Raw genomic sequence first — 100,947 nt, 5'->3', positions numbered from 1 at the left:
GATCCAGATCACCACGCTGAGCTTTGAACTTTGAACAGGTTTTACACATAGCCCAGGACAATACAGATAAGAAAACTACCGCCCAGATGAAGACTTCTTACCAAGAGGTTTTACTCCACACCGTTTAATATAATTCGGTAATTTTATTTTATATAGTTCTGCACAGATTTGCAAATCAAAAAATACTCTTCTTTTGAAAAAATTACATGTATTCATATATTTTACATCATTCACAAAATATCCAGTATTGCATGGAAAACCTGTGATCTAAGTAATTTTAAAAGGATGTAGACATAAAACTCACTTCAGCTACCTCAACACAGCATTTAGGTTATTTTGTCTTAATTTTATGCCACTGCATTTTATCAGATCTATGTAATTAAGTCACAAAAACAAACTCACATTGGAAAACAGAGGAATGATATTTTAATTGCAAGCATTACATCATTGACTGAGAAAATGGAGCCAATCAGCTTGTTTTTCCAGGATGAAACGCATGAGGTCACTCCTACTTCAGTCCAGAGTAACCCAACCCGGTCAGATTCTTCATCATTTGCAGCAGAAGCCATTGGATTAAAAAGAGGAGGTCCAGTTTTCCTCATGTGGTTGTGAAAGGATCTGAAGACTAAATTTGTGTTAGGATGTACAAACTGACTCCTGAATGTTGGATTCGGTCACATGGACCTCAGATTTGTGCCAGTCCTTTTCATCAGGGCGAACTTGCTTCAGGTGTCCTGAACCACCAAGATGACAATGAGGAGAAGGATGAAGAAGAATTTCCTGCTTTGTGCCATCATACTACAGGTAAATTTAAGGTTATTCAACATCATAAAGAAAAACGGTAGAAATTGAGCGGACACAATAATGGAAAAATGGGAAAAAATAAGATAAAATAATTTAAAAAAAAGCATGAATGAAATTGTTATTATGCTAAATGTTACTTATCACTATTGGTGTTTAGTTTTTTTATGGTGTGTCCATTCATGATCAGCTGCTCATTCTCTTTGGAGCAATTGGTGAGCTTATCACTGATTTTCTGCCATCAAAATCAGCAGATGAATTCTATCTTTAGAAAGACACCATTTATTAAATCTTTAATTTCCCAGTTCTTTTTCAATTTAAATTAACACGCACCGGAACCCATAACAATTCAGCTCCATATATTTATTTCTGCTGTTTGCATTGTGCTTCTATAATATATATTTTTTTTTAACCTCCTACACACTCCCTGTTGTGTGAGCATATGCACTCTGTGATGCACCTGCAGGGCATTAGTTTTATCGCTGTCCAAGCCCAGCAGGTCTTTTCAGGAAACAGATGGATCAAACATACATCTGATGGAGTAATCCTCCTTTTTCAACCAAACATACAACAGAAAGGTTCTAAATGCTCAGCAGTTTGTGTCTAAATTAACCATGTTTTTCACATTTTCTCACAGGTTGTGATGACAATACTCATCAGTCTGATCATGCTCAGTGGTTCACTTGTGGACCTCCGGGCCTGCCTGGATCTCATCACTCATCACAGCATCAAGCAGCAGAAGCAGAGTATGTGGAAATGTTGCAGGAATGTGCTGACTGCTGTTGTGCTGAAGGACAAGTGATAGAGACCAACCCATGTACTGGAGTTTATGGCCAGAGAGAACAAGAAGGTTTGAACCCCTGCTGTTCAGGATCTCCACCCAACTATTACATCAGTGAGTGGACTCTCTGAGTTTTACATTTACTTGGTCAAAACTGTCCCTTTGAGTTGTGGTAGGAATAATATAAAGTTTATAGCTAATAGAATTAGAGTTATTTGGTAAAGGTGATGTTTTCACTTTGTTTCTTGTCTTTACCATTTGCAAGAAGAGCTCACTAATGCTTATTAGTGAGCTATTATAATTATTATAATAACTATTGTATATAGTAATAAGATTATATAGTAATAACTATTATAATAGTAATAAGATTTCCTGACTTAAAGTCAGAAAATCTTTTCTATTTTTAGGTTTTGATATGACAACAAACACAAAACGTTTTCAAAAATAATACCTACATTTTGCTATTTGTACATAGTTTCCAGTTTAATAAGAAAAGTAGATCTAAATAATAGTGACTGGTACTTTTAGTATAATTCTGTTATGGAAATTAAAGGCAAGTATTCCATTTAAAAATGCTTAGTACTTTTTAAAACTTCAGTTGTTTCTTTATAATTTTTAGCTAAAATTATTAAGAGTCATTGTGGAGGGTCTGAAGAGTCACAGGTTGTCTAAGAAAATATTAGCTTCATTTGCATTTGACTAAATGATAAAACTAAAAACAATTCACAACTTAAGTTCAAAATTATGAATTTTCTTAAAAACTCCAAGACATATGAAAAAATAATAAATAAGAATTAATGTTAAAACATACTTCAGTAGAATAAGAATCCCACATGCTTGCTTATTTCCAGAACCTTAATATTTGTCAACATTTCATTACTTTTACACGTTCAAGCTGATGGGAACAGTTGCAAATGATCATGACAAGTAAAAGAAGAACTGGACTGTCATATAACAGCTCTCATAGTTTTGGACCATCAACATATAATCCAAAAGGCTACTAAGCTAAATAATTTTTACAAGCAAATTACTAATGATCCATAATAAAGTTGATCTGGGAGGTGATTAATAGGGCAAACTAAATTTGAACATATTTGCAAATATCTGCTTTGCAGTGAGACGAAACATGGTGTTGGAGGTGGAGGTGGTGGAGGAAGTTGCCGTGGAGGACACAGTTGAATTCATGTGAGAACTAACATTTTTATTTCTGTTTTCTGCTAAAGATTTCAGATTATGTTATAACCTTGTATAAACATATATGCATGTTTTTTTTTGTTGTTTTTGTTGTTGTTTTTTTTTTAAAGAATTGCCATTCTTCTCTTCCTAGGACTGAAGATCTGTTTGCAGATGGTTTTCTGGATGCTGGAGTTTTGCAGCTCTACCCACCATAAAGACCTGGGTGACTTTCACAGTGTTCTGATTTTACTAATGTTCTCAAGTAGCATCTCTTCAGATGTGATTTTATCTTTTTTATATTTCCGTTTCATCTTTAATGTTGTGGGTTATATGTTTTACAGATGTACGTGAATAAAGTTTTTTAAAAGTTCTTTTTGTATTTTCAGTAAGTAGTTCTTGAAATGTCACCTTTTTCTTTAATTTACTTAAAAATATACTTATCTTGTACAAAAAACAATCTATCTGACTTAAGGGCACAAAGAGTGATTTATCTAGTCATAACAGCAAGTGTGAGAAAGACCTGCAGTATAAAATATAGGCATATCTCTACATGTGCAATTTTACCTGGAAAACTGAGGGAAACCAAAGCATGACTAAATATGAAAAAACAATATGCTCATCACATCGCTGTCATCAAAACTGCTTCAGAAAGGCATATTTTGGGAAAATCAAAAAAACAAATGAAAAAAACATAAAACTAGACAAATTCATCATCCCTCAGTTATTGCATGAACTGTAACCCAAATTGTAGTGACTGTTGCATTTAGTCCCTAAGGCTCTGTGTGATATTTCCATTTATTCAGAGTTTTCAATACAGGAGTCCTTTCATAGTTGGCACAGAATGAAGTGATGAATGTACTGAGCTTCACCACATTGTTGTTCTTTTACCTTATGTGGCATAAGGGAAAAGTCACAACCTCATGCGGGTAGGATTTGTTTTTGCATTTGATGGCCCATATCCTGTGGTTTTCCATGTATCATGTTTCAGTGGTCCAACCACAACAACGCAAAGGCTGTGGTGAAAAACAAAGCATGAAATATACACAAAACATAAATATATGCCTTCTATTCACATTTTCAACTAATTTTCTTGAATGAGATTTTGCTGAGTTGTTTCATATTTCCAGATCCAGAACTTCATGTTTCAGCATGACGATGACCCAAAGCACACATCTAAGTCAACAAAAGAATGGCTTCATCAGAATAAGATTAAGGTTTTTTTTTTCTTCTTTTTTTCATTGATATTCTTATTGATGACCAGAGAAAATAGATGAGTTTTCAGTGTAGACTTAAACTGATCTACTGACTGAGAGACCTTAGAGACAAAGAGCCTTTTTAGGTGCTGACACAGAGAAGTCTCACAGCACCCCATCTTTTTCTAAGACAATTTACTAACATATGTACACAGACTGGCTGTCATTTGTAGCTACTGACAGATTTGAATGTCTTCTGTAAAAAGCACAGCACTGTGCTTTTTAAAAGCACAGAGGCAGCAAATGCATGGCAAAAATAACATGTGCTAAGTATGGGGCACCCCCATACTTCAAAGAAAACAGAATTACTTCCCTAGATTTACAGAAAAACTCCTATTTGAGAGATAGGAATTTAGTGCTGTACCTTGAATACCAACAAGTGACTTCAGATGGGTCAAAAGGTTGCTGTGAGCTACAGTGTCAAAGGTAGCAGACAAATAGCAGATAAGCATGCAGTTGGACATAAACAACGTTCTCTAAAACTTTAGACATAAATCACAATTTAGAGGTAGGTTTGAAGTTAGACTGACAATTTCAATCAAGTTTGCTCTTTTTAATGAATGGATGAACCACAGCATGTTCACATAGGAAAACATCCAGATGTCAGAGAAGCATTTATCATTTTGACAATACATGAACAGTCAAAGGCATCTTCCTGCTAGGACCCTTTAGTTGCCCAGTCTTGTCATTGTTCAAAATAGTGGTGTAAACTTGCATTAATGGAAATAAATGTCTTGCATCGAGGCCAGCAGTTCATTACGACAACTATGCCACAAATAATCGAGATACGTTTGACAGTTATACTATATTTTTTTGCATGTTGTTACTCAGTTGTGTTCAAAGCAGTTGCAGTTTTTCATATCAGCCATTCTTTGTATAAGTCAATGGAAACTCCTATGCACTTCTACTGTGCTTGTCCTCAGTCATTTTCCTATCATTTCATTGATAGTATAATTTTAATTCTGCGACACAAGAGCTTCTTTGGAACTGACCACTTGTCGTTAACAGTTTATGCAAAGTACAAAGACATCTATCCAACTTCTTGTCAAGATTTGTTTTATGAAAGAGCCATGGCACAGAAAGCCACTTAAACAAGACATACTTGGTGTTCAATAATAAAAAAATAAAATAAAACAAAAGTGGTAACAGCATATTGGACAGACACAACACTTTAGAATCTGAATATGGAGATAGAAACTAGCAGATGGAGCATAGAGATGTGGAAGCTTAAATCAATACTTTGTTAATAAAATAAGAAATATTGTTTCTCATTTATTCTTGTATATCTCTTTTATTATGTTTCCAAGATTAATTTAAAACATCATTTGTTTTCACATGTTCAGTGTAGGAGTCATTAAGCAAATGATTCAATCTGTTTATTAATTACAGAACATAGTCATATGTTCCTGTTTTCAGTTCATCTTCATTCTTCTGGAGCAACATAGTTCTCATCTGTGTCAGAGGTTACCCTGATCATCTGATAACAGTTACATAAATGTCTTTAGCATCATGCTACGAAGACATTGAATGATTCAGGTTGTGAAAAGTCAGAATAGCAGTATAGTCAAGATGGGTGTTTCAATCTTTAACAAAAGCTGCCACCAAGGTCTGGAGGTGAGCCAAGAAACAAAATCAAAAGGCTGTGACTTCTGAGTTGCACTTTCCACAGTTTTTAAGCTCTTCCAATTCATTCATTCAGGGCGTCATGAACAGCTCCAGGAACTGTCCGTCAGGGACAAATGTACAGCAGTGGAGCCTATGATCTTGCAGACCTCCTCGAGAGGTTGTGAAAAAATCTAACACAACCCGGTTTTGCAGAATCATGTTTCTCAATGCAGTCAGCTCTTTTACGGTGCTGTTGAGTCCTGAACGTCCTGAAGCTTTTTCAGGAATGTCACTGGGTTGGAGAGAGGAATGTCACTGGGTTGGAGAGAGGAACCAGCGAGCACAGTCCTCTTCAGTTCCTGGGAAGAGAAACATAAGCAGTGTGTTTACATAGAAAGTACCAATCTGCCATTGTCCTGATCCTCTGTTACCTGGAACGATGGTGCTGCAGATGGTGGAACTTTGACGTCCGTTGGTCTTGCTTCCGATGTCAAACGTCCTCACCTTAAGACAGTTAATTCTAGTACAGTTATGGTCAGACTTCCATCTTTTGGAACAGGCAGTACTGGAGTGGTTTGTCGCGTGGCAGGCCTCACAGTCGAAAGAGTCTGCCTTCTTGTCACAGAAAGTGTAGATTTTGTTACACAGATTTCATGAAACTGTCCCCAAAAATGTGGCGCCATTATTATACACAAAGACACCAAGGGCTCCTGGCTGAAGGCCAGCCAAGGTGATTACTTCTGGTAGTCGATGATCCACACATGACAGATGTGTCAAAATTGCTGCTGCTCACGGGAATTTGGTAGAATAGGTTTGTTCATTTGCCTGAAAAATGTTATCATCATTCAGTGTTGCCTTTTTAGTTATCCAGATTTGTTTTCTTGCTTTTGGAGCATTATACTGCATGTCAGCTAAAACAATTTGATCTATTATTAGTTCTTCTTCATCTTGTTCTAGGAAGTTTCCAGTTCCATGTTGTCCTATTGCTGCTTCTTTTAACATTTGATCAGCTAACCTTTTTTTCATTATTATAGAACCTCATCCTTTCCTGTGGTGTGCGCTGCACACTTACAAACTGCTACTTTTAGCTGGCTGTTATATTGCTTGTAGGAGAGCTGTTAGCAAAGAAGCCTTTTAATAAAGATCTTATGTGGATGTTGTTAAATTCATCAAGGTGAAACACTTCTTTTTTTCTTCTGACAGATGGCACAACCCAGAGTTGGCTCTTCTGCAGAACATTATTTTTACTCTTTTTAAATAAAAATGACCATTCTGAAATTAAACCAAAAATCTCAAAGCCTCTAATTCAATATTTCTTTATGAATTTAATAATCATCAATCAATCCAACCTAGATTAAAGCTTTTAAACTTAGACTAGAAAACATTATTTTTATTCACAATCATCAATTTGGAGTAACTAGTTACTTAAAATATCAAAGTTTCATTTAATGTTGCATTTCAGACCAGCTGACAATGTAATTTTTTTATTATTAAACAATCAATAATTTGATCAGTTACTCAGTTCTTGAGTACGGTCTGTTTATTCTCATAATCACAGTCATTTCCATCAACGCAAAGCGACACAAACAGAAACATAAAGTTAATCATATTTTCAGTTGGTCACAAATTTTCAGTCTGCTTTCATTGTTTTCCTGTGCTCAAATGATCACTTTTTCTGAAGTTTCAAGAATTTTCAATATTTAACATTTTTATTGCATTAATATTTATTTTTAGTTGTCAGGATCTTGTTTTAGGTAACGTGTACATTTTAAGAGCTATAATATGTGAACAGGGTTAGAAAGCAAGCAAGTCTTCATTGCAGTAGCAGGGTGTAAACCAGCTGTGTGTGAGTGGTACACTTATCTTGGATGATTTCAGTTCTCCCTCCTCCTCCTGCTGCTGGCATCGCTGGGGGGTAGTCCTCCCTCCTCCTCTCTCCTCAATTTTCCTGTCAGTGAAACTGGTTCTGGTGTTGGGTCTTGGAGTTGCTCAGACAGTCCCTCAGTTAATATCCATGTTGTCCACAAATGAAACGATTGTCAAACAATTCAGTTTGTTGTCTTTGCCTCTGGACCACATTATCGATTCCTTCTCCGTGCTGATGTCATGGAGTAGACCAGTGGAAGTTGTCTGAGTTCAGTTTTTCTGTGTTTTTTAAAATTACTTAAAATATATCTTAAAAAAAAACATGAAAAAAAAAAAAATATATATATATATATATATATATATAATAATTCCCTTCTCACCCACCTCGGGTGGTTCTTATCCTCTGAGCTCGGGTCCTCTACCAGAGGCCGGGGAGCTTGAGGGTTCTGCGCAGTATCTTGGCTGTGCCAAGGACTGCACATTTCTGGACTGAGATGTCTGATGTTGTTCCTGGGATCTGTTGTAGCCACTGCTCCAGTTTGGGGGTTACTGCCCCGAGGGCCCGATGACCACAGGCACCACTGTGGTCTTCACCTTCCAGGCCCTCTCCAGTTCTTCCCTGAGGCCCTGGTATTTCTCCAGTTTCTCGTGCTCCTTGCTTGTGGTATACCTAGGTACTTGTAACTGTCCTCTATGTCTGCTATTGTTCCTTCTGGGAGTGAGACCCCTTCTGTGTGGATGACCTTCCCCCTCTTTGTGACCAGCCGACCACATTTCTCTAGTCCGAATGACATCCCAATGTCCGTGCTGTAGATCCTGGTGGTGTGGATCAGTGAGTCGATGTCTCGCTCACACTTGGCGTACAGCTTGATGTCATCCATGTAGAGTAGGTGACTGATGTTGGCCCCATTTTTGAGTCGGTATCCGTAGCCAGTCTTGTTGATAACTTGGCTGAGGGGGTTCAGGCCTATGCAGAACAGAACAGTAGCGGGACAGAGCATCTCCTTGGTATATGCCACATTTGATGGACACTTGTGCAAGTGGTTTGCAGTTGGCTTCAAGGGTGGTTTTCCACAGCCTCATCGAGTTTGCAATGAAGGCTCTCAGAGTCCTGTTGATGTTATACATCTCTAAGCATTCAATGATCCAAGTATGCGGCATTGAGTCATAGGCTTTCTTGTAATCGATCCAAGCCATGCACAGGTTGGTGTGTGTGGGTTTTGCAGTCTCGGGCAACTGTGCGGTCTACGAGAAGTTGGTGTTTGGCTCCTCTGGTATTTACACCGATACCCTTCTGTGCTGTGCTCATGTTTATCCATGTGTTTGCTTATCTTGGCCGCTATGATGCCTGACATGAGCTTCCAGGTTGTGGAGAGGCAGGTTATTGGTTGGTAGTTGGGTGGGACTGGACCCTTTGATGGATCCTTCTGGATTAGGATTGTCCGCCCTTCAGTTAACCATTCAGGGTGAGTCCCACTTTGTAGCAGCTGGTTCATTTGGGCTGCCATTCGCTCATGGAGAGCAGTGAGTTTCTTTAGCCAGTAGGCATGGATCATGTCAGGCCCTGGTGCTGTCCAGTTTTTCATACCTGAGACTCTTTCTTGGACATCTGTCACAGTGATGGTTACCGGGGCTTGCTCAGGGAGGTTGCTGTGGTCCTCTCGTAGAGAGATCAGCCACTGTGCATTGCCTCCCTTTCCCATATGCCTTTCCAGTATTGTTCCGTCTCCAGCCTTGGTGGGTCTGCTCTGTTGTTATTGTTACCCTGCCATTGAGAGTACACCTTAGCTGGTTGAGTGGAGAAGAGCCGGCTCAGGAGGTTCTCTTTAGGCGGCTGGCCAAGGCTTGGAGCCTCTGTTTGGCAGTCTCGAGTGCTTCAGGTATGGGCATCTGCCTGTACTTTCTGGGTACTGGTCTTTTCATTGCACCCTTGTGCAATGAAAAGACCTTGTGCTCTGACAGTTGGCTCACTTCCCTCCTTGTTACCTTGATTTTAGCCTCTAACCGTCTTTTCCATGGTGGGTATTGGGTCTCATGGTTGCTCTTATAGCCAAGTATCTCAAGGATCACTGATGCTGAGTTGTAGATCAGCTCATTGGTTTCTGTTATGGTATATATATATATATATATATATATATATATATATATATATATATATATTATATATATAATATATTATATATATATATATATATATATATATATATATATATATATATATATATATATAAGCAGCTCAATGGCAAGAACAAAATCCGTGCGATAAACAGCTATGCCCTGCCAGTAATCAGATACCCTGCTGGAATAATCAGCTGGCCAAAGGAGGAGATAAAAGCCACAGATATTAAGACTAGAAAGCTACTAACCATGCATGGAGGGTTCCATCCCAAATCCAGCACCCTGAGACTGTACACGAGCCGCAAGGACGGAGGCAGAGGACTAGTGAGTGTGAGAACCACTGTCCAGGATGAAAAAACTAAGATCCATAAATACATCAGGGACAAAGCCTCAACAGACAATGTGCTCAGTGAATGTCTCAGACAACAGGGAATGGAGGTTGAGGTGCCAGAGATACCATCATGGGAGGACAAGCCCCTACATGGGATGTACCACCAGCAAATAACCCAAGTGGCTGATATCAGTAAATCCTACTAATGGCTGGAAAAAGCTGGACTCAAGGACAGCACAGAGGCCCTCATCCTGGCCGCCCAGGAACAGGCCCTAAACACCAGAGCAATAGAGGCCCAGATTTACCACACCAGACAAGACCCAAGGTGTAGGTTGTGCAAGGAGGCCCCTGAGACAGTACAGCACATCACAGCAGGTGCAAGATACTGGCAGGGAAAGCGTACATGGAGCGACATAACCAAGTGGCAGGCATAGTGTACAGAAACATCTGTGCAGAATATGGACTGGAAACCCCGAGATCAAAGTGGGAAACACCCCCAAAGGTGGTGGAGAACGCCAGAGCTAAGATCCTGTGGGACTTCCAGATCCAGACAGACAAAATGGTAATGGCGAACCAACCAGACATTGTCGTAGTGGATAAACATCAGAGGAAAGCCATTGTGGTAGATGTAGCAATACCAAGTGATTGCAACATCAGGAAAAAGGAGCGAGAGAAACTGGAGAAATACCAGGGCCTCAGGGAAGAACTGGAGAGGGCCTGCAAGGTGAAGACCACAGTGGTGCCTGTGGTCATCGGCGCCCTCGGGGCAGTAACCCCAAACTGGAGCAATGGCTCCAACAGATCCAGGAACAACATCAGACATCTCAGTCCAGAAATGTGCAGTCCTTGGCACAGCCAAGATACTGCGCAGAACCCTCAAGCTCCCAGGCCTCTGGTAGAGGACCCGAGCTCAGAGGATAAGAACCACCCGCGGTGGGTGAGAAGGGAATTATTATATATATATATATCTTTTCTCTCTTCAGATTATATAGTGTTAGCCACTTATTATCCAACATTTTTACTGAGAAGTCATAAGTCATTTACTTATTCCCGGGGTTTTGTTTTATCTGACCGTGCACGGATTTCAGCGTGTCGTTCTTGAAAGGAGAACCACAGACAACGTTTTGGTTTTCAATCAAGTTTTTTGCGAAAGGAGAAAACATAGCATACCACTTCTTCAAGGTGTTTACCATGCGTTCTGACTTTCTGCATCAAAACTGGTCTTTTATTACAAAACATAGCAGGGATGGAATGAGGAGGGAGGGCTATTCTGAACAGACAAAGAAAGAGAATACAGAAAGTAACATTTTACACACAGGCCGTTTAAGGAGTCTCCCAAGATAAGAAGCAGCTGCAGCTCCAAAGCAAAGGGGAAAAGCAAGTTTTGTCTTTTACACGGTTTAACAAATTCCTCCTCTCTGGGGTGTGAATACTAAACCTCTGAATAAAAAAACAAACTACTACAACACTGCAATTCTAAGAATGATAACAAAACGTAATTATTCTAACATTTACCATTGACAATGTTTAGATGAGCACACACATACAATTCAACTATTTTTGTGAGTCACGTTATTGATCATATATACCTCTCCCTTTAGGCTTGCCCAAAAGGAAAACACATTTTTTCCCTTTTTATTTCTTAGCAGATTTTGTATTCTACTAAGAATTAAGACGTATATCTTAATTCTTCATTCTTAGAGTTCTGGAGGATTTTTTTTTTCTTTTCAGCATGTTCAGTAAAATTCTGTTGAATTATTTAATTTTATACATCTGTAAGTTTTGAACCCCTCACCTGAAGGCATTATGTCTTTTTCAACTGTTCACTCTGTTAATATGTAACAAGGTAAGAATGTTTTAAACTAAAAGAAGAAGCAAAAGCCTCTCAGTCCTTTGACAGCGGCCACAATTAGAAATAGTAGGTTTTTTAGGCAATTTCTCATTCAAAGTTTGACACTCAATTACTCTGACAGTTGTGACAGACAAATATTAATAATAAGAGCAACTTCAATAAGAAAATAGCATATAGTTTCTGTCTATCTTTTTATCTATGGGTTATGCCTTCTACTAAGCCCAACCCCTCAAAGTGGAGATGGACTAGGAACCCAGGCCATCATGTTCCCTGTTCTATATAAGAAGCTTATTTTCTGTGACAGAAGAATCTCTCATTTATTCAAGAGAGACTTCAACAACAGATCAGACCATCTTCTGCATAAACCTTCCAGGTAACTGTAATATTAATATTATTATGTCTAATTTGTTCGAGATTTAATGATGAAAAATGTTGTCACAGAATAGCTGGTGTGATTATGTCATTTGTACTATACTTTCAAAGGTTGTTAACCTTTGGAAAAATGAAGATCTTGTTCTTGATAGTTGTGACCTTACATCTGGTCATTGGAGCAGCTGAGGGTGAAGTAAGAAGTTTTCTAATATTAAATATTCTGCTTGCATCTCAACATCTTGTAATTTCTTGATGCAGTTTGTTTTCACCAATAGACATACTCTGAAGCCTGGAAAGTCACATTGTGTGATAACTAGGAGTAACAGTTTGTTTCCTGATGTGTTTCAGTTGTTATTTCTGAATATCAAAAAAATATTCTAAATATGCTAAAGACTCCTGCTAAAAATAAGCATTCGCTTGAGAACTATTATTAATTTCTGTTTTCCAAAATATTTTTTCTTGTCTTATAGCTACAATATGGTGACATCATTGCTGTGCCCAAGAGTTGTGGATTTACTTTCAAGCACTATGGTATTTATTTGGATAAAAAGAGATTTAAGGACCAAAAAGACAATGACAACATATTTCACTTTACAGGTAATGTATCTTTTGACTAATTTAAGACCACTGTAAAATTTCAATATTTTGTTTCTTTCTATATGTTAGCTTATTTTGCTCAGTTATTAATAAATAAATAATATGTCAGACTTTGACTAAAACTTTAAAAGTACATATCTCCATAGGTTTCAAAAGAAATGCAATCTTGGGTGGCTGCATCTTTGATAAAATTGATATCCAACAGTATGAGAAGGATAATTACCTGGACAAAATAAAAACCTACAAAGACAAAGTATCGACAGAAGAAATAACAAGGCGAATTGAAGAGAAGTATGAAAGCTGCGGGACACACCCAAAAACCGATATTTGGGAAGCCTTCTCCAACAACTGCGAACATCTGGCTAATTACATACGTTACGGAGAGAAAATTTCACTGCAGGTATGTGGCTGATTGATGCAGAGTGAGGGAGTATATGCACTCCGAATGAACTGTCAAGTTTTTGAGATGTAAACAAAATATTTTTCTATCTCAAATGTGACATATTTTGTATAATCAAACTGAAAAAAACGAAATTCTACTACAGGAAAAATGTTTATGCAAAAATCTGCAATAAACACATTCCATAAACATGCACAGTTAAAATACTTCTATAAAACATGTTTTGATTTGGTTTCAGCATTAACATGCATATTTTATTTGCTATCAACTTTAGAGAATATGATTGACTTGAAGTAATAAAAATGTTATTTTTTATGTACTTTGATCCAATTGCATCCTTTATCTAAAGCCATTGTTTGTGAAGAGGTTGCAAAAAATCAAAAAGATTAATTGTAAAGATAAATCAGTTTGGTGATGAAAAGGAAATTTCTTCACAAGATGCTAAAGAAAAAAAATGCTGAACTTGGAATCAAAGGGTTGCTTAATAAAGCAACCCTTTGATATATTAATCCTTTTATATTAATCCTGTTAAGGTTATGCACATGTTGCAGCTTAATTTGTTTTTATATTGTCCTCTATAAAAGGCTTTCAGTTGAATTGTAAAGATCACATTAAAAATAGAAAAGATCTGAAATGAAGTATGCTGTAATTTCTTTGTGTAATAAAACCTTAGAATTTTAACAGCAGCATGTTTCCTTTTATGTCAACTATATATTAAGGTTTTTTTAACTATAAGTAACCCTCTTGTATCCACAGATTGGCCAGAATGCAGCAGTTTTGGTACGCAATCCCGAGAAAACCAAGGACGAAATAAATCAAATAAAACAACAATTGACGGCAGATGAGGTGCTATGTGATGATGCTTGCAAAAAACAAGGAACTCAAATTTTGAAGGAGGATCGATATGATGATGAGAGCTGCCCCAACACAAAGATTGTTTAAAAGACCTAATTTCAACAATCTTTCTGTTGTTCTTCATGAAGTCATAAGATAAAAATTGCATTTATTCAGAACTTTGAGTCTTTGTCTGCATTTTGTTTTTTGAAGGACCTATTTTCACAAGAACAGTGAGCGAGAACTTTAGATCTATTTTTATCATCCTTACAGCTATTTATCAAAAATGGAGATGGAATTTATGGACAATATTTAGGGTTTATTCCCACCTGCTTGCTTGAACACTGGATTCTTGTTTTGAATTTATATTAATTATTATGTTATGTTTTAATAAGACTTTTTCCATTTAAGTCAACAGTATATAGTATATGAAACCCAGACAACAGACATGGTGGTGGCTTTTACAATAAGCCACTGGTGTCTTTCGCCTCTCAAAATGGCAAGGATACTTTCTTCATATTGTCTTAAACATGTATGACACAAACAGAAGCCAATAAAAACGTATGTAATTTTTGTGATAGTAAGAAACTGAAAAGCATGCAGGAAATTTAAGAGTAGTGTGCTGCACAATGTGCCTTTACCTGAACTGTTACAATTAAACAGTTTTACTGAACATGAGCAGCTTTTAAAAGTTCATTTGCAGCAAGGAATAATTGTACTAGAGTTTATTTAAGGAGGCTAAATGTAATTCATATACAGAGGTGAGTATGAATGAAGGAGTTCCCACAAATTGTGCGCCAGTATGAATAGCACTTCCTCATATTTTTTCTCAAGTAGAAATAAGAGTTAAAAAATGGTATTTGGTAAAAATGTTTCTCAAGTACTGATCATAACAGCTAACCTAACTGAGGTTACTTACATTGTGTAGAAAGTTAAAAAAAAGTATGGTCTTCTCACATAGAAAGCTCTTAAAAATCTGAGATTAGATTGTTCAATGTTCCTAACAGAGCACTTCAAGCTGCAGACTGCAGATTAATTGGTGGGTTCTGGCATTTCTAGAAGTTCAGGTCTTTCAAAGATAAAACCAATTACCAAAATCCTGATTTTAAAAGATGAACTACTCTTTTTAAGAGTAGTCCAGGATGTTGGAGCTCATTCTGCTATTCTAATTAATAGCAGAATGAGAGCAGAATAAGCTCTCATTCTGCTATTAATAATAATGGAGTAAGCTGTTATTGTTAACAGATTATTCTGTGAGAAAACTTTATTTCTCACAGACTACAGTAAATTCTGCCAAATTCCAGAAAGTCACTTTATTTGTTACTAAATTGGATCAAATGCTCGCTCAATCTTGTGATGTAATGGGGGAAAGTCAAATCATAATCAACTAAAGTTGAGTACACAGAAGCAGAGGAAGTTGTTAGGCTTTCAGCACAAATTTGAGACAAAATCTATTTGCATTTTTGGAGTAAAAAGCAAGATGGATGATGCAAAGTCAATTAAAAGAAGGTCCTACATAGTTTTAATATTCACAAACTTATCAAAAAGTTGTTTTGATCAGTCAAAAATGATAAAAAATCTTTCAAATCAGTCCATACCCAGGGTAGTGATGGCCTGCTGCAGCTCTTGGCTGCAGTGTCCCAATCACAGAATGAAATGGTGGCTTTCCAGACGTTCAGGGCCTGGCACTGATCCTTGAACTCGGTAAAGCCCGAAATCCTCACTCAAGGACCTCACATAACTGAAGAAATTAATGTTATTCAAAACTCATTTTAAAGATGAAATGTGTTATTTTGATGCATTGTGGTGTTGTCTACAACCAGACGGATTGGGAAACTGCAAAGAAGAGAAAATGCTTTTGTCAAGATTTTTCCCAAAAACATAAAAAGCTCTCATTTCTTGGTGAGAATTTTTCATCCTGACTATAAAACAAATTTTTCATCATTTCACAGTTGACCATCTTAAGCTTGAGGTAAACAGACAGCTAAAGTATTTTCTTAACCCAATTTCTGTTAAAGAAAACTATTTAATATCCAGTACAATGGCAGAATATAAACTATTCTTACTTAATGTTATCATGTCAGCTGTCCATCAGAGTGTGATATTCTATTTTAACTGTTTTTCCAGCCAGTGTGTTCATTTCACTGCTGATTATTTTTGCAATATATGTGTTTCTTTGTTTATTGAGGCAGTTTGTATAGTGTTGTAGTGGTTAGTTACCTACCACCTCTTGTGGTTTAAGTGTGTCTAAAATCAACACATTTTTATTTGATTTAAATATTTCTAAGATGGAAATACATCATACTGGTTTAAGTTATTGGTGTAATACAATTATTGAACATGTTATTGTTAGTTGTAGGAAATATGTGAATCAAAAAAATTATTGAATATGGAAGCAGATTTTAATAAGGAACTGCAATTTGAAAACTTGGTTGCTCAATTAAATCGTAATGAAGGAAAAGGAAATATTTCGTTTTTTGAAAAAGGAAAATTTGAAGAAAGGTGATAAGTAATGAAATCCAAGAGATGGCAGTAGTGCAACGTCATATGAAAGCTGCCGTTGAAATCTCAAGAAGACAAAGAAGAAGAATTTTCGCCACGCTTGCGCATGCGTCATCATATCGAGCGGCAGAACATCATGGCTTCCTCCAGTACAGTTTTCGAGGTTGGAAGTCAAATGTCTGGTTTGATTTTATACTGAAACGCAAGAATGTCGGACCCTGTTGAGTCGGAAGCCCTTCAGGACCGCCTGGACCGTCTGCAGGAGCTGACAGAATTTACTGAGACGTGTCAGAAACAGTTAAAGGAACTATTTGAAACGTTGGGATGGTCGCAGGAAAACGACGAGAACTTCAGTCAGGTAGCTTCTGCTTTCTATTTACAACCCTAAAAAACATATTTGTTTCTTTAGAAATAAATACCTGGTTCACGTATTTGGTCTGGCGTGTTTTCTATTACTTTCTCTTGCAGCGTTTTGTTGAGCTTTTTCTCTGTTAGAATAAATTATGCTGTCCATATTTGTATGCGTTCTCTCATTTTAAAGTGTGAGATTCAGGTTTATGTCGCTTGAACAGCTCTTTAGTTATCATTGTGTTTTTGTTCTGATTCTATTTTCTTCTCCTTGCTGTTGTTTTCCCAGGAACCAATGGAGCAATGTCCTTATGACTCCAACCACATAGTCCCAGTCAGAACCTTAGAAAAACACAAAGCTTCCTGCATGCTCCGGAGAATGGGCTACTCTGCTGAGGAACAGGTGATGCTCTAATTAAAGGGAAAATACCTAGTGAGGGAGACACTTTAGACCCTTCAAAATCAAAATATCTATCTTTGCCGCCATGCTGCAAATCTTACATAGGATTCACTCTAAGGAATAAAATAAAATATTTTGCAAAAAGAGAATGGATACATTTTCTTGCTTCTTATTTGTGGAAAATGTATATTTAGAACAGGGGTGTCAAACTCCAGTCCTTGAGGGCCATTGTCCTGCAGTTTTTCGATGTGCCACAGGTACAAAACACTAGAATGAAATGGCTTAATTACCTCCTCCTTGTGTAGAGAAGTTCTCCAGAGCCTTGCTAATGACCTAATTATTCTATTCATGTGGTGCAGCAGAGGCACATCTAAAAGTTGCAGGATACCGGCCCTCGAGGACTAGATGTTGACACCCCTGATTTAGAAAAATATGTCTAAATAAATATTATTGTGCAAATATTCCATGGAAAAAAATTTCAACTGCTTAAAAAAAAAAAAAAAAAAAAAAAAAAAAAAAAATTTTATTATGTCAAACTAAGAACTTTAACTCGAAACAACCAGTCAGCATTTCTTCTTGTTCCAATCTTAATGAGGAGGCATCTAATGTCTAACTTTTACACCCGAGACAAATTGCTTTCACTAGATGTCACTTTTTTTGTTACTTGGAAACCATTTCTTTGATTATCAGTGTTGGATCTTTTTCTGTTCGTCTTGCATCAGGTCTCAGATAACATCTGTAGACTTATGTATGATGGTGGAAAGATGTTTTTTCTATATCAGAGAAAATATATTTATATAATGCATGTTTGAATCATGTCCTTCTTGTGTAAATGTTGTAATATTTCCTATCACTGTTTTGCAGGAAGAGATGTGTGATCCCTCTGTTTGTTACGAAAACAGAAACGTCAAAACTTTTTTAATGGGTGAGTAATTTTTGACTATTTGTAATTTACTCTCTTCATTTTATTCTTTTATTTATTTTTATATTTGGGTGCTTTGAGAAATGAAAATAAAATAATTCTAATTTAATTAAATATTCAGATGAACTTTAAACTGTAAACTTCTCTTTATCCTAGTTTCTTAGATTTTTTTTCAATTCGTTTTAATTTTCTTTTTGTAGACAAGTCAACCCAGCACCAGGTTATTCTGCAGGCTCGATCTGCAGCTCCACTCATGAAGATGGAAGGAGTTTTCTGGCAAGGTACCATATCAACTTAAGAACTTTTACTCAAAACAACCAGTCAGCATTTCTTCTTTTTCTAATCTTAAAGAGGAGGCATCCAATGTCTAACTTTTACACCCAAGACATAATACCGCCACTCGATGTGACTTCTGATCTGTGTATTGTGTGTTTTGTTTGCAGTAACAGTGGTGAGTATTAGAGAAGAGATGGGCTCTAGAAAATGCTGCTGCTCTGGTTCAGGCTTGCCTGATAACGTGCAGTATCCTTTTATTGTCATATCCTTTTTAAACTACAAGGTGGGGCTGTGGGACTCTTTAGCACCAACTTTTCCCTTTATGTCAAGGGGAAGGCATAGTCAGTCTGAATTACAGAGAATGTTCTAAATATAAATATTTTCAGTTTTTGTATTCATAAAATTGTCCTTTTTAAATGTATCCCACTGAAAACAATCAAGTAATTATGATAATAATGTTGATCATAATGTTAATAACATCTAAAAAAAATTATCAAATGAATTAAGTGAACAGCTTTAGATGTTGTGGAGGTATAGCTACTATTATTTGTCAGCTGTAGAAAAATAACTCAGTGACATGAAGTACTGGTAAATAAACTCAAAACTGAGCTTAATGTTTTCTTCCAGAAAACAATTTAACTTAAATTATTACAAATTTTCCCGGAAATTATTGTGATAATTGTTGTTTTGAGACCATTTTCAACTACTATGTGCATAATGGCATAATATTGTAAGTTTGCCCTCTCAAAAACTACAAAGCTTTAATTTCGTATCAAATATTTCACTCTGGAACTGGAAACCATTTTCCAAAATAAGACAAAACAACCAAATATAAGTATATATGTACGTATTTTTGCAAATAAAAATGAAACAAAAACCACACAACCGAAACCGTAAATAAAATGGACTTTTATACCTGTGTGAAAAAAATTACGCTACAAAAATTAACCATCAATATGTATTATTAATTTATCATGCAGTTAACTGATTATTGTGACAGACTTATTCAAAGCATCCTGCACACTCTGTTGACGAATGCTTCAAGGTGTAAAACGCTTTCAAACTCTTGACGACATCCAGTGGTGTCATGAAATAAAGCACCAGTGGTGTAGAAGATGTCGTGCCTAATCTATCACATGACTTTAACAGAACCAGTTGAGCTTATTTCACTTTAGCAGAGCAAACTCCAAATCCTTTGAGTGTGAGTGTTTGTAGGTTTACACTGATTGTGACAAACACTCATTTTGGCCTTAATTTCAACCAAAAAAATAAATAAATTTTGTGCCAAATGAACAAAATTCTGCACGTTTCAGTATGTTTTTCTATTGATATATTAATTCCTAATTGGTTATCTGATATGTATTGTTGGTGTCAGAAGCCACCTGGTAGGTGAGAGTCTTTTGTTGGAGTGTAAAACCTCTGTGGTCCTTCATCAGGTCAGTACTCTGGCCAGCCCGTCGATGTGCCACAGAACCACAAGCGGGCGGTGTGTGACCTCACTGTTGCAGACCGATTGGCTCTTTACGATCATGTGGTCGGCGTCCTCGGCCAGCAGAGTGAGGCTGCGTCTTCCAACGAGGATCTCTATGTAGATTTGGTTTCTAAACTTAAAAAAGGTGACCATCACTCAACACTGCTAGTGTCTTCTAAAGCATAAATGGAACATTTTTCACTTCTCCTCCAGAAGACTTGGATAGCTGATTGTGTTTGTTTGGTTCAGATGAACAGCAGAATGAGCCAAAGAGTCACCTGGAGCTGATGGCAGAGATGAGGGACTACAAGAGGCGACGTCAGTCCTACAGAGCCAAGAACGTCCACATCACTAAGAAATCCTACACTGAGGTAAATCCTGCCATCTTCTACTGACTGAAGTGTTCTCATATATTCCAGTTAAATGCAACTTAAATTTCTTAATTTTTTAAATCAGCTCATCATAAAAGCTTTAATTTGCTTCTTTGTGATATAACTTTTTTCTCACACATCTGTCTGATGTTTTTTGATGTATTAACATTTTAGCAGTCAGTTAGATATTTTTACAAGCCTATGCTTGTTTCAAACACTTTTTTTGATTAATAACAGATTGCTAAAATAATAAAGCTGATTTAAAGCTTACTCATTTAGTCAAAAATAAAAAGTTCTGTGCAAATTCTGGTATTTTAAGGACTGAAATAACAAATATTACAAAATAACAAAAGCTGGCTTCTCACATTTAATTATGTTATCTGTCGTATTGAATTTATATTGATTGTATTCTTGAATTCTGTTAATTTGCATAAAATATGATTTGAGATCTTGATCAAACTGAAATAACTGAGTGGATTCCTGCTGGCAAACAGTATTTATTGGAGTCGCTTCAAGCTCATTTAAATAGAGTAAAGATAAATTGATTTTAAAATATTCATTGTAATCAACTTCTGTCAAAGCTGATAGAAAAGTGCACAAAATCTGGATGAAAAGACTAAAACTATAAAAAATAAAGAATGATGAGTTGAAAAAGCTAAAGTTAGATGTTTACCATTCTGCAGGTGATCAGAGAGGTGATCAGTGTCCATTCAGAGGAACTCGCCAGACAGTGGAAGGAGGACGAGGATGAGAAGCTCTCATATAGATCTGCTCAATCTCCTCCTGGGTAAATAAAAACAATGTTTCTTTCAGTAAATAAATAAATCACTGTTGCAAAGACATAAAATGGTGCGTTTTCAGCCGCTGGCTGGATAGAAGACGATCGAAATCCTCAGAGTCGCACCATTTGCCCAGTAAGCGCCATCGTAGCAGAGAACGAAGTCGAGAACGAAGCCAAGACAAAGACAGGAAGAAGAAGAAGAAAAGGAAGGAGAGGTAAGAAATGTCATATTAAACCCTCATATGTCTCTCATTTACTTATAAACATTTAGAAAAGAACATGTTTTGGGTACTTTGTGTTCATAAAAGAGAATTATGTTTTTGTGCCTCAAAATGTGCTCTTGGCAGGGATTCCCGATCCCCTGACGGCCACCATCATGACAGGAAGAAGAAGAAGAAAAAGAAAGATGACAGGGAGAAGGACAAGTGAGAACGCTGGCTCTCACAGCTGAAATATGCTGCTGTCATCAGTCTATTGGCCAACTCTGATTTTTGGGGGAAAAAAAGTGAATAAAGATTTGTGCAAACAACCTTTAATTATGTTTTCTCATGATTTAATGTCAGTTTTTTAGATTTATTAATATGTTCACAACAGTCTTCCATTTCCAGAGTCATTCAACAAATATTTTTTTCTATTTGTATGAAACAAGAAATATAAAATATGGGAGTAGAGTGTAATAACTGACAAATTAATCATTTTGGAAAAATGTTTGCACTGCGGCGCCCTCTATCTTTGCAGCTTGGGTATTGCATTTTAACGAAGCAACGTGCTATTGTGATGAATTGTAGTATGGGTCAGCTAATTATTTAAACACTCTTGAGTTCAAGCTCTCCGTGGTTGTCATTATATAATGACTTGTATAATATGTTTACATCATAAAAAAGTTAAAGACATAAAATGCAACAGATGCCAGACAAAAGTGTATTTTTCAACAAAACTTTATTGAGATGGAAATAAGACATTTTAATTAATAGATTTCTTATTTTCTGAGGTGTTTGCTGCAAACCCAAACCAGAAACACATCAATACTTTATTTTTTAATCGCAAGTCATGTCACTACATATTTATCTTTATTTTTGTATGTTTTCCAACTATCAACCTGGGATGCTTCCAGTTCACTACTAATTTTAAGACTTGAAATTAAATCCAGTTGGGTTTAATTTTAAATCAAATCTCTTCATTCCAGTGTGGCTCAATCGGAAATTCAGATTACGTATTCATAATGAATTCAAATTCAGTTAATCTGAGATAATTAGATAATTTCTTAGATAACTAAGGAAGTGCATCTGATTTAATCCAGAGATTATGGTTCTTCAAGCTGAAGCTGCTTTCTGGATCTGGTATTTCTCACCCTGTTGGGAAGTCAGAGGTAGAAAACTGAGAAGATCCCGTCAGAACCTGGGAGCCCGACGGATCCTGGAGGCAGGCAGCTAGAGTCAAACCAGAGATAATGCTGTGACGGTGAAGAGCCGACTGAGTTTGTCCAAACATCCTGTTGGACATCTGGGGCGGTTTGAGGAGACGCCATGGGAGCCTCCAGGGATAAGGTGAGAGGAAACAGTTCAGGATATCTTTAGGCTTTGTTTGCTCTATCTGCTATTGTATTATAAAGCCAATTTAGATTCAATAATCTATATAGTACACATTTTCTTTTTACAAGTAAACTTTGTTTAGGATGAGCAAAAATAAGTATATTAATCAGATGTTTAGAGAAAAAACTTAGCTCTCTTCTTGAATCAATTAGCTGTTGTGTGAAGAACTTTTAAGGATGAGAGTAGAACAAGCAAATTTAACATTTTATTGGTGAAATTGAAAATATCTGCCAGATCATTTTAAAAAGGAGAAAAATAAGATTTGCAACACCTTTAGATCAAACGCTTCACTGGTTTCATGTGATCCTAGAAGTAATTTCTAATAGGTTTCAGAAGTTATCATTTCTTCAGAAGTTTAAAACATTTTAAATCCCCATGCAAAGAGTCATGGATAATTTTGCTGAATTACCATTTTTATTATATTGAGAGAACATAAACATATTTACCTGTTGCTAAGAATAGTTTTTCTAACCTTAATTTGTCTGCTATTCTAGAAGTTTCTCTGTTTCCTGAAAGTCACTTTGCTTGGTTTGTCTTTTTTATAAGTTCAGTAAGGAAGTATGCATCTTGATACATTTATCAGATTTTATTACTTTTTTCATAATTAAACTAAAATAAAATGAATACAATATACTGTATCTTCCAATGAGGATGTTTTGACTTGAGTGTCCCAGAGATTCCTCTGCTTGTTGGTTCACTCTGACCGCTCTATTCTTTATCTCACAGACTTTTAAATACTGCATTAAATGTTGTTCAATTATTGAATCTTGGTAGAAGGTATCCCTTGTTCTTGTGTATTGCAATAATAAACAACTTGGAATTTAATTAAATGATGCTTAGGTTAAAATAACTTGTATTTGTTATTTTTGTTCAACCCAGCTTCCTTAAATTGAGTGTGAGATTTACACCTGGAAGTTGTGGTTAAGGTTTCATCCTCATCTATCATCTGTTTATTGACTTTGTGTTCAGGTCTATCAGCTGTGTATGTGGTTATAGTTTAGAGCTTTTCCTTGACTGATCTTCAGGCTGACAGTGTAGCTTCAGGAATGTCAGACGAGTCTGAGAAAAACTCGAGCATCCTGACAAAGAATCCTCAGCCTGTTGAGTTCTCACCCTGATGTGGCCTGAGTCACATCTACAGGCTAAAACCACCATGGTTTCAGTAGACGGTCCTGATAAACTGGACCAGTTTAGCCTCTCAGCCTTATTTTAGACCTGCAACAATTTGAATTTGGTGTCTTTTTTATAAAAAGTAAGCTGGTCAGAGTGGAGCTGTTTCACAAAGGACCCATACAGGAGGTTAATATTTCTACATTCACATCAGTGAAATAAAATAATTAAAAGAGCTAAAAAAATGCGACTATAGTCAATATTTTTCTCTTGAGTGGGTTAAAAGACCTTCTGTACGTCCACTTCCACAGCAATTTGAAGATTTTCAGTGATCACATGACTCAGCTGAAAGGTCCCAAGCAGGTATGGTTTGTAGATATTAAATAATTTGTGTTTTCATCAGGTTTCCCTCCTCTCAGGGCTTCTGCTGCTGGTGCTGTGTGTCACCTCGTCTCTCTGCCAGGATGAATACTCTGGATACCTCTCAGGTCAGACCTGCTCCATGTTCCGGTTAAAATCATCTTTCTGCTCTCACTGTTTATACCTGACTGCAGTCTCCTGTGTAGCAACCAGTGGTTAATACCAAGTTAACTTGATCCACATCCAAAACAAAAATTTTATTCAATTCTTCAGAAAACTCAAGAGCATTTTTGCATGAGTGAAAATTAAATTAAGCACAAAACGATCTTCAGATTTCACTTTTTCTTTTATTTTTTTGTTATAAATTGTAACATTTTAAACCAGCCAGTTTTCGGACAACCACTACTTTATCACTGAAGCTGCAACTTTAATATCGTGCCGGATTAGGTTGCAAACTGAAATAAGCTGTTATTTAAATAATTTTTGTCAAATACCTGATGCACAAATGCATCATTTCACCTGGTGACTTGAATCTGATGTCCATTTATTGCAGGTGAGAAGCACACCTATGAGTCGTCTGCAGTCGACCACTATAACGACAAAGGCTCTGGTCGATCCGGTAGGACTCCACCAACGGTTAAGATCAGTCTTTATTCACCAGCAGTGGCTGGAGTGAGCAAATCATCTTTGAAGTTTTGTGATTTACTGATTTTTCTAGAGCATCAACTTGAGCCCACTCAGATCTATGATGAAGAACAACAGCTAGTGGAGGAGGACTATGACCCACCCAGCGTTACTATGTTCACCGAAGACGTCTTTCCTTTCCCCATGACCACAGAGTCCCACTACGCGAAGGAGGACACTGAGACCATGCAGGTAAGACAGGAACATCCTAACAACAGGATTTAATTTGTTCGATATTTGTGTCGTATTCTCATGAACTTATATAAGTCTTGGTGAAGATGCTGCAAATCAATTAAAAAAGAGAAAGCCTTGCACTCTTATGACATTAAGTTTTGTAGCATTGCATTGAAATATATGCAAAAATATTTGCAATGCAAAATAATAATGAAGCCTCAGCACAACTGTTTACTTCCAGGAATATTGTGCATTATTTCTTTATTCTTCATTCCGTTTCATATATATTATTTTATTCTGTCTTTGTGTGAGTCTGTTTTCTGTTACTTCCTGTCACTCTGCTGCTGTGGCACAAAAATTTCCCCAATATTGGACACTAAAAAATATTTATATTTCTTCTATTCTGGGTGTAAATACCTCTGCAATGTCTATAATTTGTCACTAGTAGGCGCCACAGTCAACCAAAGTAGTACTGCACACCGTAATGAAGTTTTATTCTTCTTTTGTTACAAACTAAGTGCAAATTCTGATCTTTTCAGTCACATAATTTTGGTAATTTTGTTTTTTAATGTAAATAAAATCTGCAGCAGGGCATTGTTCTTCCTACTGTGGTTTTGAAAAATAAATGTTAACTTAAATACATCAATAAACATAAATGTCAGGTAGTATTACACTTATATATCTAAACAAAATACAGCATTTTAACTTTGCTGCAGATTTTTTTTTAAGTAAAATGAATCAGGAAGTCTTCTATGGCCTCTGTGACAGTTTGCTGATATTTTAATGATTTTATTTCCAGGTGCCTTTTAAATACCCAGCCGGACCGGACGCAGACTCCTCACAGGAGGAATCGGGAGGCGATGCGGCTCTCGGACAGGAGGGTCCGACTGAGTGTGACTGTGAACCTGGAGAGCCCGGTTTTGCTGGTTTTGCAGGACCAAAGGTATAAAATTATTGCATCAAGTCACTTTAATTTCTTTATTGTAAACTGCAGCCTGCTTATAGCAACAGAAAAACCAAAGAGTTATTCTTCTGTAAGAAGTAAATGTGTCTCTGATTTCCAATTATGGATGTTTTTAGGTCACCAATAAATATTTAAATAGGAAAACATTTGATAATAATCCCTATTTTTTGTCATTCCTTCTTGAAGGAAACTATTTATCTGGTAAATAAAATGATTTAGTTTCAAACAATATATAATTTTTTAAACCAAATAGATCAAACATTTTGAGATTTCCGTAACTGAAGGAGCAGCTTTGGGATCTGATTACTTTTTAAATATTGTTTGAAGCTTCTTTGTCTTTATTTATTCCCAAATATTAAATTTACCTGGATTTCATTGTACAAGTGTTTAGTTTATATGTCATGTTTTTGTCCATTTGCCAGGGGTCCAGAGGTCTACCAGGTCAAACTGGCCTGCCTGGAATCCAAGGTAGAGAGGTGAGTCTAAAATCCATGCTATAATTTGTTTCCTAAAGACAGAAGACGCAGAAATGAGGGTGGATTCAATGTATGCTGTTCATTTTAGGGATATAAAGGAGCGAAAGGAGTTCGGGGAAAAGGAGGAGACACTGGACCTGTTGTAAGTAAATTATACAACAGCAGAGGCAATGGATTGTGGCACATCAATAATGACTTTAGTCCATAATACCACTGTTTGCATAATAAGCATGAACTGAAAGTAAAAGAAGATTTTAAAACTTCAGGTGAAAATGAAACCAGAAGTAAACATATCAAAGACTGTTTGTGTCAAGAGAAAAAGAGAAACCAAACTGAATCAGATGCAAGAAAATTAGTTGCCAGGTTTAAAAGATTTTATTTGAATATGGAAAAAGTAAAACAAAAAGTTTCAAAACAAAATAAAATAAGTGTATCTCTATGCAGAAGAACAAAATGATATTATGTTCTTCTGTTCTGACTGTTCTTGGCCTTTGCAGGGTGATGCTGGACCTGAAGGAGAAGAAGGAGCTTCTGGTTTCTCTGGCGGGATGGTCAGTTTTTTAGTGGAAACCATGGCGATGGCTTAGCACAGTTTGAGTCTGACGATATGTAAACTTAAGTAAACATATTTAATTGGGTTATTTCACAGGACTTTATTTAAGGTGAAAATGTTTGATAAAGAAGAGAAAACAAACTGACTGATTTTCAGGGAGAACCTGGACCTCAGGGTGACCCAGGTGAGCGTGGAGAGCTCGGTCTGAAGGTAAACACATTTACCTCCCACTTACAATGTCTTCAAATAAAAGCCAAATTATCTAGGTATGACCTTACCCATTAAGGACAAGCGTTGAAAGAAAGGATGGGAGGTACTTGCCAGTATTTAAAAATAGTTCAAAGATTGTGTGGAATGATTAGCCGATAGTTTTCCAGCTTAACATTTTTTCTCCAATATGTTCATGAATAAAAACCATAAAGTCGTATGTAAAATAAGTGGCAGAGAAGAACCATCTATTATGAAGTCTATTGAAGACAGCAAAAGACAATAATCATGCTAACTAATAAACAGTGAGAATACAGATCCTTGTGGTACTCCATAATAAACTGTGGTGAATCATGTAGATTTTACATGAAATTAATTATTCATATTTATTAAATTTATTCATATTTCTGTAATAATACTTCAGTAAAGTCTTGTTTTTGTTTAGGGTGATGTCGGTATGGAGGGCCCGCGAGGAGGAGCAGGAGCTGCTGGTGAGACTGTAAGGAACTAAATCTGCTGCCTAACTGGGGAAAGTTTGAAATGGAAACGATTTCCAGTCGCCTTTATTTCTTTGAAATTTGTTTCCACAGATACATTTAGTCTGTTGGCTAAAAATTGAGGATATAATTTTTTTTTAATGTTTTTTAAGTTTCTTAAATAACATCATTACATCCAAAACATAAAATCAAAATTGTATTGTATTGATTACAGATGCATTTTGTGCCGTAGAGTGATTATTTGATGAAACAAAGTTGTTTTCGTAGTAATTGAGACCTTTCTGGCTTTTCAGTGGTTATACATGTTTAGGTTGATGCAGGTAAAAGATCTTACTTTGTCATGAGGTAAACCAGAAAGTGACAGATACCGAAACGGATTTGGAAACCACCCAGAACCTGCTTCACCACCAACCGCCATAATTGTTGCTCTGTTGACACTAAACGGAGAAGGGCAAGAGATGCTGGTGGTGAACTGGGGGGTTTTACTGGCCAGCAGCGGATGCAGCTGTTAATTAGTGGGATCAAATCACATTAGGATCTTTCAAGTTGAAGCTTTGTTGTAATAAACAGCCTTCTTTTGGGATTCAATTTTACTTTCACTTTCAGCTTCATGTGATCTCATTTTATTTTGCCTAAACTTTTTATATGTTATAAGTCATATTCAAGCACTCTGAAGCACTACTGAAAGTCTTATGATACAATCAACTGCACTACATTTTAAATATATTTCTTTAATATTTAAATTCACATTTGCAATGTTTTTCCTTTCATTTCTTTTAGTTGTTACTTAAAACTTTTCAAATTAGCCGAGTTTGTGATTTACAACCAAAGAATTATCACTTACCTTGTTAACATTTAATTTCATCACTGGTTTATCTCAGGGATCTCGCGGTGACCCAGGTCCTCCAGGGTCGAGAGGAGGTAAAGGTGTCAAGGTACCAGAGTGTTTGATCTGTATGGTTCTATTTGCAGCATATATTTATATTTGGAAACATATTAAAAAGATACAAATGCATTTTTTACGTGTAATACTGATGTAAAATCAAAAAATCTTGCATAGAAGTGTTAGAAAATGTTTAGAAATGATTTGAATTTACATATCTTGAAGATGTTTAATCCATTCATTTTCTGTTAATACATTTTTAAAACAATGAATGCTTTTGGTTTCTATTAATTGAATAGTTTGTTTTGTCATTTGTGTGTTTTTTGTTCAGGGTTCTCGTGGTGACCTGGGTAAGCAGGGTCCTCAGGGAAGAGATGGAAACAAGGTAAAATAACAAAACTCTAACATCTACACTAGAGACAGTATTGGTTTTTCTCAAGAATTCATATAAATCCTATGAATAAATGTATATTTAAGAAAATATTTAATATCCGAGCTTATTTCTACTCTAAAATGAGTGACATTTATTGATCTAAACATAGCTAGCTAATAAGCAGGAGTCTCCTAAATCAAATATTTAATCTTGTCTCTCAGGGTCAAACAGGAGCGCCCGGGTTTCCAGGTGACGTTGGAGAGAGAGGCAACGCTGTAAGATAAAACCCTCTTTATAGGGTTAGAGACATGGAAACACGTCTCTAATTATTACACACTGAGCATTTACATAATATTGTACCTATTCAGTTAAAATTTCCCTTTAATTTGTTTGCATTACAACTATCAGTGAAAGAATGTTTTGTTCCTTTTTTTGTTTATGTTGAACTTCCCAAATATAGTTGAGCATCAATAGAGAGAATACAAATTTCTCCTTTGTTCTCCCATCTGTGAATCACTTTTAATAATTGATGTTCTTCTTCAGGGTTATCCAGGGCAAACAGGACCTTTTGGGCCAAATGGACCAAAGGTACAGAATCACAGCGAATACAGTTCCTGTATTTTCATTTTACTACTCACTGAGGATGAAAGCACATCTAACATTTAGGGAGTTTATGTGGGTATCATATAAAACTTCTGCTGACATCTCTTTGGAGATTTTCACTTTCATAAAACAGACATTAGTATTAATAACTTCAGGGAGGAAATAGAAAGGTTGGTGTGTCACCATTTTGCATTTCTTTTGAGCTGTTTTCACCTGGTTATTTCACAGTGATGCAATATCAAAGAAGAAATTATGCTTTGTTTTTAAATATAATTTAAGGTAGTGTAAGAAAAATTACACACATTTTAACACATCATATCTTAATACAACATATGGGCAATTTGAGTAGTCACAAGATTTGGGTCAGAGAACAACTTTGAATTGTTTGATTGCTGTTACAAAGGAGAAAGTCCCACTTCTTATCTAATCTCTTTTCCTGTGTCAACTGACACAGAAAGAGAAAATGAGTTTTCTGTTGTTTTATCTGATGACTGAAACATAGTGCATGTTAGTCAGAGTATAACTCCCCTTTGAAGGTTGAAGACTGGACATTTTTATCATGTGAATTACTTTAAAGTTCAGAAATTATCTTGGTTCAATGAAATGACAAACAGAACTGCCCCTGAAATGTCCAGTTTAAGTAGTAAAAATGCCCCCAAAAGCTTTTTGACCTTTTCCTTACATGTCAGAATGACATATAAGAGCATACATACATCACTAGTCTCTTCACTAGTGATGTATGTATGCTAGTAAGAAAAGCTTAACGACGTCAGAGTGAAAGTGAATTCATGCCAGACATAACAAGTATATTGTGTTTTGTGTAACGCCGTCTGAAGTGCACTCCATTCGTTTCTGGAGTTCCCCTAGAAACTCATACCTATAATCTCTATGATTATAGGTACGGTCAGTGCTGTGTAATATTTCCCTAGATATAAAAAAGTATTTGTCTCTAACTGGTTCTCCAGCAGACTCATTTTTCAGGAACTTTGTGAAGGGATTACTGTGGGTTTTCCCGGATGTTATTCTTCATTTAGAGCAACATAAAAAAACTGAAACTGAAACCAAATGTCAGAGATTATAAGATCAGGATTGTTGTGTTTAACTAAATATAAATAAAGCAAAAATGTATGGGAAATGAGGTCTGGTTAAATTTACTTTTGGTTTTTGTTCAACAGGTGTTCTTTCAACATTTTCACTTTTACATTTGTTTTGTATCAGCATGCTAGTTACAGATATACTCTGCAGCTAATATGTGTAAGCATTAGGTATAACCACTATTTATCAAAACCACATTCTAAAGTTTGTCATTTATTTATTTAATTTACTATATTCATTTTATTTTTGAAGAAATATTTAGTTTCAACTTGATGGGTAACCAGCCACACGCACAAACTCAATATAAAGTCTGATTGATTCATCTTCTGATATTTATCCTGTTCTATCTACCTCTGTGGTCTTCAACTTTACCATAAAGCTTTTAGATGTTTCCTTGTTCTATCACACCTTAATCAAACAGCTTATTACCAGGCTGGTACAGTTAATTAGTCACTGTAAGTGTCAAAAAAAATATAACTTTAATGACATTACATTCATCAATGGATCTTCAAGGCTGATTGCAGATGCTGAAATAAATATTGATTTTAATTCTGACAGTAGTCATGCTATCATCAAAATGTGTTTAGTAACATTTAAAAAGAAGACGTAGCATCGTAAGCTTTAACACATTCTGTCATATTACGGTCAGGAAAGGATCAAAGTAAGAAGCTCAAAACAATGAACTGATAAGAGACGAATTATCACAATAAAGAACACCGGGGAATGAACTGATAAGGAAGACCTAAACGGCATTGACGACAATAAAAAAACTCATAAACAATCAGAAAACAAATGAAAACCAAAGACACTGATGACAGTGGATTAAGGTTTTTGAGAAAACCTTGTCCTAACTTATTCTAACACATGGAGATTAACTCATTTATCTTAAGACCCATTTTATGATGTTCATTTATAGTTGGCCTTGATCTTTACTTGCCAAAGTAATTACATCACCAGTGGTTTAGTTTTTGTGTTTTATGATTGGATTTCTGTTTTTTTTTTTTTTTTTTAAATAGCTTGTATATCATGTCTATTCTTCTTCATTGTCCTCCTTTCCCGTTTGTTACCCAGGGCTCTAAAGGGTTGGGTGGCTTTCCAGGAAGCAGTGGCGACCCTGGGGAGGATGTAAGTGGGTTAAGGCCATAAAGTCATAGAAAAGGTATCATCATCTGTTGTTACTGTAAAGATTGTTTTTTTCTTCTCGCTTGGCCTACTTAGGGTCCAATAGGAGTCCCAGGTGTGGTAGGAGAACCGGGGCCATTTGGTGTCAAGGTAACTCAAAATATGTCTGATGCCAATCAAATAATTATGGCACTTTAGATCATTTATTTATGATAATTGATCATTTTATCTCCTCAGGCTGTCAGCTGTGGTGCAAAACACTTCTTGATTTAAAATCACTCAGCAGGGAAATCCTCCATGTGGTTTTCTTTCTGTCATCCTCTTTCTGAGGAAAAGGATGGCAGTAAATCTGAAATCCTCGTTTTCTTAGTCACTGTCTGCAGTTGATCTCTGGAGAAATCTTTTTGTGTTGCAACCCAGATAGTATCATATTCCATCGCTATTGATGTGGATTTTATTTTCCCTGTCACACAAGTCTATACAAATCTGCTTGGCATCCTGTCAAAACTGAGTAATTTCTGGAAGGAAGGAAGCAATAAATTCCACATTACAGTAAATCTAAGTTAGTTGTTATAAACCTGCCTAGGTTATGTTTAAATCTGTTCACTGCTTCCCTTCCTGTGCAGGGCAGTAAAGGGGATCGTGGTGTTCGAGGACCCCGGGGCAGAATGGGCAGAGTGGTGAGTTTCTAGTACTTCGAACATAATATAATATAATTTCCTGAGGGAGTCTTCCCAAGGGATCAATAAAGTCAAGTCTAAGTCTAAGTCTAATCAAACTCTTAGTAGGAGACGTTAACATGCACAACTCATGAGAAATTCCCAGGGAGAAACAATGAACACTTGTAATGATTTCCTCTTGGTTTTTTTTTTTTTATAATTGCTGAGTCTGAGTCTGTGTGTTTTCTTTTTTTTTTCCCCACTAATGATCCACCTGCAATGTCCTCTATTTTATTGACTCTCTAATGGAGCATATATTCAGCCAAATACAGAGGAAATTTGTTTTTCCACCTGTCGTCGCTGTCCTGCACACAAACATTTATCTCCCAGACCTTAGATGCCCTAAACCCTCTGCTTTCTCTTCCTGTTACTTTCTTTATTTAAATTACTTCAGGTTATTTTTTGTTACTGCTTCTATCAGAAAAATAAATAAAACCAAGAGTCGAAGTATAACCACTACAAGTATAGAAGCATAAATCAATTAGCCAGTGTCTGAAATGGGCCATTTCTTGTCGATTATTAGTCGATTAAATACTAAGAATTTTTTTTTCTTTTACTTATTTATTTAATTTTTGCATAAAAACTCAGAACTCCCACCATTTTTAATAACAATGATTAAATTATGGTTTGAAATACATTGAGTTTCTGCAACTTATAAACACATGATTAAATATTAGTAGAATTGTATGTAAATATTTGAGCCAGTATGCATAATTTTGATTCCGTACTAAACGTTGGGTTCTTAAGAAATAACAGAGAAGTTATGTCTTTTGTTTTGTTCACTTTTCATCTTTCTCCTTTTTTTTCCCCTGAATAACATAGTTGAACTTCAGCGTCAGGATTCTTAGGGAATTCTTTACATCTGCTTTTAGTCTTAGGAAGTGAAAATAAACTCCCTTTCATTTGAAAAGAAAACAAAAACTCTAAAACTTTTAACCAAATTGACTGGGTGATTTTTTTTTTTTTTTAAATTACGTTGAATCAGATGCAAGTGTTAAATAATTTGAAAACACATTCATTTCATCCAGCTGTTAGCAGAAAAACCAAGAATAACTTTTAGAAACTGCTAAACATTTCAGCAAATGAACTCCACTGAACACCGGTCTGGGAATTTTTAGTTTCCCAGATAGGAGCTAAAAATGTTCTGTCTGGGAAAAAACATTTTTAGTTTTCCCAGACTATAAAGTACTTTACTGTATTGTAAGTGGTATTGTAAGTTTGTACATTATAGTAAAAATAAACTAAATACATAAAGGGATGCAAAACTTACCAAATAAAGCTAAAATAGTCTGTATCATGTACTATTGTATGTTATCTTTATCTAAAATCTGTCTTTTTTTGGTGTAATCATCCCAACTATTTTTACTGCAAACAGATTTAAAGTGATCAATAGGATTGAACAAGATTTTTTACAAGAGTTCCTATAACCCAAGTAAAAACAGAAATGTTTAATAGGGAAGTTCTTATAGATGTAAACTAATAAAATGTGTTGGACATTTTCAAAGCGTAGTGGTCAGCAGTTGTTTTTGGTCTGAATTACATCAGAACCAGTGACGTTTTCTGAAACCAGAAAGGGTATTCCCCTTAGAGACCAAAACAACAAACACTGTCCAGTATGTTTATTTCCCATAAAGAGGACTATGTCTTTCAACTTAACTAAAGCTTTTAGCTGATTTCAATAAGTGACTCACTATTTTATATATTGAAATATTTTTACCAAGACTTCTGTATTTCAAATGTCAGACCACTCTAAATAATTCCCCACCAGGCTTCTGCTTTCTTTTGAACTGGCAGCAAATGATTCAGCATTTTTTTACAGTTAATGTAAACTGAACACCGCATTATAGATCCTCTTGAAGTAGAAGTATGAACGTCTTTTTGTTTTAGTTTTGTGCATATACAGGCTGAAACATTTGCCCATATTTCTCTGCAAATTAGCTCAAGCTAAGTCAGATTGAGCTAATTTGTTGGAGCGCGTCTGTCAGCATCTGTGACCGTTAATCTTAACAGAATAACCACAGTCTGAAATGAGCCTGTCTGGACTTTGACTGGGCCATTACACAAAATTCATTGAGTTTGTGGTTTTTATGTGATAAAATGTGCAACAGTTAATGGAATATAAATTATTTTACAAGATTTTGTATTTAGATTGCTATTGTCAATGAGTTTGTTCATAATTAATAATTTCAGGCTGGTATTATATTTGACATACTAGGACTGTCAGTATTAATTCAAAACTAAATTCAATGTGATTTCTTCAATTTATTTCTTCTCCAGTTTTCTTTCACAATACAACCCAAAAAATACCCTAATTCTCATCTGTTTCGATATTTTATTATGGTCACTGTGGTAATTTACGTTTCTTTCAAACTGTTACACTACAGTTTAATCCTCTGTAATGTTACTATAATAAATTATCCAGATTTCAAAGGTCTGTCGATGGGGATGAATGATTTCTTAAGCTCTTAAAACTAATGTTGAATAAAGAATCAACATTATTGGATTTGTTTTTCCGACAGGGAGCTCAAGGAGAACCTGGAGATGCTGGAATACCAGGAAAACATGGACCCAAAGGTCTGCAGGGTCCAACAGTACGTACACAATACAAACAAGAACTAATCAAGTTCAAATCCAAATTATTTCTTATTAGGTCATTAATTACAAAGTTTTTACTGTAATAGGAAGGAAAGATCAGTTGAAGAAATATCAAGAACTAATTTAAAAAGAAATTAAAAACAACAACAGTACTTTAAGATAACATGTAATTTTTTTTTCAAGTTTATACCAAATAAAACAAATCCTCTTGAACTCTGGAGGCCTACAAATGTTTTATGACAGGATGTTTTACTTTATGTACAAACACTTTTTACTTATTAAAATGTAAAACCTTTCACTATGTCCGTCTTTTAACTCATTTTTCTCCTCCAGGGAGCCAAAGGGGAAACTGGACCTGATGGACAGAAGGTGAAGTTTATAAAAAACAAATGAAGAAATGCTATTGTTGACACAAAGCTAGATCGCTGAAATGTTGTTTTAAGAGATGAAAGTGGATTTATCTGTAGGCTGTGATCTTTGAGAGATTGTATCTCAAATAATAACCAGAGGAAAAAAAATCCTGGCAGTTATGCATTTTGATTAATTATCATGAAAAGTAATTGTAAAAACTTTTAAATTTAATGTGTAATTTAGAAAGACTAAAACAAGTAAAGTACAAAATAATAAATGAACTAAATGACCAACTCTGAATCTAGCTAATATTCTAATCTTTGTGATGCAAGACACATTAACATTTGAGAAACCTGGGATTGATTCAGTCACCTTCTGACTGAGGGATGATCAGATCACCTCCTGAGCAACAGCAAGTACTGTATGTGGTATCAAAAGTCATGTTTTCAAACCACAAGTAGCTAAAAAAAAATGTCCCTTGGCCTCGAAGGGAATTTCCCGTCTGTGTTGACATTTATTTTTGCGCCTTGTTCTTCCTGTTTTTCAAGGTTTTTTTAAACTGTTATTGGTTGTAACAAGGTCAGGTGTTGTTTTTATTAAATGTATGACTAATCTCAACTCCCACGTTTTTCACACCTTTGTTTGTTTACAAATCACAGGGTGCAGGAGGCCGGAAAGGCCTGAAGGGGGAGAAAGGCCAAAAGGTAACTTTCATGTCTCATCATCATGTGACAGATCTGTTGTTTTTTATTTCACTTCTCCTTTCCAATACTGCTCGTTTTTTAACGTATAGTGTATCTCTTCCTTTTTTTCTTTTCTCCTCTCAGGGAGGAAAAGGTGTCCATGGAGACAGAGGACAGGTAATTTGGGAATTTCCAATGCAGAAATGCACACTTCTCTCGGAAAGAGTCTGAAATAGCAAAGAGATATTTTTGTGATTAAATCATAAACTTTCACATTTTGTTTAAACAAAGCTTTGTTTAAGGTACAAGTAAAAAAATAATAATTCTCATTAAGTTTAGCTAAAAGAAGACACCTTTTTTCTCTTTAATTGTAGTCAGCAAACTGCTAGATTAACAAGTTTAATCAAACTCAGTCACCTCCAGGCACTTTGCAATAGTCCATTTAGTCATCCATTCCAATTCCTCTCAGTTACCAAAAAATAGTTCAATTAATTAAAAAAAAAGTCTAAAAAATTTCTAGAAGATATTATTGAGTCATTGTCTTACAGTATTCACTCCTCCTGGACGTAGCGACAAACTTCACACATACTACATGCAGCAACAGTGGAGAGGAAAACTCCTCTTTAACAGGAAGAAACCTCCAGCAGAACCAGAACCTGGCCCAGTTTAAGCTGGCATCTGCTGCAACAGACTGAGAGACGGAGAAGACAGAGCAGATACACAAAAAGAAACAGATGAGCTGATGTAGGATCATTTTCTATGTTCATGAGAGTAAAAAGTTAAAACCAAAAGACTGATTAGTTTATGGCAGCATTGTCTATTATTTGGTAGCGAAGCCAAACACAACACCAGACCAGATGTAGAAAAATTACTGAGAGAAAACAAAAAGTTGACAGTTGATTATTACAAATAATGCAAATTAAAAAGTAGAAGAAGCAGAAAGAGAGAAAAAGTGGTCAGTTTGTCCTCCAGCTGCTGAAACCTATAGCAGCATAACTACAGAATCAGCTTAGGAAACCATAAGCTAGGTTAACTTTTAGCTTTATCAAAAAGAAAATTGATAAACCTTGTCTCAAAAGTAGAGAGGGTGATCTGTTTGGATCACCTGAACCAATCAGATCTCCAATGAACAATAGAGCTGATTATTAAAGGCCTTATGTGAAAAGGAAAATGTAAATCTATATTCTGTATTTTCTGTCAGACTGATAAATGAAGTATTAACAGTCTCACTATGGATGTTAAATTAACTCTTCCTTTTCTTTCTAATCAATTTTTGTCTCAAAGCGAGGACCAGTAGGCACAGGAGGCCGTAACGGCGTCCCAGGTCCTGTCGGACCACCCGGCATCCCTGGCTCCAGAGGAGACCGCGGTCCAATCGGTGACCCCGGTGGAAAAGGTCGTATGGGACCAAAAGGAGCTCCCGGTCCAGCTGTGAGTAAAAGCTGCATGAAGCAGAAGCTGTAGAGGCGAAAAATATCAAAACAACATTTTACTAAAGTTGTTCAGATAATTGCACCTATTATCCCACTTTGCTAGCAAAAAATAAATAAAAAATAGATGACTGAATAGTTTATGATTAGATATTGACAAAATATTTTGCTGAGGTTTTAGTTTAGTAGTTTGCATCAGAATATAAGTTGATTGGGTTTTTGGTGCTGAAGGGTCCTGGTCTGACCGATGAACAAGTCCTGCAGCTCTGTAGAGGCGTGGTCACGTCCCAGTTAGCCCAGTACGCCGCCTCAATCCGAGCCAAGTGCACCCAGGGCTGCCCCATCAACAACCAGACTCTGATCGGGCCTCCCGGGGCCCGGGGACCAGCGGGGCCACCTGGCAGAGCTGTGAGTGCTTCTTCAGGTTTCCATCACTGATATATCGCCAATTTGTTTTGTTCTAGATCTGCAGAGCAGAAGTGCTTCTAAATATATATATATATATATATATATATATATACATATATATATATATAAAATATATATATATATATATATATAAAAAAGGCTTCTGTTATTTTTTTGCAGTGACCTGCAAGTAAAGACATAAAATATATTAATTAGGTTTATATTGCTTAAGCTGTGTTGCAAAAATAATCCCATAATTCCCTGAATTTCATGAAGAAATATCTTGAATTTCTCCTCAGTTGTGTATTTTTTGCCGGCTTATAAAATCTGACTCTAGTCAGTTTTCCGACTTTGTGGAGGAATTTATCCAACATTTCTACTTTTAATAACCAGGGCAAAGCAGGAAAAGCTGGAGAGAAGGGAGCCAGAGGTGTTCAAGGACAGAGAGGACTGGAGGGACAAAAAGGAGCTGAGGGACAAAGAGGTAAATATTCCTGCTTACTGCAGTTCAGGCCTTTTCTATTCTACAATGATCAATGATCAGAATAAACAAGCATCATTCTGATACACAGTTCCAGCTTCAACCACTTTACACTGTGAGTGAAAATAGCACTTCGCTTTGCTTCCTTACCAGCAAAAAATAAACAGAGAATTTCTTCTGGTAATTTTATTTTAATAGAGGGAGAAAATGTCAACAAAAAAATCCAAAAATAACCATATTATCATGTCACTATGCAGTCAAATACTTTTTTCCTGCATCAGGAATCTACTTTCAGTAACCAAGTGAAGCAACTTCAATGTTTTGGATTCTGCTAATAAACTGATATGAAAATGAAATTAAGGCTTCCTTTATGACATATTAAATGAGTCAGTCAGACGTCTAAGCTATGTTTTATTTCCTTCACTTCAGTTTCAGGGTTGAGCTGATTTGAGTAGTTTATTAAATTAATTGAACTTCTTGAAAACTGAATGTTGTGTTAATTCGTATCTTTGTCTAATATCAAAATTTGCTGGATGTGAAACATTAAAGTGACAGAAAAGTGAAAACAAAATGACTGTAAGAAAATATTTTTTCACACCTTGAAATAAGGAATATGTCCATATTTTCCCAGTTCCATTTTTTTCCTCTGCTGCTTTATGTATTTTGATCCATAGGTCAGAAGGGAGCTAAAGGCACGACAGGAGATCCAGGTAAAGGCCTGCAGGGTTCAGATGGACCGCAGGGACCCAGAGGTAGGATTCTTCTCATTTCCAAATAAAATCAACACAAAACTGCAGAAAACAAAATGTTTCCTTCAAATTAGTAAAATATTGAACTAACTAACTTTAAATATTATTGGAATGGATTCACAAATCCTTTTCTGAATGCCATGAGTTTTTTTTTTTTCCCAGGTGAACAGGGTCACCAAGCAGAACCCGAAAATGGGACGGAGGGTCCACGCGGGCCCCGTGGTTTCCCTGGCTCGGTTGGGCCTCCTGGTTCGGTCGGGTTCCCTGGCGTGCCGGGATTCTGTGAGATGCGGGACTGTGGCATTTATGCACCGGTGATGCGCAAAGAGCAGGGCCTGGTGAAAGGACCCGCAAGCTCAAACATCTGAGCCTGAAAAAAACTCCAAACAGAACAGAATTTCTACATCCAACATTGCAGTTTATTGTCATAATCTGCATTAATATGTGAGAAATTGTTTGTGCTTTCAGGACGATAATAGATGTCACAACTGATGGTACAAATTGATCAACTAATCAATTGATCAGTTGATCAACTGAGAAGTTGCATAAGAGCCAGAAAAAAAGGGAAATTCTGCAAGAGCTCAAATTTATTCAGCTGAATTTGTTGATATAAACTTATGAAAAATTTAATTATTTAACAGAGATTCCTTCTTTGTCTATTTTTTCCTCCTCCAAATAAAGAAACACATTTTATGTACATATATGTAAAGAGTCTAACTTTCCTGTTTTTCTTTTGTTTTAAATAAACTGATATTTTAACCCCAGTGTCAAGTGTCTAAATCGTTTCATATTTACTAACTCAAACAATCGATTCCTCATCTTCATCCAAAACATACCTACAACTTAACAAGTCAAATATATTTAAGAGTGAAATTATGAAATGTTTCACTAAAGTATCATACTTATCAGGTTGGTTGTTGTTTAAATAAATCATGCAGAGTGGTTTAGAGTGTGCAAAAATATTTTTTTATTTTCCCAAAACAAATCAAGCAACAGCAACAGTTCAAGCTTGGTCCGCAGTATGAAAAAAGGCAACTCTATAAAAATTGTAAACAATATTTGAAATATTTGGCAGGTGGTGAACATGATATGGAAGGCTTTCTAACAACAAAATAATAATAATTTGGACATCAATACATGATTGGCTGAGTTAAAAAAGTGCAGGGATACAATATTATTAAAACATAAATTAAATAACTACAAAAAAAATAACAATAAAACAAAGAAGGACAAAGTATAAATATTAGATTTCAAACCTCTTTTTTAGGCACTTTGACTTCCTATGTCCATCCTGATTTCAGTAATATAGATTTTCGTTGCTAGAAAACAACTAAAAGTCACTGTAATTTAGTTTAATGCCAGAGTGAGTGATTTTTAGGAAGACCTGAGATGTTTCTGGAGCAACAAAGAGCATCAGAGTGTTAACTAATCTAAAATCTGCTGGTCCAACTTCAAACGGAACCTTTAAGAAAACCACTTGACCTAGAATAAAGTGTAATTGTGCATTTACAATTATTAAAATTAAATACTTAATATTCATTTATTAATTTTGAAACATGAACTCGCCTTTTTGATTGTATTACGATCTAGCAGTGAAAAGAAATGAACTGAACTAAAAAACAGTTTTGGTTTTTAGAGTCCTGATTCCCTTAAAAAACAAAAATCTAATCTAAACAACCAAATGAGAAGAAACTAAATGAGAACTTAAGGATGAGAACAAATAAAAGCTAACAGATATGTATTTTATTTTGAATAAAGTTGAGGTTAAAGTGGTTTATAACAAGGTATGATATTAAAAATATTAATAATAAATAACATAAAAATAATAAATAGTGACAGGAGCAGTGGTAATGACATTGTTACAATTCGATCTCCCTTTTTCAGTGTTGATACTTGGGCATTATCTTAACTGTTTTTCTTTATTTGTTTAAGTCTTTAAATGTTTCATAAACTCTTAAATATTTTTATAAGCATGCTTTTTAGCAATATTTAACACTGACCTTACTTTTCCATCGATACTAATTTTTTCAGGGTGTTTTAAACCATTTAAGTTTTAATTTTTTAAAGTAATCCACGTAATAGCAGCTTTGATGGATTAAAAGTAGAACAAGAGAAGTAAAGCTTCAGTATTTAAGCAAAACAAAAACAGAGAGTAACACTGGAATGAACAAACAGAAACGATGCTGACAAAATACTGGAATGTGTACACAAACGACATTTTACAAAAAGAAAATAGTGAAATATGGTTTCTTATATTAGTTTTTAAATAGCTTATAATGGTAGACTAATGTTGGGATTTTTTTTAAAAAAAGCAGCATATTATTTAGATATCTGGCTTAACTGGTTATTGAACTTTTTTACATTCATTATGTCAGTTTTGTAATGCTGAATTCAAAAGTGATTATATTATATTGCTATATTTGCAAACAAGCAGCACACTTTTGAATTATACAGTACTTGATGTGTTATTTGATTTATTAAAATCTGGATTAAATGTTTTCAGTATATGGATATCCTGTTTCACATTTATGGGGAACATTTAGAGAACAGTCTAAATAATATTTTGTACCATTGTTTAGGTTTGCACTGTACCACATAGATCCAAACTTCTTAGCAAGAAACTATTTATTTCTCTAAATTTAAAAAAATCCAGAAATAACTGTAGTGTTAATTTTCTTTTCACCTGATCAACAACAGTTTGGATGTTCATTCAGCTATATAAAAAATATTCTGTATTTAGCCAATTGTAGTAAATCATTGCACCAAAGTCAAAGAGTTGTTCAATGTTTCTGTTATTGAGGTAAGACCTGTGAGATGCTCTTTGATGCTCCAGTAAAGTGCTTCTTCTTCCTTCAACTACATGCAGATCCAGTTTTTTTGTAAACATTTTAACTGTAAATGCAGAAAATAATAAAATCAAACAATTAAGACCCTTTTTATTCCTTTATCGTTTTTGTTTTCTTTTTTAGGTAAATTTGGACTTTGAGTCTGTGTAATAAAAATCTGTCTATCTATCTATCTATCTATCTATCTATCTATCTATCTATCTATCTATCTATCTATCTATCTATCTATCTATCTATCTATCTATCTATCTATCTATCTATCTATCTATCTATCTATCCATCTATCCATCTATTCAGTGCAAAAGTAAAATAGTTAGTCCTTCTCTATTTTACGAGATCCTTTTTTGGCCACCAAATCACAGCTCATTCAAAATTACACTGTTTTTTTCTGTCACCACCTAAAACTGTCACAGTACTTTGAAGTTCAGCTGCCAGTGTTTTGTTCTTCAGAGGTGTTTTTGCATACATTCACAAAGTTTGGGGACAACTTTAACTTAGGGAATTTGATCTGATGATCTTTTTACAGTCGTTATGATAATTTCATTGCACTGTCAGTCACAAATTGGAAACAGATTATAAAAAACGCTAAAAGTCACATTGAAAAACATGCAGAAATTGACTTCTGTCAGATTGATACTGCTCTTATGACACAAAAAGAACTGGAGAGAATGAAAGATTTCCTGAGATGAAGATAGAGTGCAGTCAGAAAAAAGCTGATTTTCTACATATCTACGCATTTTGCACACTTTTTGATATGGCGAATCCTAACTGAAGAAGCGGAGAAGCCGTTCAGTCAAGAAAGTGAGCAGCAGCACCACAGAACCTGAAATTAAAAAACAAATAATAATAATTAGTCCAGAAGAGCTTTAACTGTTTGATCCCATTTAATGGGATCTACTTAGGCCACCACAGGTGAATTTAGATTTAAAAGATATTTAATTTAGTCAGATTTAACACATTGAGCATTTAAAACTTAGGAATCATTTTAAAAAAAATTTTAATTAGGATTAATACTTAGGACTAAGCTTGTGTTTCTTTTTTCATTTTTTCTGCATGTCTAAGAGTGTATGTATTTGATGATGGGCTGCAACTAATAATTATTTTAATAATAGATTATTCTATTGATGATTGAAACAATTTATTGTTTCAATTATCAATTTGAAAAATAGCATATTCTGCGGATTTTTAATTTGACCACGTAAGCCTTTTTATACAATTTTAGAAATACAATAAAAGATGCAAATAAACATGTCAGTTCCTTTCTTAAATAAGGGAATAAACATTTTCTTGCCTAAAATGCAATAACAACATTGCTTTAATGATCATCTACAGCAGAGAATGCATCTGCATTCATTGTTGAGTCTCGACAATCCAGTTAACAATTAATCAATTGCTAAACTAGTTGACGATTATTTCATAAATAAATTCCTCGTGATTAATCTGATCAATTGTTTTGGTCAATTTATCTGCAATTGAAGACATTTTATAAGTTACAGTAATATCACATAAAAACTTTCAGAAGTCTAATAAAAAAAAAAAAAACACACACACACAGTAAGGACTTACTCTTATTTTTTGTCATCCCATTGGTGAATGAGAGGGAACACGTTTGGCCATAGAAGGTCATACGTGTCTCCTTAATGTCACCATTTACCTGCATAGATGAGCTTAAGGTTAAAAACACGTTTTACCCCTTACCAAGTATTAAACTTTAAATTCAAGCCCTGGTAGAATTAGATTAAAATAAAATAGAAAGCTGGAAACGTACATGGCACACAGTGTTGACGGTCACTGTCAGACGGTTCCCACATCTGTCCAGGATTATCCCATCATCATTGATCTCCTTGCATGGAGATTCACAGGTTTTGGTCTCATCAGAGATTTCAGCAATGTTCTACAGGAACAAAAGCAGAAACTGATGTTTTACTTCAGAGCAACACAGAAAACGTTCTGAAAATACCAAACAGAACATGTGAGTTGTGGAGAGAAAGTGGAGGAACAAATTTTCATGGATTTTATTTAAAATAAGAATTGTTTATGATGTGCACTGACTGGCTTGTTATTCTTTTAATTAAAATATTCTGATTTATTAATATCAGTTTCAAAAAAATGTTTCAAGAATGTTAGTCTGGCAAGAATTTAATCTAAGAATTCAGATTTTAATCTCAGGAATCTGATTTTTTCCCCTCTGAATTCTGAGATTAGGGACAGATTTTTTTTTTTCAGTTCCTCTAAATCCTATTTCACAGATTAAAGATCCTATTTCACGTTAAATGTTTAAACCCATTTAACGTGAACATAGTGAACTGTTTTTCACAGTCTGGACTTGTTTAAATCCCTAATTTCTTTAATCAAGGACGTGTCTAAGACTGAATAAAGTATCTTAGAACAAATGCTGCTTCTTTAAAGTACAATTTGGTGTTTTTATTGTGTTTATAAAAATTCGAGGAAATGCTATTTTCTTTGTTTAGCAGTTCACCCTGAGCCTGTTTACAGTTATTTAGAGTCCAATATGTAGTGATGTAGTAAATCTAAGAAAAAATATGGGATGTGAATATAAATGTAGGCATACTGTTGGATTTATTTAAGCTTTGTTAGGTTTTTATCTTTCAGAAAAGAGAAGGAAGTAAAACACTTTCTGAAAAATTCAGACCTGGAAAAGGATTTATCCAGCTCTCATCTCTTATAGAAATGTCAGCAGGAGTTGTTTGCATGTTTAAAACCATTTAACGTGAACATAGTGAAACTTCCAGCTTTACCATTTCATTGGAGCTCCATTTGTTATCGCATGAAAGATCATGCGAGTATTTCACAGTTCGGTCACAGCAGGAGAACTTTGAGGTTCTGACCTGTACTGGTGAGCTGCTGCTCGTCGACAAGGCAACTGCTGAGGAAGCAGAAAAAAAAGTAGCAAGTTGTAAATGTGTTTTTTTTCTCCGAAGAGTTTTTGCAGCACTAGTGGCTTGTATTTTTGACAGTAGGCAGGAGGGAGAGGAAGACATGTAGCAAGGGTCGCTGGGACTGGGAATTGAACCCGTGACATCTGCATTGAGGACTGAGGCCTCCAAACGTGGGGCGTGCTAACCCCTGCACCATCCAACTCATGACTGTTAGATCTGATAGTTTACTATAAGTTTACCACAAATATAAGGAAATTATTTGCAATGTAAAGTATTAGTGGTAAAACTGTTACTTGCACTAAGAAGGTGAATATATGCATTCATGGTGGGTTGACTGGTTGCTCCAAATTGTGCTCAGCTATGTATGCATGTTATTGTACCATTTGTCTTTATGTTGCCCTATAGATTGGCGAACCTGTCCAGGATGCAGGAGAAGTGAGGCACAGATCTTATTAATTGTAAAATATCATGCAGAGCAGCTGCTTGTTATGAGACCTGCAGTTCTCCTCAATCTACTTCTGCACATCAACAAGGATCTTTTTTTAAACATGTGGTGCTATGGAAATCTGTTTCGCAATTCTGATTTAAAAAAAAAACTCATTACTATTGATAGTATCGAAACTTGTGTTAAGTTCCTGGTTAATATTGGGAAGTTTTCACGTCTCGACACGTGTTTGACTAACCAAATAGTTGCATCACTGCGGGGTGGGAATTCCCTGACAGCTTTCATTTCACTACTACATGCTTTTCCCTGAGAGTGGAAAAACCCCACGGAGAGCACGGGGAATACCTGAAGAGTCCACTTTCACTTTAACGAATGTTATTATTATTATTATCATCAGGATAATTGTTATAAAACCGTAAATATGTTTCCTAAAACTTTACATGCTGTGTTTTTAATTATAGACACATCGCGGTATAATAACTGATTCGCACCTCCAACTCACCGCCTCCCTCCACACGATGTTTCAGAACCGTATTTTTTTTTATCATTATCATTTTCTGTTTTCTACACAAACATTCCGTCATTTCCTCTTTCAATATTTTACAATTCAAAATGATGTGTAAAAAATTCCAAACCCGTTTGAAACGTGCGGATTTTAATTTGACAATCGCAAATGAATAAATCAACAATAAATGAATAATTCATGTAGAGAATCAAAGCTAAAAAACACTGTGATGATAGTGATACTCACTTGTAACAACGATCATGGGGATCAAATGAGCCATGCTGTCGTCAAAGATTAAGGCAACGCCATAAACTGATCCCTCTGTTGTTCAGATGACTTTGCCGGTGCAGGAAGCTGCGTTGACTGGAGGCGGAGTTTGTTCTTAAGATCACACGGAAGAGCCATGCTTGAAATGAGACAAATCAATGTTGCTTCCAAATGAATTAATAATCGTAAGTAAGCAAATATTTAAAAGTAAGATTAATTTATAAAGCACGTTATAGGGCATAAAGTGTTGCACAAAAAGAAACAACTGGATAGAATCCAACTCGTTAACACAATCGGTTTTAAACGGATTGGATTTTAGCTGGCTAATAAAAAGAATAAATAAATAAAAATAAATAAAGTCCATTCATCTCTACCCTGGATGGAGGGATGAAGAGTTTCAACTGTTGTGTCACTTTAGTTGTGAATTCAGATTCTAGAGTGACAATAAGGAAGTGGGAGGAGCATGGCTGGTATAAAGAAACATCAGCCCTCTCTGCACGTCAGTCTGCGTCTCTCTGACTGTCTGTCACATTATTTGGACTTCGTGTCTCTCAATCTACTCATCATGATGACTCCACAGCTGCTGTGTGTTCCTCTGCTGCTGTCACTGGGTGAGTTTCTGATAGTTTTTTTTTTTTTATGTTAAACCTCCTGCTGTTCTTGAATTCAAAATCTGAACACGCTTCTGTCACTCAAACTGAAAGGGAAACGCACTGACGTGTTCCTCTGTCCTCTCCGTCAGTGAGCTCGGCGTCCAGCAGGGCTGTCAGCCAAGACATGCTGGAGGTTTCCACTCCCTCTGATCAGGACGCGACCCTGAGGTGCACCGCCAAACAAATACCCGGGGTCCAGTACAGCTCCGTGAGGTGGTACAAGGTAAAAACAGCCGCTTGCTCAAACGTTTTCTTCAAGGGCTGCAATCCGAGAGGGAAAACCCAAGCCTGTCACAACCCGACACCGCAAACTGCTGCTGGTTGCGGTTTGATTTCCTATAAAGGCTTCATGTGTTACTGGAAATAGTTGGGGCAAATAAAACTGAGCTTGCAAGATTAGAAGAACAGCAGCAGTCTGCATTATTGAGGTCTGTCTGTTGTTGCGACAGAGAAGTCAGAATTAAACAGCAGCGATAGTAGATTCTGTAAACTGGTTGTTTAAGCTGGTATGGTTCACTGTTTACTGCAGTTTGTTTATTATTAAGCCCATTCATTCCTCAGAGTTCAGCTTGCTAGTGTAATGATTACAGTTTAGTTGATAGTCAGATATGTTAGAAACACTTTAGAGGAAAACTTGTAAAAATTACACATTTCATGAACATTACAAATTATCATAACTTATCAAAAATGTTTCATAACTGGTTCTTTGATTGTTTAAAAGATGACAGCCTTTAATGATCCAAACACTTTTATTGTTTACTGATTTATGACCTCATAAAATATTACCAGAAAAGCAGTCTTTGCTGATTTAATTTTTAAACCAGCAAGGAAATGTATTCTTTGATGAGTTTTGAGTATATCAGTAACCTGGGAAGCATAATATAAAATTTTATTGATCTACTGTAATAAACCTGGAACTCAAGTATTTAATGAAGAAAATAGGTCAAATCAGAATAACATACCCAAATGAAAATTGATCTATTTCAAAGTTTGTAGTTTGTAGAACGTTTTCTGCTGTTGGCTTTCTGAATGAACTGTTAAAGCTAAAAAACATTCATCTTCAAAGATTCACACAGGAACAAATTGTGTCCTGATGACTGATTGGTAACAAAGAGCCTACAGATCCTTTTTCAAATTGATTTTTTGCTGAGTTTTCAGCATACCAGCTGGGAAGCCTTTTACAAGCAGGACAGTTTGTGAGTCAGGGTTCAGTGGCAGTAAAATGCTCCTTTGAAAATAGATGAAGAGCTGATATCCAATAAAAACTTGAATAGCCTTCAGAAAATTTTAGAAAATATTGTTACACCCTCGGGCAGATTAAGGATTACAGAGCTGGTCTAAAAATAGATTACTTAAATAACAACAAATTAAGAAAAACTGGTTATATAAACCGAACTGGTAACTCACTATATATAATAGATTGTGTTTCCTTCTGCTCCTAAACATCTTGTGTTAGATTCTTGTTCTGATCTCTCAGTTTCCTTCAAACATGTAACAAGTTTTTGCCTTGGTTTCACAGGCTGGAAGTGACTCGACTCATCAGCGCAACGGCCTTCTAGCCAAAAACCTCCCAAACGGCACCACCAGATGGTACAAAGACATGACCAGGAAAGTGCAGCTGCAGGGTGAATCCCTTGACCTCTTCCTGCCCAACGTGACGTGCAGCGATAGTGGAGTGTACCTGTGTTTTCTGGCTGCACCTGTGGGACAGCAGAACCAGGAGGGAAAAGTTCTGCTCACACTGCCAGGTAAAAAGAAGTCTCCTCATGGTGAAGTGGGTTATTCTGATTTCCAAATCAGGACTGTTTTAGACTGTTTGAAACAGTTGTATGCGGAGCCCCAGATGGCTTTTAACCCTTTTTAATCATTTGGTGTTAAAACCATTGCTACTACTTTGAATAATTTGTGATAATCCCTACATTTATCCCTAACGTTGAAGGTTCTAAGCAGTTGTCTCTGTTTCCGTCTCCAGATTGTCCTGCTGATGCCACAGAATCTCCCATCGGACCTGAAACCACTTTGCTGGCAGATAAAGTCCTGGTTATTTTTGCCTCAGCGCTGCTGGTGCTCGCACTTCTCATTTCCTTCTTGAGCTATGTAAGTATTAAAAATTCTCAAATAGTATCTTCACAATGTTTCATTTTCATCTTTTATGTATTTGTGACTGATCCTCATTTACTCCTGATCTAAATGAATTTTCTTTTCTCCCTCCATAGAAATGTTTGAAGAATACAATCAAGGATAGAAATCAGGTAGCCAAGAAAGAAATCTCGTTGAACGCGCCGCTCAAGCCGCTGGAAAAGAAGGACTTGATGTTGATTTACACTTTGGGTCCCAAAATGTCCAAGTTGCAGCATATTTGTGTCTGAAGACTATCTGAGAAAGATTTGACAGAGTCTGCCTCCTCCGAGACAACAAACATGCAAGCAAAGAAGAAGGATCTATGGAGAGACGGTCAAAGTGTCTGCTGGGTCCAGGATGCGGGTCGGGACTTTGGTCCGGGATGCTTGGGCTGTTCCTGTTCAGATCAGAAAGGTGCACAGGAAACTTTGCTTGGATGCTCAATGCCTCAATTAACAAAACAATAAAAATGCAATATTAGCCGCTTCATACGCAGGACTTCTCATGGCAAACATCTATTGCATAGTAAAGCTCTTTTTTTTTTTTTTTTTAACAGACTGCTGTTCTGATGTTTATGTTCCAATTCTGGTGCTGAATTTTAACCATTCGCCAAGGACGCTATTTTATTTTATATTCAACTAATATGTTTTACAGTAATGAAATGTAGTATTATTGCCGTACTCTGGTAATTAATATCTACCAACAAGAGGTCTGTTTAGTTGGTATGCAGGATAATCCAATTAAATAATTTGTGAGATTGGAGCATTTTTATCACAGTTTGTCCCCATAATTTAAGAAAATACTTTACTAGAATGGGGAAAGCATATATTTACATGTAGTTTAACTACATGCAAACAAAATGGTTTGCTTAAAGGAAAAAAAGAGCAGTAAAAATTATAACGGTATAAATTATAAAAATTTATAAGTATAAAAGTTATACTAAACAGTCTAAACAGTCTTTCTTTACTTTACATTTTATAAAAATGTTTAACTTAAATTGTGCTAAACAAAGAAATTAGAAAAAGTTGACACTAGTTGAGAAATGTATTCTGTTCATTGTTGTGGGATTACAGTAAATTGACTGTATGTAGGTAAAAGCTGTTCCTGAGCCATTCCAGAACTCAGCTCCTTATAGGTTGAGTTCTAGTTTTATGTTCTCACATTGTGTGTGTGCGAAGGTGTGAAAGATGTATTATTTATTAAAACTGGATCTGATCACAGTGTGTTTCAGGCTTTGGTGTTCATGTTCTCCTTCCAGTTTGTGGAGTGTTTTGTTTGTGCAGATGGGAAAAGCATGAGACTCTGTGTAGGAGGTGCGAACCAGACTAACCTTTTAAATGCAGAACTGAAAAGTGAAGACGTATATATACGCCCACATTGTGTACAAATTTAACTCTGGGGAAAGTTTTGAATGTTGGTATCTTAGTTCTGGATTTTTATGGGTTTGAAACTTTGAAAGCTATTGCCCTGATTTAACCTTGCATGTTTTTATACTTTGCCGAAGAAATAATAAAATATTTGCTTTATCTATTCGGAAAGTAAAGCAACAGCAGAGGAAACTAATATGTCATGTAATCGATACGTAAATGGGAAAATTCGTCATAAGCCTGTTTTAATTTTCCGCTTGCTTCTTCATTAAACCAGAAATGGAAAAAGGAAGTAAGATAACGCGCGGTGGCAGCTAATACTGTGATGTAGTCTCTTACACAAATCATGTGCACTATAGTGCTTTTTGTTATGTTTTAAAGGTTTTTTGGAAATTACATTAAAATTGAAATAAAAACTACAAGCTAAGTCTGGGTTTGTGTCGGCTCTGTACATCTTCTAATATTTGTATAATACTGAAAGATCCCTGGGCTACAGAAACAGTTTATTAAGCATACACTCATAATAAAATTACTTAATTTACTAACTGGCAAGAACCACTGTGACATTGATGTAACAATGATATAAGTGTCCCTGAAAGTTCATAATGCAGCTAAGTGTCATCTGTTCATATCAGTGAATCGCTTTACCTCAAGCAATTGTGACATCTGTGCTTCAGTAGTGGCTTAACAATGTGATGAATTCAACAGTTGTAGCCGACGTTGGAGACACATCTGTGTGTTCTTGGTCTTGAGGCACTGACTATAACCATAGCCCACACCTTAAGGATCTTACACAAACTCTTAAATTTGAATGGTTTTGATTCACGCTACTCAGAAAGGCAGTTGCTTTTAAACTTCCTGAAGATTATTTTGATTATTATTTTTGCACGTATGATAATTATATTCCTGTGAAAACTTGTACTGTTGCGTCAATTTTTCTTTGTAGCCTCCCAATATCAATTTTGTCTTTTGACATGAAACATTCTGGTGATTTATTTCTAATGTGTTGTATTTATATGATTGATTAAAACATCACATTATTAATTTTAAATGAGAAGTTATGGTGACTTCACGCTTTTTTCTGGTTAAGTTTACCACAGCATCATTCAAGCAAAGTCATAAAAAAAATAGAACAGTTCTGCCTAACTGAATCGAATTCTACCGTTCACCGTTCAGAGCCGTTCAAAGGAATCCAGTCTAGTGAACGACATATCAACAATCAGTAGCTGTTTCAGCTTCCTCTGATCATATAGAATGACTTATAGAACTTATAGAATGACTTATATGATCAGAGGAAGCTGATCATATATCAGCTACCGATACCGGTGTTTTCTTCCCACCGGTATCTGAAGTTTTTTTTGGAGTGAGTCGGTTTTCCGCCAGGTTTCAATTATCACTTGTAACGCAATCTTTGGAAAGCTGGCTTTAACGTTGCACTATTGGCTTACGTCACGAGTTGTCGTGGCCGAGTGGTTAAGGCGATGGACTAGAAATCCATTGGGGTCTCCCCGCGCAGGTTCGAATCCTGCCGACAACGAACTTTTCTCTTTTTCCCACAACAGAAAATGCTTCTATTCTTTCACTGTTATCGTTTTACTGTTGTTCTGTGATACTAGTACGTTAATTTAAATGAATTTTCAACTAATCGATCTGTAACAGTATTTTCTGTTTGATTTTCAAAATAAAATCTGCGACAAAAATAAGTAATCCATGATAAAAAAAAAAAAAAAGAAAATGTCTTTTACTGTTGGAATTTAGATCTATTTAAAAATGTGACTGCCTGGCATATTTTCCTCCATACTATGTGAATATATAAATTGTCTAACATTTCTTGATTATGTTTAAAACTTAGTTCTAGTTGAACCGCTCATGTCGACATTATTTTGAAGCAATATTTTATCACTATCACGTTAGTTCTGATTTGTTCTGTTTTTAATATTTTATTCAGAATTTCTTTGTTTAGAAAGAAATTATAAACACATTTATTTCTAAACAGTGTTTTATGTTGGACATGAAACACTCTCCCTCTGGTTTTGGATGTTGTGCAGCTGGACTGTTAGAATGACCCTTAGCGGCAGGCTTTAAAAGAGGAGTCTTGAGGCAGAGAGATGTAGTGCAGACCAACCAGGTGTTTAATCACCAACATTTAAACAAACAATCCTGCTTAGAAAGGGGGAAAATGCATTCCCGCAGCAGCCACACCCACATGTGGGCAACCTGTCGGCTTTTGTAGTCCCTGGCTGCACCAATTCACAGCCCCCAAAAAGCAGGATAAAACAAAATACATATACACAAACAAGACAATACATCTTCACATAATATTAAACACTTCATTTCATAGCAATCATTTCATTTCTAAAAATACTCTTATAAATATCAATCCAATTATTGAATTCTAAAAGTCACAGTGCTTTGCTCCTCTATATTTGGTCTCTCCCAGAGCCCTAATAAGGAAAGAACTGAGGTAAGCCAATCTAAGTAAACAATTAAAACATTTAACTGTCTTCCTACACATAATGAAGACCTTCATTACATGGACGCATGTCTTCTCTTAATTTTACCTAAGGACAGTTATGATGTTTAATCATAGCAACAATGTGTTGTTTTATCAATGGGACTATCTCAAAAGCTATAATATTCAGTGTAATTCGATTTCGGCTTTTATTTTGAAGAACATTTATTCTAGACTTTGGTCGAGTTCCGCTTTGTTACCTAGCAACGGCGAACGCTGAGATCGGTAATGGAAGCTGGCCTGTGAGCGCTGATCCGGCCCCGAAGCTAGCAGGGCAAAGACGAATACCTCATCATGGATGACGATGACCTGGATGAGCTGCTGGATGAAGTGGAAAAAAAGTTCTGTAGTAAAACTTCTGCAGCGTCTTCCGGTGTAAAACGTAACAAAGACGAAAATAAACAGGAAGAATGGAGGTAAACAAAGCTACTGTTGCTAGCACACGTTCACTGGTAGCAAATAAACATCACTTAAACTCTCAATAATTGAACAACTTGTGTGTCAGCTTGACTTTAGTCCAGATAAATTATGTTTCTGCGGTTTTTAAGGTGAACAGGTTGTTATGAATTTAAGGAACAATTGAAATTGGAAAATTGGGCCAGTTGAGATTTGAAATCTTTAACAGTAAACCACAAAACTACAATAAATAAAGAAATGGCTTGAAATATTTTACTCTATTTGTGATGAATCCTCACTTTCTGAAATGAGGGACAAAAAATATTTAACTTTTTATTATACTATATAGTACACATATAGAAAACCACTATTCATAAATCATGCAGATGGTATTCAGTAGTGCGTACAGTAACATTTTGTTTTTGTGACTTAGTGCTGCAAAATGTGAGCGACATAAAAGCAGCGTTTCTGAGGATATTGACGCTCTTCTGGAGGAATTACTGGAAGATGATTTTGACAGTTCTCCTCAGTCAAAGGTGGGCTCATGTCTGTAAAATATTTGTGGCAGAGGTGCTTAGAGAATAATTTTAAATTATAAAAAATAAAAAACAGTGTCTCCATAAATGCCACACCTAAGTTTATTTTGTTTGTGCTTTTTTAATGGTTTATTAGGAAAAATATATATATATTTTGCAACATACTGTTTTTCTTTGCATTGAGCATGTAAAACTATTACAAGAACTATCAGTGATTTCTTAAAATTCTTAATTGCACAAAGTGTTTCCACATGGCATGTTTCTTCTTTGGCTCTCCATGCAGATTTTATCAAAGTGTGACTTTCTGTGAAAGTTTGATTTGAAAACTATTTAGACACCAGGTAAATTAAACAGTCATAAGCAAATTATTTAAACTATAATCTCTTTCTTACTGTTCTTTTTCAGGGTGAACAGTTTTCTAAAAGAGAACAAGCAGAGAAGAAACTCTCATCACAGTCTGCTGGAAGAAAGTGAGTATTTTAGCTTGAGTTAAAGAAAAAACAAAACTGTTACAAAAGAGAAAAAAAAAGACAGATGTTACTTTGAAAATTATTTTCTGTATTTCTGTTTTTATGAACAAAATTAAGTTAACTTTGATGGACAAAAAACATTTATTGTTGCACCTGACTGAACATGAGCACTGGACATTTCTGAGCTGTTGATTTTAATCTTATCTCTCATTTTCTACCAATAAAAACTTTTATTCTTGTTGCCGTGGCGACTTTGATTTTACCTGCGGTGTATTTGTGTCACTTTGAGAAATTCTGCTCTCTCCGTTTCACTTCCAGGTGCTGTCCTGTTTTCATCGGTGGGAGCTCGGTAACAAACGGTGTTGGAACAGCCACTTCCAAAAGGTGTGAAAACACAAATTTATTCCAACAGCATCTGTTGAGTCTCATCTTCTTTGAATTTATCAGGACACAGAACCTCAGCGTCCTTGAATCTTATTCCAGTTCATTCTGATCATGCAGAATTTGCACTTTTCAACTATAATTCACTGATAAATGAAATGTGTTTAATAGAAGTTTGTTAAAAAATCAATGACTAGTGGAGATGTGTATGCATGTATAGGACATGTGACCAGCTGAGGTGCATCTCCTGTGACTTCCGGGTGTTGATGTTTGACGATTCTGAATGGGACGCATCATGTGACTATCTGTTCCTCAGGTGAGTCTGAAGGCTTATTCAAATGCTTTATTTACATATTTAATGGGCATACTCTTAATGGGTATCATCTTGAATTGTATATTTTGTTATTATTGGTGAATTATCTCAGATTTCTAATCCCTCAATTCCTAAAATAATCCTCTGTAGTAAATTTAATATTAATTTTAGATTATAAAACCCCAGTTAAAAACTTGTTTTCAGAAAGTTCCTATGTGAAAAGAAAACTGTTGTTTTGGGTGAAATTTTAGCTTTTGACCAAAAGGTGGCAGTATTTACCCGTGCGGATATTGTTTCCTTTCTTTAACATCCTTTAACGCGAAGCATAGAAGATAAGAGGTTTAAAATCTGGTTTTTAAGAGGTGAGCATCTTTATAAAAATAAATAAAAAAATGTAAGAGCGACATTAAGCTGCCCACATCCACATCAGGCCATGAGAGCTGCTGCTCTTTCCTCCTGATGGGACCAGTTCTGTAATCTGGACATCAATGTGACCAGAATATAAACAAGCAGACTTATTTCAAAGCATCTTACAGCTGGATTTCTTTTAAAACCTCAACGGTCCAATCTAACCTGGTAACTAATGAAGTCATTTCTTAGGTTCTCTTACCAGTGATTTATGAATCACTAGTATTATTTAATTATTATATTTTATTATTTAATTACATTTTTGAATGAGGGTTGGAGGGTAGTTTGAAATTAGCTTTAGTGTTACAAAGGGTGGCAAATTGTGCAGTTATATGGTCATTGAAAATGCAGCTAGTGTGATGTCAACGAACTACAAAATGTCTTTTTCTTACTTCTTTATAATGTCTAATTCCTGATTCAGTGAGTGCAGTTTGATCTTCCTTATAAAATCATTGCTATTCAATGTCCAGCCACAGTTTCATCACTCAATTAGGTGATATAATTGATTAGCTATTTGTGAATGAATTACGTTTGCAGGATAAAATCAGGAGCAGATTAAAACGTGACCGCACATTGAGGCCAGCATCACCCCCATCTTCTGGTGCAGTTGACCCCAAGGTGATGGTCACATTGTTTGTAGATGTGCGTCACCCAGAGGGATAAGAACTGATTTAATGTGACACTGTGTCATTTGTTACAGTAACTGTGTTTGACAGGCCACCATGGTCAGATGATGGAGGTGTGTCTAGGTGCTTCCAGAGGTTGATTAAATTCTGAGAGCATCTCCTTCTCTAAGTGAGATGTTTGCTCCCTGCTTGCCAAAACATATCTGGATATTTTGCCCACAGATTTGGTGGAGTTTTTAATTTAACCTCTGATCAGGTTAGAAATATTGAAGCTTCAGGTGAATCTAATAATGTTTGAGGTTGAAGGTTTAATTTCTTCTGTTTTCAGAAGAAATCTGAGAAATATATGTCTTTTTCATCTAGTGGCAGCAACAAGTGATGGAAATGTGATGCTTGTTAGTGCTTTTTGAAGAGTGAATGCAGCCCGGACACAAAGACTCAGAAACTAACAGGGAGAAGCGGTCCTGACACAAAGAGACATGATGGATCTATTACACCTGTCTGCACGTTTGGCTGCTGTCTCATTTCCAGTCCTGCTATGTTTGGCTGACTCCCCTCATCTGGTCAAAAATAACATGAATGAATCATCGAATCCCGACTCGTCTTGATGTTGATTTCTGCTCTGAGCACAAAGGGTAAAATAAGTTGATACTAGACAGGAGGAAGCTCCAGTTGTCTCTACCATTGAACTTCTGCTGTTTATAACAGTAATCATATTGTGTTGCAGTCTTCTGCTATTTTAGAGGCATTAGAGAATTCATGAACTATGTTTTACAACACATTATTTACTGTTCGACAATGTTGAAGCTGCCTGATTATTTCATTTTTATTTTACGAAACTAATGGTCGTAATTCAACATTAACTTAAACAAAATATCAGTTTTTTTTATACATACAGTACGTAAAATTAAATTCAGTTAAAAATACTTTATTAATCCCAAAAGATACAAAAAAAATTAACTCATTTTGCCATCCATTTGTGGATCTGTCCATCGATCAATCGATCGATCGAATGATGGATCCATTCATCCATCCATCCTTCAATTCATCCTTCTGTCCGTCCGTCCGTTCAGACATAGATCCGTCTAATGAATGGGTGAATATGTATGACAGATAATGTATGTTAAAATACAAATATGTTTCTTTCATGTTATTCTTACGGACATGTTGTTTTGTAAAAGATGAAAGGAGTTGAAGTGGACGGCTGTTTTTTGGGAGTTAGACACAGAAATGGTCCTTGAAAGTATCTGACAGCTAAAACGGCTGAAATGAACTGCCACCTCCTGTGCTTTAGCACTGCAGCTCCCTCAGCAGACCCATAAGGAAGTGTTTTTGTTCCTTTTATGGAATAAAACTCATTTTAAAATGGTGATTTGATTGCATCTTGTGATGGTCTGAATTACAATCAAGTTATTGTCAGTCAGTGTTGCTCTTTGAACCAGAATTTTAGATAATTTTAAACATCTGAACAAAGTAGGTTTTATTCAAATGGGAACATTCTCTTTACTTTGAAGGAGGAAAACTACAAAAAGAAAAAAAATTGGTAAAATTGGGATAAAGTTGTTATAGTTACCTTTTGTTGTCGGCCTGTTGTAGCTCAGTAAGAAAAGCCAACTCCTCTGCGCTCACATCTGCCCAAGTCACACACATCATTTGACACCTTGACATTTTATCACTAACCGTTTTTTCTGTACAGCTCTGTGGGATTTTCTTTTTTGTGCTTCTTTAAGTTCAAAACACTTTGAGACACTCAGGAGCACTCAGGAGGATGAGTTTGGCCTTCTAGTTGTAATGTCAGCGGAATCATCCAGACAGAAAGCTGCAGTCGCAGCCCCAGCCGTTCGACGATAAACAGCGCAACAAATAACCAGACAGAACCTGAAGAAGCTGTTTACCTCTCCAGCTTTATATCAACACACGCTCTTCCTCTGTTAACATCTCACAGGTTTCTTTATGACTGATGTTGTGAGTTTTTGTACTTGAATAGAAATGTCCTTTATTTGTCTCCTGGTGGAGAAATTATCATGAGTTGTCAATAATAATATAGATGAAATAGAGACTGTAAAAAAAGGTGTAATTTGCAGATTGCAAAAAAATATATACATGCATTCATATATTATAAAAACTCCTTAACTATGCTCTCTTGAAAACTTGGCTGTTTAAATAGGTGGAGGGACCTGTGATAATACATGTACACTTGTGTGACTTGCTAATTACTGTCACAATTATCAGTAACTTTAATTCAAAGGAAGCTTTTAGTCAAATAAAGAAAGCTGTTTTAAAAGCCCTTTTTGACTACAAGAATAGGTAGTGATGTGGTGTGAAATGTTTTTTCTTTCTTTCAGAGAAATTAAAACAATCAAAACAGCATCTGAAAAGCTTCACTGCTTAATGTTCACTGTCTTCTGTGAACAGGTGAATATTTTTATTAACTGAGATGAAGTGGTTTTAATTTTTCAGTAACAAAAAGAAAACAGAGATAATATCTATTGGGATTTAATTGGATAAAATTAAGTTGTAAACATGTATTTTATCTATTTTTGTTCAGGCAAATTATCCTCAACTTGTTGAAAAACAGAGACGGGAAGAAATAAAATCTGATGGGATTTAGCAATGAAACATCTTTTTAATTAAAAAATATCTCAATTGTTTATTACACCAACATAAGTTTTCTCTACATTGATTCCCATTTCGTTTTAAAGACGCTGATCAGATGCAGATGTGAGCTTTTTAAATCCGACTCAGGGGCTCTATGGGAGATCTCTAACTGGAACAGCTGCTTTCTTTCATCTCATGTTGATGGAAAAGTTTCTAAAGAGCAGACTTACAGCTGTGAACTCGTGATGAAAACAGCTGGACTGAGGTTTAACTTCACTCTGTTCTTTATATCTTCTAATGTTATTATACTACTGACCTTTAAATCCAAAGGAGTTTATATTGGATAAAACCAATTTAGTCACCAAACTGTTAATTGAAATGTTTTGGTTAAAACAAGCTAAGGCTTGTTGTCAGTGAACACTTTGCTAAGCAATTATTCAATCAGCCAGTAATGTGGCAACAGTGCAGCTTATGAAACTGTGCAGATAGCATTGAGGTGCTTCAGCAAAAACATCAAGCGTCTTATTGGTGTTGCTGGTGGTGGGTCCAGAAAAGAGCCCTTAACAGCAGGAATTAATGGACCTTATCTGCCTTTCATTAACAATCCTGGCATGTGGTGGTGAAAATAATTTTCACACACAGGTCTGGTTTCATCAGTTAAGGTTTTAATGCACTTCATCATCTTTTACTGTTTTAAGCAGATACTTTTTGAGACTAAAACACAGAGTTGAAGTGTGATAAAGCCAAAAGAAGAAGCTCAGACATCATAAAAGTTTTTTTTTTTGTGTTTTAATCTATTATTAAACAAATCATCTGGACTGATTTTAATCATAAATGCCCATTCACTGTAAAAATACAAAATCTTTCCAACCGTTTTTTTAATCTAGTTTCTAGTGCAAATATCTCAGTACACTTGAAATAATACAAACTTATAAGTAATTTTTCAGAAAGATATGGGAGCTTATTATTAAATATTTTTATATTGATTTTAAATATATTATTATTAATAATTAATAATCTTATTAAAAGATTAATAAGATTATTTTATGTAATGACATTTCCCCCCAAATCATACTGTAAGTGAAATAATCTGCCTGTGGTTGTACAGTCATAGTTTTTCATCAAATAATAAAAAAATATGTCATTCTTTAAGTTCTTAATTTTGAGAAATTCAGTACTTAAAACAAGCCTGTGTATCTTGCTGAAAAGTTAGTTCTTTCAAATGTGCTAAAATATTTACACATCTATATTTATTACATATTTATTGTGCTTTTGCAGTGTTGTATTGAAATGCAGATGATAAAAATTCTCATCCTGCAGTTTTTTTCATGTGTAAATTCCATAAACTTTGCAGGCCATAAGTTTTATGACCCTCACGTTGATTTTTAAAGTTTCCAACATTTCATAACCATTCATAAATGCTGAAAAACATTCAGCAACATTACTGCATCCGTTTAACTTCCAATGAATTTGCTAAAGGTTGATAAGGGAAGTCAAAAGCTATTTATGTAGTTTTAAAGTGGACTAACTATATTTTTTTGTTATGTTATTAAAAGTTCTGCTCATAGCCAGGAGGTTAATTTTCTTGGTGGCTATGTTGAATAGTTGAGTTAAAAAAATAAAATAAAAAAAACATTGCTGCATAACTCTATTATTGTGTGTTAGATGAGAAAATTGTCCTGTTTGCTAAAAGGAGCAGCCTGCATGCTGAGTGATTAAACTGCTGCCATTTTCTCTGTGGCTGCTGCAGGAACAACGTGCCGGACCGCCAGAAGCTCCAAGCCAAACTGAAGAAGAGGAAGGGTTTGCGGGCTTACGCCTGCCAGTGCAACTGGCTCTCCAGCTCAGAGACGACGGACCTCAGAGACCAGCCTCAGCTCAGATGGGTCTGTGGCAAACATCTGGACTGATGCTCACAGCTGGGAAACATGTCGCTCACACAGCATGAACCACAAACGGTTCTCAGACATATCTATAAAACCTGATGATGGAACTTATTTGTTGAGTTGGACATGAAAACAGATAAAGAAATGTGTTTTGGATGTTGGAGTAAATCCAAACTGATAAAACCGGCAGCATAAATGAAACTTGGAGACAGTTTGTTAAACTCAGTGAACTGAAACAATCAGACCGCCACCTGAGGAGATCTAAAAATATGTTTTAAAACAATTAACTTTTTGTTGGACTCCCTCATGGTCCCAATATTGTTCTCTGTAGAAATTTTGAAATCTTTTATTTATTGTTCACTAACAGTTCCTTAAAGCTAACAGGGTGAACCAATATGAAAATCTGACCCGATATCAATATCCAATCTGATCAGGGTTTGTAAAATCTGAGAAGCTCCTTTGGAGCATTTTAGAAACAAATTAAAATGGTTGTAGTTTTAAGATTCATATTTGTCAAACAGCTCACAGAAATGTTATATAATAATATTGCTCTATCGTAATATTTTTAAATATTTAAGGCTAATGTAATAGAAAAGACTTATAAAGAAAAAGAAATATCCAAAGTAATTGATGTAGAAAATCTGTTGAGATGTGGAATATTTTTCAATATTTGAGCTCATCTTTATGTTTACTGTGAGAGCAAACCAAAAAATATGAGATAAATCTTTATTGTAATTCAGTTTGCATTTATTTTGTGTTCTCTTTTTTTTTTACATCCCAGAATATACATTTTATCTTCTTATTTCCTCCTGTTTTATCAGTGGAATCCATTGTGAGTTTACTTCATCTCAAACAAAACTGATTGTGACCAATATTTTATATTTTCTTTCTGTTTTTTGTCAGCCTCTTTATCTTCTGAACTGTTAAATCCTTCATTATTCTGTCACTTACTTATTACTTCACTGAGCATGCTCAGTGCAGTTTCTGTCCCATAATTTAAAACAGTGTTATCTCTGTAGTGAGAGGGAGCCAGAATATTAAATGTGCAACCATGGAAACAATAAAAAGGAGGTTGAGACCAAACAATCTTCAAATAAGTCAATATGCAGATGAATTTTTAAATCAAAGTAAAACATTTTTTCAAAAAAATTAATAGTGTTTTCTGTTTATTTCTGCTTATAAGCACCTTCTCAAGTTTCCATCCCTTCAGCAATCCTTCATTAATTGTAGTAATGCTTGATAATTAAATATGAAGACATTCATTTCACATAAAACATCATGACTGATTTGTTAGTGTATTTCATCAGTGATCTGATGTTTTTAAGGGATCAATATTTAATCATAATTTAGAAAGAGTACAGCACCCAAAGAAAGAGTTAATCATCCTGTAAATGATTATAATCATTTCATAAAAGTTTATGCTTTTTATATCATCACATGACAGACTCGAAGGCCTGCTGTTAAAACTGAGAACGGTCTGATGAAATTCCATAATTTAAAGTCAAATCACACCTCAGTGTGATTACATTTTGACAATAAATGTTGTCTATAGTTAGAGTAATGGAGCTTTTGAGTTGCAAAGAAGTCTGTGGACAGAATTCTAGACTCTCAGGATGTAAAACAAACTTAATCCAGCTTGAGATAAGCTCAAATGAGAACCAAAGAATTTAGACAAGCTGAGAAAATATTTTTACACCACCCAAAACTGAAAAACTTTAATCTTATGGATTAAAAAATAACAAATGTTGCTAAGCTCAGCTTCCATTAGACTGAAAAAAACCTTAGAATTAAAAGAGCTATGCTGAACATCAGGACTGGAACATTTAGTTTATGTTTCCGTGACTCTGCAGAGGAAATGTCAGGACAGACGTATGTGTTGGTTACTTTCGTAAACAGATCATACATAATTTAGAGCTGACCTTATGCACATCAGTACTCCATCACATCCAAACATTTGTCAATAAAAGGAGCGCAAAATCTATTTTTATTGCTAAGTGTGTTCAGACAAACTTTGTGCCTTCCAGCTGGTTAATTATCGTTCCTAAGTGTCAACAAGGAGGACAAACAGACAGAAAAGCCACATCCTTTGCCTCCCACCTGTTGCGAGTGAGTGCTCATTCCATCAGCTTGTTGATGTGCATCATTCATTAGATGACCTATTTCCCAGCATTAGTATTCATCAGTCTGGCCGAGGTTGCACACTTGCACAGGCCAATTCATCACGTTTCATTAACAGGCAATATGATGCTGAGAGAAGCTGCCTGAACTTTAGAATCAGAACACAAATTGCTATTTGTAAAAATATGATGGTTGTTCAAACCAAGAAGAAGCACAAAGTCCATTTGTTGATTTTTATTAAACCAATATTTCTATTTGGAAGTAAATAAAGTGTTTTTTTTTTTGTTTGTTTTTTTATCCGTCAAACATTTAGTCAATTTCTTAGTCTTAAAGTGTACTGTGGATTGCTAAATGTTCTCTCAAGAGAAATCCACATCACTAAATATATATTTTTTCCACTTTTGACGGTGGCACTCCGTGTTGATTTTAGCTCTCCAAAGTATTGTATAGGGTGTTACTTTTATTTTGATACCAGAACCATTCAAATAGACCTTGCAGTTCCTGAGATATATGGGATTCATTTTGGGGGTGTTATTTCTGAGTAAATCTCCCAGAGATGCCCAGGCATCAACGAGTAAACATTGTTTCAGCGTCTTGCCTGAAACCATAACAACTAACAGTAGAATAGCTTTGAGAGAAGAATCTAAATCTTCATAAATAAATCTAAAACAATAAAATGATGAAAACAATGACTCTGATTAAAGATTCTGTTTCTTTTTGGGTTACAGGGGAAGTTTGTTGTTGCTAACTGGCTCATCTCATGGACAGTTGAACAATTCTTCTAACTCAGGAGGGTAAAAGCTTTCCTGCTGTGACTACAGCAGTGGAAGAAAGTCTGTCAGATCTCAGTGATGTTAAAAACCCAGCAGCTCATATGACGCAAGATGTTGTGTTAAATTAGTTTTCTCAAAAAGAAAGTAGAAGTTAAGACTAGTTTTTTATGTCAACTCGTGTGTTACATCTTCTGTGAATATACTGAAATGTTTCAACACAGATTTGAACGGGTCTCTGATGTGATGACTAGTCTGATTTAATTTAAATTCACTCTTATCCAGTCAGAAAGGTCATATTTTGCATTTATTGAGCATGCTTATTTCTGTTTTGCTTCATATCTAGCAGGATGCTGCTTCCAAGAGACACAGGTAGCCAAATAAATTATTACTAAAGTATCACAGTCCATGTTCGTTCAAATAAAAAGCAAATACTTTTTCAGCGACCAGCCCATCTCACAAGGCTGCCTGATAAAGTAGTCTAAACTTTGGAACGTGAGACTCACTTACTAGAGAGACGTTAAATATTTCAGCACTTATTTCATGTAAATTTGATGATTAATGCTTTCAGGTTAAGAAAACTCAGAATTCAGCATCTCAGTAAATTAAAATATTGTGAGAAAAAGATGGTGTCACATCTTTATCATATCATTAACTCAAAACATCAAATGTGGTTGATTGGCTGGTGAACGGTCCTGACCTTTGACCCCACAAAGACTGGTGTGTTGTCAGAAGGAAGAGGAGGAAAAACAAACTCCTGGGCGTCCTGAACTTCAGCAGCACAGGCTGATCTCCTCCATGCTATGCCGCATTGATACAGAAATTATTTGAAAGGAGCCATAACCAAAACATTAAACAATGTCATTTTTAATTATCTTATTTTATATTCTGATTTTTTTAGGTTATTTTTATCTCTAAGCCATAATCATTAAAATATTTACAAATATTTGTTGATGCACCTGCATGCATTCATGGAGGATTTTTATCGTAATCCAGACCCAAGTTGGATTCTTTGTTTCCGACTTACCGAAAGTGACTCAGACTCTCGCCTGTCAGACAGCAGGAAGAACAGAGTGATGAGGCTGTTGAAGAGAAGGGGGAGAGGAAGGAAAACAACAGCTGCAGTGATGGAGCGCTGCATGGCGTGGGCAGCATGCAGTCACCAGTCTGTCCAGGAGAAAACAAGCACTGCAGTGAAATCACGGGTAGCATTGTTGCCAAAGCATCATAAAAGCTTTTCTTCCTGTCAAAGGTGGATTATTATGTAATCAAATCTGAAATTTCTGCACTAAAAGGAGGATAGCTGAAACCTTATCTAATAATCCTGTTACCTAAGGTAAGTAAATGCTTGAATCCTTAGTTTCTTGATTTTATTAAAAGCACAGTTGCACTACAAATTCACATTAACAATTCAAAAGTTTTTAATCCCTGTATTTACATTCCTTAAAAAGCCCATAAGAATTAATACAAATGACAGAAACTCAGCCAAAGCTGAACTCATTTTTTACTATTCCAAGCAAAACAGCTATAAGTTAATATATACCAGCCTCAAATCAAATATAGACGCTGAATAATGTGCTTTATCTTGACTTTTTTCCTGCTTTATTGTAAAAAACTGAAGCTTATCTCTCCATGTTTGCAGCTGCTGGAGCTTTTTCAATTCTATAGTTTCTTCCTGAGCTTATCTGAATCACACTGACTAATTAATGGTCTTTAATGGCATTTATAGAATCTGTGATTGCTCTTTTCTCATTAAACTTACTAAACAGAAATTAAGTATCAGCTAATTGTGCTTTGTACACCAAGTAGAAGCCCCTTGTCCTCATGTTTGTTCTGTAATTTCCCTTTGGATTAATAAAGTATTTTTGAATATGAATTAGAATTTTCTCTTATTTTTGACCATATTAGAAATTTTAAAATCAGAAGGTCTTGTTTCTTTTTTAGAAAAAGAAAAAAATTCCAGAATTTTCATGAAGACACATGAACTGATGAAACAGCTTTATAGCTGTTCTTGCTTTGTCTCAGGAACAATCCTTTATACTTACAGCAGTAGGCAGTGCTGCAATTTGGATCAGTGAGACAAACAAGCCAGGCTCCAAATGAAACTTAAGAGACATGTGTGGAGGTATTAAACCAAGTCAGCAACAAATTCATCCAGCATAGTAATTACAGACTCATACAGGTATTACAATTAGTTGTACCTATTGGGACTTGATTCAAAAATTGCTAACCAAGTATTAGCTCATACAGTACAGTTTATATTTGTTTCGAAATAAATGTATTGTTTATGATCCATAATTTCCATTGGATGGAGAAATGTTTTGTTTTTGAACCAAGATTCATTCCTTGTAATAAATTAAACCTATTATTAGTGAAAGTTATCCACTAATAACTTTCCCCAGGAGTGCTCAAGAAATAAGTTATTTGTGTTTATTTAAAGGTAATAAAAAATAATGCCACCTAAAGTATTTTTTGCCCTCAGGTGATATAATTTAATATATACATCGAATTTCCTAAAGAATGAAATGTTTTATATTAAATAAGAGTCTTATGGTTGTAAATTTGCTGGGATAACTTTTTTTTTTAATTTAATGTCTCATTGAAGCAAATGTATTCCTTCCCTGTATGTGAACATTTGATGATTTTTTATTTATTTGTTTGTTTTTTAAACCTTTTGTGGTTCCAAACACGCTCTGAATCGGTGACAACTCCACACCAGCAGGTGGCGGTAATGCGCTGCGGCCACTGAATGAATAAAAAGTTACGGAAACTGAGCGGAAACTGGTGGAGAAGCAGCAATGAAGCGCCTTTAAAGAGAGAAGATGGGAGAGACGGAAGCTGTGGAGATTGATGATATTTTAGATGACTGGTTCATTGAGTCTTTAAAATCGTGAGAAAACTTTTATTCTTTATCAAACGGTCGGTTTGTCTGTGTTAGCTGTCAGGAATGGAATGTCTTCTTCTAAATCCCCTTAAAACATTTAAGATTTACGCACCTGCAACTTCAGGTGGTTTAAAAATGTTACCAACTTGCTCCAGGTATCAATTAGACACATATTTAAAATTCGGCTTGCTTATCTTAAAACAACGCGCATCGACGAGTCTGCAATTTTAACTTTAGCTGCTTCACCTCGCACAGTTATAACCAGATAGTTGTTTTCTTATACAACCACATTGTACATTAGTAAGCTTTTATTTGTGTCTTAATGCACCGGAAAACAATATAAAATGAAACGGTGAATGCACCACATTCATAGCCCACAAACACAAATATTGTTCTTGGAAAAACATTTCCATTTGAAATTGTCTTCAGAACACCACTTAAAGTGTGATTTATATAATGCACATAGTGACTACATTTAATCATATTTTACATTTACTGATATTTATTGGTGGTCTTCTGGAATAAAATGGTGGAGTCAATCAAATTTTCCGTAATAGTTTTTTTAATTTTTACATAGTTGAAATTTGTGGAAACAACAATAAATAATGATGCTTGAAAATGTGTCACAATCAATAAAAATTGATGTGATAAATACCAATCTCTATTAAAATAGCACACCCAGATGAAAAAAAGCTGCTCTGGAGTAGAATCACTTCAAATTATATTTACAAAGTTGTGCATTGAAAACAGCAGACCAAAACATTCTTGTCATGTGACGAAATGTCCTGCTGGGTTTCCTGTTTTGTTCTAGTCTGTTCTGGTTCCTGCAGGTATAAGGATCTTCATGTGTACCAGCTTGAACATCCCACTCAGATCATCGAGTGGACGTCTGGAAAGAGTGAGTGGATTTAAATAATGTGGCAAAAATATTCACTACTGAACATAAAAAGAGGCACATCGTGGAAGAAGTTAGCTTTTTATGAAATCCTGTTGGTGAAACATGACATACAAATACTATGAGGTGAAATGAAAAGGATATGCATGTCATTTTTCAGATTTGTATTTGTAAACAATGTCCAAGCAAAGTTACATATACATATCACTTCACATATTTTGTTGGTTTATAAAAAAATCCCCCAAAAAACATCAAGTTTATAACTAAAGTAAAAAAAAAAAATGAAAAAAAAATATATATATAGGTATATATATATTTATACTTTTTAATGGTGTGAATACTTCTGTAAATCACATATTAGATTCTCTTTTGTGTTTTTAGCCGTTTGTGTTGCTGGATACAGCTCGGGTAAAAATGAAATCTTGGAGCTCTGCTTGCCGCTGAAACTTTTAGCCGATGAAAAAAAGGTAAAAAAAAAGAATGCATGAATTGTCTTTGTTTAATTTTTATAGGCAGTTTTTCAGATATCGGTAAACGTCCTCTTGGTCTGATGTGTTCAGGGTCTCTGTGCAGAGAGGGATTTCAAAGTTGTGCATGGTGGTTTCTCAGAAGCCCCGGTTTGCTGCCTCACACACATTCCAGGAACCAGGTCGGTTCTGACTCTTTCATCGTCATAAAGATGCTGAGCTGAAACTTCTCTCTTATTCCTGCTGATGTTTTAGTTCTGTGATGTGTGACGGCTTCAAAGCTTCTGGGATTTTCTTTCAGGAAATATAAATTGATTAATTCTATGGAAGAAAGTCGTAATTAAATAGAAATCTAATTAAAACAGAAACAGAGATTTAAACTGAGTACAAAGGCTTTCTGTCAAACAATAGGACAAGCCATTAATTCTTATTTAAGCAGCTTAATGCACAATATAAAATAACAAATATTACAAAGGTGGGATAAATACACTTTTATTTTATTTTTACATTTGAAGTGTTTTTAGCTTACTTTTTTTTATATAGATTTAGACACATTTCTATAAATTAGAATATCAGTCAAAGGTTTATTTTAGCAATTCAGTTCAAAGAGTGAAACTTGGATTTTAATAGCGATGTCTTCATCTGCAACAATAATGCAGCCTCTTTAAACAAAATTGTCCTTCAAAAAAGGAACAACTTGAGACAAAAGCACCAGATTGAAGACTTTTGGTAGAAAGAGAGTCACAAGAAAAACAATCATGCAGATGGAACTTAACCAGCTTGTTTTAACTGATCATGTGGTTAACTGATTTTTAAGGTAATCTCTTTGCCATCTAGTTTTTTTATAGATCATAATCACATGATTTAGAAGACTGTCGTTCTTTCAGGTGTGCGGTGACCAATGACGGGCTGAGCTCCGACCTGCAGTTGTGGGACCTCGGCTCAGACGACACTGGTGAGTTTTATTTTTCTAAAATGCCTCATTGACACAACATGACTTAAAAACAATCTAACTTCACTATTAGAAGTTTCAGTACCAGGATGTCGACAGATAAAGCAGTTTAATTGCTCACAGTATTACAGATTATCAGTTAAGAGAGCGCTGCTTTTTAAGTTGAAAATGAAACCTTTGGGAATAAATCCCCAGCAGGATTATGGATCTTATTCCAATCATAGGATACACAGAATTTTAATGTAAAATATTACTTACATCATTTACAGCCCTGAAAGCATGACAAAGAGAATGACTTTTATATTGGAAAATATTCATAAAACATGCAGTCAGAATTAAAGCTTTTTCTCTAAAATCTGACACCACTACATCATTGTTTACATTTTTGCTTTCAAAAATGTAAAATGACACAAAAACCTCTGTCTTCTTCAGAGGTTTTAGGATCATTCCCTTCAGTAGTTCTTGGTGCAGCGCCCCCACAGGCGAGGAGGTGAAGGAGCTGCTGGGAAGGTTTGATTGGTGGGATAGTGCAGTGTGAAAGAGAACAGCATCTTTTCAGTTCCCAATCAAACAAGACTACTGGACTATAAGATGTGAAAACACCTTAAAGCAGTCAATATAACATAATCAGAACCAAGAGAGGCAGGTCCAATTCATATCCAGCTATATAATAATAATAATCTGTACTGTTTGTTGACTTCCTGCGCCAGATGTGATCAGGAAGACAGGAAGTCTCTCGGGGACGAGAGTTTCTCAGACTGGCAGCAGGATCGCAGCTCGACTCTCCTCGTCGCCTCAAGTCCTTCATGGAGCACAGAGCAGCGTCCAGCTGACCCAGCTCAGCACAGGACAGACTCTCTATGGACTCGGTAGACCACTGAACCTCCACTTCCAGCTGAAAGTAAAGTCAGTTTCAGGGTTTGATGTTCTGATCTTCCAACAGAGGTCGACTCGACAGAACCTCTAAGCTCCTTAAAGTTTGTGAGTGAGACGGCGTTTCTCGCCAGCTGCTGTGGCGGCACCGTTTACCTCGCAGACACTCGGACGTCCGCTCCTCCTAAGGCTCAGCTCCTCCGGGGGAATGCGCCCTCTGGTGGACAGACGCCTCTGCAGCGCCGCAGTGTAGGTTCATCAGGCTGTCCTCCTCGGGTCAGGCCGTCGTTTCAGACCTCAGGAATATGTGCGAGCTCAGTGGACTTCCAGACGTCACCAAGGAAACCAGAGGATGTCACGGTGGCGTGGGCTCCAGCGTTGGACGGCTGCTTCTCAGTGTCGGGTTGGTTAATATACACACTGTAAAAACTATTATTTACCAGCTGAATCAGAAAGTTCTGAATAAAAATACGGTAAATTTATGCTAATTTTGGCCATAAATTTTTATTTTTTATGTATTCTTTGATCAGATAGTTTTTTAAGTTTCCCAGTTCCTAAGAGGGGGCAATACTTTCCGACAAAAACGTAGGATTTAAATTTTAATCTAATGTCGAGTAACCATTTTTTCTTTACCTGTTATTTAATGCATCTCTTCCAGTAAAAAGCAGGTTCAATAACCTGAAATGGATCATTTTTTTCACTGAAATTGGTTGAAAAAACCTTCAGCTGCAGGTGACTGTTTAATCTAGAAGCATGTCTAATGTCACTGTGACATAAAAAGTCAAATTTACTATAGGAGAGAGAAAGTTAAACAATTATTTGTCATCATCATCAAGCAATTTTTTCTATTATCAGGATGGATGAGTTTTGGTTTTTCAGCTCACTCTGACATTTTACTGGTTTTTGAGCCTCCTTGAATCTGTTTCCTTTAACTTCTCAGTCCTCCAGGAAGTTGTAATCATATTATTAATGCAATCATTCATCATTTTTTTCCAGTCATCCCAACTTTTCCACAAGTCTTACCAGTCATCTTAATGTTTGTGTGGACTACCTTCTTTTCTGACTCATCACTCCAACTCAGCGGATTTTTGACCCTTTAATTTAATTTCTGTTTCATGTCTTTTGAAAGGTGAACTGCTGCAAGCAAAAAATATAAAAACCATTGTGATGTATTCTATGTATTCAGTTCATATTAACTTGAATGACCAATAAGGAATTCTTCTTTTGCATTTTGACAACTCATGATTTTGTCTTTAATAACGGTGTTTTTTCAAGAAGGTGCTTGAAAATTTTATTTGCACCTTAAATATCAACTATATTTTAAGAATCTTATGTGCAGTAAATTTAACTTTTTGGAAGACTGTCATGGCAAAAAATAAAATTTAGAGGGAAAATATCACGATGCATTTGCCGAACAATCATGAAAAGGTTTAATTGAATCTGTTTGATGTCCCTCCTCCCTTAAATCACACTAAGCCTCCAGAATATTTGATTGAAGCAGAGCCAGATTGGGTCTGATCTGAGGTTCTCACTCTCCTCTCCAGGTCTCAGTGGACTTGTTCAGATTTACGACACCGCCGGATGGAGGGCGGAGCCACAGGACGCTCTCACCGCTCTTCCAGCACGCCGGTCATTCGGTTTCCTCGCAACACGGCGATGGCTCCGCCCCCATCTTCATCACCACCCATGTCTGGCATCCCGAGCGGAGGACACTTCTCTCTGCGGCTTCAGACGGGTCCGTCCACGTTTGGGACTGGGTGGATCCACAAACAAACTGATCTTCCAGGAAGTACAGATCCCTGATCTGAAGAAACGTCATCCAGATCTGGGATGAGGAATGAATGGTGGGTTCATTTTTGATGCAGAACACACTGTGGATTTCAGTCCAAACTATTTTCTCTGTGTAATGAGACGAGTTCATATTAATGGAAAATGTGATCAGCACTGCTTTTGTAAATTAAAGATAGATTGAAACAACAGCTGTTTGTGGTAACTCATTCAAAATCCAGACTGAGGTATGATGGGATATGTTTATTCTGCTGCTTTTATTCCCTGATGAAATGTTTCCACCCACAGAGGTTTAGATTAGCTTTCAGAAAGCGCTCTGCATTATTTCAGTACATATTTTAGACTAGATCATCATCTCCCAGATTTTGTACCTTAAATCTCATTAAACATATTTATCTCCCAAATTAAGTCAATTTATGCAATTAAATATTAAAAGTTGTCTCATTCCTGATGAATGAGGCTTCCAGCTACTTTTTTTTTCCTGTACAGAGAACTTAACAGCATAACTACTCAGGATCTGGGCAGAACTCTTCTTGCACCAAACTTTCCATGAAGTATTCTTTTAAATCGTTCTGTATGCTTTTGGATATGAGTTTTGCTTTGCAGTTGAAACTGCTGGAATGAATGTTGGATGAGGAATTCAAGTTTGAAGATTTGAACTTTGTTTTGTGCTTTCTGATCATTTTCTATCCTCAGCGGCTGATAGATCATTCTCTGCAGCCTATAGCGAGGTGGATCAGATGAGATGCTGCAGACTGAGGAGCAGCAGCAAACCTGCAAATGTAAAAGTAAAAAAATCTGAAAAACAATGAAGATGTTTTCCCTGGGTTAGTATTTTTTTTATGGTTTCTGCACTTATGTTTCATTTTAATAACAAAACTGAATTGTAAACCACCTTCATAGATTGAAAGTTTTAACAATTTATCCTTTTAATGTCACTAGAGGGGTCACTAAAATATTACTTTGACTTCTTATTTTGTCAGTGTTTAAATTGTACTATTGAACAGTTTCAAACAGTTCAGAAAGAACAATTAAAGGAAATAAAACTTTAAATAGATACTTTAAATTTAATGGTAAACGTCAGTGAAAAAATAGATTCAGAAGAGAGGTTGCTTTTAGTTCCCTCTGTGTCGACATCACCACTGATTTAGCTGCCTCTGAGACACTTTGTATGCTGACAGAAACTCCCACAGAGACTCGTATAGTAAAATAATACCGACCGCACAGTCACAGCCAGGAGAAATGGAAAACAAGCCAGACATCCACAGACCCTTCACACTCTAACAGGCTAAAACAAGACGAATCTACATTTCCACTGCATTGCTGCCCACAGCTCCAGGGGAACTTAATTTCATACTTTACTGCCTCCTTTTCTCACCTCGTGTGTCTTCAGACTCACCTCCTGCTCTCATGTCGCCACATAATGACAACAGCTCCACTCGGAGTAAACTCCTGCACCTCGGTGACTTTTACCGCCCACCAGAGCTGAGCGCATTTCATTCAGGTAAAACAACAACAACAAAAACTTCCCTCTGCTCCTACAAATTAGAAGACATTTTAAATTCAAAGAAACAGAAACTTGCCAAATCACAGCTTTTATTAACCTTTAGCGTCTTCTTAAATCAGTCTAGGTTTTTTTCCTCCCACTAAACATTTTGAACTCATTTCTAAGTAATTGTAGGTACAATGCCTTGCTCTAGGACAAATTAAGCTGTTGAGCACTGAACCCCTGACCTTCCCACTGGAAAAAGACCTCCTTACTAAGCGTCACCGCAAACTGTGTCTGGGTAGAAACTGTGACCTCTTATTTGCCTCTAAATCCATGACTCATTTTTAAAACCAAGTGCTAGAGGCGTGAATGAGTGAAAATTTGCAAACTCACAGCCTGCCTGGCACTTTCTTTCACATCATGTTGGGACCCGACCTGGTAATACAAATCACTGTTTCCATTTAAAATATCATTTCTGTTGCTGCGTTTCCATTACAAATGTTCTCAAAACTTTGTCAATATTCTGCTAATGTAGAAAAAACACAATTTCGCACTTGTGATTTTCCATTATATAAGAAAATAAATAAAAATTACATCTGAACAGACCTGTTCACACAGTAAGTTATTAAAAAATGATGGCAGTGACAGATAGTTATTTCTCTACAGAAGAAAAAACCCCTTCATCCTGGTTCTTGTTGTCTTCTTCATCGTTTTCGGCAGTAGTAACATCTAGCTGTTGATCACATGACTCATATGATGCGCAAAAAATGTTTCCATTGCAATTTTACAAAATACACCTATTTATACAACCAGGAAATCCATTAATCCAAGCACAAAAACTTGTTATAAAAAAACCGATAAGTTACATAATCCTTCCACCATCAAAAAACCATTTAAAAAGTCATAACATTTCTAGTAAAGGGAGAAGTGAGCAGACAGCAGAGACTATAATTACACTGACTGATGGAAAGCTGAACTCTCCAGTGGCCCGACGATGAGGCGCTGTTATGAGCAGATCTTCACTAAACAGTCGTAATGATTCAACTCATGTCTCTGAACCGTGAGGCGCCCAGATCGCCGCTCTGCTGTGCCACAGTGTCTGTCTGTGAACCCAGGTTGAATGGAAATGTGCCTTCATTCAGGAGGACACTTAGGGCTCCCAGAATGACTGACAACTGCAAATTTACACGAACACAGAATCATTTTACTATAGTTATGCAAATCACATCACTTTTCAACATTTTCTAAATCAGTTTAGCAATTTAGAAGATTGTGTCAGTGTGTCTTCACTCAAATGAAAACTGGAGATGAGCTTTTTCATATAGAAAAGCGATTCCAAGCACAACTTAAAAGTTTTTCTCAAATGAGCAAACTATAATATTTGGTTATTTGAAAAGAAACAATGAAATGATGAGACATGGCTTAAAGGTTGGGTTTAGATGACAGTAAAATATATATATTTACCATGTGTTGAGTTGCAAAAATATCTTTTTATTAAAATAGTAATTAAAAGATTTTTTAATTAAAATTAAAAAAGTAGTGGTGAACACTAATGTCATTCACCATTGTTGGTTCTAGGTGAAGAGTAGAGTGACCTCAAAACAAAGTACTTGAAAAAATGAATTATCAATGAACCAGTAATCATAACATTTCTCACCTTACATCAAAACAAGGACATTTTTATTCAAATAGCCAAAAGGACAGATTTAATGAGACATTATTCTGGTTGTAAAAAAATAACATTTCAACAATAACAATAAATGAGGAGTTGGTGCAGAAGGTCAGATGAAATTTCTTCACCTTTCATTTTGCGTGAAAAGCTGTCCTTGTTGCTCGTTCACCACATGTTAAAGCTGCAATACTAAGCTTTCCACAAACCAACCATGTTTATAGCAAGATGTTTCAAGCATCTGTTTCAGTGAGAAACGCTTCTCCAGCCACGTCAGTTTGGTTACAGTAGGAGGAGACGGGAAAAAAGCAAATAAGTTTACGAACTGAGGATGTCTGATTGTATGATATTTTTTAATTGAATTGAATAATAACTAAAAAGTCATTCGATTCCCAGCATGGTGGCTGTGCTACTATAACACACTGAAATGTTTTTCAATTTTAAAATATAAAAGAAATAAACAGTTAAAATCACATTTGTTTTGTATTTATTGTTAGTTTAGATTTTGATCATAAATCTAAGTCCTGACTGTTTCCTAATCATGCAGAGCAATCTGTATGAAATTAATTTACAATTGAACAACATTTACTGAACACAAAACATTTGAACAAGAATGGCTTTAGTGACAAATCAGCTAAATTACTGTAAAGTGCATGAAAGTCCAAACCGACCTGATGGAGACAAAAGTAACAATGTGATGGAGAAGCAAATAAACTGGAAGGACAAAATATTTTGTTCCTTCAGAAAAATAAGCTTGAGTCACTCTGCCTTCAAGACCACAGAAAGTACAAAAACACACACACACACACACACACACACACACACGCACACACACACACCACACCACACACACACACACACACACACCCACACACACCCACACACACCCACACACACACACACACCACACACACACACACGCACACACACACCCCCACACACACACACACACAACCACACACACACACACGCACACACACACCCCCACACACACACACACGCACACACACACCACACACACACACACACACACACCACACACACACACACACACACACACACACAGGCAAAGGTTTGAGCCAGAAAGTGTCCAGCCTGGTGCTGAATGAGCTCCTGATTGGGCTCCTTTATGAGAAGTATGGAGTGGATAGTTCTACTCTGCGGGTAATAATAGCCGGTCCCCAAACAGCTTTGACATAAATAGTAATTTCAGTTTTGCACCATGGAAACGTCTCATTGTTCACCAATCCATCTTGTAGGGATTCGCTTTCCTTGAAAGGAACTAAACCCTTTGGACTTCCTGTTTCCTGGAAAAGTTTCAGATCCCTTCACAGATGTTGCAGGTCTGGAGAATTGTTTTAAACACTTTGGGACCTTCTTGTGCTTTCTCTAACTTGTGCTAATCAGTTTCCCAATTATTTTATAAAATATATTTTATTATTTATTACATGCACCCAAAATAACTGGGCTCATTTTGGTTCATTTTTTGTCAGCAAATGTTAAAAATTTGTTGAGGCATGTTGCATTGTAGCCTTCTGAATGAACATCACCAAGTTATATTTGAACTGAAATTGTTATTGAATCGCTGAAAGAAGACACATTTTTATTTTTTGAAGTTTATAGTTTTGATTTTTCAGTGAAATTAAAAGTTTTACTATTTGTTTTTTTCACAGGGTTTCAGAAAGTCACAGCTGATGACACCCAACAACTGGTTGGGTGTGAATAAAGTCGAACAAGTTTGGAGCTAAATATTCCAAACTAGTCAAATATTTGCCTTGTTTGCCAAATACTTAGCTCAAAGCTAAGTATTCAGCTTGCTCAAGGCTTATAATTTAGCTCAATATCACATGTATAACTTGGTCACTAAATATTAAGCTTAAATAAATATTTAGCTGAATGATAAATGTAGTTTGTAAACTAAACATTTTTTGTTTAGCCTGATGGGCTCCAGGGGTTAAAGCCTGACCACCAGGCTCTCGCCAACGTGCCCCCCCTCCAGGCCTGGCTCCAGAGTGGGGTCCCGTTGACCAGCGTCCAGGAGAGGGAACGTTTGTTTCCATTGATGGTACTCATCATAAGGGGTCTTTGGGCTGCTCTTGGTCTGGTTCCTCACCTAGGACCTGTCTGCATTGGGTGACCAGAGGCATGAAGCCCCTGACAGCTCCTAGGATCACAGGGACACTCAAACCCTTCCACCACGATAAGGTGGCAGCCCACGGAAGTGTATGTGTGTGCATGTTATGTGCATATGTGTGTATGCATTTATGTATGCATATGTGTGTATGTATATTAAGTAACTTATTTATTATTTAAGAAAGAGAGAGAATGAGAGAGAGAAGAAGAAAGAGTTGTATTGTTATGATTTTTTTTCTGCAGTTTTTTCTTAGCAGTAATTGATCAGGAGATCTGGAGGAGAGCTGTGACAGACTGGCGACCTGTCCAGGGTGTATCCCGCCTCTCGCTCGAAACGCAGCTGGAGATAGGCACTAGCACCTCCCAACCCCGTTAGGGAGAAGGGTGCTCAGAAAATGGATGGATGGACGGATCTGGAGGAGAGAGAAGGGACTGACATACAGCAGATCACCCAAGACTTGGAATTGTACCCAGGATAACTGAGTTGAGATGTACAGCCTCTGTAGATGGTGCGCACGCTGTGGTTCCTCTCTTTTATACCAGTAGACAACACATGAAGGGCGACATAGAGGAAGCAGCCACCGTTGGGGAAGGAAGAGTCTTAGATTTAGTGCTGATGCCACAAGACTTAAGGGATATTTTTAAGCAATTCTTTCTGTTTCTTGAACTCTTCTGGGGGGCGATTTAGATTGACCAATTGACCTAACCGGCATGTTTTTGGGGATGTGGGGGGAACCAGAGCACCTGGAGAAAACCCACGCAAGCACAGGGAGAACATGCAAACTCCACACAGGAAAGATCTGACAGATCCTCTCTGTGAAGCTGCAGTGCTAGTCACTACATCACTGTGCTGCCCACTTTTTTTATGTTTCAAATTCATCTCAACGTTTGATTGGGTTATGAAGGGATCTTTTTCTAGTTGGTTGATAGGGAAAAAATCTTGCCTTTGTAAATTTTGGGGGGCAATTTAGATTGACCAATTAACCTAAGGGGCATGTTTTGGGGTTGTGGGGGAAACCAGAGCACCTGGAGAAAACCCACGCAAGCACAGGGAGAACATGCAAACTCCACACAGGAAAGATCTGACGGATCCTCTCTGTGAAGCTGCAGTGCTAGTCACTACATCACTGTGCTGCCCACTTTTTTTATGTTTCAAATTCATCTCAACGTTTGATTGGGTTATGAAGGGATCTTTTTCTAGTTGGTTAATAAGGGGAAAATTTTGTAAATTTTGTCATGACGGAGCGTCACATGGCACGATGGTTAAAGAGAAACATTCTTGGTTTTTGTTCACTCTTTTCCTTCCTTTTCTGTTTCTTCAAACTGAGAGTCTTGCGTACTTTTTTCCAAAAAGAAAGTTTTGTTTTTTTCCTTTTACCATCCTGCATGGATTTTGGATCTGTGTTTGTCCAAATTCTCCTGGATGGTTTCTACAGCACACTGCATCTTTTCCATAGATCCCGAATCCGTGGAACCACCTGACGCGGTTTCTTTTGAGAAAACCTCCGCAGAAGAAATCTCTTGGTGTAAAACTTCCACCTGGTCAGGTTGCCTTTCAGAATCTTTCTCTTGCAAATCTGTGAACTCCTGTGGTGTGTTTTGTTTGACATCTTCCTTCTCATCTCTCAGAGAGTTGGCAAGCTGTACATCCTCATTTGGTCTTTCCAAATGAATATCTCTCTCACAACTTACTTGCTGATATTTTTCTGCTTGTTGTTTCACTGCAGTAACATCAGTTTCATATCTACTATTCAGCTCCTGGTATAATACTTTCACCTCCTCTAACTCAGTCTGCGCATTCCTTTCCTTCTCTTGCAGGATTTTCATTTCTTCTGCCATGGTTTCTTGGAGGGTGGCATTCATGGCTTTCATGTTGTTGAGAAGCACCACGTCTTCCAAATGAGCTGTTTTCTCCTGAGTTATTTGCATCTTAAGATTTTGCACTTGCTGTTGAAGTGAAGAATGGCTTGTTTCATACTGGCTTATATTGCATTTTAAATCTTTTGCCATCTGGTTGAATTTCTGCTGCAGAGACCGGAACTCTTCTGACATTCTTTTATAGAGATTATTTTGCTCTTCTCTGAGATTGTTGATTTCCTCCAGGTTCTTCTTCTCTCTCTCTCGAACTAGCTGCTCTCTCATGCTCAACCTCCATCTCATATGTTTTCACTAGGGCTTCAAGTCCAGAGACATCTCTTTCATATTCCCCATTGAGTTTTTCATATGCACATTTGGCCTGGTCCAATTCTGCTTGCAGACTGTTTTCCCTGCTTTGCAGAAATGCGATCTCTTTTGACATTGATTCATACAGATTATCTTGCTCAGCTCTGAGATTGTTGATTTCCTCCAGGTCCTTTTTCTCTCTCTCCAAACTGGCTGCTCTCTCATGCTCAACCTCCATCTCATATCTTTTCACTTGGGCTTCAAGTCCAGAGACATCTCTTTCATATTTCCCATTGAGTTCTTCATATGCACATTTGGCCTGGTCCAATTCTGCCTGCAGACTGTTTTCCCTGCTTTGCAGAAATGCGATCTCTTTTGACATTGATTCATAGAGATTATCTTTCTCTGCTCTGAGATTGTTGATTTGCTCAAGGTCCTTCTTCTCTCTTTCTGAACTGGCTGCTCTCTCACTCTCTAGCTCTGTCTCATATGTTTTCACTTGGGCTTCAAGTCCAGAGACATCTCTTTCATATTTCCCATTGAGTACTTCATATGCACATTTGGCCTGGTCCAATTCTGCCTGCAGACTGTTTTCCCTGCTTTGCAGAAATGCGATCTCTTTTGACGTTGATTCATAGAGATTATCTTGCTCAGCTCTGAGATTGTTGATTTGCTCAAGATCCTTCTTCTCTCTTTCTGAACTGGCTGCTCTCTCACTATCTAGCTCTGTCTCATATGTTTTCACTTGGGCTTCAAGTCCAGAGACATCTCTTTCATATTTCCCATTGAGTACTTCATATGCACATTTGGCCTGGTCCAATTCTGCCTGCAGACTGTTTTCCCTGCTTTGCAGAAATGCGATCTCTTGGGAAAAATTTTGACACATGTTGTCCTTTTCAGCTCTTAGATTTTCAAGCAGCTGTTCTACTTCACGGACTCTTGCTTCACAAAACTTTTCCACCTGGGCCTCCTGCTGCCTCACCATGGCAACTTCGTCTTCATACTTAGAGCAAAGCTCCTTGTAGGAAGTCTGGAGTTTATCAAGGTCTTCTTGGAGGGCTTTCCCTTTGTCTTTCTCAGCCTGTATTTCTGATGTAAATGCTTCCTGGCTCAGGAGATGGGCCGTCTTCAATTCTACATAGTCTTGTTGCAGCAACTTCTTCTTCTTACATTTCACGTCGTTGTGGACCTTGGAAGCAAGGATCGCAGTGCTGATGACTCCTGGATCACTAAGCTTCTCAATTCTCTCGAGTTCCCTCTTTAACTCTTTCTCCTTGTTGATAAACACTTCTTTGAGAGCTTTCTGTCTTTTTAACTGGACTTTCGTTTCTTCCAGCTCTGCTTCCAGGTGGCCCAGTCTTTGGTTCTCTTCAAACCTTTGGGCTCTCTCCATTCTATAATAGAGCCCAGCCTTTGGATTTCCCCGTGTAAGACATTCGGGTGCACAGGTGGGAACCTTCCTTGGAAATTTGGCTGGATTCCCCTTCTCATCTGGGGTCCCGTCTTTCCATTGTAGTATCTTGGGTTTTGATGAGACATTTTCCCTTAAATGCGTTCGCTAAAATCAATCGATTTCTAAATTACCTGTACGGTCAATTTGAAAGAGCTTTGTGTATGTCTGAACAAGTCAGTGATATACCAAGCAATGAAAAATATGCTGAATTCTGTTCTACATATATGTCTAGTTGATGACATCAGACGACTGCCTCACTGTGACATCAAAGAATCTTCTGCTGGTGGAGTTACATCATCTCACCAGCAAATATCATGCTTTAGTTTCTTGTTTATTTTCAAAATAGTCTAATTCACTTGTTTTTCTATATATGATCATTTCTTTTGAACTTTTTTCAATATCCATTCATTAGAAGTTCATTTTGCTTATTTAGTCAAACATTTATTTTCTTGTTCTTGTGTCAAACATTGGAAAAAGAGAGTTGGAAAGAAAATGTGTAATAAAAGATGAGGTCTGGAAAGTTTGTTTCTTTTATCAAACATTTATTGTTTTTCTTGTACTTTTTTTTGATATTTGTTCCCCACACAACCCATCAGATTTATGTTGTAACTTTTGAACACCATCGTATGCCTAAGCATACAGTCAGCATTTCTTTTTTTAAATGGCCCAGCCAAATCCCATATCGAAATGAACGGTTATGTCAGGAGAGCTCTCGATTTCCAATCCAATCTGACTGAACTCCAGCTTTATGCAAAGAAAAACTGACAAAACCGTCACATAAATGGTTTCATTTAATTTGTAGCTGGGAAAAAAATTATGCTTCTTTTTTTTGTCCCCTTGTCAATTTTTATTTAAGCAGCAGTTTCAGTTTTCAATTTCAGAAACTGTCACAATATTCAATAAAATACTTTCCTGATGCACCTGAAGCAACTGGAAGCTGTGATGGAGATGTAACCCACATAAAGTGGGGATAGCCTTTTGGGAAATAGAGATTGGGTAGGTGGGGTAGTCTGCCTGGCCAATGGGAAGTTTGATTCCCATGAATGTTTAGACCAATCAGAGAGCGGAATGCCACAGAGGCTCCACCTTCTTTCCCGTGCTGGCAGCGTTGATTGTGAGCGGGAGATCCGACCCTGATCAGACAGCTGAGCCAGATGCCCTCCGTGTCTGGAATGAGAGTCCCGGTCTAGTTGTTTTGAACGTGCCGCACTGAGATCGGTCAGGTTTTTTTTTTTTGTTGTTGTGTTGTTTTTTTTGCTTTTTCTTCTCTTCTCCTGGATTGTTCCTGAAGTGTATTCCTCTACTGACTATGATGGCGAGCCTTCCTACCTGGACTTAGAAAGATCTGGATTTCCTCCCATGTTGAGTGAGACCTGAACCAGGATTTAATTTGATTCATTTGTCATCTAAAAGAGATTAGAGTGCAAACTACCAGGGTGCACCCAATAGATTTAAATTTGATATTTAGCACTTGGCCAAGTATTGTTGTTTTTATTTTATGTATTTATTGTGTGTAGTTTTATTTTCTTAATTGTATGTCTTGTCAACTTGTGAGTTTATGATTCACGTTACTAAAGCTAATTGTTCTTTTAAAATTCACTCAACTGTGTATGTGTGTTATTTAAACACCATCGTGCTCCGACAGCCGAACCTATTGGCCCATCTACCTAAAACATCTCAACTGTGTTACAGGAGAGCTATGGTGAGCCAGCCAGGAGCACAAGTGTGTGTGTTTAAGTGTCAGACATCTTTCACGTATTGTTAGAACTTGCTAAGTACTTCTCAAAAAAAAAAAAATGGATGTGGTACTCCGGGAGTCCATCCAAATTCCCCATTCTTTGGTTGTTAGTGGCTTGACAGGGTCAGAAATAAATGAGGAAGTATCAATATTTCTCCAGAAGTATGGTTCCATTAACCGTTACATTCACTTAGATGATCCTAAATCAGGTTTCCATAAAAACATGATTGAGTTTGCACATGAAACTGCCATGAAGACATTGGAACCACTGTTGCCTCTTCAGCTTCCAAGCACGACTCAAGCAGGGATTGTGTATGAGTTAAAAGCTTTAGGAAGTGTCTACACCGTAGAAGCCAGAAGCAAAGCTACTAAAATGTACATGGAACAACTCTCTGAAATTGCCATGTTGAGTGGAAATTCACTAGGAGAAATGTTGAAGGAGGAACTTAAAAGTCTAGTTTCATCTGTCGAAAGTTCCTGTGCCCGATCACCTCAGACTGATCCAGAATCCTCAGCTCCACAGAGTCCTATCCCACAAAAAGACTCAACCAGCAAAATAAATATCCCATCTTCTGAAACCCTCAGTCAGTGACGGCTACAGATTCCCCGATTTTGACACCAGCAAGTAATCCAAGTAAGCCTCTCAACCCTTCCATTTTCAGTAAAAACCTGATTGATCTCAACCCCCCACAGACTTTGTCATTCTCATCTGAATCCACCACTACGCCAGTAATCGATGTTAATCCACATGCAGTTCAGCGAGTGGTGGTTGAGCATGTGGTGCGCAGCAGTGATACCTCACCCCAGTTTGCTTCACCCAGTAGACTCAGAGCTTTTTCAGGCAAGAGTCCACGTCCAAGCCATGAAGCAGATTATGATACATGGCGTGCAAGTGTTGAAATTTTTATCAGAGATCCATCTGTGTCAGACTTGCATTGCACACATCGTATATTAGACATTCTTCTTCCTCCTGCTTCTGAAATGATTAAACATTTGAGCCCACAATCTAGTCCCTCAACTTATCTCAAGTTGCTTGACTCCGCCTACGGGACGGTTGAAGATGGTGACGAGCTTTATGCTAGGTTCATGAGCACGTTCCAGAATGACGGAGAGTTACCTTCTGTTTTCCTGCAGAGACTGCACACAGCCTTAAGCAAAACAATGAGACGTGGTGAAGGAGTAACTTAAAAGTCTAGCTCCAGAGTTTGATCAACAGCTTTTAAAGCAGTTCTGTTGGGAGAATGCTTTAATAGCCGATCTTCAGTTAGAACAAAAGAAAGATAAACCTCCTACTTTTGCAGAATTGTTGCTTCTTCTTAGGACAAAAGAAGATAAACAGGCTGCAAAAATGACTCGAATGCAACAGCATTTCAACCATGCCAAGTCTGGCCACATCCCCAGCAAGCAGCGTGCCATGTCACAAGTTCATCTTGCATATGACAAAAATGATTTGATAAATAAGACTGATCTTGAGATGCTCAAGCAACAAATTGCTGACCTCAGCCTTCAGGTGAAGAGCATTGGTCAGAGTCAAAAGTCAAAACAACTTAAGCAACAAAAGTCTGTTCCTCTAAGTGTCACACATGAAGTCCATGTGGTGAAACCAAAAGCAAGCCGTCAGCATCCTTCCACAATTAAAGCAAATGCCAGACCACGTCCCTGGTACTGTTTCCAGTGTGGAGAGGATGGCCATGTTGTGTCAGTCTGTGAAATTGCACCAAATCTTTCCCTTGTAGCAGCTAAGAAAAAACAGCTGAAAGAAAAGCAGGCTGCTTGGGAAGCTTCTAATGCTTCTCAAAGTGAGACACATTTAAACTATTGTCTGCTCTCATAGAGGGACACATGGGAGCAGAGTTACAAAATTCCAGTCCCAAAACCATGAAAGCTGTTGTTAAGAGTGTTGGGGTAGAAAGGTCGAAATTGCCACATGGCCTGGTGGGAACTAAAACTACCGCTCAAGTGTCTATTGCAGGGAAAGACACAAACTGTCTGTTGGACACAGGTTCACAAGTCACAACTGTGCCCAGTCCTTTTATGAAGAACACCTTTCTGATCTGACCATTCATTCTTTAAATGATTTGCTTGAAGTGGAGAGTGCTAATGGCCAGTTTGTTCCCTATTTAGGATATGTTGAGCTTACCATCACTTTTCCTAAAGAGTTTGTTGGCTCTGATATTGAGATTAACACTCTGGCTTTGGTTATTCCTCACCTCCGCTCTGCAGCCCATGAACAGGTACTTAGAGGCACATGTGATGCCCACTAGTGTGTGCCCACAATAGAGAAAGAAAAGGAGCATTCACTTCTTGAAATGTTTATGGGGTTTGTTTTGTTTTTTTTAACGGGTTAATGACGATGGATGTATTTATGGTGTTTCACCAGTAGGGGGCGCATGGGGACTCTGAGCTGCCTGTTGCTCTGCCGTTTCTCATAAGCTGAGAGAAGTTGGAGGAACAGAGACTGCGTCTTCCGTGTTCTCGTTTATTCTATTTTCAGGTGAGAACAAGCCTCTAGTTAATGTTAAAGTATTTTCTTATTGTTTTGGTACAGTTCGAAATATGGTTAGAGAAGTATGTCAATATGTAAAAGCTAGTGAAAGAGTTAAGTTTTGTTGTGTGTTGGAGCGAGCAACGGTTGGGATAGCCAACGGCTAACAGTTAGTTAGCGCACTGTTGCGGCGGATAATGCCGAGTTAAGTGGTTGTAACTACCAGAATATTAATCTCGTTATAAGCTCCGTGGTTTATTTGTGTTCAAAACAATGTCCTAATGCATTCATTTAAGTTAAGTAGTTCACATTTCAAATAAGCCAGCTGACAATAACTGTAAAATACATGTCCCTGAAATATGTCACTGTGTGTGATTAAAGATGCATAGAAAGTGCAGTTAATGGAAGGTAACTGTTACCTGAAAGAAAATGTGAGAAGAGATGATGGAAAGAGATTATTTCTGATTTCATGAAAGTTGATGTTATGTCAATAATGAGCTATGTCTACATAGATTGTATATCCAGTGAACGACTGAATTATATATCGGGCTGTATTGGAAGTTGAATAAACTGGTTTGTTCAATAAAATAAGCTGAGAGAAGTTGGAGGAACACAGACTGCGTCTTCCGTGTTCTCATTTATATTCTATTTTTCAGCTTCATCATCTGCTGCTAACGGGTCCAGAACCCGGTACCCGTTACAGTTGTGGGGGCTCGTCCGGGATCCTACTCCCTGCCAGACTGGGACGTGGTTCCAGTGATACAGATGCTGTGGATCTCATACATTCCTTTGGTCATCTCAGCGGATGAAGAAGACGTCCTACCCTGTTCATCGGTGAAGGAAAAGACAAAGAGGAAAAGGGCTCCAGGACTCTGAATGGTGTAGTCAACTGCTGGGAAGAAGGGACAGCTATGGCAGACGGTGAGAGGAAAAGCTTGGTGTGGTCCATCAAGAAGGACTTGCTCAACCTACCTGCAGATGAACTGTTCCAGATTGCCAGGTCAGTGTGTCCAGTTTCAGAGGTGGAACTACTTCATCCTGAGTCTGCCGATGAAGAGGATTGCTATGAGTACATCATTAGTTTTATGAACAGTAAGACTTTGCGAAAGTCTGAGGACAGTGGCATGGCACATTTGTTAGAACTGAGGGACCTTGTGGATGCAGCCATTCAGGGTCATGCATCCCAATTACAAGTCCAGCGTCCAGATGCCAGGACCACACAAGGTCCTGTTGTAAATCTACCAGGTCATAATGCTGATTTGAAGGACAGTCAAGTTAAGGGTTTTGTTGACCCCATGGTTACATTTCAAAATGATCTTTGTACTGTAAGTGATGTAAATGCAAATAAACAGGGAACATTGATGACTAGCGATATGGGTAGCACTGACATACAGAAAATACTTGCCAGTTGTGAAGAGCTTAGCAAGCAGGTCAGGCAGTACATACCCACCACCACCTCACAGTCTCCATCCCATCCACCAGAAAAGTCTCAGAGTACAGAGAGCAGAGACAAAGTAAGCACATCTCTGGCTCATGACGGTCTGATCTCATTAAGAGATCTCTCCTACCTTCATCGCAAAGAGTTTAAAATACAGGGAGGTCAAATTGGAGACCAGGGGTCAGACATTAATTACAACAGTATTTGTCGCCAGATCGATGAGGGATTAAGGGATCAGTTCAGTGACACAGAAATTGTGAGAGCGGTCCTCAGAGTTATAAAACCTGGAAATTTTAAGGAGATGTTAATGAATAAGGACGATTTGACAGTAGAAGAACTTAAAGCCTTTCTACACTCCCATCTTGGAGAGCAAAGCAACATAGAGTTTTTCCAGGAGCTAATGTGTACCAAACAAAGGGACAATGAAACACCCCAAAAATTCCTGTACAGAGCTATTGGACTTAAGCAAAAGATCTTATTGGCTTCCAAACATGCTGACACAGATGTTAAGGTATAGCCCAAGCACAGTCCAAGACATTTTCATTCATACAGAGTACCAAGGCCTTGGGCACAAGCATGATGATGTTCGCAGAGAACTTAAACCCCTTCTCGCTGACCCTCGTGTAACAGATGAAGCAATACTACGACATATGAGGAAAATAATGAGTGATGAGAATGAAAGACAGAGATGTTTGGGGTCGGCTTCTCGCCAAAGATCCACAAATTTACACAGTGCTCAGGTTGAGGCAAATGCTGCCCAGTATCCAAGTGCAAAAGTGGCTCCTGGCGGAACACCACAAGCTGATGGGGTCCAACAGCTAAAAGAAAAGGTTGAAAAACTTGAGTCATTACAGAAATTAACTCAAAAACAAGCATCTGAACAGAGTAATTTGCCACCAAGACACAATAGGGACAAGCAAAAAGGAAGGCGGTATGGATGCACGAAGTGTCTTGAACAAAATCGCCCTGACTGTACCCATTGTTTTCACTGTGGTGAGGAAGGTCACAAAGCAGTAGGCTGCCTCCAGAAACCAACACGCCAGGAAAACTGGAGCCGGTCCCTGCCGGGGGACAGACAGTGACCGGGCCCCAACTGTCCCAACATGCAACAGACCAAATTGGTGGGTCTGAACAACCACATGCTGTAACCATCCATGTACCCACACAAGACCAGGGAACAAGACACCACAAAAACAGACAGTCAACCCACATGACAAGTGCAAACAGCCATACCTCACCAAACAGGAGAAGTGACTGTCTAGCCAAGCTCATTGGGAGAAAAGCTTTAACCCAATGTAGCTTAAATGGTTTTGCTGTCACTGCTTTACTAGACACAGGTGCCCAGGTGAGCATGATCGATAAAAGCTGGAAAGACAAATATTTACCAGAAGTTACTCTTAAGTCACTCAGTGAAATTTTGGATGATGAAGATGACTTAAAAATCTGTGCCATAGATGGAGGTGTTATCCCATTTGATGGTTGGTTACCCATCACTGTTAATTTGATGGGAAACACAAATCCTGATCTGTCTATTAATGTTCCTTTCCTTGTCAGTAGTCTTGCCTTGGAAAGACCATTACTAGGGTTCAATGTTTTGGAGGCAATGATACAAGAGCAGCCTCAGAACCTAGCTCCAACACTCACCAGCCTGGTGTGTAATGCCATTTCCATCCCAGTGGAAAAGGCCGAATTTCTGGTGAATTTTATCCAGACAGACAGGCTTATTGTGCAATGGGGACAACTACGGACAGGCAAACAAAACACCGTCATTCCAGCTGGCCAAGTGGCCTGGGTCAAATGTCAGGTTCCATTTCACACCAACTTCCCTGACGCTGTTGTACTGTTTGAGCCTGATGATGACAGTATCCCCTTAGCTGAGCTTGATGTTGGAGCAGGTGTTTTAAAGATTCACAATCCAAACAGACCCTACGTGGCTGTACCTGTTGGAAATAATACAAGACATACAATCACTTTACCAAGAAAAACTGTTCTTGGCAACATTCATGACATTGATAAGGTGATCTCAGCAAGCTCAGCTGAAGCACCGAACCCAGTGGTGACTGTTAACAGTGCTGCTCCAGCTCCCACCAATCTCAGTCAGTCTTCATGGCAACCCCCTGTAGACCTCAGCCATCTAGATGAGGCCCAGAGGACAGTGGTAAATAAGATGCTTTGTGAAGAAGCTGGAGCTTTTGCAAGAGACAGCCATGATATCGGATGTATACCCAGTTTACAAATGTCAATCACCCTTCAAGATCAGATTCCTGTAAGAGCCACCTACTCCTCTGTTCCAAAACCTCTCTTCAGAGAAGTGAAAGAGTATATACAGGACCTGTTACTTAAAGGCTGGATAGTCAAATCTAAGTCCCCGTACGCTGCACTGGTTGTGTGTGTTCGAAAGAAAGATGGCAGCCTGCGGCTATGTATTGATTATCGCCTTTTAAACAAAAAGACGGTGCCTGATCGACACCCACTACCCAGAATAAAGGACTTGACTGACACCCTTGGAGGAAATGCTTGGTTTAGTATTCTAGACCAAGGCAAAGCTTATCACCAAGGTTTTGTTGCAGAGAAGTCACGCCAATTCACCGCTTTTATCACCCCATGGGGACTCTATGAGTGGGTCCGAATCCCATTTGGGCTTTCAAACGCCCCTGCGACATTTCAGCGGAGTATGGAGGAAATGTTAGGACCACTTCGAGATGAGTGCTGCATTCCATATCTAGATGATGTACTCTGCTATTCAAAGTCATTCATGGATCATGTTGAAGCACTCCGCCAGGTCCTGCAGGCTCTCCAGCGTCATGGAGTGAAACTGAGACCTGAAAAATGTGAATTGTTCAAGTCAGAGGTTCGATATGTGGGTCGTCTTGTGTCTGCCAAAGGGGTCAAAGTAGATCCCCATGATTTGGAAGCGATCCACACATTGAATAAAAAGCAACCAGCGACAGTCGGAGAGGTAAGGAGGCTGGCTGGATTTCTCGGCTATTACCGCTCATATATTCAGGATTTTTCCCGGATTGCTAAGCCGATCTATGAACTGCTCCAGAATAAGTCAGGTACAGCCCAGACTTCAGCCCGGAGTGGGAAGTCCACAAAAGCCCAACTACCTTCCAGAGCACCAGTGACATGGACCACCAAACACCAAGAAGCTCTTGAACAGCTAATCAGTGTCCTCACAAATCCACCTGTCCTGGCATATCCGGACTTTAGTCTACCATTTATTCTGCATACCGATGCATCAGACCAGGGGTTGGGAGCCATTTTGTACCAACAGCAGAATGGGAAACTGAGAGTGATTGGGTATGGTTCTAGGACACTTACACCAGCCGAACGCAATTATCATCTACACAGTTGGAAACTGGAGTTTCTTGCATTGAAATGTGCTGTGTGTGAGAAATTCCGAGATTACCTGTACTATGCCCCTCACTTTACAGTATACACAGACAACAACCCACTGACCTACATTTTAAGTACAGCCAAACTTAATGCAGTTGGTCATCGGTGGGTGGGTGAACTCTCAGATTTTCGGTTCGACATAAAATACCGACCTGGGAAGTCCAATATTGATGCTGATACACTGTCTCGTTTTCCTCTTGATATAGAGACATATGGGAAAACGTGCACTGAGGATTTCCCGGATGAGGCGGTGTGTGCAACATGGGATGGGAGTCAAGCAGCTTGGCGCAAAGATGTAGCATGGGTTGCAGCACTCAATACCTCTTCCTACCAACAACCACATTCTGATCTTCCAACAATAAGCCATGAGGACATTGTCAAGGCACAAAAGGAGGATGCAGCAATAGGCCAGATAAGAGAAATGAAAGCATCCAACATTACGTTAACAGATGGAATACGTAAAACAGTTGACAGAGACACTCAGAAATTGCTGCATGAATGGAGTAAACTGCGTTTGGAAAATGACCTCCTTTACAGATTCACGGGAGAGAAAAAACAACTTGTCCTCCCTACCAAATATCGACCACTAGCCCTGAAATATCTACACAATGAGATGAGCCATGTGGGCACAGAGAAAGTGCTTCATCTGGCAAGGGACAGGTTCTACTGGCCCTACATGGCTAGAGAAATCGAAGAATATATCACTCAAAAGTGTTTGTGCATCAAAGCCAAGAAACCTGTCACTTATGACCGGGCACCTATGTGTAGTATTACTTCCAGTTTCCCCTTAGAGCTGGTGTGTATTGATCATCTGCACTTAGAAGCCAGCGTGGGAGGGTTTGAATATATATTAGTAGTGATTGATCATTTCACAAGATTTGCTCAGGCATACCCCACAAGAAATAAAAGTGGTAGGACAGCTGCCGAGCTGATGTTCAATGACTTCATTCCTCGATTTGGATATCCATCAAAGCTGCATCACGACCAGGGTCGTGAATTTGAAAATGAGTTGTTCCAAACTTTGCAGCTGTTGTCTGGGGTGAGCCACTCACGAACAACACCATATCATCCCCAAGGGAATCCAGTTGAGAGGCTAAATCGCACCATCCTTCAGATGTTACGGACCTTGACTGAAAGTGAAAAGCTGCGGTGGAAGGATCACCTCCTGCATGTTGTACATGCGTACAACTGCACACGACACGAGTCGACGGGCTACTCACCTTTTTTCCTTCTTTATGGCCGTCACCCACACCTTCCAGTTGACTTGTTGTTTGGACTGGCTGAAGACAAAGAGTCAGGAACACCTAAAGGATACGCCGAGAAATGGGCGGAGCGGATGTCACAAGCTTACCGGATTGCCAGTGAAAGCAGCACAAAGGCTAGTGAAAAGGGAAAAGTGACATACGACAAGAAGGAAAAAGGAGTAAGTCTTGGTCCGGAACTTCAGTGAACGTGGGGGACCAGGCAAATTACGGACTTACTGGGAGAAGGCTGTTTACTTAGTCAAAAGACAGCTTGCAGACAGCCCAGTGTATGTTGTCTGTCCTGAATCAGGAGATCAGAATAAGACTCGGACGCTGCATCGCAACCTCCTGATGCTGGTCAACGACCTTCCTGTGGAAGAGACACTGCACCAAGCAAGGCTGGTTCTTGCCAGAGAACAGACCCGCAAACAAAGACAGAGAAAGGACACAAGGATAGAGAGAGAAGAGAGGAATGAAGAAACATCGGATACAGATGATGATTTCCCCTCAGGATACTGGCTTAGAGTACCAGTACAAAGAACTGAGCAAAGGTGTTTGTACGAGAAACCTCCCCTACCTCAGACCACTTTGTCTCAAACTCCTGGGTGGGCCCCTGAAACAGTTGGGGATGAAAATAAGACACCGGCTGAACAGTCACCTGAAGCCATTTTGGAATCTCTAACCGATGCACCTGAGCAAAACATGGATGAAACCATACCTGTTGCAACCAGACCCATGGAAGAGGAGGAGACAAATCGGTCTGTAGGACCAGAGACTGAAAATCAATTCATGATCCCTCCTGCTGAACTTGATCGGACAGAGGTCAGGAGGTCAACACGCAATAAGAGGCCCAGACAATTCCTCACATATGATTCATTGGGGAAGCCATCAGTACAGTCACATGCACATCTGAATGCAGTTTTTGCACATCCATTGCAGTATTCATATTTACCTAGTCCACCACTGAGTGCGCTAAACTCAAATTCTTTGTTGTGTACTCAAGTTCCATGGCAACACTATACATACCACACCCCAGTTGTTAGCATTCCATCCAGAATGTTGTGTGGTTGAGAAGGCTTAGTTAGTGAGATTGGGTTAATGGGAATATGTGTTTTTTTTTTTTATGTCAGAGTTTTGTTTTTGTTTTTTGCCGGGAGTGTGTGATGCCCACTAGTGTGTGCCCACAATAGAGAAAGAAAAGGAGCATTCACTTCTTGAAATGTTTATGGGGTTTGTTTTGTTTTTTTAACGGGTTAATGACGATGGATGTATTTATGGTGTTTCACCAGTAGGGGGCGCATGGGGACTCTGAGCTGCCTGTTGCTCTGCAGTTTCTCATAAGCTGAGAGAAGTTGGAGGAACACAGACTGCGTCTTCCGTGTTCTCGTTTATATTCTATTTTCAGGTGAGAACAAGCCTCAAGTTAATGTTAAAGTATTTTCTTATTGTTTTGGTACAGTTCGAAATATGGTTAGAGAAGTATGTCAATATGTAAAAGCTAGTGAAAGAGTTAAGTTTTGTTGTGTGTTGGAGCGAGCAACGGTTGGGATAGCCAACGGCTAACAGTTAGTTAGCGCACTGTTGCGGCGGATAATGCCGAGTTAAGTGGTTGTAACTACCAGAATATTAATCTCGTTATAAGCTCCGTGGTTTATTTGTGTTCAAACAATGTCCTAATGCATTCATTTAAGTTAAGTAGTTCACATTTCAAATAAGCCAGCTGACAATAACTGTAAATACATGTCCCTGAAATATGTCACTGTGTGTGATTAAAGATGCATAGAAAGTGCAGTTAATGGAAGGTAACTGTTACCTGAAAGAAAATGTGAGAAGAGATGATAGAAAGAGATTATTTCTGATTTCATGAAAGTTGATGTTATGTCAATAATGAGCTATGTCTACATAGATTGTATATCCAGTGAACGACTGAATTATATATCGGGCTGTATTGGAAGTTGAATAAACTGGTTTGTTCAATAAAATAAGCTGAGAGAAGTTGGAGGAAAACAGACTGCGTCTTCCGTGTTCTCATTTATATTCTTCATCTGCTGCTAACGGGTCCAGAACCCGGTACCCGTTACACACAAACACACTTGACGTTCTTTATGCGAATTACCAGAAACTTTCATCTTTTCAGCCTTTGATGAATGGCTATCAGGCTGTTCTCAAAATACTTGAGATACGACAAAGGGAGCTTATCCACAGCAGCCTTGGTTGTGCAGAACTAACAGGCAAGGTGCCTAAAGTTGTTCCTGCAAGGCAGATTGCTGTTGTTGAAGCTTTTGTTCCATTTAATCGTTTGAACATTCAGAGAGATGTTATTCTTGAGCAACCATCAGCTTCTTCTCTACCGAATGGTTTACTCGTTTCAGCGATTGCAGTAACTTTACCAAGCAAACACTCATGTCATATCCTGTCGTACTGAGAAATGACACCAGTCATGACATAGTCATTCCCCCCAACTATTGTGGCAGATGTTAATGCTAGTACAGGTGTTGCACAAAGAACATACTGTCAACGAATCAGACTATCCTAAATTTCAAGCAAAGTCTTCCCCATCACTGAACTTTGATTTTGGAGATTCTCCTTTATCCACTGAATGGAAAGAGCGAATAACAAAAATGTTAAACACCATGCCAAACGTTTTCTCTCAGAATGACCTTGATTTTGGCCATACTGATAAAGTGAAACACAGAATCAAGCTCAGTGATGAGACGCCTTTTAAGCAGAGAGCACGTCCGATACACCCCAACGACGTAAATGCTGTGAGACAACATCTACAGGAACTCCTAGATTCTGGAGTCATACGGGAATCTGAGTCTCCATTTGCTTCTCCAATTGTTGTGGTTTGCAAAAAGAATGGTTCTGTTCGTCTGTGTGTAGATTACAGAAAGCTGAATATGCAGACCATCAAAGATGCCTATGCTCTTCCAAACTGGAAGATGCTTTCACTGCACTTGCTGGTTCTAAGTGGTTCTCCGTTCTAGACCTCAAGTCAGGCTACTATCAGGTCGAAATGCAAGAAGCAGACAAGCATAAGACTGCATTTGTGTGTCCAGTTGGATTCTGGGAATTCAACAGGATGCCACAAGGAATAACAAATGCGCCTTCAACCTTCCAAAGACTGATGGAAAAATGTGTCGGCGATATGAATCTAAAAGAAGTTTTAGTGTTCATTGATGACTTGATTATTTTCTCAGCCTCCCTGGAAGAACATGAAGAGCGCTTGCAGCGTGTTCTTGAACAATTGATGACATATGGTTTGAAACTGGCATCAGAGAAGTGCAAATTTTTTCAAACATCAGTAAAATACCTTGGTCACATTGTTTCTGAGAGAGGAGTTGAAACAGACCCTGAAAAAGTTTCGGCCTTACAGACTTGGCCGATCCCCACAAATCTTAAACAGCTTCAATCTTTCTTAGGATTTGCTGGATACTACCGACGGTTCATTCAGGGGTACTCTACTATTGTAAAGCCACTTAATGAACTAACGTCTGGTTATCCACAACTCAGAAAGCTAAATAAGAGACAGAAAATAAATTTGAGCTCAGAGTATCGCAACCCAAAGGAGTCCTTTGGTGACCGGTGGACACCTCAATGTCAGAAAGCTTTCGATGACATAATAAGTAAGCTAACATCAGCTCCAGTCTTGGGTTTTGCAGACCCCCAGCTTCCGTATGTCTTACATACAGATGCCAGCACTGTTGGCCTTGGGGCTGCATTATATCAGGTTCAAGATGGTCAATCTCGAGTCATAGCTTTTGCGAGTCGAGGACTTACAAAGAGCGAGAAGAAGTACCCGGCTCATAAGCTTGAATTTTTGGCTCTTAAATGGGCAGTCACAGAAAAATTCTCTGATTACCTATATGGTACAGACTTCACAGTAGTGACAGACAGCAATCCACTTACATATATTTTAACATCTGCAAAGCTGGATGCGACAGGGTACATACAGGTGGTTGTCCAGTCTTTCTACTTACTCATTCAGTCTTCAGTACAGAGCGGGAAAGCAAAATCTTGATGCTGATGCACTGTCTCGCCGACCTCATGATCCACCAAAGGATGATTATGCATCCAAGAAGGAAAGTGAGAGAATCCGGCAGTTCACATTGTACCATCTGAGCAATCCTGACAGTCCAGAGACTGTTCCCCAGGAGGTGATTAAGGCTATTTGTGAACGTCATATGGTCACTTCATCTGTAGCTGGTGTTCAAGCCGCCACTCCTGGGTTGACATTAGTTGAATCTCTCACTCACCAGTCCACAGCTATTCCTGACTGCTTCCAGCAGGAGCAAGTGGATGGGTCCCCTCTTGTTTGTTCATTTTCAGAAGAAGAGTTGAGGGAAAAACAAACATTAGATCCTGCTATCAATGCAGTCATTGTACTCTTGGAAACTGGTGAAACTCCATGTCCCGGCCTCAGGTTAGAGCTACCAGAATTACCTTTGTTACTCAGACAGTTGTCTCGGTTGGAGATGCAGAATGGAGTGCTCTATCGTAAGCGACAAGATGGTCCAAACATCTCATATCAGCTTGTACTTTCTGAGGAGCTAAGAGCTACAGCACTCATGAGTCTTCATCATGATATGGGCCACCTCGGAATTGAACGAACAGTAGATTTGGCAAGAACTAGATTTTACTGGCCAAAAATGTATATGACCATAGAGACAATGGTTAAAACATGTGAGAGATGTGTTTGTAGAAAAACACATCCAGAAAGAGCTGCTCCACTGATGAACATTAAAACCTACCGACCTCTCGAACTGGTGTGCATTGACTTTTTGTCAATAGAGCCAGATCACTCAAACACCAAAGACATTTTGGTAATAACTGATCATTTTACAAAATATGCAGTGGCCATACCAACCCCAAACCAGCGAGCACAGACCGTAGCAAAGTGCCTCTGGGAAAACTTCATTATTCATTATGGTTTTCCTGAAAAGCTCCTTAGTGATCAGGGTGCTGATTTTGAATCTAAAACCATAAAAGAACTCTGTGAACTTATTGGCATGAAGAAAGTGCGTACAACCCCTTACCGTCCCAGGGGAAATCTGGTTGAAAGATTCAACCGCACACTTCTTCAAATGCTTGGAACACTTGATAAGTCAGATAAACTCCGCTGGAAAGACTTTGTCAAACCTCTGGTACATGCTTATAATTGTACAAAGAGTGATGTGACTGGATTTTCCCCATACGAGTTAATGTTCGGGAGACAGCCCAGATTACCCATTGACTTGATTTTCAGATTGCCCACCAATGCTACGAAGCAGACTCATTCCCAGTATGTTGGCAATTTAAAATCTCGATTGGAAGAAAGTTACCGTATTGCTACTAGTAATGCAGGAAAGAATGCAAGTCACAATAAAGCCAGATTTGACCGGCGAGTGATTGAATCAACTTTGCAGACAGGAGACAGAGTTCTTGTGCGAAATGTGAAACTGCGTGGAAAACATAAATTGGCAGACAAGTGGGAGGAGGATGTTTATATTGTCCTCAAGAGAGCTGGAGAAATGCCAGTTTATACAGTTAAACCGGAAAGTAAAAATGGACCAGTGCGGACTCTGCACAGAGACCTGCTTCTGCCATGTGGATTCCTGTCAGCAGCTGCAGAGCCTGAAACAGTCAAACCTTGTCCAAACAGGAGACCCAGAACGAAACAATGTCCAGTCGTTGAGAGTGAAGAGGAAATCATCTCAGATCTGGATGATGTACCTGATTGGACATCGTTCCATCGTATTGTTTCAAAACCCGATGTATATGTCATAGTGCCTGAAACTCACAATTCAAGGGAGCATCCCAGTGCAGTTCGACCATCAGCAGAAACAGGGAGATCTGTAGTTTCCCTCTCACCTGATGCTCCAGCTACTTACCTGAAAATGACAACCTACCGGAACATAGCAGATTATCCGAAGCAAACGTTTTACCTGAACTAAATTCAGTTAAAGGATCCCCTCAGTGTTTGGATTTGCAGCAATCTGAGGAAACTCCTCCATATAATGGGATGAAGCTCAGATGCAGCATATGATGATGAGTTTTATGGAGTAAATGAACCTGTTACTGCCCAACCTGAACCCTTAAAGTTTCAGACTGAGGGACTTCAAAACTTTGAAACATTTCTTCGTCGCTCTCAAAGAGTACACACAAAGCCAAACAGATTAGAGTATCCAAAACTGGGAAATTCTCTGATGATGGTGGTGAATTCTCTTTTCCAGGGTCTAAGTGAAGCATTGGCTAGCTCCCTGAATGGCTTGGAGAATGCATCCCATAATTCCATCAGGCATGCTTAAGCTGTGCGACTCAGTGTCGTATTGCAGATGACCAGGGACGGGCATACCCTTCAGAGGGGAGGGTGTAACCCACATAAAGTGGGGATAGCCTTTTGGGAAATAGAGATTGGGTAGGCGGGGTAGTCTGCCTGGCCAATGGGAAGTTTGATTCCCATGAATGTTTAGACCAATCAGAGAGCGGAATGCCACAGAGGCTCCACCTTCTTTCCCGTGCTGGCAGCGTTGATTGTGAGCGGGAGATCCGACCCTGATCAGACAGCTGAGCCAGATGCCCTCCGTGTCTGGAATGAGAGTCCCTGTCTAGTTGTTTTTGAACGTGCCGCACTGAGATCGATCAGGTTTTTTTTGTTGTTGTGTTGTTTTTGGGGTTTTTTTGCTTTTTCTTCTCTTCTCCTGGATTGTTCCTGAAGTGGATTCCTCTACAGACTTTGATGGTGAGCCTTCCCACCTGGACTTAGAAAGATCTGGATTTCCTCCCATGTTGAGTGAGACCTGAACCAGGATTTAATTTGATTCATTTGTCATCTAAAAGAGATTAGAGTGCAAACTACCAGGGTGCACCCAATAGATTTAAATTTGATATTTAGCACTTGGCCAAGTATTGTTGTTTTTATTTTATGTATTTTATTGTGTGTAATTTTATTTTCTTAATTGTATGTCTTGTCCACTTGTGAGTTTATGATTCATGTTACTAAAGCTAATTGTTTTTTTTAAATTCACTCAACTGTGTATGTGTGTCATTTAAAACACCCATCGTGCTCCGACAGCCAAACCTATTGGCCCATCTACCTAAAATATATTGTACCCTTCTCAACTGTGTTACAGAGACTGATGCCCAGCTCATTGACTTTCACCGTTAATCTGTTCCAGGCACCACAGATATTCTTTCTTCATGGTTGTTTATCCTGTTTAATAACACACACAAGTTTGGAGCTAAATATTCCAAACTAGTCAAATATTTGCCTTGTTTGCCAAATACTTAGCTCCAGGGTTAAAGCCTGACCACCAGGCTCTCGCCAACGTGCCCCCCTCCAGGCCTGGCTCCAGAGTGGGGTCCCGTTGACCAGCGTCCAGGAGAGGGAACGTTTGTTTCCATTGATGGTACTCATCATAAGGGGTCTTTGGGCTGCTCTTGGTCTGGTTCCTCACCTAGGACCTGTCTGCATTGGGTGACCAGAGGCATGAAGCCCCTGACAGCTCCTAGGATCACAGGGACACTCAAACCCTTCCACCACGATAAGGTGGCAGCCCACGGAAGGGATGTGTATGTGTGTGCATGTTATGTGCATATGTGTGTATGCATTTATGTATGCATATGTGTGTATGTATATTAAGTAACTTATTTATTATTTAAGAAAGAGAGAATGAGAGAGAGAAGAAGAAAGAGTTGTATTGTTTTGATTTTTTTTTCTGCAGTTTTTTCTTAGCAGTAATTGATCAGGAGATCTGGAGGAGAGCTGTGACAGACTGGCGACCTGTCCAGGGTGTATCCCGCCTCTCGCTCGAAACGCAGCTGGAGATAGTCACAAGCACCTCCAAACCCCGTTGGGGAGAAGGGTGCTCAGAAAATGGATGGATGGACGGATCTGGAGGAGAGAGAAGGGACTGACATGCAGCAGATCACCCAAGACTTGGAATTGTACCCAGGATAACTGTGTTGAGATGTACAGCCTCTGTAGATGGTGCGCACGCTGTGGTTCCTCTCTTTTATACCAGTAGACAACACATGAAGGGCGACATAAAGGAAGCAGCCACCGTTGGGGAAGGAAGAGTCTTAGATTTAGTGCTGATGCCACAAGACTTAAGGGATATTTTTAAGCAATTCTTTCTGTTTCTTGAACTCTTCTGGGGGGCGATTTAGATTGACCAATTGACCTAACCGGCATGTTTTTGGGGATGTGGGGGGAACCAGAGCACCTGGAGAAAACCCACGCAAGCACAGGGAGAACATGCAGACTCCACACAGGAAAGATCTGACAGATCCTCTCTGTGAAGCTGCAGTGCTAGTCACTACATCACTGTGCTGCCCACTTTTTTTATGTTTCAAATTCATCTCAACGTTTGATTGGATTATGAAGGGATTTTTTTCTAGTTTGTTGATAGGGGAAAAAACTTGTCTTTGTAAATTTTGGGGGCAATTTAGATTGACCAATTGACCTAACTGGCATGTTTTTGGGGTTGTGGGGGAAACCAGAGCACCTGGAGAAAACCCACGCAAGCACAGGGAGAACATGCAAACTCCACACAGGAAAGATCTGACAGATCCTCTCTGTGAAGCTGCAGTGCTAGTCACTACATCACTGTGCTGCCCACTTTTTTTATGTTTCAAATTCATCTCAACGTTTGATTGGGTTATGAAGGGATCTTTTTCTAGTTGGTTAATAAGGGGAAAATTTTGTAAATTTTGTCATGACGGAGCGTCACATGGCACGATGGTTAAAGAGAAACATTCTTGATTTTTGTTCACTCTTTTCCTTCCTTTTTCTGTTTCTTCAAACTGAGAGTCTTGCGTACTTTTTTCCAAAAAGAAAGTTTTGTTTTTTTCCTTTTACCATCCTGCATGGATTTTGGATCTGTGTTGTCCAAATTCTCTTGGTTTTCTACAGCACACTGCATCTTTTCCATAGATCCCGAATCCGTGGAACCACCTGACGCGGTTTCTTTTGAGAAAACCTCCGCAGAAGAAACCTCTTGGTGTAAAACTTCCACCTGGTCAGGTTGCCTTTCAGAATCTTTCTCTTGCAAATCTGTGAACTCCTGTGGTGTGTTTTGTTTGACATCTTCCTTCTCATCTCTCAGAGAGTTGGCAAGCTGTACATCCTCATTTGGTCTTTCCAAATGAATATCTCTCTCACAACTTACTTGCTGATATTTTTCTGCTTGTTGTTTCACTGCAGTAACATCAGTTTCATATCTACTATTCAGCTCCTGGTATAATACTTTCACCTCCTCTAACTCAGTCTGCGCATTCCTTTCCTTCTCTTGCAGGATTTTCATTTCTTCTGCCATGGTTTCTTGGAGGGTGGCATTCATGGCTTTCATGTTGTTGAGAAGCACCACGTCTTCCAAATGAGCTGTTTTCTCCTGAGTTATTTGCATCTTAAGATTTTGCACTTGCTGTTGAAGTGAAGAATGGCTTGTTTCATACTGGCTTATAATGCATTTTAAATCTTTTGCCATCTGGTTGAATTTCTGCTGCAGAGACCGGAACTCTTCTGACATTCTTTTATAGAGATTATTTTGCTCTTCTCTGAGATTGTTGATTTCCTCCAGGTCCTTCTTCTCTCTCTCCGAACTGGCTGCTCTCTCACTATCTAGCTCTGTCTCATATGTTTTCACTTGGGCTTCAAGTCCAGAAACATCTCTTTCATATTTCCCATTGAGTTCTTCATATGCACATTTGGCCTGGTCCAATTCTGCTTGCAGACTGTTTTTGCTGCTTTGCAGAAATGCGATCTCTTTTGACATTGATTCATAGAGATTATCTTGCTCTGCTCTGAGATTGTTGATTTCCTCCAGGTCCTTCTTCTCTCTCTCCGAACTGGCTGCTCTCTCATGCTCAACCTCCATCTCATATGTTTTCACTTGGGCTTCAAGTCCAGAGACATCTCTTTCATATTTCCCATTGAGTACTTCATATGCACATTTGGCCTGGTCCAATTCTGCTTGCAGACTGTTTTCCCTGCTTTGCAGAAATGCGATCTCTTTTGACATTGATTCATAGAGATTATCTTGCTCTGCTCTGAGATTGTTGATTTGCTCAAGGTCCTTCTTCTCTCTCTCCGAACTGGCTGCTCTCTCATGCTCAACCTCCATCTCATATCTTTTCACTTGGGCTTCAAGTCCAGAGACATCTCTTTCATATTTCCCATTGAGTTCTTCATATGCACATTTGGCCTGGTCCAATTCTGCCTGCAGACTATTTTGCTGCTTTGCAGAAATGCGATCTCTTGGGAAAAATTTTGACACATGTTGTCCTTTTCAGCTCTTAGATTTTCAAGCAGCTGTTCTACTTCACGGACTCTTGCTTCACAAACTTTTCCACCTGGGCCTCCTGCTGCCTCACCATGGCAACTTCGTCTTCATACTTAGAGCAAAGCTCCTTGTAGGAAGTCTGGAGTTTATCAAGGTCTTCTTGGAGGGCTTTCCCTTTCTCTTTCTCAGCCTGTATTTCTGATGTAAATGCTTCCTGGCTCAGGAGATGGGCCGTCTTCAATTCTACATAGTCTTGTTGCAGCAACGTCTTCTTCTTACATTTCACGTCGTTGTGGACCTTGGAAGCAAGGATCGCAGTGCTGATGACTCC

The 100,947-nt window shown here is 37.6% G+C and overlaps 6 protein-coding genes and 1 non-coding gene across 7 annotated transcripts; all 7 read left to right on the top strand.

Moving 5' to 3' along the window:
• Positions 1 to 12,116: 12,116 nt before the first annotated feature.
• On the top strand, positions 12,117 to 14,123 carry LOC129371008 (lecithin retinol acyltransferase-like). The gene is made up of 5 exons (XM_055047341.1): positions 12,117 to 12,156; positions 12,267 to 12,348; positions 12,626 to 12,752; positions 12,899 to 13,152; positions 13,909 to 14,123. Exons 2-5 carry the CDS (start codon positions 12,286 to 12,288, stop codon positions 14,092 to 14,094), a joined length of 630 nt encoding a protein of 209 aa, XP_054903316.1. The 5' UTR covers positions 12,117 to 12,156; positions 12,267 to 12,285; the 3' UTR covers positions 14,095 to 14,123.
• Positions 14,124 to 16,589: 2,466 nt separating this feature from the next.
• On the top strand, positions 16,590 to 21,593 carry snrnp48 (small nuclear ribonucleoprotein 48 (U11/U12)). The gene is made up of 9 exons (XM_055046998.1): positions 16,590 to 16,846; positions 17,126 to 17,239; positions 18,101 to 18,161; positions 18,359 to 18,439; positions 19,871 to 20,050; positions 20,155 to 20,276; positions 20,960 to 21,063; positions 21,138 to 21,272; positions 21,405 to 21,593. The coding sequence occupies exons 1-9, from the start codon at positions 16,697 to 16,699 to the stop codon at positions 21,484 to 21,486; spliced, it is 1,029 nt and encodes a 342-aa protein (XP_054902973.1). The 5' UTR covers positions 16,590 to 16,696; the 3' UTR covers positions 21,487 to 21,593.
• Positions 21,594 to 22,527: 934 nt separating this feature from the next.
• On the top strand, positions 22,528 to 39,841 carry zgc:113232 (uncharacterized protein LOC541546 homolog). The gene is made up of 26 exons (XM_055047272.1): positions 22,528 to 22,604; positions 24,163 to 24,247; positions 24,673 to 24,738; positions 24,838 to 24,995; positions 25,777 to 25,920; positions 26,364 to 26,417; positions 26,506 to 26,559; positions 26,915 to 26,968; positions 27,127 to 27,180; positions 27,623 to 27,676; positions 28,556 to 28,609; positions 28,889 to 28,942; positions 29,152 to 29,205; positions 29,474 to 29,518; positions 31,700 to 31,753; positions 31,847 to 31,900; positions 32,377 to 32,430; positions 34,989 to 35,060; positions 35,398 to 35,433; positions 36,075 to 36,119; positions 36,243 to 36,275; positions 37,383 to 37,529; positions 37,760 to 37,936; positions 38,330 to 38,420; positions 39,092 to 39,169; positions 39,329 to 39,841. Exons 1-26 carry the CDS (start codon positions 22,584 to 22,586, stop codon positions 39,532 to 39,534), a joined length of 1,998 nt encoding a protein of 665 aa, XP_054903247.1. The 5' UTR covers positions 22,528 to 22,583; the 3' UTR covers positions 39,535 to 39,841.
• Positions 39,842 to 46,627: 6,786 nt separating this feature from the next.
• cd83 (CD83 molecule) lies at positions 46,628 to 49,448 on the top strand. The gene is made up of 5 exons (XM_055047210.1): positions 46,628 to 46,740; positions 46,872 to 47,005; positions 48,302 to 48,530; positions 48,755 to 48,879; positions 48,999 to 49,448. The coding sequence occupies exons 1-5, from the start codon at positions 46,695 to 46,697 to the stop codon at positions 49,149 to 49,151; spliced, it is 687 nt and encodes a 228-aa protein (XP_054903185.1). The 5' UTR covers positions 46,628 to 46,694; the 3' UTR covers positions 49,152 to 49,448.
• Positions 49,449 to 51,725: 2,277 nt separating this feature from the next.
• On the top strand, positions 51,726 to 51,807 carry trnas-aga (transfer RNA serine (anticodon AGA)). Its single transcript has one exon. It is a non-coding gene; the product is annotated as a tRNA-Ser (tRNA).
• A 1,189-nt stretch (positions 51,808 to 52,996) lies between these two features.
• Positions 52,997 to 61,590, top strand: cfap418 (cilia and flagella associated protein 418). Its single transcript, XM_055047214.1, has 6 exons — positions 52,997 to 53,198; positions 53,612 to 53,714; positions 54,120 to 54,184; positions 54,503 to 54,568; positions 54,786 to 54,881; positions 60,261 to 61,590. Exons 1-6 carry the CDS (start codon positions 53,077 to 53,079, stop codon positions 60,418 to 60,420), a joined length of 612 nt encoding a protein of 203 aa, XP_054903189.1. The 5' UTR covers positions 52,997 to 53,076; the 3' UTR covers positions 60,421 to 61,590.
• Positions 61,591 to 66,050: 4,460 nt separating this feature from the next.
• LOC129370969 (WD repeat-containing protein 73-like) lies at positions 66,051 to 71,332 on the top strand. The gene is given in 11 exon segments (XM_055047281.1): positions 66,051 to 66,174; positions 66,999 to 67,066; positions 67,445 to 67,530; positions 67,624 to 67,712; positions 68,418 to 68,485; positions 69,193 to 69,351; positions 69,426 to 69,548; positions 69,551 to 69,659; positions 69,661 to 69,758; positions 70,900 to 70,961; positions 70,963 to 71,332. Coding segments are annotated over 11 exon segments (1,101 nt in total). The 5' UTR covers positions 66,051 to 66,106; the 3' UTR covers positions 71,134 to 71,332.
• The last annotated feature ends 29,615 nt before the right edge of the window (positions 71,333 to 100,947 follow it).

Source organism: Poeciliopsis prolifica, unplaced genomic scaffold, assembly GCF_027474105.1.
Source record: "Poeciliopsis prolifica strain line A6 unplaced genomic scaffold, Auburn_PproV2 SCAFFOLD025, whole genome shotgun sequence".
NCBI classification, from domain to species: domain Eukaryota; kingdom Metazoa; phylum Chordata; class Actinopteri; order Cyprinodontiformes; family Poeciliidae; genus Poeciliopsis; species Poeciliopsis prolifica.
The sequence above is the reverse complement of the archived record's forward strand: the minus strand, read 5'-3'. Positions and strand labels throughout refer to the sequence as shown.

Bases quoted from the DNA above. Each gene is read 5' to 3' on its own strand.
- cfap418 (XM_055047214.1), top strand. From the start codon at position 53,077: ATGGATGACGATGACCTGGATGAGCTGCTGGATGAAGTGGAAAAAAAG. The intron at 53,199-53,611 runs GTAAACAAAGCT...TTTGTGACTTAG, and splicing joins AATAAACAGGAAGAATGGAG to TGCTGCAAAATGTGAGCGAC. The intron at 54,185-54,502 runs GTGAGTATTTTA...TTTCACTTCCAG, and splicing joins TCACAGTCTGCTGGAAGAAA to GTGCTGTCCTGTTTTCATCG.
- LOC129371008 (XM_055047341.1), top strand. From the start codon at position 12,286: ATGAAGATCTTGTTCTTGATAGTTGTGACCTTACATCTGGTCATTGGA. The intron at 12,349-12,625 runs GTAAGAAGTTTT...CTTGTCTTATAG, and splicing joins TTGGAGCAGCTGAGGGTGAA to CTACAATATGGTGACATCAT. The intron at 13,153-13,908 runs GTATGTGGCTGA...TTGTATCCACAG, and splicing joins GAGAGAAAATTTCACTGCAG to ATTGGCCAGAATGCAGCAGT.
- cd83 (XM_055047210.1), top strand. From the start codon at position 46,695: ATGATGACTCCACAGCTGCTGTGTGTTCCTCTGCTGCTGTCACTGG. The intron at 46,741-46,871 runs GTGAGTTTCTGA...CCTCTCCGTCAG, and splicing joins TCCTCTGCTGCTGTCACTGG to TGAGCTCGGCGTCCAGCAGG. The intron at 48,880-48,998 runs GTAAGTATTAAA...CTCCCTCCATAG, and splicing joins TCATTTCCTTCTTGAGCTAT to AAATGTTTGAAGAATACAAT.
- zgc:113232 (XM_055047272.1), top strand. From the start codon at position 22,584: ATGGGAGCCTCCAGGGATAAG. The intron at 28,610-28,888 runs GTACCAGAGTGT...TTTTTTGTTCAG, and splicing joins GAGGAGGTAAAGGTGTCAAG to GGTTCTCGTGGTGACCTGGG. The intron at 31,754-31,846 runs GTAAGTGGGTTA...TGGCCTACTTAG, and splicing joins GTGGCGACCCTGGGGAGGAT to GGTCCAATAGGAGTCCCAGG.
- snrnp48 (XM_055046998.1), top strand. From the start codon at position 16,697: ATGTCGGACCCTGTTGAGTCGGAAGCCCTTCAGGACCGCCTGGACCGT. The intron at 21,064-21,137 runs GTAAATAAAAAC...GTGCGTTTTCAG, and splicing joins TCTGCTCAATCTCCTCCTGG to CCGCTGGCTGGATAGAAGAC. The intron at 21,273-21,404 runs GTAAGAAATGTC...TGCTCTTGGCAG, and splicing joins AAGAAGAAAAGGAAGGAGAG to GGATTCCCGATCCCCTGACG.